General features: G+C 33.7%; 5 protein-coding genes and 1 non-coding gene across 16 annotated transcripts; 5 read left to right on the forward strand and 1 right to left on the reverse strand.

Annotated features, from left to right (window-relative positions):
- Positions 1 to 15,323: 15,323 nt before the first annotated feature.
- LOC114390580 (serine/threonine-protein phosphatase 7-like) lies at positions 15,324 to 26,401 on the forward strand. Of its 3 annotated transcripts, none has more exons than XR_003661979.1 (5): positions 15,325 to 15,915; positions 16,995 to 17,489; positions 23,135 to 23,281; positions 24,287 to 25,468; positions 25,780 to 25,887. XR_003661979.1 is itself a non-coding variant. In XM_028351362.1 (5 exons), the coding sequence occupies exons 1-5, from the start codon at positions 15,364 to 15,366 to the stop codon at positions 26,124 to 26,126; spliced, it is 1,380 nt and encodes a 459-aa protein (XP_028207163.1). In that variant the 5' UTR covers positions 15,325 to 15,363; the 3' UTR covers positions 26,127 to 26,401. The 3 variants fall into 3 exon arrangements, 2 of the variants coding, with proteins under 2 accessions (XP_028207164.1, XP_028207163.1); XM_028351362.1 differs by lacking the exon at positions 24,287 to 25,468 and adding an exon at positions 26,049 to 26,401; XM_028351363.1 differs by lacking the exons at positions 23,135 to 23,281; positions 24,287 to 25,468; positions 25,780 to 25,887 and adding an exon at positions 19,974 to 20,093 and having other exon boundaries at positions 15,324 to 15,915.
- Positions 26,402 to 27,772: 1,371 nt separating this feature from the next.
- Positions 27,773 to 35,606, reverse strand: LOC114390947 (AT-rich interactive domain-containing protein 5-like). Of its 4 annotated transcripts, none has more exons than XM_028351890.1 (13): positions 35,496 to 35,606; positions 34,326 to 35,170; positions 34,178 to 34,217; positions 33,077 to 33,129; positions 32,633 to 32,678; positions 31,287 to 31,379; positions 30,606 to 30,725; positions 30,460 to 30,511; positions 30,289 to 30,376; positions 30,047 to 30,113; positions 29,920 to 29,970; positions 28,861 to 28,953; positions 27,773 to 28,167 (listed from the first exon to the last, which is right to left on the reverse strand). In XM_028351890.1, exons 2-13 carry the CDS (start codon positions 35,117 to 35,119, stop codon positions 28,054 to 28,056), a joined length of 1,611 nt encoding a protein of 536 aa, XP_028207691.1. In that variant the 5' UTR covers positions 35,120 to 35,170; positions 35,496 to 35,606; the 3' UTR covers positions 27,773 to 28,053. The 4 variants fall into 4 exon arrangements, with proteins under 4 accessions (XP_028207691.1, XP_028207692.1, XP_028207693.1 ...); XM_028351891.1 differs by having other exon boundaries at positions 34,326 to 35,159; positions 35,496 to 35,594; XM_028351892.1 differs by lacking the exon at positions 35,496 to 35,606 and having other exon boundaries at positions 30,301 to 30,376; positions 34,326 to 35,470.
- Positions 35,607 to 51,992: 16,386 nt separating this feature from the next.
- Positions 51,993 to 104,507, forward strand: LOC114390967 (protein PIN-LIKES 3-like). Of its 6 annotated transcripts, none has more exons than XM_028351930.1 (11): positions 51,993 to 52,292; positions 52,527 to 52,724; positions 66,552 to 66,631; positions 66,721 to 66,845; positions 77,930 to 78,051; positions 78,452 to 78,682; positions 79,361 to 79,453; positions 81,049 to 81,149; positions 103,290 to 103,342; positions 103,475 to 103,660; positions 104,181 to 104,507. In XM_028351930.1, exons 2-11 carry the CDS (start codon positions 52,587 to 52,589, stop codon positions 104,195 to 104,197), a joined length of 1,146 nt encoding a protein of 381 aa, XP_028207731.1. In that variant the 5' UTR covers positions 51,993 to 52,292; positions 52,527 to 52,586; the 3' UTR covers positions 104,198 to 104,507. The 6 variants fall into 6 exon arrangements, 4 of the variants coding, with proteins under 4 accessions (XP_028207731.1, XP_028207730.1, XP_028207729.1 ...); XM_028351929.1 differs by having other exon boundaries at positions 51,993 to 52,288; positions 104,167 to 104,507; XM_028351928.1 differs by having other exon boundaries at positions 51,995 to 52,292; positions 104,167 to 104,507.
- Positions 104,508 to 109,884: 5,377 nt separating this feature from the next.
- Positions 109,885 to 110,676, forward strand: LOC114389677 (40S ribosomal protein S13-like). Its single transcript, XM_028350410.1, has 2 exons — positions 109,885 to 110,177; positions 110,306 to 110,676. The coding sequence occupies exons 1-2, from the start codon at positions 110,126 to 110,128 to the stop codon at positions 110,491 to 110,493; spliced, it is 240 nt and encodes a 79-aa protein (XP_028206211.1). The 5' UTR covers positions 109,885 to 110,125; the 3' UTR covers positions 110,494 to 110,676.
- A 14,553-nt stretch (positions 110,677 to 125,229) lies between these two features.
- On the forward strand, positions 125,230 to 127,548 carry LOC114389894. Its single transcript, XM_028350604.1, has 2 exons — positions 125,230 to 125,381; positions 127,317 to 127,548. Exons 1-2 carry the CDS (start codon positions 125,230 to 125,232, stop codon positions 127,546 to 127,548), a joined length of 384 nt encoding a protein of 127 aa, XP_028206405.1.
- A 12,640-nt stretch (positions 127,549 to 140,188) lies between these two features.
- LOC114391361 lies at positions 140,189 to 140,295 on the forward strand. The gene has a single exon (XR_003662151.1). It is a non-coding gene; the product is annotated as a small nucleolar RNA R71 (small nucleolar RNA).
- The last annotated feature ends 3,884 nt before the right edge of the window (positions 140,296 to 144,179 follow it).

The raw sequence follows: 144,179 nt of genomic DNA on the forward strand, positions 1-144,179 counted from the left end.
TTTAGAAAAAAGAAAAGAATGAATAAAGAGAAAAAAATTGAAAAATAAAATAAAGCAACTAAAAAAATAATAGAAAAAAATTAAAAAAAAAAGTAAAATAAAGAATAAAAAGTGAAAATTAATTGCTTTAAAATTGGAATATGGAAATAATCAAGTACGAAAAATAAAGTCTTCGGCAACGGCGCCAAAAACCTTTTAACTTGTTGGCAAGTGTACCAAATTGTCACAAGTAGTAAAGTACTCGGAAGTCTGAGTGTCGAATCCACAAGGACTTTGTTTGTATTTAGATTAATGCAAACCCAATTTAAAAGCAATAGATAAAGAATTTAAAATACAGATAAGAAAATATATAAGATAAAGATTTAAAGATAAAAATAGAAGATAAGAAAAGATAAGATAGGAAAAGTAAAAGATATGAAAATTAAAGATAAAGATAAAGATAAGAAAATAAGATAAGAAAAAAGAAAAGATAAGATGATTAAAAGATAAGATATCAGAATGTGATAATGTTGTTAGGACCTAGCATGCCCTTTTTGCCTAGGATGTATAAGTTTATGATTTTTCTTTATCAATTTAGGTGATTCTATTCTACCTACATTAGTTCATTTACTTGTTGCCCCTGATTCCTCACGATGACAAGCCTATTTTATTTATCTATCTCCCAAATTCCTTTGCAAAGACTCAACAAATAAAATGAATGAAGTATGAATTCTAGATATTTGCAAGAACGCATCAGCATAAAATTATCCTTCTATGTCTAGCAATGACTTTCTTATGAAATCCTTTCTTTTTATTCTATTAGAAGTTACCCTTTCCTGAGTGCCTAACCCCTAAAACTAATGCATGCATATTTTCTTTAAATCTTATTTAGAAGTTACCCTCTCCCGAGCGTCTAACCCCTAAAAGAATATAAAGATGAATAGTGTAAGATAAAAGCATAAAAGATAATAGAATAGAAAAACTTGGAAAGAATCATGTTGCATTGATAAATATGAAGTACATCATACATCGCTTTGGCTTTTAGGCCCATCAGACCCTAACTAGGGGTTTAACCACTCATGGTCATGAGAGATTTACAATGAGAGGGGAGAAAGAAAGAATGAGATAGAATTTCCCCTACTAGGGGGGCTTCTGTGTTGTGTTTCTCCTCGTCTTGACTCCCTTTTCATAGTTGTTGCAATAAACTTGGGTCTGATGTTAAAAATCTTTTTTTATATATTTTCTCCATCTTTTTATCTTTTAATCTATCATTTTCATATCTACAAGTCATAAATAATAAAAATATCAATTATTATCATTTAAGCCAAAAATAACTGCTAAATAAATATTTTTAAAGATATTTTTAATATATTTTTATTATAAAAATAGCTCATATTTAGCAGTTATCAATTAAGTTGTTTAAAGATCATATAATGAATTAGACATAATATTGTGATTAATTATACTTTATATAATGAATTTTATCCCACAGAAATTTTTATTATATTTGTATAATGAATTAGGATAAAAATGTCATATTATTTGTCATGGTTTACCCACAGGGATCATGCGGTATGTATAATTTGTCGGTTTTATCATAAAGTAAATATTTGTGATAGAAAATCAAATTATTTTCATGTTGTACCCATAAAACATGAATTTGAGTATGTAATTTTATTATTCTATCATAAAGTTTAATTGTTTCTTATTGAATTAAAAATTTGGCCCACAGGCAATTTTATGTCACAAGATTCAATTTTCTTATATGTTTACATTGGTAAAACATACAGTTAAGATTAATATTCCTTAAATTTTGACATAAGCCTTTGGATTTTTGTAGCTTCTCAAAATATTAGTCTTTATGATATTCAATGTGATGTTCCCAAACTCAAAGGAGATAACTATAAGATATGAAAGGAGATAATTCTTCTGCAATTAGGGTGGATGGACATAGACTATGCTATAAGGAAAAACGAATCACCTGCAATCACTAATGAAAGTAGCTTAGTTGTTGTTGCGCTATATGAGCAGTGGGAGCGATCCAACCAACTCAATGTGATGTTTATTAAGACTAAAATCTCGGTTGGGATACATGATTTTGTCAACCAGCATGAAAAGGTCCAAAACTTGCTTAAGGCTATTGATGACCAATCCATCACTTCAGATAAGGCTTTAGCAAGCACCCTGATCATGAAGTTTTCCTCTCTTCGGCTCACCAGTGTGAAAGGTGTGTGTGAGTACATAATGCAACTGCAAGATATTTCACCTCAACTTAAGAAACTAGAGGTGGTTGATATATCTGAGTCTTTCGTGGTGCACTTCATTCTAAGCACCCTTCTGCCGAAATATGGGCCATTTAAGATTTCCTACAACACGCATAAAGACAAATGGTCTATCGATGAATTAATGAGCATGTGTGTTTAGGAAAAAAAAAAGGGCTTGTAATGGAGATGGGGTGAGAGTGCATTGCTGACAACTGCTTGTGGGAAGAACAAAGCAACTAAGTCTCAAGCTAATCAGAAGGGGAATGGTAAAATACCACCTCAAGCTGATATTAAGAAGGTGACAAAGTGTTTCTTTTGTAAGAAGAAGAGACACATGAAGAAGAATTGCCCTAGATTCTAGAAATTGCTTGAGAAGAAAAGTAAATCAATCTCATTAGTATGTTATGAATCTAATAAGTGTAGAAGCAAATGCCTTTGGTGTTTTGATGATGATCATGATGATTTGATGCAAATGATGCAAATGGGCTTTTCAAGTTTAAATTCAAGACAAAGATTCAAGAATATACGCCACAACATCAAGATGATCACTAGTATTTTAGGAAGGGAATTCCTAATTGATTTAGCAAAAGGTTTGGCCAAGTAATTTAAGTTAAAAAGTGTTTCTCAAGAGATTTACTCTCTGGTAATCGATTACCAGAGGATGTAATCGATTACCAGTGGCCAAAAATGCTTTGAAACAGCTACTAAATATTTGAATTCAAATTTTAGACTCTGTAATCGATTACACAATCTTGGTAATCGATTACCAGCAGTTAATGAACGTTTTAATTCAAATTTTGAAAGCTGTAGTCGATTACACAAGTCCTTTAATCGATTACCAGACAAGATTTTCAGAAAAATATTTCTAAGAGTCACAACTTCTCAAAAGGTTTTTACATGACCGCCAATGGTCTATATATATGTGACTTAGAACACGAATTTGCTCAGAGTTTTTGAGAACAACAAGTGTTTATTCTCTCAAAAAGCAAAATCGTTTTATCCTTTTAAGAATTCCTTGGCCAATTCAATTGCAATTCATTAAGGAATCATTTGAGTGCTCAGATTGTAAAATCTATCTCTTTCAAGAAAGATTCATTCTTCTTCTCTTTCTAATTCTCTAAGGGATTTAGAGACCAAGGGTCTCTTGTTGTAAAAGAATTCTAAACACAAAGGAAGGGTTGTCCTTGTGTGTTTAGAACTTGTAAAAGGATTTTACAAGATAGTGGAACTCTCAAGCGGGTTGCTTGGGGACTGGACGTAGGCACAAGGGTGTGGCCGAACCAGTATAAATCTGAGTTTGCACTTTCTCTTCCCTTAAACTCTTTTATTTGTTATTGTTTTATATTTATATTCAGATTGTTCTATTTGAATTAATATTTAAGAAGTTCATTATTAAGAGAATTTGTAACTTGAATAGAAAGTGAAATAGAATTTTAATTGGGGAAATAGTTTGTAATATCTTAATTCAACCCCCCCTTCTTAAGATATCTGAGGCCACTTGTCCAACAATAAGGCTAGTGTTAATATTAACACTTGGTGGATTGATTCTAGATCTATAATCCATATTGAAAATTCTTTATAGGGTATCCAAAACCTAAGGAAACCAGTGGGAAGTGAGCAAAGCATTTTATTAGGCAACAAGTTACGCTCACCCTGTGGGGGCTATTGGAACTTTCATTTTAACTTTAAGTAGTGGCTTTATTTTGAAATTAAAAATGACCTTTTATGTGCCAAGTTTTTCTCGAAACTTGATTTTTGTTTCCAAACTTGTACCTTTTGGATATTCCTTTAATTTTAAAAATGCATCGTTTGAATTTTATAATTTTGAATTTGTTGGAAATGATATCTTGTTTGATGGTCTTTATCTTCTTGGTTTACAAAATTATGCCACTTATAGTTTAATACATGTTTAAACTGGTATTAAAAGGTGTAATATTAATGAGAATTCCTCTATGTTATGGCACCAAAGATTAGGACATATCTTTATTGAGACGATTAAAAGGTTAGTGAAAGATGGGGTACTTAATACTCTAGATTTTGCTGACTTTAAGACTTGTGTGGACTACATTAAGGGTAAACAGACCAACACGTCTAAAAAAGGTGCTAATATGAGTTCAAGCATATTAGAAATAATTCATACTGATATTTGTTGTCCAAATATAGATGCACATGGTCAGAAATATTTTATCACCTTTATAAATGATTATTCATGATATATGAATGCTTATTTGTTTCATAACAAAAATGAAGCATTGGATGCCTTCAAAGTCTTTAAGGCCGAAGTTGAGAACCAATGTGGCAAACAAATAAAAATAGTGAGATCAAATAGAGGTGGAGAATATTATGGCAGATATACAAAGAATGGACAAGCACCTAGTCTTTTTGCAAAGTTTCTTCAAGAACATGGGATTGTTGCCTAGTACACTATGTCTGGTTCTCCAAATCAGAATGGTGTGGCAAAAAGAAGGAATTGAACATTATTGGATATGGTACGAAGTATGATCAACAACTCCAATCTTCCTAAATCCTTGTGGGATGAAGCACTAAATAAGGTTGTGTATATATTAAACCGTGTTCCAACCAAGGTTGTCACAAAGACACCTTTTGTGTTGTTTAAAGGTTGGAAACAAACTTTGAAACATATGCACATTTGGGGTTGTTCGTATGAGGTGAGAATATATAACACATAAGAGAACAAAATTAACCTGAGGACTATTAGTGGGTATTTCATTGGATATGCCGAATGGTCTAAAGGTTACAGGTTTTAATATCCATATCATATTACTAGGATAGTGGAATCAAGAAATGTCAAGTTTATTGAGAATGACTTGATTAGTGAGTGTGATCAATTTAGGGACTTAGATTCTGGAATTGATCATATAGAGTCTCAACCTTCCACATTAAGTGAAAGATTGGTTGTAATTCATACCCCTCAAGTTCAAAGGGATGATGTACAATAAATGTCTAGCATTCCACAACCTATTGTTGATAATCTAGTAGATCAAGTTAATCATCAAATAGTTGAGAATGATGAACAATCAGTTGAACAACATGATCCCCAAGAAAATGTTGATGCAACATTAAGAAGGTCTACTAGAGTAAGAAAATCAACTATTCCTAGTGATTATATTATATATTTGCAAGAATCTAACTATAATATTGGAGTTAAAAATGATTCTGAAACTTTTGATCAAGCCATGAGTTGTAAAGAGTCAAATTTATGGTATGATGCCATGAAGGATGAGATGAATTCCATGCAGAGTAACATAGTTTGAAAACTTGTAGAGTTTCCTAATGGGGCAAAGGCCATTGGCTGTAAATGGGTCTTTAAGACCAAAAGGGATTCATTAGGTAACATTGAGAGATACAAGACAAGACTTATTGATAAGGGATTTACTCAAAAAGAAAGAATTAATTACACAGAGACTTTTTCTCTTGTATCTAAGAAAGATTCTCTTCGTATTTTCTTGGCATTAGTTGCTCATTTTGACCTTGAGTTGCAATAAATTTATGTGAAAACAACCTTTCCTAATGGTGATTTAGAGGAGGAGGTTTATATGAAACAACCTGAAGGCTCCTCCTCTAAGAGTGGTGAGCATTTGATTTGTAAGCTTAATAAATCTATATATGGTTTAAAACAAACCTCCCATCAGTGGTACCTTAAGTTTCATAGGATAATTTCTTCACTTGGTTTTGACGAAAACCCCATGGACCAATGCATATACCACAAGGTCAGTAGGAGTAAAATATATTTTCTTGTTTCATATGTAAATGATATTTTAGTTGCAACCGATGATCATGGTTTGCTACATGAGGTGAAACAGTTTCTCTCTAAGAATTTTGACATGAAGGATATAGGTAATGCATCTTATGTCATTGGCATTAAGATTCGTAGAGATAGACCTCGAGGTATTTTAAGTCTATCACAGAAAACCTATATTAACAAAATTTTAGAGATATTTAAGATGAAAGATTGTTCACCAAGTGTCGCTCCCATTGTGAAAGGTGATAGGTTTAATTTGAAACAATGCCCAAAGAATGACTTTGAGAGGGAACAAATAAAAAACATTCCTTATGCTTCAGTTGTGGGAAGTCTTGTGTATGCTCATGTATGCACCCGACTTGGCATTGCTTATGCAATTTGAATGTTAGGAATATATCAGAGCAATCAAGGTATTGACCACTAGAAAGCTGCAAAGAAAGTGATGAGATACCTTCAAGGGACCAAAGATTACATGTTTATGTGTAGACAGATAGACAATCTAGATGTGATTGGTTATTCAGACTCAGACTTTGCTAGCTGTGTTGATTCTTGTAAATCAACATCTGGGTATATTTTCATGATGGCTGGTGCAACTATTTCGTGGAAGAGTGTCAAACAGACTTTGACTACAACTTCTACCATGGAAGCTGAGTTTGTCTCTTGCTTTGAGGTTACATCACATGGTGTATGGCTTAAGAGTTTCAGTTCTGGGCTGAATATAGTTTATACTATTTCAAGGCCTTTGAAATTTTTTTGTGATAACTTAGCTACTGTCTTTATGACTAAGAATAACAAAAGTGGAAGTCGAAATAACCACATCGATATTAAGTACTTAGCCATTAGAGAAAGAGTAAAAGACAAGAAAGTGATCATTGAGCATATAAGCACCGAGTTGATGATCGTTGATCCTTTGACTAAGCACATGCCACCATTTAAATTCAAGGATCATGTAAAGAGAATGAGACTTGGTTCCACTTTATGATTGTATATATACATGTAAGAGTTGAAACTTTTATATTGTGATATTTTCTCATATTTAGGTGCACATTGATTTATTTGAGAAAAATATGTTTTGGACCAAGAATAAACATCAAATTTATTCATTAAGTTCTATTACCACCTTGAGTATACTACTTGGGGAATTGAGCATGTTGTAATACATGGATGATATTACTCGTTATAAGAGGAACTATCACTATGATTCATATGTTCATTTCTTAAGAAGATTGAGCATTGTTTTGTTTTAATCAATGAGTCAAAATATTTAGATCAAGTAGGAGAATGTAATAATTTTGGTTTGTGAATTTTGGAAGGTCAATTGCTCCATCAGTTTTGGAGTTGAAAAGCCAAATATTGAATGACTACTAATGGGTGATAATAACTACTAATGAATGATAATAACTACTAATTGGTGATAATGACTATTAAATACATTCTTGATGATAGAATACCTATATATAACACACGTATTTGGTCTTTGAGCTTACATCTTTCAATTTTCGTCTGATACACCATATACAGAGAAAATGAAAGATTGAAAGAACGAAAACAAGACAACTCTTTCATGGTTGGAGCTATATTTTGATTTTTGTTTTCCCCATTTGTTAATGACTCATGTTTCGTTTTGTAGCTTGTAACATCACACATTAGAGATTTTAGTCTAACAATATGAGCTTGTTTTATAGCAATTGATATTAACCGTTGTTGTTTTAAGGTTAACCTATTTATGCGTTTGGATAATATTTTTCCTTGTTCACTAATAAATCGACTAGCTAAAATTATTTTCACTAAGGATCAAATTCGAGTATTATCCAAATGATTCAATATTATCTTCAGCATGTTAGCCATTTGTATTTAATTTATATGATAAAGGTTTATTATTGTGAGTGTCTTATGCTTAGGAACTTGCAATTCTATTTAACTAGTGTAAAACTCATCATGCATTGGTATTAAGTTCAAACTTCATAATGTATAATTTGTGTATTATTATAATTTTTAAGTTATCAATTTTTATATTTAATTAAAAAATAATAATTTTATATTACTAAAGTTTTGATAATTTACATTTGATTATTTATTATTGTAAATATATTAATCTATTTATTTGTATAAAGTGTATAAAAAATAAGTTACTATTAACAAAAAAAATTATTTGTACGTCATGTGAAAAATTGATAATAATTTTTTAAAATTTTAAATGCTTACTATTAATAAAGAAATAATGTATTTTAGATTGCACATTTATATATATGTTTTTTTAGCCTTTTAATGGAATGATACAAGCCTTGGTGAATAAAAATTGGAAAAAATACCTTTTCAAATTGAAGGTGTGACTAAGTTGTCTTAATATTGATTTTAGTTGAGTTTTTACTTAATATATATTTATACAAGGACAACGAAGTAGTAATAGAGGTGGTGGATAATTTTGATTCATAATTTCTTATTTATTTTCGTTTTTATATAACTTTTCTATATACTTTTATTGCCTCCATTTTATAAAATTGGTGTTTGATATTAAATTAATGTATTAAATATATGTTTTTTTACATGAACAATTAATTTTTTTTCTATTATTCAAGCTAGTTTTGTAATTAGATTAAAAATGTAAAAGTATTAATTTAAACTTTTAGATAATTTACATGCAAATTTTAAGGAATTCGTATCCTTTAAATTATCACTTAAAATAGAATTTCAACCCTCAATAAATATTAACAATATTTATAAAATTTGAGATGTAATACTTGAGTAAAGTTATTTTTTTAAGTATGATAAAATTGTTGTCCTTTTTTGAAATTTCCTTTTGAAATATTTTGCATAATCTTTTAAATGTATAAAATGCAGAAAAGAAAAGTTAGCAACCAAAATTTTCAATGTCGTATACTGAACAAAAAAATAAAATAAAATAAAATCTTACCTTAGATAAAATAAGACATTTATGATCTCTAGCTCAAGATAAATATATATATATATATATATATATATATATATATATATATATATATATATATATATATATATTAAAAAAGATAAATCAAATTAACAATGATAAAATAAAATAAAATAAAATATTTACAATGAACGAAATATTATTATTAAAGAAAAATATAAATAAATGAAAAATAAAACAAAAACTAAACCTCGTCAAAATAATTTTGAAGCCTTTTGCATCATGTTTTGTGTTTGTTTCAAAGTATGTATGGTACTGCGGTAGGAATTACATCTTCAGGATATTATAACTGATAATGTTATTTCTAGGTATATTTAAAATTTTGATATTTCCCATGAATATTTTAAAACTTTAAAATAATTGAAATAGAAAAGGAAATTATAAGAAGGGTTGAAAATATAACTACTCACATTCTCATGGGAATAAAACTTACCCACCCTTCACCATGACAATAAGAATGAAGCAAATTATGTTGCAATCATATTTCCGAAAATGAACAATACCCAAGAATATTTTTCTAAAACTTCAAGCAAACATAGGAATACTACCTTCCCATGTTCATATTCCTAGAAATAAGTTTTTAATTCGCAAAACATACTCTTAAATGTATAAACTACAGAAAAAATAGTTATCAACTAAATTTTTAATATCATATACAGAACAAACATATATTAAAAGTAATAACAAAAGATAAATCAAATGACAAATGATAAAAAGATAAAACGTTTTCAAAATAGAAGTATTACTACTAAAGAAATGCAAATAAATAAATGAAATTTAAAGAAAAATTAAACAAAAACTAAACCTTGTTGGAATAGCTTTGAAGCCTTTTGTATCATCTTCTAAATGTATAAACTGCAGAAAAAAGAAAGTTAACATTGGAATGTGTAAAAAAAAGTAAAATAAAAAGGCAGATAAAAAAAAACATAGATAGATAAATTGTAAAGATTGGTATAATTGTTCTTTTGATAGCATTAGAGAATAGCATGCTTACAATAAATAGAGATTATAAAAAATCTAGAACCTACGATTAAGGAATGACTAAATCAATCTAGAGGCTATAATCAAGGAATGAATAAATGAATGATATAAAGAGTAAATCAATTATTCAATCAAATATTTTCTTTCCTATCATCCCGCCTCAAGCAAAGCGTGGGATTTGGGCCAACGCAAAGCTTGGAATGAAAAAACTGAAAAAAGTGGTCGAGAAATGCTTTTGGTGAAGATGTCAGCAAGTTGAAGATGGGAAGGAACAAACTGAGTAATGAGCTTTTTGGAGAGAACTAACTCGCAAACAAAGTGGTAGTTAATATCAATATGCTTGGCACACTTATGAGCAACCGGATTCTGGGAAAGAAATATAGCACTTTTGTTATCACAAAGAAGAGTAGGGGGAGCAGAGTAAACATTCAGATCACGCAGCAAATGAGTGAGCCACATTAGCTCTGCTGCTGCATTTGCCATAGCCCAATATTTAGATTCACAACTGGAACGAGCAACAATAGGCTGCTTTTTAGCACTCTAGGACACAAGATTACCTCCCAAGAATATCGAGTAGCCATAGGTAGAGTGACGAGTCTCAACACAACAAGCCCAATTGGCATTAGAGTAACCAAGAACAAGAAGAAAGGATCCCCGAGTGAAGGATAGGCCGAAGGACAAGGTGCCCTTGACATAGCACAATATTCTCTTGATAGCTTGGAAATGATCAGTGGTGGGAGCCTGCAGGAACTAACTGGCAAAGTTAACAACATATGAGAGATCCGGATGAGTGATTGTGAGGTACTATAATGCTCCCACAAGAGAGCGATAAAGGGTTGGATCATGAAATGGGTCTCCAGTGTTTGTCAATTGAATACCAGAAGCAAAAGGCGTGGCAATGGGCTGGGCATCCAACAATTTTGCCCTGTCCAAAATGTCATGGGCGTATTTTGCTTGGCTTAGAAAAATACCGTTAGCACCATAATCTACCTCAAGACCAAGAAAATAACTTAGACGGCCTAGATCCATGATGGCAAACTCGGCTTGAATTTTAGCTAGGATAGTTTGGATGGCAAAATGATTACTGCCGGTCAAAATAATGTCATCGACGTAGACAAGAAGGTAGAGAGTTGCGGTGTTATGATGATAGATGAAGAGAGATGGATCTGCCTTTTTGTCAATAAAACCAAGATGAAGTAAGAAGGAGTTGAACCTCTGAAACCATGCTAGAGGGGCTTGTTTCAAGCCATAAAGAGCTTTTCGAAGACGACAAACATGGTGAGGGAAGCGAGGATCAATGAATCTAGGAGGTTGCTCCATGTAGACTGGATTTGACAAGAGTTCGTTCAAGAAGGCATTGTTAACATCCAGTTCATGAAGGGGCCAATGTTGCATGACTGCTAGAGTAAGAATAGCACGAACAGTTGATGCCTTCACCATAGGATTGAATGTATGATCATAATCAAGATCGGGAGTCTGAGTAAATCCCTATGCAACCAATCATGCTTTGAAGCGATCAATAGAGCCATCAGAAAGATACTTAGTGTGGAATACCTATTTGGAGCCAACAATGTTAGTGTTAGGTGGTTGAGGAACAAGTTCCCAAGTCTTGTTGGAGTGTAAGGCCATGAGTTCGTCATTCATGGCAGCAAGCCAGCCAGGATGCTTGGCAGCAGATTTAAAACCTTTAGGTTCATAAGTGGTGAGTAATGCATGTAAAAGAGAAGATGGCCGATAAGTAGTTATATCTACAAAGTGACGAGGTTTGTATATACCAGTTTTAGCACGAGTCACCATAGAGTGACCTGCTGGAACAGTATGAACCACATCAGATTGAGGCTCATATGGAGGCGCAAGAACAACAGGGGAAGTGTCTTCTGAAGGACATGAGCCATAAGGGCGAGACAATAGTGGCATAGACAATTGCGAAGATGGTTTAGAAGGAGCAGACAGAGAGACAACAACAAGCTTAGAAGGTTCATCAAAGAGAGAGAATCCCAAGTGTGAGATCAAAAAAATAGGTCTGTGTTGGAGAAGGGAAAGTAAAATTCATCAAATTTGGCATGACGAGTAATGTAGATCTGGGATATTGAGATGTCCAAGCATCGAAAACCTTTGTGCATGCTGCTATATCCAAGAAAGATACATGGAATACTCTGTGGTGATAATTTATGAGGAGCATAACCTCGCAAACAGGGATAAACCCGACAACCAAATGGATGAAAGTGAGCATAATTTGGAGAAACATCATATAAGAGCTCAAAAGGAGAAATACCTTTTAACAAGGGAGTAGGTAACCAATTTATAATATAAACAGCACAGCAGAAAACATCAATACAATACATAGTGGGCATGTGGGAATGAAAAAGCATTGCAAGACTTGTCTTGGTAATGTGGCGATGCTTACGTTTGGCCCTACCATTTTGAGCAGGGGTATGGGGGCATGACATAGTATGAAGAATTCCATTTTGCTGTAAAAGTTCTTGCATCCTATTATTAGTGAATTCAGTGCCTCCATCACTTTGAAAAGCTTTGCTTAAAGTATTAAATTGATTTTCCACAAAACTCTTAAAGCACACAAAAATATCATAAAACTTAGATTTGAGGTGTAGGGGATATAACCAAGTAAATTGGGAGTAGTCATCGACAAAAATAGCATAATATCAAAATTCAGAATTTGAACAAACAGGTGCAGGTCCCCATAAATCACAATGAACCAAGTCCAAAATATGTGAGACACGTTTCTCATTGAGACAAAAGGGTAAATGCTTACTTTTAGCTTGTTCACAAGAAGCACAAAGAGATGGATTTGGTAAAACAGAAGATGATGACAAATGACCAGTTTTTCTCAAATGAGATATTGTATCATAATTAACATGCCCTAAACGAGAATGCCACAATTCAAAGGATCCTCATAATTTATTGGAATTTAAAATAGTCACAAAAGCAACTTGACCATGCTCCAGAACGTACAGGTTGTGTTCACGCCTCCCTTGGGCCAAGATTTCCTTTGTGTCCTTTTTCTGAAGTAGAAAGGAGTTGTTAGTGAAAATAGCATCAACTGTAAAGTCATGAGTGAGTTTACTAATAGAAATGAGGTTCTTCTGCAAACCATGAACAACCAAAATATCTAGAAGTTGCAGGGTAGAATTCAAGCGACGAGAACCAATATGAGAGATAGGCAGAATATTTCCATTTCTAACAAGAACTTTGTGATTACCAGAATATGGTTCCATGGCATCCAACGTTGAAGAACTTGGTGTCATGTGAGCAGAAGCATCGGTATCCAAGTACCAATCCGAGTTGTTAGGAAAAGAAATATTGCAAGACGCAACAAAGGATTCAGCAATATTAGCAGAAGATGGGGGAGCACCATTATACCGTTGGGGACAGAAGGTAGCATAGTGACCCTCACCTCGACAGATTTGACAATAAATTGGACGATTTCCACGGCCACCACGCCCATGTCCCTTTCGACCACTTGAGGGAGCCTGAGAACCAGATGAGGAACGATCTCCAGACGAGGAGTGTGGGTGAGAAAAGTGTGATGGATGATGAGTGGTGGAGTAGAAAGCAGCTTCAGAAGGAACAACTTCCATCGCATTTATGTAAAATTCAAAGCTTTCTGCAACAAATACTAAATCTCTGAAAGTGGGGAGTGGGCACATGGCTAGTTGAGATGCGCCGAAGTTGGTAAAAGTTGGACCCAATCCTCGCAAGAACCAGTGCAATTTATCAAGATCATCTATAGGTCTACCCATGAGTCTGAGTTGATCATAGAGGGCACGAAAGGATTTGGAGAAGTCTCGCACGGAGGATGAATCCTTTTTGAGATGCAGAAGTTGGTCGCGAATAGCGATATCCCGATGTTTAAAATCACCGCCAAAGAGAGATTCAAGGGCAGTCCAAATCTGTTGAGAAGTCTCACAATGGAGGACTTCAGCCAAGGTTTCTTCCGTGAGGGAAGCTAGGAGGAGACTGACAAGTCGTTGGTCTTGTTGTTTCCCAAAGGTAAATGCGGGATTGACGGTAGAGGACGAAGAACCATCGACAGAGGTTAACATGGAAGGAAGGGCAGGAGTGGAGCCATCAATATGACCATATAAGGCTTGTCCTTGAAGGAGGAGAAGCAGTTGGCGACGCCACAACATAAAGTTTGATGGGGTGAGGCAAATATTCAACATATGAATCATGGTGTTAAAGGATAGAGCACCGTTAGAGACTGATGCAGCGTGGGCCATGAAGAAATTCAAAAGAATGATGATGGCTTTAGGATCGAAGTATGGCTGATACCATGTAAAGATTGATATAAGTGTTCTTCTAATAGCATTAGAGAATAGCAAGCATACAATAAATAGAGATTATAGAAAATCTAGAACCTACGATTAAAGAATGACTAAATCAATCTAGAGGCTATAATCAAGAAATGAATAAATGAATGATATAAAGACTAAATCAATTATTCAATCAAATATTTTTTTCCTATCATAAATAATAAAAAGTCAATGGATTTATGTTTCTTATTTTATTTAATTGATTCCTCGATTGAACTGAATGAAGAGATGAAAATGCCAGCAATTAGATATTTTAAAAGAAAAAATAACAATAAAATTAAAGAACTACAATGTACCTTCAAATATTTATATATGAGTTTCTCATATTATTTTTTGTTTCATGAAGCTCAAATCATCCAATAAATTTTGTTTTTCTAATTTAAATTTAAATATACTAAAATTTGAATCAAAATTGTTGACAAATAATTAATGTGGAGTTTTAAAATAAAAATAATGATTAATTTTAACTGTGAGACAGTCAATAATTATGTGTATGTTTTTTTGAGTTTATTTTAAGTATTATTTTTTTAAAGTTTTACTAGTTGCATATTTGTTACATGATTAAACTGTGGATTTTAAGTGCATAATGTTTTTTAAAACAACATATAATGTTAAAATTTTAAAAAACTTTAATCATTCTTGATTGAGTACCTGTACAAGTCTATCTATTTAGTGATTCATTCCATTTTAAAAACATTACTTTAGTTTTATAAAATTATGTTGACTGGTATATTTTTTTAATATTATTTAATCTAATTATAATTTTTTAATATCAAATTAATTACAATTAAACTATAGATCTTAAATTAATGTCAAGACCGGTTTAATGATCTGTTAGATTTTTAAATCATGGATAATAAATTGCATGAAGTACATTTTATACATTATATAGTCAAATAGTTATATAATATAACAAATAATAGATATAGATAATTATAAATAAAAAAGAATGAGACCGTTAGTGTTTAAAAAAAAGAGTAATTTTTTACAAAATGTTCGATGAAAAATACATAATTTTTACCCCCAAAATGAGGTGCTTATATATATACATGTGAAGCACCAGTTTAAATCTTTCTCCAACTCCGTTCATCTACCATGACCCTTCAAGCTGATTCAGCAGCAGCACCACCACCACTACCACCACCGGATTCAGCAGCCACCAACGGCATCTCACCCACAGCAGAGGAAACCTCACAACCGCCGCGTCCAACCCCGCCGCCAGAACTTCGCGTCCCAATATGGTGGCCGGAGGACGGCACCCTCAGCATGGATTGGGTGGAGAATCTGATGCGGTGCTTCGATTGGTGCTCTCGGAACGTCCCTCCGTCGGAGCTCCCTTCGGTTCTCCCCGTCGAAGTCTTCGACTCGCTCATCCTCGTCGCCTCCAAGATGCTCCACAAGGAGCCCAATTGTGTCCCCGTAGACCCCTTCCGCCCTACCCTCGATGATAATAGCACTCCCTCCGACTCCGCTGCCGCTGCCTCTGTTGTCGTCGTCGGCGATGTTCACGGCCAACTGCATGATCTTCTCTTCCTCCTCCGAGATGCCGGGTTCCCCTCGCGGGATCGAATCTTTGTTTTCAACGGGGATTACGTGGATCGGGGAGCGTGGGGGCTCGAAACCTTCTTGCTCTTGTTGGCTTGGAAGGTAAATCGTTGTTGCACTTTAACCTTTTTTTTCCCTAAGTGTCTGTTTGGGGGAGGAAAGGTTATATTCTCACTTGATTTAGTTCAAAAGTGTTTTTCGTGTGTTGGATTTTATGTACTTACAGTTCAAATGGTCAAATGTGCTATACTTTGTTTTAGAGTTTGTAGAGTGCCTCGAGGTATTAGTCTCTGGCTGCCATACTTGTGGTTCAGCTAAAAATAAAAAGATGAGATAGTCCTAATCTTTTTTTTTTTTGCTGAAATATGTAAATAATGTGAATACGATTTTTTTTATTGAATTTAATTTAAATGTACTGATAGTGTATGTTGACTTTTAAACTAATCACTTTGAAAGCCATCACAAGGATGGTTTCATATTGGTTAACAGTGTAAAGATCTTTGCACTTGCAATCATGGTTCTAAATTGTGGTTGTGAGAGGTCTAACTCAACCCCAAAAACTAGCTCAAGAGATGAGGGTTGTCCCTCATTTATATATTCTAATTTGGCTTTATTTTTAGCCAATGAGGGACTTGGGTTTTTCCCAATACGAACTGCAATTTAAAACCATGCTCACAATGCATGAAAATTAAACTCATTATTTCGTATGAAATTCGGCTTGGAAGTTGAATTTTCAGACTCCTCAATCATATTCTAGTTTGTTTGTTTGTTTTTGTTTTTTTTTTAATGAAATTGAAGTTTCAGTTTTTTTTTTGGATTTTCCGGTTGCTGTTTTTATTGCTTTCGATGAAAGTTCTCACTTGATTCAGTTCAAAAGCTTTTTGTGTCTATTGTATTTTGTGGTATTAATATAACAGTTCAAATGGTTAATGTGCAGAGTTTAATTTGAAATAAATCATGTGCTTGTTTTGCAGTTCATACAGATAGATGCTAGTATGCTACTGTTTTTTTAACTTTTTTATACTAATCTTTCTAACTAATGATGTAGCCAACTTAATCTAGTGGGATAAGGCTTTTGTTGTTGTTGAAAGATTTAATTGCCCGAAATAGGATCATTGAGAAATGGGGTAATATATTTTTATACTTTTACGATATTTATAGTACCATAATTGTTTTGTCAGGTATTCATGCCACATAACATATATTTGCTACGAGGGAATCACGAATCAAAATACTGTACATCGGTTTATGGTTTTGAGAAAGAAGTAATGGTTAAGTATGGTGATAAAGGTAAGCATGTGTACCGGAAATGTTTGGGGTGCTTTGAAGGTCTTCCTTTGGCTTCTATTATAGCAGGGTGTGTATACACAGCTCATGGAGGACTTTTCCGCAGTGTAACTGTGATGCCATCAAAGAGGTTAAAAGGGAAGAAGAACCGTAAGATTAATGTTAATCATGAGAGCAAAATTCTATCTCTTGGTTCCTTGGAAGAATTGTGTAAGGCTCGACGATCAGTTTTGGATCCTCCTTGGGAAGGCCCAAACTTGATTCCTGGTGATGTTTTGTGGTCTGATCCATCCAAAAATCCTGGTCTTGCTCCAAACAAAGAAAGAGGCATTGGCTTGATGTGGGGTCCCGATTGTACTGAAGAATTTTTGAAGAAGTACCAACTAAAGGTAATAAAATAAATTACTTTTAATGTTATGGTGATGTTTTTGATTGTCTTGGTGGAATATATCAAATTGTTATTAGTTTTCTAAGAAGTTATCTACATTTTATCATATATTTCTGAGAAAAGAATTATTTGTAGTACGTTGATATTAGGAATACAAGTATCATCTTTGACCAACTACTTCAGAATTTTGTTTGATTTAACATGATATTGAAGTGAAGACATGATGTATTGTTTGAACATTACATATCTAGGGAAAAAGGAAAGCTAATTCAAGTGGTTAGATATTGATAGCTACCGCTTCAGTCTTTCAGAGAACTTTCAAAAAGAGGAGTAAACCTGAAAAATAGAAGCAAGTTGTTAAATCAGGATTTGGACCTAGGATGGCTGGGAAATTTGCTTTTATTAACTGTAGTAGCCAAGTATGATACTGATAGAAACCTAAGTTTAACATAGTGTGTTTGATGCAGTCCATGGATTTGCTTAGGTTTAGATTAGATGGAAATTATGAAAATAGGTTAGGCAGGTAGGTCAGATCATGATTGTTAAAATTGTGTTCCAACCCAAAATCGCATGAGCTTATGTGTTTTCATTCATGAACCTGTTCAACTCACAAGTCACAATCAAACTTGTTTTTGAGTAGGCTCGGGTAAATTCAAGCAAACTTGTGCAGACTCTGCCAAACTCGCGAGTTCAAGAGTGAGTTGGCGAGTTCATGAGGGTGGAAAAATTTAGTCCAGAATGATGCTGTGTAGGGATGTTTTGAATCCCATTTTTTACAGAACAGAGTTACGGATTTTCTTCTCTTTTCTGCATTTACATGTGTTGCTTGATGCTAGCTGTTCTCCTCATTGATACCACTTGCTGCTAGTGCCTCTGCTTATGACTGCTGCTTGCTCTGTGAGAAAAATGGGTCAAAGATGACCAGATTCACGAATGAGAAAGGGAGCCCTCAAAGTTTATTTTTCATCTAACACTAAACAACACTAATAATAATTTGGTCTCCACAGTTTCAACTATTGGACCTTTTACTCATACAAGTTTCTAATTTCTTTTAATCAAAATTTAGTGAAAAAAAATTCAAAATTTGATTCAAAATAAAATTCAAATCTAGATACACTGTAATCCAATTATAATAACGCTTTATTTTCTAAACAAATTTAAATGATGATTTTTTAATTGAGATATTTTGGAAACTAAAATAAAATATTTTTAAACTTTAATTTTAACTTAATAACAGAAAGATAGCAACTTTCCTCTCTTGTGTATTGTTTGATATTAATTGTAATATAAAATATGATGTGTTCATTGTGCTGTGCATGTAAGATATAATAAATCATGATAATTTTTTTGTATGATATAATTCCTATTATTTATTAGTTTTTAATATTATTTTTTATATTAGGTAAATTCTTATGAATTTACGAGTCGTGTTTACAGAGGCTCCACAAGTTTACATAAACTCTTGTGTATGACAACCTTGGGTGGGATGAAAAGTTTGGGTAGCATGAGTCTTCCCCTTTATTGAGAAATCTGACATGATCAGAATGAATTATAATCCTAATTTGTTCTCAAAAAGAAATTTAATTCCAAGGGGGAAAGAACATCAAAAGATGGCTTTTGAATATATTAGTTCTCTTTACTGATATTTTAATTCTGTTGAAATCACATAGAAGATGTTTATTATTTTAGATCCAATATGTAGCTAAAACAGACTTGACCCTTCAATGGCTTAGGCCTTGCTTGGATATGTTTCTCCATAAGCACTTATAGAAGAAGAAAATAGGAGGGAAAAAGGAAATCATAAGTTAAAAGTAGCTACTACATAAGTTAAAATCAGCTTTTTGGAGAAGCTAAATGATTTAGCTTCTCCAAAAAGCTGTTTTGTGCTTATGCAGAAGCTATTTTTAACTTATGGGTGAAGCTTATTTCATTTTTCCTTCTTATTTTCTTCTTCTGTAAGTGTTTATAAAGAAGTTTATCCAAAGCCTTAATGACTTTTGGACTTTGTTAATTATTTACCAATCCCCCTAATTGCAAGATTGCACTTTTCTTGGCTAAGTTAACTTATAAAATCTATAAAGTAGCTAAAATATCACAGACTCAACTGAACCAATACAAATTTAAGAGTTAGCTGCATAAAGAACATAATAAATGCACCTTTACTCTCCATCAGTTTTTCTTTGAATGAGTGTAAACCAACTGGACACATAAGTATGTAACAGGTTACCAAGTTTTATGGTTATGTTATTAACTCGTTGCTAAAGCTAAGTTGATCATGGTGGAAAAGTATCGAAGCTTTGAAGTACTAACATTAAAGAAAGCAATTTTTGTTTGTGTCTCACATGTATTCCATTCCTTGGTATTTGACGTTGAAACTACCTTTGAACAGTAATTTCCAGATTAAATTAGTAGATATTTTGCATCAATTGTACACTTTATTATAAACATATAAGCACAGTGATTTGGAGAATATTGCTTCCCATAGAACCTTATCTGCAGCTGAAGTTCAGACCAAGAGAGCATTACAGCAACAGTTGTGGGACACTGCAAGTGCCTATGAATCCCTTCTGAGACAGAAGTCCAGGGCCAAGTGGATCAAGGAGGGGGATAGGAATTCCGCTTATTTTCACTAGGTCATTAATTTCAGAAGATGCTCAAATGCTGTTCATGGAGTTTTCATTGATGGTGTATGGGTCCAGCAGCCTCATCTTGTTAAGAATGCAATGCTTAAGTTCTTCCAGGAAAGATTCACTGAACAGAATCCTTGTACCTTGGATGGGGTAAATTTTCCTATGATAGATCATAATCAAAGAGAGGGGTTGGTTGCCCCTTTCTCAGATGCAGAAATCAAAGATGCTGTTTGGAGTTGTGATGGTGATAAATGTCCGGGGCCAGACGGTTTTAATTTTAGATTTATCAAGGAGTTTTGGGGGGTGCTCAAACCTGATTTTAGAAGATTTGTGGACGAATTTTATGTTCATGGAAGTTTCCCTAGAGGCAGCAACGCTTCTTTTGTGGCTCTTATTCCAAAGATATCTCAACCCCAGTCATTAAATGATTACAGGCCCATTTCCCTCATTGGGTGTATGTATAAAGTAATAGCCAAACTCTTGGCAAATAGGTTGAGAAATCTGCTGGATGGGTTAATTGATGAACGGCAGACAGCTTTCATAAGAAATAGACACATTCTCCATGGAATTCTCATTCTTAATGAGGTGGTGGATGAGGCTACTAAGAGAAAAAAGCCTACTATGATCTTTAAAGTGGACTTCGAAAAAGCATACGATTCAGTATCTTGGGCTTTCTTGGATTACATGATGGAAAGGCTAGGTTTCTGCCTTAAATGGAGACAATGGATATCTGCATGTCTTCATTCAGCTACTATCTCAATTTTAGTAAATGGGAGCCCTACCAAGGAAATAGTCCCCTCTAGAGGATTGCGACAAGGAGATCCTTTGGCTCCTATGCTATTTAATATAGTGGCTGAGGGCCTTACCGGCATGATGAGAGAGGCTGTCAATAAAAACCTTTACAGAAGTTTCTTGAGTGGGAAGCAAAATGAGCCTATAAACATTTTGCAATATGCTGACGACACGGTCTTCGTTGGAGAGGCCTCTTGGGATAATATTCTTGTGTTGAAATCCATGCTTAGAGGATTTGAAATGGTCTCGGGTTTGAGAATCAACTATGCAAAAAGCCAATTTGGGGTTGTCGGTTTTCAGGCCAATTGGGCCCAGCAAGCAGCCCAATTCCTGAACTGTAGACAGTTGGATACCCCTTTCTACTATTTAGGCATGCCTATTGCTGTTAAAGCTTCCAGCATGGTGGTTTGGGAGCCTTTGCTTAACAAATTTCAAGCCAAGCTCTCAAAGTGGAATCAGAAAACTTTGTCTATGGGTGGTAGAGTTACCTTGATAAAATCTGTCTTGAGTGCACTCCCTATATATCTACTATCTTTCTTCAAGATCCCCCAAAGAATAGTGGATAAGTTGGTGACCCTCCAAAGGCAGTTTCTGTGGGGGGGAACTCAACACCATAACAGAATTCCTTGGGTCAAGTGGGCTGACATCTGCAATCCGAAGATTGATGGGGGATTGGGAATCAAAGACCTGTCCAATTTCAATGCAGCCTTAAGGGGAAGATGGATCTGGGGATTAGCTTCTAATCACAATCAGCTTTGGGCCAGACTTCTTACCTCCAAATATGGAGGTTTGGCAGACTTGCAGAGCAGTAGAGTTAAAGGGTGGCATTCTTCGTGGTGGAAGGATCTCAAGAAACTTTATCATCAGCCAGATTTTCAGATTATTCACCAAAATATGACCTGGAGGGTTGGATGTGGGGATAGGGTAAGGTTTTGGCAAGATCCATGGATAGGTCAGGGATGTAGCCTTCAGCAGAAGTACCATCAATTATTTTTTATTAGCAGACAGCAAAACCTGTTCATTTCTAATATGGGGAACTTTTCTCAAAATACATGGAGCTGGGATTTTAGATGGAGAAGGAACCTATTTGATTATGAGAATGAGCAAGCCATAGCTTTCATGGAAGATATATCTGCCTTTTCTATTCAGCAGCAGTTGCAGGATATTATGGTATGGAAAGCAGAACCTAATGGACTCTATTCTACCAAGTCAGCTTATAGGCTCTTGATGCCTACCAATAGTCCTGGACAGCACAGTAGGAATTTTCAGATTCTAATGAAGCTTAAAATTCCCCCAAGGGCTGACATGTTTTCTTGGAGATTGTTTAGGGATAGACTTCCTACCAGGGCCAATTTGCTTAGGAGAAATGTGGTTCTACAACAAACTATGTGTCCCCTTTGTGGAAATCACCAGGAGGAGGCTGGCCATCTCTTTTTTCATTGCAGAATGACTATAGGGCTGTGGTGGGAATTTATGAGCTGGACCCGGTTTAAAGGAGCTTTCTCAACTGACCCAGCAACACACTTTATTCAATTCTGTGAGGGCTTTGGGACACGGAGGAATCATAATAGGAGGTGTATATGGTGGATTGCTCTAACTAGTACTATTTGGCAACACAGGAATTCCCTCCTGTTTAAGGGCACACCATTTGAACCTCCCAAAGTGTTGGATGATGCCCTATTTCATGCTTGGTCTTGGCTTAAAGTTTCAGAAAAAGGTTTTAATATTCCATTTAACCATTGGTCTTCCACTCTTCCGGAGACCTTTGGTTAATTTGTAATATTTCCTTGTGGTGGGTATTGGTGGGTTTTGCTTTTGGAAGGTGGCATTTTCAGTGCCTTGTATTTGTAATCTCAGTACCTCTGGTACTGCTATGCTTTAATATTATTAATAATATAATTTTGCCTTCCAAAAAAAAACAAGTGAAATAGAGTTGTGTATGTTAATTATTTTGTACTTATATATTCACTTATTTTGTTATTTATATAGTTCTTTGTCCTTCTTTGTTTAGATTTTCATTGTGTTCCATGTCCACATATTTGCTTCACAATTGAAGCTTTACTTAGTGTCTAATTTATTATGATTTAGCTTGTTTATTCGAGCTTTCCAAAATGGCTAAATGCTGAGTGTTTGCCTACTGTTTTGTCTCATGGTTCTGTAATATTCTGTGTTTTATTGTTTAAAATTATTGTTGATATATGGATTGTCACGTATATTTTTTCAGTTGATCATCAGGTCACATGAAGGTCCTGATGCTAGGGAAAAAAGGGATGGTTTTGAGGGAATGGATGAAGGTTACACTATTGATCATGTTGTAGATTCTGGAAAGCTGGTCACTGTGTTTAGTGCTCCAGATTACCCACAGTTTCAGGTTTGTTGATAATCTCTTGCCTGCACATATGGTTTATACTCCAAATCTTTTCCTTATGTAGCAGTGCATTTTAATTATTACATACTGCAAGCCTACACGGATTTTGCTGATGTTGAAAATAAAATCTTTGTTTTGGGCAGGGGAGGGAGGGGTGTATGTGTGAAGGGATAGGAATCATGTGTTGAGTGGGTAAACATATAAAATAAAATACATTACTTGTCAATAGCCATTCTCCTTTTAAAAACTGACATTATTTGTATGACCCAGTATGATAAATATCTAACTCATTTAGGATTCAATTTATCATCGTGGCTGAGGCTTTGCACAATGGTAACTTTTCGGTGCATTGTGACCTAGTTGCCCCAGGCTCTAGTTGTGGAAACAACCTTTTTGTCTGTGGGATAAGGCTGCATACATCTGTCCCTCTCCAGACTCTATGTTGTTGGGAGCCTTATAGTCTAGGTTACCCTTAAATTTCTTGAAATGCATTGTTGATATTTTCATTGAATTCCTTTGTCATTTATATGTTAACCTGAATGTTGCAGCTATCTAGAATATATATGTTGGCTCTTATAGGAAAACAGGTGACCACTACCTGGTAGTTAAATATGCATGTCAACACATAACATTGTATGGCTGGATGATCTAATGATTTTAATCTGCAATTGGCAATCCCGATCTCTGGCTGGAACACGTTTTTTTCAGAATTGGCAGAATTGCCGAGTAAACTCAGAGGATTGTGTGATCCCACCATGTTTTATGTTAATCTAATTTTATGCCTAAACCTGAAAACCCATGGCCGACTCGTTTTTGACCTGGTTCCAGAGAGAACCTTGACTACAATTTTCTATTTTAGTTCATTTCAGTTGCATCTCTCTGCTGGTTCTTGCATCTAACTTCACTGCCTCTTCTCTCACCCGCTTCGTTCTTTTCTGTGGTTCACCGGTTCTGCCTTGTACATCTGCCTCTTATCTCTGCTCACATCTCCTTCGTTTTTCTGTTCAGGCCTCTATCTCACACTCTCCCTGCCTTGTTTATTCTGCCACACGCATGCTTAAGTTTGCCTCAGTCTCTGTTGTTGATGCACTAAAATTTGCTTCATAAGCTAGTGGTGATGGTCATGCTGTTAGTTCAAACTCAGCTTATGCTTGCACTTCTGGTACTAGTTCTGCAACTAGTGTCCTTTAGAATGCCAAGGAATGCTCCTGGAAACACGAGTGGCGTGGCATGGAAACCTGGGATTTCAGTTGAAGAAACTAGAAAGATTCAATGCAAATATTGTCCAAAGGTTGTAAAAGGAGGTGCTTATGAGTTGAAGCATCACTTATTTCAAACAAGTAAGGGTGTTGAAGCTTGCAAAGCTGTTATTGATGATGTGAGGAAGGAAGTGTGGGACATTGTCTAAGGTGTGAAAGCAAAACTGAACAAAAGATCAACTTCAATATAACAGGAATCTTGAAATTAGTGAAAAAAGAAAAAAGAGCCATAAAGTGGTTGATGTTGAGAAGTCTGGAAATATTTTTAGAAAAAAGGGTATGAGCACCCAAGCCACAATCAATTTCTTGTATAAGAGGAATGAAAGAGAGGAAACTTGTTTAGCAATTGTGAGATTTTTCTACAATGATGCCATACCATTCAATGTGTGGCAAGAGGTGAAGAATTCCATATTATGTGTGAATTAATTCCTAAACATGGCCAAGGATTTATTCCAGCATCCTATCACAAGATTAGAGTGAAGTATTTGAAGAAAGAATTAGGGTTGACTATGAAAGAAAGTTGGGTGCACCATAATGACTAATGAGTGCATTGACAGGAAGACTATATTGAACCTCTTGGGGAATAGCCCTAAAGGAATGGTATTTTTGAGGTCTATTGATGCCTCTAAAATTGAAAAAACATCATGAAGTCTCTAAGATGCCTGATGAAGTTGAAGAGATTGGTGAGGAAAATGTAGTTCAAGTTGTGACTGACAATGAGCTGTTGGGGAGATGTAGATGCATAGAAGGAAAAAAATTTGTTGGGTGGAGGACTTTGAGGAGATATACCCATTTATGAGGAGACTATTCCAAAGGGATAGGAAAATTGCTACTTTTATCTGTTCGAGGACTTCTCTCATTTCATTTCTTTGTGGCAACGCTTCCCAAAAGGCAAAGATTGAATGAAGCCTCTCATTATGTTCTTGAAAATGTATTGATTTGCATAACTTTTCAATTGAATAAATATAGAAATTAAGAAATAAATCAATAAATCACCATTATATACAAAATAGTTATAAATTTAGACCTTAATGAACTGTCTATCACCAGGTATGATAATCTCTTTTTTGGGATTTAGTACTTCTGCTTTAATTCACTGTCAGAAGCAATAATGGTTTATGCAATGACTAAGATCTGAAATGCAGATCAGTTGGGAGAGGCTTTGCTTTGACTGTGAATATTAACAACTTTCTTTGTTAAATGTTGGAGTTTGTTTATCCTTAGAACCCTTTTTTCCTTCAGGCAACACAGGTGAGGTATAACAACAAAGGCGCCTATGTTATCCTTGAACCCCCGAATTTTGACAATCCTATATTTCATGGATTTTCAGCAGTTACTCCAAGGCCGAAGGTAAAGAAATCTTACTCATGTCTATATCAATGAATATATATGATCGTCCGGATGTCTAACGATTTTTCTAGACATTGAGGGTATTAGGGACATTATATCTTCTGTTTCTAATAATAAAATTTGTATGAAGTTGATAATTGTATCCTTGTTCTGTGGGTCAGGCGAATCCCTATTACGATTATGAAGAGGTGATAGACTCCGATGAAGAATTGGATTTGGCCTCCATGGTAACTTCCTGAGGATTCTTTGAGGAAAATGTTAAAGTTGTCAGATTTGTAAAATTGTATTGTTATTTTTTGAAATACAGCTTTTATCATTAACTTATATGATTATTAATTATATTATCCGATTTATTAAGTTTGTGAAATCAATTGATCCCAAAAGTAGCTACTGGATAGTTCAGTTATGGCACAATATTCTAAACTGATATCTGTAAAAATTGTAAAATTATGAGTTACAGAAATCTGCTGGTTCTCAATCCAGTGCATGTTTTCAGTTAGTTTTCCTTGGTACCAGACTACCGTTTCTTGTGGCAATTTAGAATTTGTGTTCTTGTTTGTTTATATCCTAATATGTTAGTAATCACGAATTAGGGAAATTATTCATGTTTGCGAGGAAAACAATTCCAATTGGTCGACTAAGGTGGTATTCATAACCAATGCCAGGAAATACTCATTGTTTAACACAAGGTAATGCATATATACTGCTACTAAGAAAATATATGGCCTAGCTTTTCTTAGGCTTTCTTAAAGGAAAAATTGAACTAAATATTTAAAAAAAAAAATACTAAATGCTAACTTTTTTTCCTTAGAAAAAAGTCTTAAATACCAAATTGGTCATTTGTGTTTTTTTATCTCTATAAATTTATTTTTTTAATTTTATTTCCCTTAAGTTGATACTTTTTTTAATTTTGATCTTCATCATCAATCACTGTTACAAAATCATTAACGATGATATCATCATAATGTCATTGTCATAAGCAAAAAAGACACATCATCCGTGTCATGCCAATAGTGATATTAGAGAAACTAAATGAAAAAAATGGAATTTATAGGGATTAAATAAATAAAGAAACTTACAATGACTAAATACAAAAGAAAAAGAAATTTACCGGTACTAGAAATGAAAAAAAAAAAGAATTTGTTTATGACTACAAATGTCACTTAAAGTTGTGCATATTACCATTTTCAAATATGTTTTAAAAAAGTGATGACATTAAAAAAAGAGTTTCATCTTTGCTCCAACTTGAGCATATATCTTAACTAAACAAAGTATCCAGTACATGATTCTGATTAGAATCATGTGACATACATGGAAGAAGAGACAAAATCCAATTGTTTTTTGGTAACACTATTATTTCTCTTGGATGCATATATATACATGCAATAAGCAGAATTCTACTGCAAATAGATGAATCTTACCGCAGACATGATTAGGTAACCAAGGTTGGGTTTCAAAAATTGTTATATATCCACCTCCAAGCCCACCACGTAAAGGTGAGGAGAAAATTAACCAAAAGGGGCATCAAAGCCAAAAATATTTAGATTATTTGTTATTAATTCTTATCAAATATTTTTTAAAAAAAACTAATAAAAAATAAAAATATTATAAAGACTAAAACAAAAAATAAAAATAACAAAAGAACTATAACAAAATAACAGGAACCAAAAATAAAATTATATTTTCTTAGACCTAACGCAATGAAAAAAATTATTAAGGATCCAAAATAAAATTCATTAATTTATCAAAGATCAAAAACATATTTAAGTTAAATTAAACATTATCAAACTTTAACTTGTAACATTTTTTTAAAACAAAATTAACGTTAAAATATGCTTTAAGCTAAAAAATAGTTGGACAATACATAGTATAACAAACACGTTCGTGTTACAGTGCTTTTTAGAATACTTCTTTCATTTTGGGGAAATATTAGTTTTGGTAGCATGGGGTTTAAATAATAGAATAGCAACCAACGCTGCCACTATACTATTACTAAGGTGTGATTTTAAACAATGCTTGAAATTGTAAAACTTTTGACAGAACATCAAATGAAAATTTTAAATAAAAAATTATTGACATAATTCAGAGATAATAGAACACGGCATGAATTTGGCTTAGGGGTCAACTATCCTATAAACCTTGGTAAATTAGTTCGGCATGAATCTATCAGCCTTCTCTATTTTGATTGCTCTCAAATGGAACTCGAACAAACAATTGTCCATGCAAGGTCACCACAGCCGACGTCTGCTGAGTATCAATTCTTGAAGGCAAGCTGACAACCTGGATCAATTAAAATATTTGAATTAGAAAAATAGAAAAAGAAGAATTAAAAAATGTGCGAACATGACTGTTTCAATATGGACAACACAATAGGATGTAACTTAGTTGATAATACATGTTGATTTTGTACGAGAAGACTTAAGGAGGGGCAAAGTGTTCAAAGTAATATAATGTGATCAAGTCTTGGATCAATGATTAGTCCTGCAGTCAGTCCTTTGGACTGAAGCTCATGTAGATACCTTGGGTTCCACCAGAAGTCAAAGACTCTAATTAGGATGATTAAAAAATTGGACTGCACAAACTATTTATTGTTAACAATACTAACAACTAGTTATAAAAGTGGTAGCTTCACTGAAGCTCGTGAAAATATCATGGGTTTCACTGGAAAACAAAAAACTCTAATTATAGTGATTAAAAAAAAAAAATAGTGATTATAAAAAATGAACTGCACAAACTATTTATTGTTAACAATACTAACAACTTGTTATAAAAGTGATACTTTTGTGGAGAAAAACATACACAAGTATAACGGAGAAAAACATAAACAAAAATGATTGTTTAATAAAGTGGTACTTTTGTGGGAAGAATAAAATTGCAGCAAGTATAGACCATAGATACAAAAATATTGTAAGCGAATTAACTTATCAAGTTAAAGACTGAAACAACAGTTTTTGAAACAGAAAAAGAATCTACCTTCTTGAAAGGTGTCACCCCCCATGGATTGTCAGAATGCTCGGGCTCACCACTTATGACCAAGCGTCCAGCTGGGTCTGATTGAACACGCACCTGATTTCATAAAGTAAATACATTATACTTGATTCAATTGCAGTTTGGTAAATTACACTTTTGAATTCATAGCTTATTGCATCAAAAGCTAAGATAATAAAGGGAAAGTTACACAACAGACCTTACAAACAACAAATACTACAAAGAGGAAAACGTAAAATGGGTCAATTAAAGCACTTTACTGAAGAGGTTAACACTCAACCCCATATGCCAAAACCATCTAATTTCTACAATGCTTAATTTGAAGAAAACCAAAGAAAAAAAGTAAACAAGCAAATAGTGATTTATTATTTTTTTTTTTTTTTGAAAAAAACAGATAGCAGAGTTAGCAGCTAGAAAATTTCCATTGTTCATGTGCAGGTATGTAGCGCAAGAACTGCAGATGCCCTCATCATGCAATATTTTGTTGCAATGGCATTGCCATCTTTGCATGCATTAAGTTCTATATTAACAGTTTTAATCCTTGATGTCAAGTAACAATGTTAACTACTGATGTAGCAGACACATTGGTAACCTAATTACTTGGCACATCATCAAGGAGTTTGATAAGGCAATGACATGTATTTTTATTTTTTTTGGTAAACTGTGTTTAATCCCTTATCAACTAGTTCGACAACATCAACTGGTTTGAACAGATGAGGGATTAAAAACACGGTTTACTAAAAAAATACACTTGACTGCCTTCGTCAGACTTCTTGATAACACGACTGCTAAGTCATTAGTTAACATTAATACTTGACAATAGAAACAAACTATTAACAGAGAAAAAGTATAGGACCAAAAATGTTAAAAACTTCATTTAGGGACTAAAAGTGAAATTTGCAAAAATTTAAGGACCAAAATACTTATTTAACCCTTATATGTAAAGGACGATGACAATATTAGTATGCTTGCTATTTTATCATGAAAAAGTTTAAACAAAAGTACAGAATTATTGCACAGAAAAAACATAACTCAGCTTATTACCTCTTCGCGCAGAAGGCCAGGAACTAAAGCATAGACCTCAAAACAATCTTTCTGTACACAAAACTTTTGGTGAGTAAATTACATAATTACACAGATTATATTCTATCTTAACACAAGATAAACTTACAGTTTTTTGCACATTGATTTTTACCCAATCAGCAGGAGGTCCAATGTCAACCACAGATGTGTCCGATCTAGCCCAACCAGACATACCAACAGAGACAGGTAAGTCAGCAAACGAACCAAAAGGCCAAAGTAAACACTTCCATCATGGGTATAAATTAATAACACACTTCATGGGTTGTCAACTATACAATAGATAAAGAAATTAAGTACAACACGCAGCACTCATGATGAAAAGAGAAATACATGTGTCTTAACTGTGGTCTAGATGGTTGACTGTGTGCCACTTTGACAACATTAACGGTGTCCGATGATTTCTTGCGTTTAAGTAAATCTGAGCCAATAAGGGGGGAGAATCTTTAGAATCATGCAGCACTTTAAAGTTAAAAATGATAGCAGTAAGATGAAGGACCATACTGATGTTTTTAAGTTGTTTTTCACGCTTTTGCATAGACAAAGAATTCCTATCCTATGAAAAACAAAGTATAAAACAATTATTTGCCTTGTAAAAGTAAAATTAAGGAGAACATGAATCACTCTGTCACAATAAGTATTAACCAGACCTTAATAATAGGATCACTAAATTCACCATTGCTAAGGAGACGTTGTGAGTGCCAACCCTGCATAGCCCTTGCTGCAGCATCTCTCCGTGCCCTACCTGATGATGCTGAACCCTGGACAGACTGAACAGGCAAGAGGGATTGTAAGACACAAATAAGTATAGCTATCACAGTTCCACTTGCAAAGCCTAATGCATATGCAACTAAAGGAGGAAATTTTAGTGCCTTTCAAGATTGAAATTCATACCATTTTCAAATATTATTCAAGAAACTTTCACACAAAAAATGACTCAGATAATGATGCCTTAAACCCAACATCGCCTCAGCTCAGCATAATGTTACTTCATTTCAGAACAATCTTCAACTGATCCTTAGAAGTGACGCAAATACTAAAACTACTAATAAAAAAACATGCCCTGCTATTTGAACTCGAAGAGACCATAAAACAAGACAAATAACTTCCAAAGAATATGCATGAGAATTTCTGCCCATTACAGTTTATATAGCCAGTGGCATGTTAAATATTAAAATGGGGATGCCAGATGTGGTTTTCCAACAGGTCCATTTCTTATTTCAGAGAATGGTCTAGTCAGAAGTTCATAAAGTCATCAAAGAAAAAATTGACCCAGTTGGCCATTATATAATTGTTCATGAAATGACATTATACACACAATTAAATATTACCTGATTTTCAATATTTATTGGCTCTGCAAGAGGAGTAATAGGCACATTCAGCTCACCACCTTTTGTTGTATGCCTTTCGTAGTCAAGAAGTGCCTGGAGTAGCATATAAAATACAGAAACAGTGAAATAGATTTTGAAGATAACAAAGTTTATAGTTCTACACAATATTTGAAATTGTTTTCTGACACTTCTCAAATAGGTAAAATGCCAATTAAATAAGCCCATATGTCATTGAACTCTAGAACAAGGATGGTTAAACAGATACTGTGACCAGCAGAAAATGTACCCTATGAACTAGTTAAAGCCCCTTATAAACTTATAATAATTTGATTAGAATGCTGTTGTATGTGAGGGACTAATAAACACCATTAAATCAATAACTTCTTAAAGAATGCAAATTTTAATCAATCGTAGTTTATAACAATTAATCAATTTGATACATCTAAGTAACAAGTGAAATAAATTAAGAGAAGGCAGCAGCATTTACTGTGAGAAGCAAAAGAAGCCTTTGGTCTGGACCATGGGATATTAGACAGATGGTCAAAATTAAAATTTCGTGGCCTTTTCAAACTAAGCAATCATACAAATCATGATTCGCTTCTTTCACATTTCAAAATATACAATGACCTCGCTTTATAAAAACTACATCTTTTGAAAAGAAATCAAGGTAAAATCATAGAGAGCACAATTTTTTTCCCCATCCTTTTTTGACAAAATTTCAATATACAGATTTTAGAAATAAACTGGATAATTGAAACTAACAATTCTTTTATTTAATTTCCATACTTATTAAATGCCCCATAATTTATAATCTTTTATTTGGTTTTATAGAAAAGTCAACAGAAATATCTCCAAATAAAGAAAAATAATAAACATAATAAAAAGTTAACAATTCCAACCTCTTCATATACATGCCAAAAATTCCACACCTATGATCTTATGATAACAGAAAGCTACAGCCTCAGGAAAATCTAGCACAAATTAGAATAATTTAACTTCTCTTTGCAGAACTATAAAGTTTGGTGATAACACACTAGTTTCCTAGCAGATAATTTGTAAATCAGTAACCAATGTTCTGTTTTGCACTGAACACAATATAGCTGTAAGTAATCAATTCATATCAATCAGGAAAAGTATGATATAAAATATTTGACAAAGAAATTTTGGGCACATGCACATCATCTAGATCAGCATTACATTTTTGTGTCCAAAGGAAAAGGTCTACTAACTTATAAGCTTACAGGAATATTGAGCAAACATGGACTTGAAAACATATTTGTCAAATAATTTTTTAAAAGAAGCAAAAGAGCTGAAGACTAATGTACACCTTATTAATCTAGAATCACCTTCTCATAAAAAACCCGAAAAGTCCATGAAACTGTTGTGCATGTCCTGCAAAATTTGAGAACAGAGAGCATCACTTCAACAAATAAATAACCTAAATTATCCAAATAGATCACCCATTAAAAAGTGCCCCAACATTATGATTTTCAATCAATATGGAACAAATCAAGCATGCATAACTAAATAGAAACATCCATGTCAGTTTGTTTTCTATCAACAATTAGAACTCAGATGGGCAATTCAATTTCTCTTAACACTTTTTCCAATTCAGAATATGATTCTTGAACAGCATCCTTAAAAAATAGATAGAACACACAATAAATTTAATATTCAATAACACTTAACAGAAACTAAACAAAAAAGATGCAACAAACTAATACAAGATAATTTTTCATTTTCAGAGCCACAAAGAAGATTAAGACAAGAAACTGTATGTTATTCCTTACTTTGGAGGTTTGAAAGACTCTCCCACTTGCCGCCAGAATTTACATGAGGTAACCTATTCATATATATAACCCCAATTAGGCATATATCATAGCAATTGGCAACATGAAAACAACTGCTGTGAACTAAAACTTGAAGCATAGTGTAATTGATGTTTAGTTTGCCTCAAGAAACAACCTTGAACCACTTGCCCAAAAGTAAAATTGCATGATATTTAGTTAAGCATTGAAAGCATATTCAATAGTGCAGATGCAACTTATAAGTGACAGGCGATGTTACAAACTGTTAAATGTATCATGACCAATGATTCATTTACTTCCAAATCAAAATACTCTTGATCAAACAAAATAGATTTCAGGATTGTTAAGAGAGCAGTTCACAGGTAGGTATCTTCATGACAGTATTTAAAGGTGCCTTTGGTCTGTGGAAATGTTTTATGTTTCTATTTTCACTAATACAAAAATACTATCAAGAATAGTTGTTTTCATCATTTACTGTACAAAAATTTGAACTATAGAAATAAAGTGAAAACAGGATGGCTTTTTTTGTAACTAGTAGTGAAAACAGAAAATATATTTTCACAAACCAAAACCACCTCAGATACCCTGCTATCTTGAATGCTAATTTCTGGAATGCCATTGTCATGGGAATGCAAGATGCTTTGAAATCCTTGATCTCTAGATGTTGTATCTCCCATCCCATGTAAATTATTTTTAATTAGGTTTAATTTTCATTTTCACAATAAACTTATCAAGCTTAAATAAATTGTTGTTTGATAACATAATATATCACAAACTGATGTAAGATTAAATCATGTTAAATGCATAATAAAAGTTTAAATCTCTGCTCCTGTGTCTTTGAGAGTGTAATTGTTTATTTTACTTGCATTGGCTAAAAAGCCTAAAATTGCTCCTTTTTACAGTCCATAAAAGTGAAGAACAATGAAAAATATGGATGACATCAAAGAGCTAAACCAGTAACCACTATTTGGAATTATTAATAACCTCTGATCAATGTCTTTACTTGTGATTATACATTTCACACAAATTGGTTACATTAATTTGTATTAGTGCTTCAGCAAAAGAAGAATGGAAAAAGAATACCTTGTCATAGCCGCCCAATCTGTGTACAGATCTCCATAACCTTATATCCAGCCAATTAAGTATTAGGATGAAGTGATTATTTCAGAGTTTGGTGTATTTGTTCCATATTTAAACATAGAAGAAAACTTAGCAAACGGGTATAACTCACTTAAGGCAATTAAGCTCCTCTTTATAGAACTTGGGTGGTTTGAATTCCATGCTCCTCTCCCTAAAGAAATTTTCAAGCTCCTTCATAAAAGCTGATTGCTCCTCTTCTGTTCCTGACTCATTACCATCATATGAATCATCAGGATCCAAAAAGTACAAGTTCTTTGAGATTGAGTTTCCATTATCTGCACGTGCAGCAGCAGCCTGCTTTTCATTATCCCTATTCTCATTGTCTAATCCACTCTTGATTTCAGGTCTTACATCAGCAGGAACGGCATGTGGTGTATTAGGCTCATTATGACTAGGGCATATGGAGTTGGAGTCACCATTATCACAAGTTTTACTATCAGCTGCCTCAAAAGCCTTGGGACTCACCGCCACAGTGGTTTCAGCAGTATCAGCATTGATTTGACAAACATTAGCATCATTCTTGATGCCCCTCTCACACTGCAGAGCTTCTTCAGCTTTGCTCTTCACATCTGACACATATTCGCCTTCTGCGTTATTTAAAACTTGAGCATCGTCCATTACGGGGACTGAGTGAAGAGTATTTATACTATTTAGGACATCTTGTAGTGGAATGCACTCTGAATCCGCTTCTGGTTTCACAATTTTATCCTCCACGCGTGCCTCTACCTCTACTTTCCCGTTTTCAACATGATTTGAAGTACCCCCTGTGGACACAGGAGCAGCAAAATCTTCTGGTTGAATCTGTGCTTCAACTAACTGCTGAGTTTCTTCCAAAGCCAAGGGTACATTCTGCCCTGCTTCCTCATTCTCTTTTGCATGACTCATCTCCAAAATTTAACCACACACGAGAACACAGAACAACCTTCTACACCAACTCTTTACAAAAATTGAAGACAAATAAGAGGTCACAAAAACAAATTGAAGAAACCCTTATCCGAACAACCCACACCCTCCATTTTTTATCAACAAAAACAAAAAAGACGAAGAAACGTTAAAAAACAGGGAGAAGGAAAATTTCACACACACACCAAAAAAATCCCCAAAGAACAAAGGTTAGTTTTATATCCACCATTGCAGGCAGCCAAGGCAGATTCAAAAAAGCTACAAAATAAATTGATTTCGGAGTTCTTTGTAGGCGTTTAAATTGAAATGAAAAACAAAATAAGAAAAGATAAGAAGAAAGAAAGTAATGCAGCATTACCTATATTGAAATTCAATCGTATAGCAGAAGAAAACTCAAACAATGGCAGAAGCAAAAGGATTGAATTTGATAAACCCTAATTCTGTATAAAAAAAATTGTAAGAACGCAAATTCTAAGTTGCCACGCCATTTTAACCTTTTTATTTAAAAATAATCTTGTAAAAATTATGGTTTAAATATGTTTTAGATATAAATAAATTACTAAACATAAATTTTAATCCTTAAACTTTTTTTTCTCTAGTGGTTTAATCTTCCAAATTTTTAAAATAAATGAAATTGGTCACCACTAAAAAATTAACATGAGAAAAATGTGTTTTTATTTCCTGTATTTATTTTGTCAAACTTAATTTTGATCATTTTTTTAGGTCTTGTATCATTTCATTTCAAATAATAGTTTGGTAAATATTCAATTAGTCTCTCAAAGTATATTTTATTGACATATTTAATCCTTAAAAGATGAAAAATTATTTTTTTTATCTATAAATATGTAAAAATATTAATATCCATCTTGTTGTTAGTTTGGTCCATTAAAGATAATGTCTTTATTGACGTGTTGAGATATGACTTGGTTGTTGTGATAACAAAAAATTGTTAAATGGGATGCTAACAACATGACTAATTTGTCATGAAAAGGTTTATGGACTATTTTATCATTTTGGAACATTGTTTAAAATCTTTTTACAATGACCTATCTCTCTTCTTCTTTAGAAAGGTTTAACGACAACACCGTCGTCGATGACAGTGTCGTTGGGACCCTCATCGAAGTGGGACACCACCATGACGAAAACATCGATTGCATTTTGCAGAAAGCAAGCAAGCTTCCCCAGACACACCTCATCTTGCTTGTGTTTCACAACAAGTCAGTAGCAGCACACAAAAACTCACTCACTCATGTTTTCTCTCACACAAAAACACATTCTTTCCATTCCTCTCTTCTCCACAACCATGAAGTTGTCTGCGAAACCCATTTCCAATCCGAGTCACACAAACAAGTTCCCTCTCCCCCACTCATGAGTTTCTCAAGAAGCAATGCGGGCAACACAAGGAGAAGGTTTAGGTTAAGAAATTTCTAAAAAGCAATGTGGTTGTTGATCAACCCCTTTCTGAGTGGTATTTTGTGAGTTTTTGTGTTATTTTGCATGCATTTTCTTGGCATAACTCACGTTTGGACACTAGTTATGTATTATAGAAGTACAACCACTTAATTGAGTGAAGGAGTTAGAAATTGTACGATTTTACAAAGATTTGAAGACTCTGCACTTTATCTCGATCGTGATAAACAACACGACCATTATAAAATCACAACAACCCTCCATCAACAATAGTCGTGGTAAGCTTAACCATGATCGTGGTTAATTCATGAGGGTCATGGTCAACCAATAAGGCCATAGTGAATCCATAATGGCCTAGAACTTCAGCATCACTTTCGATCACGACCATGGTAGATTTACCACGGTCATAGTGCGCCTTTTTAGACTGATATCTTTAGGAAGCTATATATAGGTCTTTAGAGTTTGTGATTTTTATCTTTTGTCTACTTTTATCCTTTTACGAATTTGAGAGAACCTTGAGGACTTTTGAGAACTATGAAGCATGGACAACACCATCAAGACGAATCGTGATCATCACTCCTACCTATTGGTATGTCTATGTTTAATTTATCTCATATAGGATTGTTAGTTTTGCTTTGATCATGGGCAGTTAGTCCCCCTAATACGGGTGTTATGATATAACTGTCCAAATGTATTCCTCTCCTTGTTCTTAATGAAATTCTTCATTGTTTTATGTTAATTAATTCTCTTATTTGTTTTTACTATTTATTTAGAACCGACCATTCTAATACTTAATCAAATGCATAGTAGTGATTGTCTGCATATGATTGATAGATCTAGGTAGAGAATGTTTTGCACCAACTTGCATGATCAAACCATTTGGGTAATCTTCGATAAATTACTTAATCTTTAATTAATCATTCCTAGAATTGATTTTATCCTTTGACTTAAATTGATAAATCCATGATCATTGGGGTATTGATTTAAGGGAAAAAACATCTTCTAACCTTAATCATAGGCTTTAATTGATTTTGGGAATCAATAATTAACTGAGAAAAGAAATTCATTAGAACTGGAATTGAGGGAAAATTAGTACTAGCGAATCATAACTCCTAGTTACTCTTATCATTACTTAAATATCTCTTTGCATTAGTTTATTTGTTTTCTTCTAAAAACAACAGCCATAAAAATATTTAAATCTTCTTTTCAATCACCCCAGTTATTAGTTTAATAAACTTGACTAATTGAGAATACAATTGGTCCTTTGGGTTCAATATCCAGACTTTCATGTCCACTATTATTATTTGCATAGGGTACACTCTTCCACGTGCGAGCCTTATATATTTTCAATCAAGTTTCTAGTGCCATTGTGGGGGACTAGTTGTAGAATTTCCAAATAGTTTAATTTTGTTAAACCAAATAGTTTGTTTATAGAAATTGTTTTATTATTTTTATTATTTCATTCTTTTATTTCCTGTTGCATTTGATCTTCTCCTCTGATGTTTAGTGCATGCAAACTAGGTCCCACAATCCACCACTTCAGTACGAAGCTGATATTAACAACTTTATTCAAAAACTTCGTTCAAAAGTTCTTGAAGAGAAAGAAAAAGCAATGACAACTAATTAGGATCAAATACTTATGAACTACCTCACCCCTACCTTGGGAGACATCAATACCATTTTATTGCCTGAGTTGCTAGAAGGAGTCACTTTTGACTTCAAGCATGGGTTCCTACAAATGCTAGAGAATAATCTATTATTAGTGCTGCCCACAGAGATCTTATACAACACCTAAGGAAGTTCATCAAGTTGACCAACACAGTGAGACAATATAGGGTATTAGCTGAATATATTAGACTTTATGCATTTCCTTTCTCTCTCAATGGGAAGACATGAGACTGGTTTTGTTCATTGCCAAATAACAGTATCACCACATGGAACCAGTGCATAAGTACCTTCTTAAGGAAGTATTTATCGCCTATGAAGACATACCAAACATAAGGGACATTGGGAATTTTGTGTAGAGAGAGCAAGAAAGTCTACCTGAAGCTTGCGAAAGATTACAAGAGATGATCATAAGCTATCCACATCATGGCTTCTCCTAACAAAGGCTAGTTCACATTTTCTATAGTGGAGTGTCCTCACACAATAATACAAGTTTAGATGCTGCTTATGGGGGTAACCTCATGTTGAAACCCATTGTTGATGCTTTCAATTCATTGAAGATATGTGCTTTGACCCCTATAACAACTCAGAGGATATGAGGATTATAAAGATAGGCATCAACCAAGTGGAGAAGGATGATTCCCAAACGAAATTGGGAAAATAGATGCAAGCTCTAACACTAAAGATTGAGACACCCATGAGAGCTCAAGCTCAAGTCCCCATCACTACACCTCCATTCCCAACCTATGATAAATGTGGGATTATGCACGGGCCAAGAGAATGCACTGTTGATGATGAGCTAGTTGTAGCTATGGATGAAACTGACTTGGTTGGGGGAAGAAACAATTCTTATAATTAGTATCCCAACAAATTTAGTCAAGGACAAGACTTCAGGTAGAATCAAGGGATGTATAGGCATTAACCTATGCAAAATCAAAGGCCTAGACAAGAGGAGAGACAACTTACTCTTAAAGAGACTATGCTTCAATATATGGCTTAGAATGATTAGAGAATAAATTTAGTGGAGTCTCAATTTACCAACATACAATCCCTTTTGTCCCAAAGGCATCCAAACAACTTCCCTTCATAATCTGAACAAATCCTAAGAGGGAGGATGCCAAAGCTGTTATGACTAGAACCAAGAGAGTTCAAGAGGACTTTGAGAAGAAAGAAGACTCTTCTCCAAGAGCTATAGATGGCGTCCTTAATGAAAAAGATCAAGCACTGAAGAAGGTTAAGGTTCCTACTGATGGGAACTCAATGCCAAAGAAAGAAGAGGATAAGAAAAAGAAGATACTGACATCTCCTTAAGTAAGTTTACCCTTCCCTCATAGAGTTAAGAATGTAGGATGTGCAATTTAAGAAATTTCTTGAGGTTATGAGGAAAATGCACATCAACCTCCCTTTTGTTGAGGCCATTTAACAAATGTAATCTTATGCCAAGCATTTAAAAGAAATTCTATCAAACAAAGGAAAATTGTCAAATTTTGGCACTATGGGTCTCAGTTAGGAGTGTTCTATTCTGGTCCTTAGGAAACTTCCTCGTAAGATGAAAGACCTCGGTAAATTTATTATTCCTTGTTTGATAGAAGGGTCCTATTTTGATAAATTTTTATGTGATTTGGGAGCTAGTATACATTTGATGCCATATTCTGTTTTTAAGAAATTGGGCATAACATACTTAAAGCCTACAAACATCTCTCTTCACCATGTTGATCATTCAGTTGTATATCCTAGAGGTTGACAAAAGGCTTTGTGCTAAGGTGGACAAGTTCTTCTTTCTGGCTAATTTTTGTCGTTTTAGATATGGGGGCTGATAAGAATGTCCATATCATATTGGGATGAACTTTCCTTAGTACTTGTGATTTACTTGTTGAGGTTAGGCTTGGTAGACTCATCCTTGGATTAGGGGATGGAATAGTTGTATTTAATTTATCCGATACTTTGAAAAAACACTTCTCATTTGCTTTATGTAGCTTTATAGAGTTTGTTGATATAATTGATGTGTTGATGGAGGGTGTATTTCCAAGTGTAGGGATGCCTGACCCTCTTGAGAGTTCTCACTAATAAGGACCTTGACTTGGAATTGGACCCAGAAGTAAAGGAGATACTATCTTTTCTCCACTTTCATCATAATCCTAAATCATCCAATTTTGAGAGCTTGGAATGGGGCAATGGCCTTAAGCCAAAGTCTTTTGTTGAGAAACCTCTTGAATTGGAGTTGAAGCCCCTCCTTTCCAACCTCAAATATGTTTTTCTTAACCCACCATCTTTTCTTCCAATTATGATTACTACATGTTTACATGAAACAAAGGAGGAGAAATTGTCGGGTTCTAAGGGACAACAAGGAAGCCTTTGGGTGGAGCGTTCATGGCATAAAGAGTTTGGACCCTACTATTTGCACCCACAAAATCAACACTGAAGAGGGGTTCCCACCCAAAAGGTTACCCTAAAAGAGGCTTAATTCCAACATGATAGAGGTAGTTAAAGGAGGGCTAATTAAGTTGTTGGATGCAAGTATGACGTATCCTATTTCTAATAGTCCTTGGGTTAGTCTTGTTCAATGTGTCCCTAAGAAGGGGGACACCATTGTGATGGAAAATGAGCACAATGAGCTCATAGCTGTGAGAAAAACAATTGGGTGGCAGATGTGTATTGACTATAGGAAACTTAATGAAGCCACCAAGAAAGACCACTTCCTCTTTTCCTTTTATTGATCAAATGCTTGAAAAGTTAGTAGGAAAAACTTTTTATTATTGTTCAAATGGATCCTCTTACTGCAAGAGTTTGACTTGGAAATCAGAGATAAAAAAAAGGGTCTGAAAATTTGCTAGTTGACCATTTGTCAAGATTGAATCCCTTAGTCATGCAACTAGCAAATGATTGAAGAATAAAGGAGACTTTTCATGATGAAAGCCTCCTAACTATAGCTGCAGATTCAAAGACACCTTGGTATGTTGATGTTGTGAACTATCTAGCATGCAAGGTGTTTCCAATTGACATCAACTATCAAGCCAAGAAAGAGACTTATGTCTGGAGCCAAAATATATTTTTGGGATGATTCATACCTCTTTAAGGTATGTGAAGACAATCTAGTAAGACAGTGTGTGACTTATAAGAAGGTACATTTTATCCTTAATCACTTTCATTCTTTTGAGGCTGAAGGTCATTTAGGTCCTTCTAGGACTACTCATAAAGTACTCTAGTGTGGGTTCTTTTGGCCTACCATTCATGGGGTGATCATGCATTTGTAGCTGCTTGTGCTAGATGTCAACGCACTTGGACATTATCTAGGAAGATGGAAATGCCCCAAAATAGCATGCTTGTTGTTGAAATGTTTGATGTGTGGGGGATAAACTTCATGGGTCCGTTCCCCAAATCTTTTGGAAATGAATATATACTTGTTGCTATGGATTACATGTCTAAGTGAGTGGAAGCAGTAACACTCCCCACTAATGATTCTCGGGTGGTAATAAAATTTTTAATGAAAAATATTTTCACCAAATTTGGCACACCTCAAGCAATCATCAGTGAGAATGGTGTTCATTTCTATAATAAGTAGTTTGATGGCATCTTGGCTAAATATGAGGTGACTCACAAGGTTAAAACCCCATACCACCCACAAACTAGGGGCCAAGTAGAATTGTCCAATAAGGAGTTGAAAAGAATTCTTGAAAAAACAGTGAGTGCATCTAGGAAAGATTAGGCAATTAAGCTAGATGATGCACTTTGGGCTTATAGGACAACCTTTTAAACTCTCATTGGTATGTCTCCTTATAGACTTGTGTTTGGTAAAAACTATCACTTGTAGAACTAGAGCACAAAGCCTTTTGCGCTATTAAGTTTCTTAAATGTGATCATTTTAGAGTATGAGAATAGGTTGTTGCAGGTAACTAGAGCACAAAGCCTTAGGGCAAAAAATTTTAAAACTCTCATTGCAGGTAAGAATAGGTTGTTGTAGTTGAATGAACTGGAGGAATTCAAACTTACAGAGTATGAGAATGTCAAGATCTACAAGGAGAAAACAAAGAGATAACATGATGCTAGGATGAGAACATTCCAAGAGGGTGAGAAGGTGTTGGTGTACAACTTTTGCTTACATTTGTTTCCTAAGAAGTTGAAGTCTAGATGGAGTGGCCACTTTGAAATAAGCAAAGTATTCCCCTATGGAGTACTAGAACTAAAAAAACAAGATAGGGCCATTTTTAAGATGAACGCTCATAGAGTTAAGGCATATCATGAAGGATTCCACAGGTGCAAACCATTGTGCACATCTCCAACCTTTGAGCAACTCCATCATCTTACGTTAGGCTCGTGACGTAAAACAAGCACTTTTCGAGGGGCAACTCATAACTTTTATCCACTTAATTTACATTTTATTGCATTTTTAATTTAGTTTATAAGACAATATTCCTGCTAGTACTACAAGCATGGTCAATTGACAACCACCCATGCTATCACCATAAAAAACGAGTATGGATGTGGTCAATTGACAATGGCTCAGGCAGTCACCGCTAGTGATAGTAACAGTCGTTGCCCATGCCCACCATGACTATGGTCATTTAATAAATAAAATATAAATTTTTTGAGGGTGCTATAAAAAGCACAATGACTGCAGGCATAGTCACCATCACCCCCCCTCTCTTCCGACCAAGGCCAGTTCTAGCCCATCACAACCGTGATCCATATTTCACCACGACCATGATTCTCTCTTCCACTTCTTCCTCACTTGTCACCGCGACCGTAATCCCACTTCACTACAACTGTGGTGCTTTTTCACGTACCTCACCATCACTTGGCACCACGATCGTCGTACATTACCATGACCGTGGTTACTTTTCATTGAGGACCATTGTCCTAGCATAATGATCGTAGTCACCACCACAATGGTTGTGATGCCCCCTTTTCTTTATCATTAATTATAACCTTTTCTCTTGTGTTTATCTCTTTTCTTTTGTAGTATTTCTATTTCCTTCAACGACAGTTCCCATGCTCAGAGCAAATGACCCCACATAACCTACATTTAGTAGCTAGTCCTTGAGGCTCTAGTTCCTCGGTCATCATTGCTAAATCCATAGGCAAGGAAAGAGCACTATGGCACGCCATTCCTTCCCGCCTTCTTGGAGCGTTATGAGATTTTCGAGAGGAAGTTCTAAATCTCTGATACTCGCTACTTTGAGGATCATGTTCTTAGGAATCTAGGCCTCTGATAAACATCAAATTTACTCATGTGCATTTTGTGACGTTTATTTGACATTTTAGTTAACTTTAGGTCTTGTTTTGAATCAAATTAGCTTTAAAATCAGTTTTTACTTTGTCTTAGGTAGAATATAATGTTTTAGTTAATTTTAATGAATTTTTGATAGTTTTTCAGAAAAAACAAGTCATTTTGACAAGAGCTCGCTCAAGCACCAACAAACAGAGTGCAAAACTCAAAATTAGAATTGACTCACTTAAGCGCCAGAGCTCTAGAGGCCTAAAATTAGTAGAAAGTTTAGGAAGGAGAAATTGCAAAAATTGAGATAAAAGCTATGAAAATCAAGAGAAAGATATTTTTCAAGGATAAATCAGTTGAAGAAGAAGGTAATTACTTGAATTAATTAAAGATATTATTTGTTTGTAATTTCTTGTGATTATCTCCTTAATTAAACCTAGCTACAATTCTATAAATAGATGGCTAGGCATTCATTGTAATGGTGTAGAAGTCTCAAGCAGTTCTTAGAATTATATTTTAGACTTCCACCTACTAGATGCCTTCATTATTCCATTAGACACTTTAGGTTTCATTGTATTATTTTTATGAGTGCAATTCCTTCCACCTAGGAGAGGAAAGGATGAAACTTGTTTCGCTTTAATTCTATCAATTCAATACTTCATCTTGAGTTCTTTATTTGTTTCCATACTTAATGCTTTTATTTGATTGGTCATCTTATAGATGAATTCAGGAATTGACTTACGCTTTGACGAGCCTTGTTGAAACCCAAACATGAATCAAGTTCTTAATTGAGATTATCTCTAGGGATAGAATAATCTTGGTTAAGCCTTGCTAATTCTCGACTATTAATGTTGATTGCTTGTGTCGGTATGTCAAACGGATTGGGTGTCAGGAAAGTAGCTTAGAATTTGCGACCATGCGAGAGCTGTGGTAGAATACATTAGTGAATTAGGGATAAGCAAGAGAGATGAGTAGAGAATTGTGAAGTTATAGTGGATCGAACGAATTTCAAGTCCAAACCTAGACATTTATTCATCAAGATCCATGTCACCATCCAAGTCTAGTATTTCTATCTTTACTTAATTATGTTATTGTCGTTTAATTTTTATTGGAATTTATTTTATGTTTTTTTATTTCGCAACAATGACAAAACAAAAATACAAAAACCTAGTTTTTAGTTAAATAATTACATGAAATCTCTCCTTTATTTCTTTGGGAGACGACCTAGACGATAGTTCTGTTACTATACATCATAATTGGATTATACTTGGCCTATAAGTTGAATCTAACATGAAATAAAATCCTAATAAATTTTTGGCATCATTGTTGGAAAATAAATTAATTTTTATTTTTATTTGATTAAGAACTTGTATATACTTGTAGATAGACTAGTAAATAATTGTAAATAGTTATAAGATAATTGTAGATAGATTTTATTAGATGTAGATAGATTAGTAGATAATAACTAGAGTAAATAGAGTAGTGTATATATCCTCTGGATTAGATTTTATTAGATGATAAATATCTCTTATATTATAGGATAATTCTAAAATTGAAAATTCAAATAATATCTACCATATCTTCTTAAGATTTGATTGATATCTCACCCTTATTTGAAATTTTAATTTTATCTTGTTATTGTAATTTTTGAGATTTTTGTATTTACTAATATATATTTTGTAATTATCTTATCTAATTATCTTGAAAATATTTTCAGCATTTAATTTTTTATTCCCTAATTACTCCTAACTTTTGAATAACATGTATATATCTTTTTAATTTTAAGTTTTTAAATTTTTATCTCTAATATCTATTAATAAATATAGTATGTATAATTTAGTTAGTCGATTTATCTTTAATTTTCATATTTTTCTTTTTGTTTTATTTTCAAATTTTCGTGTATATGTATTAGATATATATCTTTTATTTTTCTATTTTTAATATATCTTTACCAAATAATATAATTTAGAATATTAGAGTAACTATCTTTAATTTTTATTTTCAGATTTTATAAAATTATGAATATATATAAATCTTTTTTCTTTTTTTATCTATTAGTAAATATATCTTAGATTATCTAATTAGAGTAATTTATTTTTTCAGATTTTATTTTCTTTTTATTTACATTATTTTCAATAAATCATAAAAATATATATATTTTTAATTTTTCTGTTCATTATAGGATAATTAATTTTTAATTTCCAGATTTTATTTATCTATCAAATTTGAAATAAACCAAAGATAAATATAACTTCTATTTTTTGTTATCTTTTTCCTTAATTAAAATGCTAACTATTCCTTAAATAAAAATAAATATAATTAGCATTTTAATTGTCATATTATATCTCTTGTATAAAAATATTCAAAAAATTTAATTAAAAATATGTCTTTTATTTTCTTATTTTCATTTTGTAGTACTTAGGATATTTATATTTTATTTTCAGATTTTAATACTTTCCTTTTTAGTTAATTTTTTGAAAATTTAATAATCTTTTTATATATTTTATTTTTTATTTAAACTAATTAAACTGATCTCTCTACTCACATCATTTCCATGTTTCTATTTTATGCTTACATGCTAGGTTCAAGAAGAAAATGGCCATTCTAACTCCTCCTGATCCCGAAATCGAAAAACACTTTTCAAAAGCTAAAGGGAGAAACTTTATGTGCCAAGAAGCAACTGTGTGAAGAAGGATTCTCTTCAATCTCATCAACTGAAGCAACAAAAATAGACAATGAAGAATTGACAAAAGTAGAGCAAACCATGATAGAATTAGTAACCGTTCAAGGAACTAACTTAAGTCGACCCATTAGACCATCAAACACTGGCGAACAACCAATCAATTTCCCCTCATGGGTCCACAACAACCTCAACCAAAACCAATTCATGGGAGCAAGCACTAAGGACCCCATGCTCATTTCACAAGATTTCAACAATTATGCATATCGGTAAAGTTGCCAGGTATTAATGATGATCATATTAAACTCTTACTCTTTCCCTTCTCTTTGGAGGGAAGTACAACCAATTGGCTCAACTCGCACCCACATCATTCACTAACTACATGGGAGGAAGTCAAAGACAAATTCCTCAATCAATTCTTCCTTGAGTCTAGAGTTGAAGCTATCAAGGAGCGCATAGTCAACTTCAAACACGCTCCAACCGAATCGCTATTTGACGCATGGGAGAGATACAAAACCCTATTAAGGAGTTGCCCTTGTCATGGATACAACCAATTCATGAAAATTTTAATGCTCATGAACGGAACCACCAACAATCATAGGAGGATGATCAATGCATCGGCTGGAGGAAGCTACCTCAATAAAACCACCACTCAAGTGAAGACCATAATTGAAGATTTGACAGCTAGTGATAGAATCGTAGAAACAAACCGGTCAAATCCCCCAAAAGGTACATATGAACTTAAATGCTCAATATAATCTTTTAGCTCGTCAACAAAAGATATAGGTGCAAATAGAAGCAATGACTAAGACAATCCAAAAAATCCCACAACAACTCCAAGGGGCCATCTCAAAGAAACCCCAACAAGCGTTCATGTCTGAGAAATGCAAAGAAGGCCATCAAACATCAAAATTCACTGAGGTACCAACCACGAAGGTTAACTACACGGGAGGACAACAACGATCGTATAATAACTTCCAACAAAGAGGTTTCCAAAACATACATGGAAACTATAACCAAATGGGAGACAACAAACCACAACAAAGACCAAATTTGTGGGACTGCACCATAAAGTTGGAAGTAGCCTTGACCAAACTCATCGAAGTGGTCATCACTAACCACAAAAACACCGAAGTCGCAATCAAAAGCATGGAAACTCAAATAGGGCAATTGGCCAAACAATTGCAAACTTCTTCAATTGGCTTTTCTGCAGCCACCGAGGAGAACCCAAAGAGCCATTGCAAGGCTATTATCTCCACCATAGAGAGTGACATGAGAGGTGAAGAAGAAGAAGAGGTAGAAGAAAACATCATGCTAGAGGAAGAGCTAAAAGCACAAACCAACCCTTCAACCCAAGGTATGCAATCCTCACTTAATCCTCCATTGTTTGATTTTAGCAAGCTAAACATCCATAAGCAAGGAGATGATGAGAGGGTGGCCAAATTCGAGAAATACATAGAGATGCTACAAGGGAAGAAGGAGGAACCACCTATTGAAAAACTTACACGGAACGTGCTACATCAAGTAAGACCCATAAGGCATTTGGAGGACAAGGGATGTTTTACCATCCCCATCACATTGGGAAATCTTTCTATCGACGATGCGCTACTTGACTAGGCTACTTGACTAGTTGGATTGATCAGATTCACATGCTCTCTCTCTCTCTCTCTATATATATATATAATATATATATATATATATATATATATATTATTGATTGATGTTAGTTTGTTAATGAAAGGATTCAAACCCACAACTTCTCCTCCCTTCCTTCTCACTTTACTTCCAAACTAATCTTATAACTCCTAATTCACATGCTAAATAATTATTGAATGGCGTAGTAGTTGGTATAAGTTACATCAGTGTCATTTGATCCACTATATATATATATATATATATATATATATATATATAGAGAGAGAGAGAGAGAGAGAGAGAGAGAGAGAGAGAGAGCTATGCACTAAAAGTAGAAAATATTTTTACATTGTCATCCTATCGTAAATCACCATTATTCATGTAAGTTTATTACTTTAGCAAAATTATCTTAAAAATCATGTCAACCGTGATTTATGATTGAATGATAATATAAAATGCTTTACTACACCACCATTAAACTCATACATACACATTTTGGACTTATGCAATGCACGAGTCATCTTTTGATATTTTATATTTAAGAATTACCCTCTCTGGACTCATATATAAATAAAAAGTGATCTTGTACGTTGGACTTAAATATAAGTAAATATAACTAAATTTGTCATATTTAATGTTATCATTTCTAGAACACCTTTTATGTAATTCTAATTTTATTTTCAATGACTCTTTTTTTATTTATGATAACAATTTCTAATGAAAAGTATTTTAAAAATAATCTTATTTTTTTTTACTTTAGATTAAGAAAATTAAAAAATATCAACTAACTTTTTAGAGTAAAATTATTTATTCTTACTTATATATGTTTAAAGGGAGTAATTTACATATAAGAATGAATTTATATGAATTTTCTTTTTAAACCTAATGCATTAAGTATTAGCTGTTTTTATTGTGATATATCGGCAAAGGATAACATTTAGAAAAGAAAAATATAAAATTGTCTAATTTCAAGTTTTTCAAGAAGTTACATAAATATCAACTATACGTGAATATTCAAGTGATTATCTATGAAAAAATTGAGTAATCATGTGAATCTACTTTCAATCTTCATTTGAAATTGTTTAGACCATAAAATTAAACTATTCTTCCGAAAACTCACACGTACAATTTTTATTAATATCCGAAGCAGAAACATAAGGTCTAAGGTGGAGTACACCCATAATCCCATAGTACCATAGCATCCGATTGAATCATAGAGGACAGTTGAGCTGGGCATTCGTTCCAAGTGAGGAGGTGAGCATCATGATTATTGGCATATTTCGCAAATAAATCTGCACAAGATTTTTTCTTTTCTTATGAGAGACCTTGAGTATGCCTCAATTTATTGGTAATCTCACTTGTAGTTTATGATTATTCTTAATTTAAGAAAATCTTTTATATATAAAAAATTAAATATTAATTTTTACATTAAATAGATCACTCTTTCACTATTGAACACATGTCTCAACATTAAGAGCTTTTCCACTGCACAAGAATTTACCTTACAGGAAACATGTTGGAAAGTGACAGACCAATATGATAATCTAAATACAAATTATTCTTATTCTTCACTGTTAACTTAACTCAAATAAATTTTCTTTTTGAAGAAATCTGACCATAAATGAAGATATGAAAAGAAAATTATTGTAGTAATTATCATGAAGCTATGACAGGTGCAGTGATGATATCCACATCATGGCAGGCTCGGTTGATGGTTCTAAATCACAATTGTTAACATGACAAATATGAATAGTGGCGACAAGGTACAAGTGTCTTTATTAGAATAATGGATCTTTCTATACTTCAATAGAATTAAAAATAGTTAGCAAGTTTCTGGAATTCTCACTTTCTCAGCTTCTGTATAAACTACGATTGCCAAGTGTTAGATTTTGGAGTTTATATATATATGTCAAGTGAAAATTTATTTTTGCTGGACCACTACGGGTTTATGTAAGAAAATATTGGGTTCAACGTAACCTACTCTTTTTTTTCAATCCACTAATATATTTACTTCTTCATTTTCAATTTTAAAGTATGTAAACGGATGTTTGGTATCTTACAAATAACAAACTAAACAAATACTACACAATATATATATATATATATATATATATATATATATATATATATATATATTATTACTAAATAAATAATATAAAATTATAAAATTAAATAAATAATAATTTATACTTTTAATATTATATCTCTAATTATAATTTAATTTTTCTATTTTATATAATTTTCTTTGATAAGATCATGTTATTTTAAATATTTCTAAAATCACATATTTAAGCTAAAAAAATTGCAATTAAGTTTTTTAGTTTATACATTATTCGTTTGTATATTAAGTATAATTGTGATATATTGATAAAAGAAAGTAGCATTATTATGAAGAGATATTTTTCTTTAAGATAAATGTTAACAACATATTATCTAGTGTGAGAGATATTTTTCTTTAAGAAAGTAGCATCATGATTTTATAGTTTTTAATAAATTATATATAGAGAGAGAAAGAAAAAAATATCTGGTGTGAGGATTTATTTTATATGAGAATGAGAGAAATAAATATTGATAATTATATCTTGAGTGATCAAATTAAAATACACCAAGTCAATGTTTTTTAAGAAGTAGCACAATTTTTAAATAATTATATAACATTAAATATATGAATAAAAAATATGACATTTTTTTGTCAATGTTAATTGTTAGTTGTTAATTTTTTGTTAGCGAAGAAAATTAAAACCTAGGGAAGAAGCCAACATTCAACAATTAAGGGCCAACTATTGAATAAAAAAATATCCAAAAAATATAAAGAAGAACAAAATGCAAAAGCGGATAAAATTATTTTTTTAACATAAGGTAAAATCTTTGAAGTAAAAAAAACATAAGGTAAAATCTTATGTATTAAATAAAATTTGATAAAATGCACATCCATTAATTGTTTAAAGTGTAAAAGTGAATAAAATCTTATATTTTCTTTCTTCTTTTAACGTAGGATAAATTCAATCTTCTAAGTGTAACAAAAAAAAATCCTATCTATTAAATAAAGTTTGATAAAATAAATAACAGATTAACTAAAAAAATTATATTACTTATATAATTTATATAACTTTCAACAAAATTCAAAAAACTCAGGGGTGCCAAGTCACCCAACCTATAATATAAATTCATTCATGTCCGAAATCTTTTCTTTTCTTTTTCTCTAACCACCTAGCCAAAACCTTATAACTATTTTAAAAAAACATTAATCAAATCTCAACCATATTACCTATGTAGTATTTTGGTCATATCCTTTCGGGTCATTAAAGAAAAGTTAGCTAGAGATCTTTGACTAATCCAAAATTTGACAAAAAATAAATAAAATCTAATAAAAAATTATTTTCACTCAGAATTAAATTCAAATAATATTTAAACAATTAAACCTTAACTCATTAATTGCTTCTTTCGAGTCGTTTGAACATTTATATCACCTATGTGGTATATATTAAGATAAGAAGTGCATATTAAGATTAGAAGTTCCGTAATTCCTTTTCCTTTGACCGTTGGAAGAAGAAGATCATATGGTTTGCCAACAATTATCTCTATAGTCTCAAACCTAATCAAATTGTCCAGCCAAGTAAATGGGCCCCAAGTGCTTCTGACACTCTAAATAGAAACCATACATGTCTCCCTCTATATTAATTATGATACTGGCAATCAATGAATAATGACAAAATTAATAATTAACTTTTTTATAAAAATACGATAAAAAATATTTTTAAGAAAAAATACTTCTAATTTCATAAACATTACCCTTAAAGTAATAACTAATACAGTAATTACTAAAAGGCTGTACGGTACCTCTATATCACAATTCACAACACCGAATAAATTATATACTCGAGCAACATCTGTTATAAAGTTTTTTTAAATTATAAATCTATTATAAAGTTATGATATCTTTATATATTATTATATATACTCAATTAGATTATACAATTATGTTACTCCGACAAATTTTTTTATCACTTATAATAATTCTATCTTATTTGATAAAAATTATTTCCAATAAAAAATATTCATGGTCTAAAAAAAATATTATTATTCATTTTTTATCACATTAATTTATTTATTTTTATCATATGTAGACTTCTTTTTCTTTTCTCCCTTTTTATTTGTTAGGTGCTAAACAGAGTTGGAATGCCGAATGCCGAATGCCCATTAATAGTTTTGCTTCTAAATATCGCTTTTAGATAATTATTTACATGGTGGTGGTGACATAATTTAAAAGATCCCGGCCAATTTTTTGCCGTCTCATTACAATTTTGTAGAAAATCAAATTAAATCTCCAAAGTCATCAAGACAATACAATCATACAGAGTACGGATGATGGAAAATGCCAACTAAAATTACAAGCTCATAAGTAGGTCACGACAGCCTCCATAAAATGGATCTAATTTGCCTAGCTATCAATCAACTGTACAAACACAAAAACACTTTCAACTTTGCAGAGAGCTTTATGAGCTTGTAGTAGCAGAGTGGGGAGGTACCAAACAGAGCAATTGAAGTTGGTATTTCATTTCTTCCCTTCTTGTTTCTCTTTCTCATAAAACTACACACTTTCAGCCTCACACCAACCAGCACAAAAGCTCATCATGATTATATTTTATTATTAATTTTATTATTATTATTATTATTATTATTATTATTATTATTATTATTATTATTATTTTAATCTCAAAGTGGGCTTAACGACCAACTTAATAATTTACAATAATTATTTTTATTCTGTTTATTGTATGCAGAACATTATTAGGTGTTCTAGATCCTAGGGTGGCATCTGGAATCACACTCTTCAATCAACAATGAAATTCTGGGACCTATTCTTCGTGGCTCTCATGCCAGTCTTGGAGACCCTCTTGATTACTCTCCTTGGTTTATTAATTGCAACCCAACGATTTAATCTCCTGCGAAGCGTTGAAGCAAGGAATTATTTAAATAATGTAAGTTCTTGTTTATTTTTTATTTTGTCTAAATCCATTTAGGAACTTATCTGGAAAGGATCATCCAAAATTATGTTGTGCTTACCATCAATTCAAGAGGAAGGAATTTTCGCAAGAAATCTTTTCAGGTCTATATGAGTTGAACTCTGATTGTACACGAATGAATTCCGACAATTAAGTTAGTGTTTATAGAAGTTGCCACGTATCACTAATCAGATCTAATCTGAAAGCACATTTGATGGCATGGTTTCGAGTCATCCTAACCCGATCCAATCATTCAATGTCAGATATTATTTTAAAAAATATATATTTTAAATAATTATGTATTAATAATAAAACTTCTCGACTTAACGAATAATGTTTTATCTAACACGATAACAAATTTATATTAATATTAAGATTCTTCAAGAATGGTAGCCAAATCTCAATCTCACCAATGAAATCTACTAATTGACCATGAAAAAAAGAGAAGAATGAAAAGAGGAGAATTCAAGGAAGAAATGTGTCCAAATTGGTCGAGGAACGAGAGAAGATATTTCCTTAGGTTGAAGAGGATCAAAAGTAATGGGAGCTAAGACTTATGGAGGCGCTTGAAAGCTAGAACCCTGGAGTTAATGGGGCTTCAATGGAGGTCTAGAGAATCAGATCGACCTGTCCTTGGAGAGAGAAACTCTCAACCTGTCTAGAGAGAGAGAGAGAGAGAGAGAGGAGCGCTTGATTTTGAGTTAGGGTTGGAGAATTATTTTTGGATTAGATAAAGACTTAAATTTGAAATTTTTATTTAAATTAAAATAATTTCATGTTAATTGATTTATGTTTGTTTATAGTAGATAGTGTTAGAAAATAAATTATTTTTAGGATTTTTGGTCACTTTAGAAATAGAATTATAAAAATGTGTTTTAAAGTAGATTTATTGAATGAAATGATTAAAAATTTTCCTCCAAAGCCCATGGTGTAATTCTCGACAACACCATAAAGACCAACAAGATGACTTAGTTTGTAAACTTACCAATTTGGAGCAAAGGATTTTTTTTTTTTTTTAATGAATGATACTAAAAGAAGGCTAAATGGGAAAATCAACCTGAGTTATATATCAGCTCTTATCTCAGAAACAATAAAGTCAGGAGAAAAAGAAAAAATAAGAAAATTAACATCAACACTCAAGACATGCTTAGCTAATCTATCTGAGTTTTGATTGGTTTCTCTGAAAATGTGATTCTGGCTAATATAACCCTGATCATGAGTATGTATCACATGAAACTGCAACATCCCGAGATAATAGCTTCACCGCCACCTGAGAATAATATAATAATAATAATGCTCAAGGAATATATACATAGCCATTTTAATGAAAAATCCTCATTAGTAAAGATTAATGTGCATTATTGTCTTATAAAGTTACATATATAAAGACAAATAAATCGTAACATGATAATTTACAAGGTTTAATGAGTGATTTTGGATGTACTTTTGCTGCAAAATTTCCCATACTAAAGCGTACATTTGTCATTAGATAATATATTAACGTTTTATTCTAGAATGTAAAAAACAATTCAAAACATCATCATCTTCATCATAATATTAGTTTCTATGTAATATATGATTTTTTGCTCATAGAAATCAATATAATCTTTTATTATTTATTTCACAATACAATCTAAATTTTAATTGAATTAAAATTACTGAGTAGAAAAAATGAAATATGTTGTTTTCCTTAAACTAAAAGTACCTTATGCATGAGTTTAAAATTATCTTTTAAAGATCCTGAAAGAGAAATCTTATACAAATTAGTTTATACATAAATTGATTTTAATTTATAGAAAAATTTATTTCATTTTTTTTTATTTTTCTTCTCCTATAAGTATTTTTTGAATAGATTTATCTAAATAAGTTTTTTTTTTTTATTTTTACAAAATCAAATTCAAGTGCTTTTATTTATAAAACTTAAATATCTTTTTAATCCCTCAAAATTGAGAATATATCGTTTATAGTCCGCCAAATTAAAACTTGTAATTTTAGTCCCTCAAATTTGTTAAATGGTTTTTTTTCATTCTTTTGATGATAAAAAACTACCACAAATTATCCATTCAAATAGCCAAAAACATGACCCGAAAGACTCAAAAAAGCATTCCACAAATTTGAGGGGACTAAATAACGTAGCTCCATGTGGAGCTTGTAGGCCTTGGATCTTTTTCATCAATGGAGTCTTTTGCTTCTTAAAGATGAATGACAACGGAATAAAGAAGGAAAAAAGATGATTGGAGACGCCACTTCAAGGGGAAGATGAGTCAAGAAGAAGTTCACTACCATATGAAGTCATAAATAAGAGTTTGAAGGTAGGAGAAGATGAGTCGAGGGAGAGGGAGAGAAGGAGTACGGAATTTTGTGCCTCAAATGAGGTCTAAACTTTGAAGTGTAATTCTCAAATGATCAAAGTTGAAAAAATGCACACACATGGTCTCTATTTATAGCCTAAGTGTCACACAAAATTGGAGGAAAATTTGAATTTCTATTCAAATTTCACTTGAATTTGAATTTGTGGAGCCAAATTGGGGAGCCAAAATTTCACTAATTATGACTAGTGAATTTTAGTTATGGTTCAGCCCACTAATCCAAGATCAATTCCAAGATTCTCCACTAAGTGTGCTTAGGTGTCATGAGGCATGTAAAGCATGAAGGACATGCACAAAGTGTGACTATATGATGTGACAAAAGGATGTAGCAAGCAAATGCTCACCTCCCCCTCAAAAATTTAATTGTATTGGGATTATCGCAATTCAATTAAATTTATTTTCTAACACACACATCAAATATTCACTTAATGCATGTGAAATTACAACACTACTCCTAATACAAAAACTAGTCTAAGTGCCCTAAAATACAAGGGCTGAAAAATTCTACATTTCTAGGGTACCCTACCTACATTATGGAGCCCTAAATACAAAGCCCAAAAATAATAAAATCCTAATCTAATATGTACAAAGATAATTAGGCTCATACTTAGCCCATGGGTCCAAAATCTACTCTAAGACTCATGAGAACCCTAGGGCTTTCTCCTATATCTCTGGCCCAATCTTTTTGGAGTCTTCTATCCAATTTCCTTGGGGGGTACGATTGCATCACTAAAAAAGAACATTTTATTTTGAAGTGCTAAAAAATATAAACTTCAAGTTTAAAGGACCAAAAGCATATTTAAACCTATTGATGATAATTAATTGAATACAAGGCATATGGTTGAAAAAAGTGAGACTAGGATAAAAGGAGTTGCCTTCACAAGCCAATAAATAGTTACATTGACTTGTCTCCTAACAAACTTTGTTATAAAAGTTTGGAAAATTGGAACAAATAAGTCTACACTTACCCAAGATAGAACCTTTAATCCATCACACTAGTCCTATCTTTGAGTGGATAAAATTATTCACAAATACTTTGCAGTCTAATTCAAAAATTCATTGCAGTTTTATCTTCATGGCTTAAATATGTTTTTAATCCTTTAAATTTGGATAATTTTTTAGTCCTCCAAATTTGAAGTTGATTTTTTAGTCCCTAGAAACTACGAAATGCTCTTTTTAGCTCATCTACATAGTGTAAGCCAAACGAGGAAAAAATATTCACAATTTGTGGTAACTTTTGACTGTCAAAATTTGATTTTCTATTTTAAATTTTGAAGTATGATTTTTGGCGGTTTAAAATTGCCAAAATTAAGTAAATAAAAATTAAAAACCATTAACTACTTTAAAAGTCACTGTAATTTTTTTTTTCTGATTGACTAGATTCTAGGGGAATAGTGAGGTAAGAATGGTGAGGTATGAGTGGGATATGGGGGAAGAAGAGGGATTAATTGACACCAAGATCAAGTCAAAGCAATAAATGATGTAACCAAGAGGCCAAACCAACAAGGGGCAACAATGTTCTTCTTCACTCACTTCCCAGGAAACCTCATAGAAAGCAATTTGTAGGGGATTTTCAGGAGGTGGGGCAAGGTGATCATGCGTTCATTTTACCAAGAAGAACCAGGAATGCAATGAGAAATGGCTTTGCTAGATTTTGAGGTATTGATGATGAAGTAGCGATGGAGAAATACCTGAATACAATTTGCATATGGAACATGAGATTGTTTGTGAATCTGCCCAAATATGAAAAAACTTGGAACAAAGCAAACTAATGAAGCTAAAGGAAGTAAAAAGCCAAAATACTATTACCAACCAGCCTTTTGTAGAGATGGAATCACTTATGAATAGGTAACAAACAAAGCCAAATTGAATTGGATTCCTAAGTTCGAAAGTCAAGCTGGGATGGGTGGAGCTAAAGTTGAATTGGGTAAACGAGTAATGGCTACAAAAATGTTATGTAGGATGGCTATATGGGAGGCATCTTTGCTCAACATCCAAAAGGCCTTCTTTCTATATGGGTTCTCGACTATAAGAGTCAAATCCATGGGAGATAATGTGGTCTTACTTTCAAGGGAAGAGGAGGACAACTTAAAGGAGATCATTAATGAAAACAAGGACTAGTTGGATCAATGGTTTGATTCGTTCTCACAATGGGAACTGAATTTGGTGGGGAAAGTTAGGACTTTTATGGCCATCTCTGAACATGGAAAATCTCAACTACGCTAGCGTACTGACTAGAACTGCAAAATTAACACCAATAGTTGTGTTTCAAAAATTCTGTTAGATTAAATTTATCTTTACATTATCTTGTATTTATTATTACATAGAAACTTATGATTCTATTGATATGTAATTACCTAATAATCAGTAGTTGATTGATATGTAATCAATATTGATTCTGATTTCTCCATTATAAATAAAGATGAGATGTGGTCATTTAAGACACACAACATTATAGTAATATCATTGTTATATGGTATCAGACCCCGGGTTATTCTTAACAAAGGAATAACGAAAACCATTCTCCACCGGGGACCTACTATCCCCGGTGGACCTCTCTGCTTGTCATCCTACTTTCGATGACCTATTACCACATTCTGGTGGACATTTATACTTTTTCCCCTTTTTCGATGACCTATTACCAATGGAATGCTTTGCTTATTGCCCCTCTTCCCAACTTATTTTTTTGGCAACTATAATTGTTTGTTGTTGGATCTTCAGCGACCTTTTTGTTTGGTGACTCCATCACCAACATTGTTGTCTATTGATCTACACGATGGTAGTGATAGAGACCTCATTGGAACTCAATGCTCTCTCATGTGCCCTTCATTTGCGCGCCAAACAACATTTGGGCACCCAACTGTTCTGGCGCATCCAGCCATATTTCATGCCTTTCTTTCTCGTGACAGGTTTCTTGAACTGAGGCACACAAAGCCTAGTCAATTTCAGGCCATTTTGGAACTATTTGATTTTGCCATAGCTTATTTTCTGCATTTTGTTTTAATCGTGTTTCAATTTCCATTTATCATAGCTTCTACTAGTTCTTTCCTTTTTTGTAGTGAAAAGTATTGTGTGTCTACTTTGCCCTTTTTGGTAGACTTCCCGACATCTTTTCATTGGAGCTCACCTTTGACCATTATCGCCTATCACCTAAGACTTTCATGTTATCCATGTGCACAACCAACTCAAAGCACCATCTCATGCAACCCCATGGTGCGTGAAATTCACACACACAATGCACATCGCATCCTTAACTAGCGTCACATTGATCTTTTCTCCATTTTCCTCTAGGCATCATGGTGGATCTTTTTTCTTTTTTCATAGGTGAATAGTATTTATTGCCATCGTTGAAGATTACCACACCATCAACATGCACAACCAACTCAAAACACCACCACATGTGACCCACACAGGGTCTTAGCGTGTGAAGTTCACGCACACGACGTGTGATGGGTCTCTAACAAATAATCTTTAGTTTTTATCTGGCTGACCACATTTGTAAAAAGCTCGATTCATATGGCATATATGCTCGAGCTTGAGGGAGAGTGTTAGATTATATTTATCTTTACATTATCTTGTATTTATTATTACATAGAAACTTATGATTATGATTGGTATGTAATTGCATAATAATCGGTAATTGATTAATATGTAATCAACATTGATTCTGATTTCTCCATTATAAATAAAGATGAGATGTGGTCATCTAAGATACACAACATTACAATAATAACATTGTTATAAATTCAAAGTAGGTGAAAGCTTTTAGATGGTGGATGAAATGAAACCATGGGATGAACGACAATGTTGCTATAAAAGGAACCTAGGTATCTCTAATGATGTGTCAGTTGAAGGAAAGTGGTGGGATCTAAGATGTCAGAAAGGTTTGATGAAGATGGCAATGAGATGATGAGGGGTGGGGTCGCGATTGAAGAGGTGTCAGTGGACGACTGATCGACCATGGTGTTAGTGGTATTGGGCCAATGGTTGGAATTGGTGGGGAAGATGAAGGCCATGTACACAAAAAGTCAATTAATGTTGATAGAGATTGGTCAAGGAGGGATAATTCAAAAAAAAGTTGGGCTTTGACACAAAAGGACAAACATACTATGGATTCCTCTCATCAAGGGATTTTAGGGAATGTCCATGGAAAACACAAGATGCACAAAGGACAAAGTAAAAGGAGAACGTGATCAATAAGTAAAGTGATGTAGACAATTTGACAAGGAAAGAGGCAAAATGTATGGGTTAAAAAGGGGATCTGGTGGGGGAGGAAGCAACAAGGCAAGATGACTGTGTGGGGGAATGCAACAAAGGAAAGAAAAAGGAGGTGAAAAGTAGTTATAAGGAAACAAGTACGCCACACTTGGGCCTGTCAAAATTTGGACCTATAAATTTAATGGGCTAGTAAAAGAACGCAACCATCAAAGTAGTGACAAGTGTGATATTCTTTAAAGAAATTAGGCCTTCAAAGGTTGGACTAGTGCCTATACAGAGAGATGTATGTGGTAGCAATTTTGGGATACTAGACTCTAAAGGTGATCAATTGCTTCATGAGACATCATCATTAGACTTAGAAAACCTAGACAAAGGGAGTGATATGGCTTGTAAGGAGGTAGGGAAGCAAAATAAATGTATGGGTAAATCGAAAAACAATTGTAGGTGCAAAAAAAGTTAAAACTATAGAACTGGAGTAATTTCAATGAAACACTATCAGGAAAAAAAGGGGAATGTTGAACCTATTGAAACATATGTAGATGATAATTATTGGTAAGCTCTTGCACTAGTGAAGAAATGAGAAGACTAAGAGAGCCATGAAGTCAATGTTGGAATTATGTAGAAAGAAGAATAACCTAGAGAAGCAAGAGGCATTATGGTTCAAAATTGACTTTGAGGAAGCTAGTAAAATATGTGACACTACAAATTAGATCATTGTATCTTTTAAAGGCACTAAATAGGATGGAATTGATTGATTCACCACTTGTTTGGAGAAGATTTACACATGTGAGAGTAAGTGGGAATGCTATGAGTAAAATGATAGATTTTTGGTGTCCTTGGGTTGTTTACATCTTTGGCCTAATGTTACCCAATATGTTCTCCATAGATCCATTTCGGATCATTGTCCCATTGTTCTTAGTCATAAATGTGTAAGTTAGGGGCCAAAACCTTTCAAATTTTCAACTTTTGTATTCATGAACTATGGCTTGTAGAATTTGTAAAGAAGGTATATGATTCATTTGGGGTCCAAGGATGGGGAGCTTTCATTTTCAAAGAAAAGCTCAAATTTCTAAAGAAAGAAGTGAAGTTGTGGAGTGTGAGCAAGTTGGGTGGTTGGTCATCAAGCAAGCTTAGAGGTTTTGGAGGAGAACATCAATCACCTAGACTTGAAAGAAGAAGTGGACGAACTCACCTATGAAGTGGCTTTGGAAAGAGAAGAGAAAATAAAAGAGTTTTGGAGGATTGCAAAAATACAAGAGTCAATCTTATGCCAAAGGTCTAGATTTAAATGGATTAAAGAGGGAGATGTGAATACAAAATTATTCCATGGCATTGTTAATTGGAGGAAAAGGAGCAACAACATTAGGGGCTCAAAAGTGGATGGGGAGTCGTGTGAGGAGCCCAAAAAAAATTAAACAATTGATTAAGGAGTACTTTCAAGTGAAATTCAAGGATAATGAGATTATGCAAGTAAAGCTTGATGGAGGTGAACTTTAAGGAAATCAATGAGGAAGACAATTTCTTGCTTATTGATTCTTTCTCCGAGTTTGAGATTAGGAAGGTGGTTTGGGGTTGTAATGGAAGTAAAAGTCCCGCCCCAGATGGTTACAAATTTAATTTCATCAAGTCTTGTTGGGAGGTCATTAAAGTTGACATCATTAAGGATATTCATGAATTTCATGCCAATGGTAAGTTGCCTAAAGGATTAAATGCTTCTTTCCTTGCTCTTATTCCTAAAAAGGTAGATCTTCTTGGCTTGGGGGAATTTTGACCCATTTATCTTATTGGAAATCTATACAAAATCATTGCCAACCTTTTGGCAACAAGGATCAAGAGAGTGATGGGTAAAATTGTGAATCCTAGACAAACAATTTTTTTTTGGGTGGTAGAAACATTTGGGATGGAGCATGCTAATGAGGTGGTGCATAAAAAGATGTCTTTACTGGATGAACTTTTGTAGTAAGTGGATCGATTGCATTTGGTGTTGCTTGAAATCTTCTTCTTCATCCATCCTTGTTAATGGTAGTCCTATAGAGGAATTTTCTATACACAGAGGACTTAGACAAGGGGTTCTATTAGAACCTTTCTATTTTTGGTTGTGGCAAAGGGTTTGCGATGTTTGGTGAGGGAAGCAGAAGCAAAAAGGCTCCTATTTGGTGTTAGTATTAGGAGTGGCAATTTAAAGGTATCACTTCGTCAATATGTTAATGATACTATCTTTTTTTGAAGGACTCTACTCTACTGGTGATTGTATCACCTCGAAAGCAATTCTTAGGTGCTTTGAGTTGGCTTCATGACTAAAGGTGATTTTTTTTCAAAAGCAATCTTGTGGGCCTTCATGTGGAAAACAATAGTATAATGAGATATGCAAGGATTTTAAATTGTACTTCCATGAATATTACCTTTGTGTATCTGGGGATACCTATTGGGGTGGATACTAGGAAGATTTGCACATGACAAACAGTTATTCAAAAGATGAAGAGGAAGTTGACCTTATGAAGGAGACACCACCTATCCTTTTTGTGAAATCACTATTATCCTCTCTAGCATTATACTTTCTTCCTTTCTTTAGATCTATTAGAAATGTCATTATTATCCTAAATAGAATTCAAAGAAACTTTTTTTTGGGGGGGGGGGGGGGGGTGTTAAGGGGGACGAAAATAAGATTCCTTAGATTAAATGGGAGGTAGTGTGTCAACCTAAAAAGGGAGATGGTTTGGGTGTAAAAACCTATAAACTTTTAACAAAGCATTGACAAGGAATTGTTTGCGGAGACTTTTTATTTAAAAAGGGAATTCTTTGGAGAGAGGTGTTGGTAAAAAATATGGGTTAAAGGAGTTAGATAAACTTGTTGAAGGTTCTTTGAACAAAAAAGGGTTTCAATGGTGGAATGATCTCGTTCAAATATGTGAGATTGAAGGTGTACACAAGTTTTTCAAGATTAAAGATGTTTGTTCTCTTTAAACTTGTTAGGAATTTAATTGGGTAGGAGATCAACCTTTATGTTAAAAATTCAACGGGTTTTATTTAAATTATGTACACAAGTTTTTTAAGATTAAAGATGTTGGTCGATGGTTTGATGGAACATGGACATGGAATTTGTCTTAGAGGTTCCCTTGGTTCATTTGGGAGCAATAACTTGTACAAAAAATGTGGGCTACTATTGGTAGACAAGGACCTCAACTTGGAGCTCAAGACGGATGGGAATGGAGATCAAATTTTGGGAAAGTATTTATAGTCAAATAGGTATATGATGAATTGCTCAACCCTGTCATCTTAGAGGATGCCTCTTTCTATAAGATGATGTGGAAATTATCTATTCCATCTAAGTGTAAAGGCTTGGTCTATCAGCTTGAACATAATCGTCTTCAAACGAAAGAAAATATGCAAAAATGACAAATTATACCTCTAGGTTTTGATGAAAACTATGTTTTCTGCACTTGTAAGGTGGAAGCCGCTTCTTACCACTTTTTTGAATGCCAATTTGCATATGAGGGTGGAGACATTGTTATCCATGGGAAGAGAAAATAGGACCTCTGCCAACAAATTACAAGATGCATATTTGGCAAAATATATGAAGCACAAATGTGGTGGGGAGAACATTGTGGGTTGTTGTGGTGTGGTCACTTTGGAAGCAAAGAAATGCAATTTTGTTTAACAATGCAAAATAGTGTAATCAAATGTCAAAGGTTTTGATTTCTCACTATAAGTGTGGTATGTTGTGAAAAAAGATGATGGAACTCAATAAACCAAGAGAGGGGGGGGGGGGTGAATTGTTTTTCAAAACAAAACGTACCTTTTAAAAACAGTTACAAAAAAAACTTTTGTATAGATCGTATCACAAAAACATATATGAATCGAACGTAACCAATACTTAATCAATCCACCCTTAAACAAGATCCTTCATTAATATCCTTTCTTTCACAACTATAAATCTTGAATCTTTTTGAAAAACTTGATTAATATTTGAATGAGAGAAAAAGATGAGATCAAGAGAAGAAAGACACAGTCTTTTTATGCTGGTTCTCTCTCTATTACTAGAGAAGCTAATTTAGTTATCTAATCCAAAACCATAATTAGATTTTCACTATGCATCAAGAATCCTTACAAGCAATCACAATCAATCTATAATTCCCATCCTGGAAAATGAGACTAAGGCACTCAACACTAGGGTCCTTTGTGAATATAAGCCTAAAAAGACCCTACTCTTAACCCAAACTAGAAAACCTTATTCTAGCATGCCCTAAGTGATTCATAACCAAAAGGCATGTAAAACCATACACAAAAAAATGAGTAAAGAGATATACAACTTGATCAATCTTTTCTGTAAATAACCTTGCTGGACTGAGGAGGTATTATTCTTCAACTCAAGAGACACAACTCACTTCTAAGAAAAAAGTTTTCATAATCAAACGATTAAGATGTTGTAAGTATAAAGCTATTTTCTTTTCACTAATGACAACTCAAGATCTCTAGCTCATTCAGAGGCTTATGGGTTATTTTTGAGATATTAAGTATTCTCTTGATGTATATGCATGGGAGCACAAGATGGTTATTTATAGAAAAAAAATTATAACCTACTGTAATCGATTAAATCTACAAAGTAGTCAATTAATTCAACAAAGTAATCAATTAGATTATCTTTTTAATTGATTAAAGTGTTCTTACTAGCATCTGGAAATAACTCAAGAAAAATGTAATCGATTAAATACTCAAAGTAATCGATTAAAGTGTTCTTGTTCACTTCTGAACAACTAAGCGAGAGAGAAGTAATCGATTAAACCATTTGGTAATCAATTAAAGCAGAGACTCCTGAATAAATTAGTCAGTCTCAAACAACAGTGTAATCGATCATGAGATATCATTAATCGATTAAATCAATACGAGACTCAATTCTTCATGCTTCAGACATCTTGTTGGAATCGATTATGATAGACTTGTAATCGATTAAAACAAAGAGTTTTTGCCTCTTGAAGAAACTTTTCTAACTTAGAAACTTTTCTTCACACTAACCATGATGATGAATAATGCAATACAAATATCATATGTACTAAAATGCAACATACAAGATAACAACAAATACAAATGCCACTCAAGGGAGTTAGGAATGTAAAATTCAAAACATCTTCAAGCTTTTCCTTGAGCTTCAAGCTTTGGCCTATATGTTGTTCACATTGTTGCTCATGTTGATCCTTTGAGCTGCTTGGGTAATTTAGCCGGATGAAATTCGACTTTAGTGATGAGAATGAAGACATTAATGTGGGGATGTTTTGTGTCGTAAGAATTTAGAATTTTCTAATTTGTTGTTATATGCTCTTCTATAGATGCTTTTTAATGTTGGGTGGACTTACATTTTTTGACATATAGGGGCAGGGATTCGTAGCTTTGTATTATAGTAATGAGATAATTCTTGCACTGAATCATATGGTTGATCACTCTTGGTGACAATTTTTTACTATTGTATATACATATACATCTTTTGCCTTGCAAAAAAAAAAAAACAATTGACTTGATTTTGGAAGTTTTAAACAGCCAAAAATCGTTCTTTAAAATTCAAAATAAAAATTAATTTTTGGTGGTCAAAAGTTGTCAAAAGTTGTGAATATCTTATTCTCCATTTGGTTTATACTGTGCAGAGGGACTAAAAAGAGCATTATGTGAATTTCACTATCTAAAAAACCCAACTTTAAATTTGAAGGACTTAAAAAATGACCAAAATTTGACAGACTAAAAACATATTTAAACCTATCTTGACATATGGTCTAAGCTGAAATTTCCATAGCAAACGAACCATTTTCATCCTTGATACATACTCCTGGACTGTTGCTTTGATCATGAGTTGAAAACGCAACATCAACATTGCAATTCACAAAACTAGAATACGGCTTAATCCATGAACTAATTTTAGGGGTTGTTGGACCTTGATTTGTCTACGTGTTATCACCGAAACTTTTGGCTAGAGTCCATGTATTTTAAACATTGAGTTGCTTGAATATTGACAATTTGTTGCATTGTGGCATAAATTGGACCCTCTCATATTTTATTGCCTTTGTAGCAAAAAACATAAGTATTAAAGAAAGAAATGAAAAAAAGAGTAGATGATAGAGAGACAACGAGGAATTAAAAAGAGATTCATGTGATCGAGAGAGGCTACAAAGAAAAGTGTTGAAGAAAAACCATTTATGTGTTAGTATCTTTCAATTTTGAAGGTTCATATATAGTATTGGGGTATGAAAAAAATATTTTCCAAGTACCAAAGGATGAAAATTGAATGCTTACAAAAGAAAGATTTAATTTTTAACCATAAATGGTTCTCTTAATCATGACCTCACACTTATAAAAAAAAATTGACCTCAAATGGTTCTATGTTATTCTAATCAAGAGTGGAATTATAATTTTAATTCAAGGGGTCATGATATAATTAGAAATATAACATAATGAAGAAGATTTTATATTTTATATCTATAAAATATAAAATTAATAAATATTCAATTTTTTATGAAAAAACACACACACACACACATATATTAACATATGAGATATAAAAATAAATGCATGAGAAAGAAGATATAAGATGAATGAAGTAATTTTTTTTAATATATCTTAGAATGGAGAAATGATATTTATCCAATTATTTGCTTAACAAATTTTACAATAAACAAAAAAGAAAAGAAAAAAATATGAGAGGTAATTAATACAATTACGTGTGAAACAGTTACACTGTCATTTAATTACAAATAATCATTTATATGACTTTGAAGAGAGTGTAAAATTGTTTTATACTTTGAATCATGGTTTTAAATGACGGTTTACAAGTGCAATTGCGGCCATATCCACATTTGTGACAACAATGTAAAGATTTTTTGACTAACCACACCACAATTGTAATTAGGGTCACACTTTCTAGCAATTTCCTACAACATAAAGGGTTTTTTACTCATCGCAACTATGACTACAACTGCAATTTAAAATCACATGTTATTAGTGCGTATTGTTTTTTCTCAATTAATAATACAATAAAAATATAAAGAAAATATTGTATCAATAATAACATAGATTGTTTTTCTTTACTTTCCCCTCCAACATGTAGATTGTTGTGAGGATCCAACATGTGCCCACACCTAATAATTTCCTTTGACTTTATTATTACAATTCACATGTACATTGACAAACATTTAAGTGCTTTAATTCCTAATGCACATGCTTGGTTGAACAGCTTGTGTTTTACATCTTCACTCCGGCGCTCCTTGTTGCTGATTTGGCCGAGACAATCACGTTCAATCGATTGGTTGAAATGTGAATGATTCTTGAATCACCCTTTCATCTTTTGTTTCTTATTATATCATATGTGTGTGTGTTAATTATCAATGTTATGTTATCTTCAGGTGGTTTTTGTTGGTGAATATATTTTTAACGTTAGTGGTTGGCTCCATTCTCGGTTGGATGCTTAATAAAATCGCCAAAACCCCCAAACACCTCCGGGGTCTTGTCAATGGTTGCTGCACTGCTGGTTGGTACCTTTCAAATTTGACTAAATAGTTTTTTTTCACATTATTATTATTATTATTTCATTGTCACATTATTTCCTTGTTGTATCTGTGATTATTTGAAATGGACTATCATTGGTTTTGTTGCATTATTTCTATTGTCATATATTGGTTATTGTGTCTTAGTGTGGTTTTTGGTTTCACTAATGAGGTCTCTCTTAATTGCAGTTGGGAGAAAGATAAGGAGAGAAAAAAGAGTTGTAGTTTGGGTTGGACTTTGTTTGAGTGGTTTAGAATAAAATAATTTTAGTATGTATTTGAGTTTATTCTAAATACTTTTATATACTTAATTTAGTAATATAAATATGAGGGCATTTACATATAATATAGTATCTAATTATTGTTTATTTAGTTTCTCTCTCTATCTCTTTTTACATGGTATCATAGAATTAAGTAGGGTTTAGTCGTAGCTATAAAAAAAATACCGACAATCATATAGAAGGCTGGCCATAATTGTTAGGGGTGAAATATTTTTTTGGGTGGCTAAAACATGGCGTGAATCATGGAAAATAAAAATCATATTTTTTGGGATTTGGTGACACAACAAAAGAAGTCTATAAAATTTGATGGACTTCTTTCCTCACTTGAAAATCTATAGAGGATATGGTGAACCAACAAAAGAAGTTTATATCAATGAGTTAGCTTTTTGGTCTTGATTTGAAGTTTGAGGTGGTTGGATCTCAAATCTTATCTAGTTGAGGGTATTTACATATAATATAGTATCTAATTATTGTTTATTTAGTTTCTCTCTCTATCTCTTTTTACATGGTATCATAGAATTAAGTAGGGTTTAGTCGTAGCTATAAAAAAATACCAACAATCATATAGAAGGCTGACCATAATAGTTAGGGGTGAAAGATTATTTTGGGTGGCTAAAACACGGTGTGAATCGTGGAAAATAAAAATCATATTTTTTGGGATTCGGTGACACAACAAAAGAAGTCTATAAAATTTGATGGACTTCTTTCCTCATTTGAAAATCTATAGAGGACATGGTGAACCAACAAAAGAAGTTTATATTCATGAGTTAGCTTTTTGGTCTTGATTTGGAGTTTGAGGTGGTTGGATATCAAATCTTATCTAGTTGATAGGTGGATAATCTTACCAATGTCTTTTCTTTGGTTACACATTCCTCTTTTGAATCCAATTAAATTTTAGAGGGGGAGGTGAGCATTTGCTTGCTACACCTCATTGTCACATCATATAGTCACACTTTGTGCATGTCCTTCATGTTTTACATGCCTCATGACACCTAAGCACACATAGTGGAGAATCTTGGACTTGATCTTGGATTAGTGGGCTAAACTATAGCTAAAATTCACTAATCATAATTAGTGAAATTTTTGCTCCAAAATTTGGCTCCAAAAATTCAATTTCATATTCAAGTGGAATTTGAATAGAAATTCAAATTTCCCTCCAATTTTGCGTGACACTTAGGCTATAAATAGAGGTCATGTGTGTGCATTTTTTCAACTTTGGTCATTTGATAATTAAACTTCAAAGTCCAGACTTCTTTAGGGGCACTAAATTTCATGCTCTTCTCTTCCTCTCCCTTCATTCATCTTCTTCTACCTCCAAGCTCTTATCCATGGCTTCCTATGGTGGTGAGCTTCTTCTAGACTCATCTTCTACTTGAAGGGGCATGTTCATTCATCTTTCTCCTTCTCCATTCCGCTACAATCAGACCTCAAGAAGTAAAATAATCCATTGATAAAGAAGATGGAAGGCCTACAAGCTCCATAGGAGCTACATCATGTGGTATCAAGAGCATCTTCATCTAGGTGATGTTTTTATGTTTCCTCTATCTTTTTGTTCGGTGAATTCTCTTTAATTCATTGTTCTTCATCTTATTCTTCATGTATATCCTCCATTGTCTTATGGTTTGGTGCTTTTTAGAGTAGATTAAAAAAAATAAACCGATTAAATCTTAGATCTACACTTGTTCTTGCATTTCTATGGTTCAAAATTTGTAGATCTACTCTTGAATCATGTTTTTGTGTTGATTTTAGGTTCTATCATTTTTCATTCATAATATTATTGTGCTGAAACTTAGATCTAAATTTTCTTCCAAAATATTGATTAGAAAAAAAAACACAAAAATATAAGTGTAAATCACTTAATCCATATTGTCTTAGAGTCATGCTTAGTCATAGTAATTGTCACATTATGTTCTAAGCTTGTGTTGAATTTTTATTTTGTTGATTGAATTCTAGATACATTTGTTCATGTATTTTGGTCATTCTTAGCCTATCTTTTGAATTTTGAGTCTAATTCATGCATGTTATTTAGTTCATAACATGTTCTAAATCAATTTCGAGAAGTAGTCTTGTTGTTGAACTCTTTTTTTTGTTTTCTAAGTTTCTTATATGATGGCTATGATGAAGTTGAGTTGTGGTGCGGAGTTGTGAATCAAATAAGTCTTAAGCTCTCTTGAATTGTGTTATTCAAGATAATTGAGCATAAGCAAACACAAATTGTAACTATCCAAGCCTTAAGCAACATAAACACTACTTTTGATTTCTAGGTGGAAATCGCTGGTGCTGACAACTTAAACATATGAAGTTGTATAAATTACTGGGAATTGGTCACTACGAATTTTGAGGTCTTGGATCAAGATGTAGCTCCATGTGGAGCTTGTAGGCCTTGGATCTTCTTCATCAATGGATTCCTTTGCTTCTTGAGGTCTGATTGCTGTGGAATGGAGAATGAGAAAGATGAATGGAGACGCCACTTCAAGTAGAAGATAAGTCTAGAAGAAGCTCACCACTATAGGAAGCCATGGACAAGAGCTTGAAGGTAGAAGATGATGAATGAAGGGAGAGGAAGGAAAGAATACAAAATTTAGTGCCTCTAAAGAAGTCTGAACTTTGAAGTTTAATTATCAAATGATCAAAGTTGAAAAATGCACACACATGCCCTCTATTTATAGCCTAAGTGTCACACAAAATTGTAGGGAAATTTGAATTTCTATTCAAATTTCACTTGAATTTGAAATTGAATTTGTGGAGCCAAATTTTGGAGCCAAAATTTCACTAATTATGATTAGTGAATTTTAGCTATGGTTCAGCCCACTAATCCAAGACCAAGTCCAAGATTCTCTAATAAGTGTGCTTAGGTGTCATGAGGAATGTAAAACATGAAGGACATGCACAAAGTGTGACTATATGATGTGGCAATGAGGTGTAGCAAGAAAATTCTCACCTCCCCTTCTAAAATCTAATTGGATTGGGCTTCTGCCAATTCAATTAAATTTATTTCCAACCACACACATCAAATATTCACTTAATGCATGTGAAATTACAAAACTACCCCTAATACAAAAACTAGTCTAGGTGCCCTAAAATACAAGGGCTGAAAAATCCTACATTTCTAGGGTACCTTACCTTTATAATGGAACCCTAAATACAAGGCTCAAAAATAATGAAACCTTAATGTAATATGTACAAAGATAAGTGGGCTAATACTTAGCCCATGGGCCCGAAATCTACCCTAAGGCTCATGAGAGCCCTAAGGCCTTCTCTTGCATCTCTATCCCAATCTTCTAAGAGTCTTCTATCCAATGTCCTTGCGAGGTAGGATTGCATCATTCCCTCCCCCTTGAAAAGGATTTGACCTCAAATCCCGAGGTTCTTGAAACTCTGGACTTTTTTACTCAACACATGTAAAAAGAACAAAAACATATGTATTAGTGGTGCTTAGTATGTTGAAGTAAGGTAAGGTCTGAAAACCCATTTCTTGTGCATCTTCCCCTGAAGGAACATGGTTCCTCACCAACTCAATGATTGGTGCTACAACTATAGAAAAATACGGGACAAACTTTTTGTAAAAGTTTGTTAAGTGATGGAAGCCCCAAATTTTTCTTATACTTGGTGGAGTGGGCCACTCAGGAATGACCTTTATTCTCTTAGGGTTCATGGGAACCCCTTGATCACTATTTAAAAAATTAAGAAAAGTAATGAAATAAAACATACCTTTTTCTGTATTTTCATGTTGATTATTCCTACCAAAAAGTATGACAAACCTAAGGTGTCTCATATGAGTACCTAAGTTTGTATTGAAACTAAAAATAAGAACAAACCTACCTAATGAGTCCCTATGTACACAAATCATGAAGATATTGGGTGCATAAGTGATTTTACAAAAGAGTGTTGCACCACTCAAAACATTCATCATACCACCTATTTTAGAGATTTGGTGCCTAATAATACTTATTTTGGGCACCAACAAAGTACAAGGACTTAAGCTCTTGCAAACCAAACCCTCATCCAACAACTCCTTTACTTGAGGAATAAACTTATGCCTAAGAGGTGTGGCAATGCTAACAAGTGTCTTTTTAAAAAGGAGAAAATATGGAGGTTGTCTAAGAGGAGAAATTTATTTAATATTTGTCTTTATTTCAAAATGCCTTTCCTTCTTAGCTAACCTCTTGGAGGAGACACTTACCTCTTTACACTCCTCCTTAACCATTAAAGGTTGTCCTTCTTCTTGGGGGTAGATCTCTTCACTAGATTCTTCCCCTTTTTCTTCTTCACTTTCACTAGAGGAAGGTGAAGTAGTAGCCTTATCTTGGATACTATAAATGTCTTGGCCCCTCATAATCATGGTTTTCTTGGTGGGACATTAAGAAATAATGTGTCCTCTTCCAAGACATTTAAAGCACCTCATGGAGCTAGTCTTCTCTTGCATACTAGCCTTAAGGGGTTGCTTTTCTATTGTCTTCCCCTTATCTTTGGGCTTAGAAGGTGTCACCCCTAAGATGCCTTGACCTTGGTCTTTCTTTGGATAAGAGTGAGAGCCATAAGATTTTGAAGTAGACTTTCTTTTAAGTTATTGCTCTACCCTTATTTCCCAATCTAAGTTAGCCTCTACATTGTCCTTCCCATGGAAGTATGGGAGGTTAATGTTAGCCTCTTGAGACTTTCTTTCCTTTTCTCTCCTATGGGAGTGAGGTCTAAGATATGGCATATGCCTTCCTTCATAATAGTCACGAAGTTCTTCACTTAGGCTCTTGCAAGAGTTATGACTACTATAGGAGGCATGCTTTTCTTTTCTTAACTCTTTTTGTATTTTCCTTCTTTCTTCTTTTCTTATTTGTTCCCTTTCATCTTGATTTATTCTTATCCTCTCTTTTCCCTTTTCTTTTCTTTCTAGTTTTTCTTTCCATAACTTAAGGGAACTCAACTCATCTAAGATTCTAGATAGAGGGTCCTTATGACTAGTACCCTCACCATTGACACTAGATGAATGATGACTCATGTTCGTTCCTAAGTTGTGGTTCTTTCTTTTTGGGCGTTTGTAAAAAAGGTAAAAGCTAAGGTTCCAAAAGAACTCAAGATAAGAGTGATAAGAAAGAAGAAAGTACTATGCAATAACAAGGTAAACTAGGTGTGGCTAGTAAAGAAAATAAACTATGAAAATAAGCAAGAAATTAAAGTAGGCGAGTCCTAAGAGTGTTTGGATGACCACATTTAAGGTTCCCAAAAAAACACTCACAATCCTAAGGGACAAATTGCCTAAAATTGTTACACACAAATGGAAGTAGGGTGACCTATTGAAGGCTCCCAACTTACTTCCAATGAAAGGCCTTTTTGTTACAAAATTTGAAAGCAATGAAAGTAAGTAAATTGTCAATTACAAAATTACAAAAAAGGTCCTCAATTTTGGTGGTTGTTCTCTCTTTGGCGATTCACTCAATTTGCAGTGCTTCTTAGTCCAATAGCTTTTAAGGTGGTTTTCCCCTTGCTTCTTGACTCAAATTCTTCAATGGATAGCACTAATCCTCCTTTCCAATTCCCTATACGGAAACTCACAAACAAGGAAACAAAGAGACAAGCAATAACCAAAGACCAAAAAAAATGAAATGAAAGCTAAACCAATAGAGTTTTAACAAGACAAATTTTCATGAATTATTCAAAAATTAAAGCAATGAAAAACACATAAAAGCAAGCTAGGACTCAAAGAGGAAACTTTGAATGACTCTAGAGTACAGTAAAAAAAACTATAAAAAAAAGACTCAAGAAACCTCTAGTTTTGGAAATTTTTTTCACACTAATTTTAAATTGAAATTTCAGAACTAAGATTGGTATAAAATAGCTACCAATTATAGAACAAATTTCGAGCCAAAACAACAAGCACACTTCCCTTTCACTTATTTTCCTAGACACTGATTTTTCTGCCAACTTGTGTGATTTTTCTTATTATTTCCTTTAATTCAAATCGGTTGGCTCTTTTTTTTTTATTATTATTTTGGTCCAGATGTCTAGAAAATTCAGTAAACTTTTCAGCTCTAAATTCGTAGTGACCAATTCCTAGTAATTTATACAAGTTCATAAGTTCAAGCTGCCAGCACCAGTGATTTCAACCTAGAAATCAAGAGTAGTGTTTATGTTGCTTAAGGCTTGGATAATTACAATTTGTGTTTGCTTATGCTCAATTATCTTGAATAAAAAAATTCAAGAGAGCTTAAGACTTATTTGATTCACAAATCCAGCCACAACTCCGCACCACAACTCAACTTCATCATAGCCATCATATAGAAAACTTAGAAAAAAAAAAGAGTTCAACAACAAGACTACTAGGAATTGATTTAGAACATGTTATGAACTACATAACATGCATGAATTAGACTCAAAATTCAAAAGATAGACTAAGAATGACAAGAATACACGAACAAATGTATCTAGAATTCAATCAACAAAATAAAAATTCAACACAAATTTAGAACATAATGTGACAATTACTATGAATAAACATGACCCTAAGACAACATGGATTAAGTGATTTACACTTAGATTTTTGTGTTTTTTTTTCTTATCAATATTTTGGAAGAAAATTTAGATCTAAGGTTCAACATAAGAATATTATGAATAAAAAATGATAGAACCTAAAATCAACACAAAAATATGATTCAGGAGTAGATCTACAAAATTTGAACCATAGAAATGCAAGAACAAGTGTAGATCTAAGATTTAATCGGTTAATTTTTTTGAATTTACTCTAACAACAACAAAATATAATACAATGGAGGATATACATGGAGAATAAGATGAAGAACAAGGAATTAAGGATAATTCGCCGAACAAGAAGATAGAGGAAACAAAAGAACATCATCTAGATGAAGATGCTCTTGATACCACATGGTGTAGCTCTTATGGAGCTTGTAGGCCTTGGATCTTTTTTATCAATGGATTTCTTTGCTTCTTGAGGTCTGATTGCAGCAGAATGGAGAAGGAGAAAGATGAATGGAGATGCCACTTCAAGTAGAAGATGAGTCTAGAAGAAGCTAACCACCATAGGAAACCGTGGATAAAAGCTTGAAGGTAGAAGAACATGAATGAAGGGAGAGGAAGAGAAAAACATGAAATTTAGTGCCTCTAAAGAAGTCTGAAATTTGAAGTTTAATTCTCAAATGATTAAAGTTGAAAAAAATGAACACACATGGCCTCTATTTGTAGCCTAAGTGTCACACAAAATTATAGGGAAATTTGAATTTCTATTCAAATTTCATTTGAATTTGAAATTGAATTTGTGGAGCCAAATTTTGGAGACAAAATTTCACTAATTATGATTAGTGAATTTTAGCTATGGTTCAGCCCACTAATCCAAGATCAAGTCCAAGTTTCTCCACTAAGTGTGATTAGGTATCATGAGGCATGTAAAGCATGAAGGACATACACAAAGTGTGATTATATGATGTGGCAATGGGATGTAGCAAACAAATGCTCACCTCCCCCTCTAAAATTTAATTGGATTGGGCTTCTCCCAATTCAATTAATTTTATTTCCAACCACACACATCAAATATTCACTTAATGCATGTGAAATTACAAAACTACCCCTAATACAAAAACTAGTCTAGGTGCCATAAAATACAAGGGCTGAAAAATCCTACATTTCTAGGGTACCTTAACTAAATTATGGAGTCCTAAATACAAGGTACAAAAATAATGAAACATTAATCTAATATGTACAAAGTTAAGCGGGCTCATACTTAGCTCATGGGCCCTAAATCTATCCTAAGGCTCATGAGTACCCTATGGTCTTCTCTTGCATCTCTGGCCTAATCTTCTTGGAGTCTTCTATCCAATGTCCTTGCGGGGTAGTATTGCATCAACATATGTCTTTTCCTCATTTTTCATCTACCTCTAAGTCCTTTATTGTTGGCCTATATTCTATTTTTGTTCCTAAATCTCTTTCAGATTCTCTTAGTCATTGTGGTTCAAGACAAACAATGGAGGAGGAAATGATGACTCTTGAGAAGAATGAAACTTGGAATTTGATTTCCTTATAGGGAAGCGAGTTATTGGTTGTAAATGGATTTATAATATCAAGATGAATCTTGATTGATTTGTGGCTTGTTTAAAGGCCAATCTCTTTTGAGAAAAATTACACTTGGAATTTAATTTCCTTCCTTTTAAGGAAGCAAACTATTGGTGCTAATGGGTTTATATTATCAAGATGAATCTTGACGGGTTTATGGCTCGTTTAAAGTCTTGCCTCATTGACAAGAGGCATGCTCAAACTTATGGAGTTGATTATACTAATACTTTTCCATTTATTGCTAAGATTACCTTTGCTCGTATTCTTATCTCTCTTTTGTTGCTACACACTATTGGCCTTTGTTTCAATTAGATATGAAATGCTTGCTTTTATGGTGACTTACAAGAGGAGTATATGGAGCGATCACTTGGGTTTGTTATGGATCAAGGGGAGTTTAGCAAGTTGTTCCACTTAAAAAAGTTGTTATACGACTTGAAGTAATCACCTATTGGTTTGGGAGATTCAAGGGTAAGGACCTTGTATTTAAACCGAAGTAGGCTCAAAGTGATCATCCAATGTATTATCAAAATACTAACCTTGGAAACATTTTACTTGTGGTGTATGTTGATGATATTGTAATTACAAAAAGTGATAACAAAAGCATTGGCAACTTGTAGAGTTTTCTTCAAACTCGGTTCCAAACTAAAGACTTAGGGGCCTTAAAGTACTTCTTGGATATTGAAGTTATGTATTCGAAGAAGATCTTCATATCACAAAAGTAGTATGTTCTGAACTTGTTGAATGAGGTTGGTTTGATGGAAGTCTTCCCATAAAACAAGTGAGACTCTTATGGAGCCAAGTGTCAAGTTGATAACATATGAAGTTCTATTCTCTAATCCACAAAGATATAAATGTCTGGTGGAGAACCCCAAATGATCGCATTGTCACAAGCCATATATTGACTTTCTACTAAGTGTTTTTAGTCAATTCATGTCTTCTCCAACTAACACTCATTAATTGGGAAGCACATATATGCATTGTTAAGTACTTGAAGAAAGCATTGATAAAGTGGATTGTGTAATAAGATGATATGCATATGCAAACGGAGGCTTTCTTTGATGCAGATTGGGATGGCTCTCCTATGGACTATTAATCTACTAAGAGGCTACTACACATTTTTTGGAGATAATTTGATCTCTTGGAAAAGTAAGAAGGAGAGAGTGGTGGCAAGATTTAGTGCAAAGGCAGAATACAAGACTATGGCTTATACAAATTGTAAGTTGATATTGGTGAGATAGATTTTGGAGGAGTTAGGATTTTCTAATACCTGTCCTATGAAATTGTGGTGTGACAATCAAGCTTCCATACATATCACATCACATTCGATCTTTCATGAATGAAATATATTGAAGTAGATTGTCATTTCATCTTAGAGAAGGTATAACAAATCTTATATCTATATGCTACGTCAAGACAACCAACCATTTAGCATATGTGTTAACAAAAGATTTGAATAGGGTTTGTAGTTATTTTATTTGTAACAAGTTGTGCATGATTAAAATTTATGCTCCATCTTGAGGGTGAGTGTTAGAGACATTTATGTTAGAGTCATTTATAATAAAATGGTTTTAGTATGTATTTGGGCTTGGCCTAAGTGCTTGTATATACTTAACCTAGTAATATAAATATGAGGGTAGCTACACATTGTAGAATACCCAATTATAGTTTACCTATATGCCTCTTGCTTTCTTTCTCTCTCTCTCTCTCTCTACAAACTTGAAACATAAGTGAAAGTGGAATCTAGTTTTGCAATTGAGTAAACCATCATTTTAGTCCTTGAAAGTGTATAATGTTGTCACATTAGTCCCCAAAAGTGAAAAACATTTAAAATAAGTCCCTATCCAATCACTTTAGTCCCTAAATTTAATTAATTACTTATTATGACTTTAGTGTTTAGAAGTATGTTAACATTATCACTTAAGTCACATGATTTTTTGAATTTTGGACTAAAATGAGAGATGAATTGCACTTCAAGAGACTTTTTTTTTATTTTATTACATTTAGGGAATAAAGTGACGATGCCTCACACTATTGAGGACCAAATTAACTATTTAAGTATGCATTTCATTTAGCTTAGAATAAATCAACCAATTTTGTGAGTATGACACTCTTTTCTAAATAGTTCCTAACATAATAAAATTATTCAAGTAATCTCTAAAGTACTAATAATTCATGTCTTTAGTCCGTCAATTTAAATATTAGTAAAGTTCAAGGATTGGTTTGAAAGATTTTTTTAATATTTGAAAGACTACTTAACATGATTTTGATACTTTTAGGACTACTTAAGTAGTTTATTTAACCTGAGGAACCACTTGAAAGAGAGAATACTAGTTTCAGGATAAAGTTGATTCTTTTCTCTTTAGTTTATTTTAGTGAAATAACTAATTTATTCTATAGTGTAATCCTCATGTATATTATTATAAAGTTTTTATATATAGTTAACTCATCAAAAGTAATTTTAGGTATGACTTTTAAGATAAATATTATATAAGTCTATAAACTTATTACATATAACAATATGTGAATGGATGATAGTACTTAACACTCTTGGTAGATTCTAATTAAATTTTGTATTTTTTTCTTGATTTTGAAGGAACTTAAAAAATGATTATTTCTCATAATCATTTAGCAAACATTCAATTGTTTGAAGTTGCATAATTTACTTTAACACCTTTGCCTTCATTTTGTTATATGTACGGGTGGTTGTGCATGGGGATTCTTGTGCACAGGGAATTTGGGGAATATGCTTCTTATCATTGTCCCAGCAGTTTGTGAACAAAGCAGTAGTATATTTGGAGATTCATCCACATGCTCAACTTATGGACAAGCTTATGCGGCATTTTCTACAGGAGTATGACTTTGTTTGCTTTATTTCAATATATATTTATGTTAAATTATAGCTTTTAATTAAGCACAAAGCTAACATGCTTGTTGAAGGTGTTTCCACAATATACCAAATGACATGCTATGCCTTTATCACCCGTCTTTTTCAATATGTTCGTGAGTTTGAATAAATTCCACAATGTGTTTTATGTATAAAGTAACTACTATCAATATCAAAGAGGTAATAAAAATTAATGGGACACATTTTGGTATGTTCCATAGTTAAAACTAGTGTTACTTATATCTGCCCCAAAATAGTGCAATGTCTTGAGTATCTATTCCAACTTTGCTATACAATGTACTTGTATTGAATTTGCCACTTTCATATTCTTTGAAGCCATAATTTTATGTGCCTTTTAATATTTCAGGTGGGTACAGTTTTTATATGGACGTATCTGTTTATCGTCATGGATACAAGTACGGATAAGAGCAATAAAAAAGAGATTAATAGTGATAGTGTAATATGTTCTGCTGGAACCCTAGAAAGATTTCCCCCAAATATCACAGAATCATTGCTAACTTCAACGGACTCTGTGAGCATTGACGACCTTTCCATTCAACCGGATCATGAGTTACCATATGACAACAATGGGAGAAAGGTCACAACTTCTATATAACTTTAAACATCCAGTATTTCTATTGATTTATTTTTACTTAAACAAAGTTTTCTCTTATGATATGCTTTCATGTTTGAAATGAAAACTGCTCATTTAATCCTAAAAATAATGATACACTCTTAAAATGACAATTTTATCTAATAGTTATATTGACTTTTTTCTTTCATAAAGTGAACTTGAAGCATAGAAGGCTCGGTGCTTGTTATTGGTTCCTAAATATTTCTTTATCTAAATTAAAATGCAACTGAAAATTTTAAGCAAGGCCATTATTATGGTTTTTAAACTCTGGTACTTATATCCTACTAGAATGGAAGCCTAGAGGGATTCAAATCTCAAAACATTACTAGATTCACAAGATCTCATAATTAAAGGGATCACAATCAATTACTTTTTGTTTCTATTCGAAGTTTTGTGGGATTATCCAATATTTTTGGTTTCATTTTTAGCTTTATGTGATTATGCATTCTCCACACACTGATTTTAAGAAGTTGCCATTGTGGAAGTGTTAAGCATTAAACATTAAAACATTTGGTCAACTTTAATACAATGTATAATAACTTCTTGATCCAATTCTTTTATAATTCTGTTAACCTAGGCTCAATTTATTTTATTAAATAAAAAGAAAGATTATTGAATACCGTTTTCCATTTTCTTTTGTAGACACCAATCTTGGATAACATTACAAGTTCAATTACAAAATGCATGGGATATGTCAAAGTGGAGACAGTGTTTACACCATCAACAATTGCAGTGGTAAACATTCATTTTCATTGTGACATGAACTTTCAGTGAATGCTATTGTCATAAACAAAAGATGACTAAATGAAGTAAAGTTAATTTGAATTTTGTTTTTGGGTAAACTTCTAATGAATCTTGTTATGTAACGAGTGAATGTAAATTAGGGATGCATATCACAACTCACAATGCACAAATTTAGCATCCCTAGGTTTAGTTGCCCTTGGATGATTTATATATTCCCAATATTTTAAGTAATGCTTTAATTGAATCCATGGAAATTATTTTACTGCTAAATTAAAAATTTGTTCCCTTTCATTTGATATTATTTTTTTGTTTTATTCCTTGTATGAAAACTTTATATTTTAGTCCATGCATAAAAAGAATTTTACAAATTGATCATGGTTGTTTGCCAAAGTTATAGTGATACTAGATTTGATCTTTATACTTGATACATTTTTTTTTTGTTTTAATCCCTACGGAAAAGAATTTTACACTTCATTTTTCTCCTTAAATAAAAAAATTCTTCATTTTAGATCACTTGACATATTTTTTTTCTTTCTAGTTCCCATAAGAAAAATATTCTAACAACATTATAATTCTAATAATGGCATACGCTAATTTCTAAATTGAGCATTTTTTTTCACCTAGAAATCAGAATATAGTTTTTCCATGAAGGGACTAAAACAAAAAAAGTATTGAATATAAGGACTAAATTTATAATTTAACCTTATTTTTTTGGACTTTTGGGGAAAATAAAAATGATTTACAAGGAGAAACTGGGCTATGATCAAAACAACAAATGTTGGACAAAGTTAATCAAAGGAAAGAAAGTATAGGTTAGAAGAGATTTGTTTAGGCCCTAAAGAAAAGAGGACAATGTTGAAGTAATTTTAACAAGGTGCATAGTGCAATAACTCCACATTAAATTAGGTTTTCCAATGTTTATTGAGCTACAGTGGATTCAATACTACTACAAATTCTAGGTAATTTTTTTTAATCTAATTTAGTTGTTGATTTAAATCTAAATGGGAAGTTATCCAAGTATGAAACATTGCATAATATATTTAGTAAATAGCTTTTAATTTTTTTGTTCCTTTTATGTGGGATATGTGATGGATATTCTCATTGTGGGGGTGAACCTTGTTAGACAGAGTTTTCATGCATAAAAAGTTTGCAAAAATAATTGACATGTTGTCTCTTCATTATGAACTAACCTTTGGCACTTATTTAAGGGCTTCTAATTTTTTTATAATTCTCCTTTTTCCACAACTTTAGTGTCTTACTTCATTGAGGAAGTGTTTTTCAAGGTCCTCTAAACCCCAAGGGTATGATCAGATGTAGGAGAATAAAGGGGAAAAACCAAGTTTATTAGTATGATTGTATTTGGGAAGAGTTCTTTTACTCTCAATCAAACTAGTATGTTTTGTTGAATGCTTATTGTCCATCTTTTCTTGCTTTCCTTGAAATTGGATGATGGTTATCTAAGTTTTCTATTAGTCTTTTGGTGCTAATACTAAAATATGTCAATAATAATATAATTGATCCTAAATTCTTACTTTTGTAGTTTGTGAATGAGTCCTTAACTCTTCTCTTTCACTTGTTTTCTTTAGATTATTGGATTTGCCATCGGAGCGATTTCTCCAATTAAAAAGCTCGTGGTTGGTGATAGTGCTCCCTTTCGTGTTATTATCAGTTCTGCTTCTTTAGTGGGGTAAGTGTTTCTCATATCTTTGGATGACTTGGATTTTTCTTTTTGCATATATAAACACTTAAAGACTTATTATATTGTTTGGATTTAGCTCCTCCAAAAAGTGAAAGGGTGCACCTTAAAGATAAAATGCAATTATATCAATTAATTAAAATATTAATAATTGAAATTATGATAAATATGTACATGTATAACCAGCCATATATTAAAATCTCAATTACCATTGAAGGTCTTATAAATAACCATTACATAGAATGTCAACTTTTTTCATTAGTTACTAAGGTGATGGAATGGTGAGTGTTAAGATGTTCTACTTAGCACCTTTCCAAACCATCCACCATCAGGTAAGGTTGCCACCATTGAGCAACCATGAGATTTGTTCCTTAATGTTGGACATCTATCAATGTCACAATGTTTAGGGTTATTTTGGGAAGTTGTGGGGTGGTCTTACCACTGTACACATGGTTGATGGTGTCGATGTTGACATTGAGCTTATGCTTAAACTTGTTGCGAGTGACATGACTGATGAAGGAGCGACAACATGTTTAGAAATGAAACTAGATAGAAAAGGCTCTATCTATTGTTGTAGTGGCGACGAGCAAAATTATTGCTAATTTCAAAAGACAATAAGCTATATGCCTTCCAGTTTCAACCAACTTCTTTGAAAGATGATTGATTCCTTTCAAAGATGCAAATTCATCAACATTGCTACACAAGTTAATGATGTAAGTCTTGAATTAATTAGCAAGCATCATTAGATCAATTGAAGAAAAATAATATGGATAAAACCATGGGAATTCAATCAGTCTTGCCTTATCAAAAGTATAGAACAAATTGGCTGGATTCAAACAAGCCATACAAAGAAGCAACCGATTTTTTGTCTCACTGAAATGGTCATTAAGTTCCTAAACTATATGTCCACAACATAAAATAATTCAACATGATAGTAATGCTCTATTGTGATATCTTGAGCTTTACTTGCACGTCGTGATCTCCTCTTAGGAAAAGACATATCTTCCATATTAGGAATGTTAATGACATGTGTATTGCAAAACAAAATTACTTCCTACAATAAAGATTATCATCCGTAATCCTTCATAGTTTATAATCGTTGCATTGTGATATTAACCAAATTCATAGCATTAATGATTTCTTGTCTGTCTTTGGCAATGCATGCCAAAATTCATTTAAAATACCCAAGACATTTTTTATCAAATGCAATATGAATGCAAAGTCAAAATCCTCTAACAAATGTTAAAGACCATTGACTTCAGCTCTTTGATTTGCATTTGATCCATCATCTTTTATAATTTCGAAAACATTAATTATAGCAAAATGCATCACTATAAAATTGATCAAAGTTGCATAATGAAACCCTGAGGAGTATCAATAGCTCGTTTGAGACTAGTTTCTTGATTCAAATCTTGTCCACTAGAAATTTTTCTTTTTTTCAATGCCTTTCTAAAATTTGTTTTTCACGAAGCATGTCATGTCATTTGCAAGATCCCCCAACAACATTCAATAAAGTGGATACTAAATTAAAAGGAGATGCAACGTGAATGTGATTTTTGGCAGTAGCAACCAATGTAAGTTGTAATTGATGGGCAAAACAACGTACATAAAATGCAAATGGGTTCTCTTTTAAAATTAAACTTTTGAGACTAGAAAATTCTCCTTACATGTTGCTAGCACCATCGTAACCTTGTCCACGGATTCTTGATATACTAAGTCCATGTATGCAAATTAATTCATCAATTTTCATTTTCAAGGACAAAGAAGTAGTATCTTTAACATGAACACTACCAGGAAAGCACTCAATACTTTCACTTTTGTTAACATAAAGCAAAACAATAGACATTTGCTCCTTATTTCATGTCACGAGCTTCATCAACAATAGTAGCAAAAAGCTCATTTCCAAGATTAGTAATAATAGCATTAGTTGTTTCCAATGCAACAACATTAACAATATTCTTTTGGATTATTGGAGCAATCAATTGATGGTTTTCAAGAGCATTTTCCAAGACAACATGATTTTTTGACTCATTGTGTTCATAAATAAATTTAATAAGATCAAGGATTACCTTGATTAGTAGAATGGATTGATTCATAATGACCACAAAAAGCTAATTCTTGCTTCAATAGAAAGCGAACACAATGAATTCATGTTGTTAAACGTCTTGAATATAAGTCACAAACTTGTTCAAATTGCTTAGATATTGCAACTTCAATATGGTGATTTTGATTCATCAAATCTTGGCACTTCTTCAAACCAATGTCATATGCACTATTAGGACCTCTAACATGAGATGTGAGTTTGTCTTCCTTATTCTAATTTGTGAATCCATTTGTCACAAATGAATCACCACCTAATTGTTTCCCAAAATTGAGCCTAAAAAGATAACAACATAAGCAAATGCAACATCTTTTTCTATGCTATACTCTAATGAGTTACCAAATTCATAAAACCAAGAGGGACAAAATCTTCTTAAAGAATTTCCAATTTTTCTTTGAATAAAATTATGTTGAGTAGGTTGGCATGGTCCTCTTTGTAAATATGTTCTTCATATCTTATCTCAATCATTAGGATGATATGCTGAAATTATATTTCACTTTCCTAGATCTAATGGTAAGTCTTATAAACTAAATTTAATTTTTGTTGTTGAAGACTTGATTCATGAGGTTTTGATGAAGATTGTGGCTCATTTGATGATAACTTCCTCTTCATGACAAATATATCCATTATCTATTCAAAATTTTTAAAAAATAGCAATAATAAAAAGAAATAAAATTTAAAATAATAGCACTCATGAAATAAAAATTTCTAATTTAATAAAGCAAGGAATGGAAACAAAATGACATTTTTATTAATAATTATACAAAATAACACACACACATATAATATCTAACAATGTTGAAACTTGAAAGATGTTTCACCCATTGACCAAATCAATATTAAAGCGTTGGAATGGAAACAATGGAAATTAGTAAATAATAATTTGTTTAGGCAACTAGAAAAGGTTATAAAAAAAAAAAAGTAAAACCGATTCTTACTAGAGAGATGCACCTAAATCCTCCCAAAAGAAGCTTCACCTTGCTTGAAATAAGACACTAGCCATGCCAACAAAAAACTTCTCAAAAAGTATATAAGCCACTCATAAGCACCAACACTCTTTGTTCATTTACAAAGCATTTCACCACATGATCCAAATATTTAATTCTCGACAAGCATATTAACTATTCTAGACTCTCTACTTTCTTACTTGGTTTTCTTTCTTTCACATGGATATTTTTCACAATGAAGGAAACTCTTTTGATATTGGGATTTAGTAACTAGAAAAGTGTATCCATGAAATTTGAAAGAGATCTAAATTAATTATTAGAGACTGTGATATTTTTTCCCCCAAAGATTAGAAATTACTCTAATTAGCTTAAAAGATAAGGATTCAATTCCTATTTAAAAAGGATTGTTGTTTGAAATATGTTTAGTATCCTAAAAGCTTAGATTCTACTTTAAAATAACTAATCTCTCACATTGAAATTTGTTCTTTTATTTTAATTAGCTAATATCTCAAATTGATAGCTTAATCACAAATCAAACTTTCCTTTGTAAAACTAAACAAAAATTTAAATGTTATAATTAATTAAGGAATGAATAGGATTAGATTTGAGCTAAAAAGTCATGGAATCTCTACATGTGGGACTCAAGTCTAGCAAAGTGGGAGTTGAGTCCTTTAGGTTTTGCTTCGTGCACACCATAGTTTTCCATGGCTAAACTCAAGTTAGACCAATGTGACTAAAGTCCTTAAAAGCTAGACCCGAGTCTCTTGTGTAACATCAAAAAATTATAGACCTTAGAAATAATAATAAAAGATATCTTTTGTGGAATAACATTTAATGCTAATGGATTAAAGATATCGTTAGGAATTATAAATAATTACCTTAAAATAGAATTTAATGAGAATAAAATAATAGGACCCAAATAGGGAGCCAAAGCCTAAAAGACCCCCCCTTCCCACACACACACACAACAACGATTTTAAGATTAGAATGGAGAAAGGAGAGTTAGAAAAGGAAAAGAAAGAAAGGAAGGAGAGTGAAGGAGAAAAAGGAAAGGAAGGAAGAGTGGTGCAAAGACCCAATGCCTAGATCTAAGACCCCATAGTGTGAGTGCTTCCCTCCCCTTTAACTTCATTGTTTTCTTGTTTGTGCTTGAAATCCTCTTTCTTCTTCTTTTTTCTCTTTTATGCCCAAAGTTAGCGATTTGATGTTTTAGATGAGGTTAAGCTTGATTGGGGAGTGTTTAAGCATGTTTGAGAGTTAGGTTATGGTGTATGTATGTTGCAGGCTTGATCCCATATGGTTGGAAGAGATTGAGGGGCCATCATTGGAGCAAAATCACAAAGGTTCACAATTATGTGGAATCATAGCCATGCTTAAGCGTGAGATCCGCTGCACTTTGTAACGACCCACCGACGTTACATGAAACTAGGAACTAACTTAAGTAGAAGAGTTTACTTTAATTCATTTAAAAATCTTCAATTAATTTATTTATTAAAGTATTTGTAAACTTTTCACACCTCAAAGGCTAAAGGTTGAAGCACAACATCAACATAAAACATCACATGATATATATACAACATCATAGTAACTCAAATCTCCTCAAAACATGCATATAAACATAAACCACACTATGGATAAACTAGATAAACTCTTAGTTGGTCAACACTATATTCATGAAGTCTGCAAAGACATGGGGTCACCTCCTATCCATTTTCTCCCCCACGTATGTCAAATACGAGATCACCATAGGAATGAACCACACATGCAACAACACAAGGATAAGCTTATAAAAAACAAGCATGTTAAAACTATATACAACTTAACAATTAAAGCATAAACAAACACCGTCATATACATATAGAACATAGTATTAGAAAATCATACTTGGCACAAATATTAAAATTCATATAATAAAGCATTAGCCATTTCATATAACTCGTCAACCATCACATAAAGATTCAATCATCATACACCATTATCATCATTAATCGATCATCATCACCATGATTCAACCATCAAACAACATCATCATCAGCCCATCAATCATCTATGTCAAAGACAGACTCAACTCTATGGAGATTTACACCACATGAGTGATTAAACCAAGTGCATCCCTCAACATAGTCACACATTTGAGCATTCAGGGAGATCTAGATTAATCTTACTGATGAATTGTGGTTTTATTGAAAATGAATGAGTGTGGGTGGTGGCTTACCTCAGCAAGGCTTGCAAAAACCTTAACCTATTTAGGGATTTGTCCTTACACATAACCAACAACTAAACTTATATTACTTAAGGTTTTGAGATCTCAAGAACCAAGGTTTCACCATCAACAACAATCCATCCCATATGCACTAAAAGGATCACCAATCCCGATGTGCAGTACTTCTCAATACCTTGGCGTGCCATTCAAAGTCAAAACATAAGGGTGATACTCAAAAAGATACCCTACTAGGCAAGACTCCCAGGTAGCTTTAGTGAGGTGGAGTTTTGACATGGAACTCACCCTCCCATGTATATCATTTTCCAACAACAACAAAATATTCCCAAAGGATATAGTTAACTCCTTTTTACTCATATGAATAATTCTCAAAACAAGATTATAATCCATAACAATCATACATCATAAATTCATTCGTCAATCTCAACAACACCATGAAAGGTTATGATATCAAATATTCACGATTCATATGCTTACCATACTCATGAACTCACCTATAGTTCAATAAGCATAGCAAGACATTCTAACACCTTGAATAGTTGCAAACAACTCCCCAAAAATTCATATGGATGTGAATCTCATGATCTCAACATAAAGTCAACTTTAATCATAAAACAACATCATCTCAACCATATTTCATATCGTCATCAAGAAATCAACCAACACAACCCAAAACCTTCATCAATTAACATAATTATCTCATCATCAATATAATATTTTAAACAATAAAGGAATCATTTCACATCTTTAAAAGATCACAAAATATTATAAATAAGAAGTATATCAATCTCATCTTTCTTTTTTAAAAAAATTATATATCAAGCATTAAGTCATACTATTATTAATCTTAGAAAACATCCATAAGAAATATTAAACTTTACTTTCAAAGCATTTATGATCATCTCAAGTTCTCATTTAAAATTAAAAGGATTATATATAACTTTCCCAAAGACTATTTTTCCAAACTTTCACTTTAAAAGAAATTGACTTTTGGCTATTATAAGAGATTATGAAACTATGGTAATAGATTATAGGTCGACATAACAAATTACAAAATTGTTGTAATCAATTACAGGTCGATCTAAAAAATTATTAAATTGATCTAATTGATTACAACTATAGCTCATTTTAATCGATTACAATGATTCAAAATGAAGAAAGTTATGATTTTTAAGCCAAGACATCATCTTTCATCAAAACAAAATCATTCCTTTCAACCCAAAATGTTCAGCGATGGAGTTATGCTTCAACAAAGCATTTTCTATCACTACAATGCATCCAAAACAAGAAAGAGGTGGGATTCCCTTAACTATTCAAACTCAAAAGATGACTTTGTGAAGGGGAAGAGGAAATGAAGGAACTTTGGGTACAAGGAGGAAGTTTTCCTCAACTCTACTAGCAATTCACACACACACACACACACACACACACACACCAAGGGACAACAAATGAACACTAAAAGGAGGAGAAAAAGACATTCTTTGAGCAACACAACCAAATTCTCAAATCCTCAAGGAATGGGTTTTCATCGAGAGAAAGAAAAAAGTAGATTAAGAGCTTTTGTGTTGTGTTTCATGTTATGCAAGGGTTTTGGAAAGGTTTTTGACTCTTTTCATTCCCTTTCTTTGCACCCTACAGCTTGCTAAACTCACCCACCCATTTCCATCACTTAAGGCCCAAACACTCTAAAAGTCATCAAAACACACATACAACATGACATACATAAACATAACAAACCATCATCTCATAATTAATTAATTAATTAATTACAGACACTTAAATTAAATTTAATTACTCTAGTGAATTAATTAAACCACTTAATCAAAAATTACAAAAAACATAATGTTACAATACTTTCCAACAAATAATAAATTTGTCCTAGAAATTTGCTTATTAAGGAAATATTGTAAGCATTGTCCAAGTACACAAATCCTTCGCCTTTTGTAATCCTTGGCCTTTCCTTTGCGATCTTTCTTTTAGTCAAGTCATCCCTTTTCATCTAGTTATTTATCCAAATTCCCCAACCTTAATCCTCCCCAGATAGAATGTTTTTAATCAATTCTCTCTCTTGCTAGTACCGTGTAACTTTTTTCATAAAACTATGATCTTTCTCATAAATCTCCTTTTTTTCCAAAGCATGAATCAAACAACTACATGAAGATGAAACCTCATTTTGTCAAAAAGCATACAAATCCATTTTCAAAAGAGAGCTTTCAAAACACAAAAGGGTTGAACATAAACTTTCAACAAGTTTAAAACATAAACCACATTTTTATCCATCTTCCAAAGAGATTTCAAATAACATAAAACATAGGTAAATCCAAAACTTTCAATATGATTTAAAACATCCAAACTCTTTTTCACTAGGTTTCCAAACAATGCACCCAAAAGATGGTTAATAGATATCTCAAAATGTTTTTCCAAAAAACCACAGGAAAGGTAGGTCATTCCTATGGGATATACCAAAGGTTTGCTCCAAGGTTCATAACTTTACTCACTATAATCAACACTAGGTTTCTCACACTATAGGGTTCTACCCCAAAACACGATTCTCACTCTTTTGATTGCAATCTCTACTAAGGTGTCCATTCCTACACCAAACGATATACCAACTCTTGCCAAGGTAGGAGGTTTCTTCTTAAGGAACTATTAGGTTCTTACTACCACTCAAAGCTCTAACCATGCTTACCACTAGTTCTTAGGGAAAGCTAATGCACTTACTCTCTAGACTACTCCACTAAGGGAATCATCTTGAGATTGAGTTAAAAATCTAGAACTAGAGGTCGAGGTTCAAATTCCTACAACGTCCTAAGTCAATTTGGTCAAAACAAGGTCTGACATCATCTCATAACTATGTGTGCATTCTCGACAAGGACATCTCATACTCCCTAATCAACGAAACAAAATCCTAAAAATATATGTTTGGATGAATACTCTAAGATAAGGGTTAGCTAAAAAACAACAAGGAAAGATCATGCATAAAATTTCATCAAAGAAGGAAATGGAGATACAATCCATGAACAAAAACATGCAAATGTTCATCAAAATGAAACTCATGTGAAAACAAGGATAATGAATTTTAAATGGAATCATGAAACTTTATCAAACATTTCAACATCCATTTTATAACCAAAGAAAGATGGAAAAACACATTTTGATCAAGGGTAAAGGTCTAAGAGAGACATTACCACTTCAAGAAAACAAGAACAAAAGGACAAGTTTTTGTTTTAAGGATAACTTTAAAATCAATTTCATATTTGAGAAAACGGAATCCCAAAACTAGAGAAATGTATGCAAAGGATTAAATCTTTCAAAACTGATTTCTCCCAATGAAGTAGTAAAACTTTCTATTTAGAACAAGGAAATTGTAACACCTCAAATCTTTTTCTGAAATATAGCTTTAAAATCATTTAAATAAAATATGTTGCGGAAAATGCATCATTAAATCTAGTTTCTATTTCTAAATAAAATATCTCAATGTATCTTTTACTTTGACAAAATAAGGAACATGTATATATATATATATATATTGCACTTGATTAAAGCATGTACGTGTAATTAAACCACTCTTGAATAAAGGGTATTATCCAAATGTGTTCTCTATAAAAAAATATTTCAAAAGTTGTTGTCATTTTTCTTCTGTCCTTATACAATGCTATAATAAAGTATAGATTATAAAGAAATAACTTGCACAAAATTAAATAATGATAAACTGGAAGAAATATGTAAACATACATATTGAGCCTCAACGACCCTTAAGATTTAAACATAAATGTATCGAAGTCATTACAACTGTTAGCAAGAAAATAAAGTATCCACTACCCCTTAAAATATCACACTGTATCACCAAAAGGTTTAATACAATAAAATAGCATGACATTGAGTATAGAAATCTTCACACCCCAAATATACATCAAATAGGGAAAATGATCCTACACTCAGAGCAGTCACTACCCAAGACCCACAAGCTACCTAGGGCAAAGTAGTCATTTCTTGGAAAGGTCACTCTTATCTCTCAAGCAATCTCATTCCTCATCAAACGAAACCATCTTTTCCTCAAATATCTCTTCATTGCAGACATCCCGATAGAAAGTAATCTCGGATGGCGTGAGATTCTCATCATTGCTGAAATCTCCCACATCTTGGTGAACTTCAACGGTTGTATCTCGATGGAAGGTAGATCTAGTAGGCCTCACATTGGCATCATGCCCGAAGAATTGCTAGGAAAACTGTAGCGGGTTGTCCGGCCATGCAAATCCAAAGTAAGCATAGTAGGAAATAATATGGTTAATATCACACCGAGGGGTATGCTCAAATGGGAAATGGTATGTAGCATTTGCCTCTATGGTGATTAGTGGCATCTAGGCTCATCTAAAAACAAAACATGGCATCAGATGTATCCAAAGTGCGCACAGAAATGCCCCTCTTCCTCCACCGTGTAGCCGTGACGGTGGCTACTGATCCACATGAGCATCCTCCATGGATACTCCATGACCTCCCCCTAAAATTGGTGGTTGCGAGGGTGAGTCCTTCGCTTCTTAAATGCCACAAACAATAGAAAATAGAAAAACAAAATTAAAACATATAATCTACGTAACCACTATGTGTGGTTATCTAAAACATAACAATCTTGCATCCTAAGCGTGTAACTATCACACTTAATTCACAATAGGGCCCAATCATTGCCACCAATCCTCCTAGGTCTTGATGGTCTTACAAAATCATGTGGATGACAGTTGGGAGTGATTGCTACATACAGATACATCGTACACTAACACCTCATCTCCCAATTCAAAAAGCATAGTCTTGGAACCCATCATGAGTAGCAAGGTGAAGCCTGCAAGTTACCCGCACTAAATGAGTGCACCAAATGTCAGGTAGTCACCACTCATTAATTCTCCTAGATTCCACTAACTTCTCTGCCCATTATACCCTAATGTATATTTGTCTATCATCTACTTCCTTAACGTAATCTCACCTTCTCACAGAAGGAAATAGAACCATTGGTTCCTTACTCTATGTTCAATCCTCTTGAATCTTGCCACTACATCACGTGCGTAGTCCTCATACCACGTACATCAATGAGCATGTACAAACAAACAAATAGGAAAGAAAGACAAGGCTTAGGCCTACGTACTACTCACAGGAAACAATTGTGGCCCCTTTGCGGTAGAACCACTTGTAACACGCAAACAATTGGATAACATAACTATTGTAATTATAGCCATCTAAGCAAACAAACAATTTGCCGAGGGTTGAACACCCCCAGACCCAAACCACAATGAGTACAAATAAAAATGACAATATGATGACACACACACACAAATATATATATATATATATGTGTGTGTGTGTGTGTGTGTGTGTGTGTGTGTGTGTGTGTGTGTGTGTGTTATATATGTGTGTGTGTGTGTGTGTGTGTGTGTGTGTGTACAATGGAAAATAAATTTGCATGCCACAAATATTATTGCCGAAGTTCAAACTTTGTTCATCTTGTCATTCAATAATAATAATAATAATAATAATAATAAAATACAGGCATGCATTTCAATAATTTTATCAGCAAAGAATCATCACAATTTCAAAACATGCATCACTAATCAGATCTTGCAGTTATCTCAACAATATGATAGCAAATAAATCAAAAATTTCAGAAATAAATAATTCTAAGGTAATTTATACGGAGGCATGAATTCCAAAGTTAAGTTGTCTAAATTCTAAAATCACTTTGTCACTCAGTTTTACAAAGTTCTGTTCCTAACTTATTTTTAGTGCTCTCGGTGCTCTGGGAATTGGATTTTTGCAAATCATATATGTTATCCTATATTTTCAAACCTAAAAAACCCATTTTTGAGGTGAAAACTTTAATAAAAATAGTCCATAATGCTGTAACACTCAGTCTAATTTTGTGATAAATTTTCCTTTTTACAAAAGGTCCTTAAACTTATTTTATTCTTAACTTTTTCTATTTAAGTGAAATTTAAGGCTAACTCTATGTTTTAACATGCAAATAACACATTTTTTGGCATAAAAAACTCAAGGAAAGCAACTTGTTAACTCATTGGCAAGTGTACCAAATTTTTCACAAGTAGTAAAGTACTCAGAAGTCCAAGTGTCGAATCCACAGGGACTTTATTTGTACTTAGATTAATGCAACCCAATTTAAAAACAATAGATAAAGAAGTTAAAATCAAGATAAAGAAATATAGTAGATAAGATAAAGATTTAAAGATAAAAATAGAAGATAAAAAAGGATAAAAGAATTAAATTAAAAGATGATAAAGATAGGAGATAAAAGATAAGATAAGAAAAGTATAAGATTGAGATAAAGATAAAAAAAGATAATGTTGGGACCTGACCTGTCTTATTTGCTTAAGATGTATTATTTTAGATTTTTCTCAATCAACTTAGTGAATTTTTTCCTACCCACATTTGATAAAATACTTGCCCCTGATGTCTCACGATGACAAACCTATTTTACCTATCTATCTCCCAAATGTCTTTGCAAAGAGTCAATAGATAAAATGCATGAAGTTCTAATTCTAGATGTTTGCTTTGATGCATGGGCATAATGCAATCACTCTATGTCTAGCAATGATTTTACTAAGATACCTCTTCCTTTTAGTTATATTTGAAATTATCTTCTCTCGAGTGACTAATTCCTAAAACAGATAAATGCAAAACCTTCCATGTTTTTCTATTAAGGATTACCCTTTCTCGAGCACCTAACTCCTAAAGATGATGCAAGGATGAATAATGCATGAAATTAAAAGTAAGAAAAGATAATAGGAAAGAAAATACATGTTTGCATTAATAAATATGAAGTACACCATACATCGCTTGACTTTTTAGGCCTGCCAGACCCTAACTAAGGGTTTAGCCTCTCATGGCCATTGAGGGCTTTACAATGAATGGGGTATAAGAACTGATAGAATAAGAGGGGTGAAAGAAAGAAATGGAGTAAATGATTTCCCCTACTAGAGATACTCAGGCTTAGGATGTATTCATTGTAGAGCTCTGAGTCTCTAGGGTTTTTGTTATGGTGTCATGGTTTGGCTCTCTATTTATAGCTACAAAAGTGGGCTTTGGGCCTTCATAGGCTCGCTTAGTGCGACCTCCCTCGCTCAACCCCACTGGATCGTGCGCTTAGCAGGCTCCTCTCGCTTAGCGCACTTTGTTTTGTTGGATCACTCGCTTAGCGTGTGCTATGCACTTAACGGGTTCTGTTTCTGTTGCGTGCACTTAGTGCGTGTTACGCACTTAGTGCCTTTTGTTTTGTCCACTTAGCGACCATTGCATGTTGAGCGAGACACTGGACTGGGCCTTTATTGATTTCTTCTTTTTTCTTCGTTATTTCCTACTTTTTTCTATTAGCACCTCCAGTTTTTATATCTGTAGTCAAAATTCAACGAAACATAAATTCTTTAATATTTAAGCGCAAATAACTGCTAAATAATTATTTTTAAAGACAGTTTTGCTTTATTTTCTAATATCAAAGTATAATTATTTAGCAGTTATCAAAATCCCCCAAATTAAAACTTTGCTTGTCCCTAAGTAAATCAGAATAAAAGCAGACTCTGAATGCTCCAACACTGTCAATGGCTACAATTTCTTAGATTCTTTCAATTGGTTCTTTCTGCATTTGTCATAGTCTCACAATGGAAGCACAAACAACATTGAGATGAAAATGGTTAGTATCAGAAATCAATCAAGTTTGGCTTACCTCACTTTCCTCACAAGGTTAGTGTTTCTCTCTGCGCACAAGTGTTTGGGGTGAGTGTTTGAAATGTCTATGACCTGCAATTAAGATTCCCAATTTTGCACTTCATCTCAGTTAAAGATGAGGCCTTGCTAAACAAGAAATCATGGTTTTTCTGGGATTTCAAAAATTAAGGTTATAAGAGAGCATTCATCCTAGAAAAACTTTCCCTTATTCTGCCTAGGCTTATTTAGCCTTTATTATTCTAACAACACTTTTTCTTAGCATTTATGACACCTCTCTTTTTCTCTGCCCTTATTTTTTTTTGAAAAAGAACAAACTTTGGGCTTACAAACTTCTGAGGGTGTCCTATTGTGTGTTGTTCTACTTTTCTGAGGCAATTTCCCTTAGCAATCCCCCAAATTATGGACTTATCATGACTTGAAACCCTTATGCTCTCTTAGAACCCTAAAACAAGGTCAAGGATATAAAAAAATTAGGCTCAAGGGTTTATCCAAACAAATCATCATTAATTTTTGGCTCAATAAGGGTGCAAGGGATAAATTCATTAAGGTTGGCTTTTTGGCTGAGTAGCAAAAATAAAAAGAAACATGGCCTTGATCATATCCACCTCATGTAACTAATCTAACAGTCTAAGAATGATTCAAAACTAGGAACTTTTAAAACAGACGTTCTCTCCCAATTTAAGTTCACACAGCTCACTGGGACAAGATAAAGTTATCGGCTTACCGAACCATGATTTCTTTCCACTAAGATAACCTTTTCTCTCTTTGTGATTCATGTGTCACTGCTTGACTGACTCTTGCTTCTAAGAACCCAGCATTTTCACAATTGTCATGTAGCATTTCAAGTGTTTGAGTCCTTTCAAAAAAAGCTTAAAAAAATGACTTCACAAGTTATCACGCAATTTTTATTTAATAATTGAATTTAAGCTAGTGAAATTAGAATGCACAAAATAAAAATAAATAAAAGAAATAACACAATTATCCTAAAAAAACAAATTGCAACTAACTAAAAGAAAGATAGGGTAAGAAATCCTGGGTTGCCTACCAGTAAGCGCTTCTTTAACGTCATTAGCTTGATAAGTCAAATGCCTTCAAGGTGGCATGAAGGTCACATAAAACACATCTTCCTTGTATTTTTGCCTCTTAGCTAGAGACACCATGAAACTCATATATTGTGGAAGCAACTTCCACATTATTGCAAGAAAAGTGGTAGCGATCAAGGAAAGAATGACACTTAAGGCTTTCTCATGTTCTCTATGCCTTTCTTCCTTGACAATCAGTTGATGAGGAGGGGTATTGACTTGGAGAATACTTTCTTGTTGAATTTTTACTTGTGGGTACTTCTCCCATTGTTGTGCTTTCTCCTCACTTTTCTCTTCATCTTTTTCTTTAGAGTCATCCTCTTCTATAAGGCTTTCCTTATGAGCTTCAACCTCTACAAAGTTTTCTTCTTTTCTGGCCACAAATTTAGTCACTTTTTCAGCTAGCTTACCAACTTGAATTTCTAGACTTTTAAATGCTCGTTGAGTAGATTCAGTGACTTCCTTGTATTGCATCGACAAATTATCCATATTAGAAGTTCTTTCTTATTCATATTGGTTGTAGGGTTGTAACTCTTGCTCCCACTGGTAATTTTTCATGGAGTAGCTCTTGCCAACTTGAATTTCCTGGTTTTGCATTGAGTTTTGATTAGCTGTAGAGGTAGCATGGTATGACGTGAATTCAGTGAACACACTTTCAAGAGTAGGAGTTCTTTCTTCTTCATATTGATTGTAAGGGTGTAACTCCTGTCCCCACAAAGAATTTTTCATGGAGTAGAGATTGGAATATGCAAATAATCAAGTATGAAAAACAAATTCCCTGGAAACGGCGCCAAAAACTTGTTAACTCATTGACAAGTGTACCAAATTTGTCACAAGTAGTAAAGTACTCAGAAGTTAGAGTGTCGAATCCACAGGGACTTTGTTTGTACCTAAATTAATGCAACCCAAATTAAAAACAATTGATAAAGAAGTTAAAATAAAGATAAAGAAATATAGTAGATAAGATAAAGATTTAAAGATAAAAATAGAAGATAAAAAAAGATAAAAGATTTAAATTAAAAGATATAAAGATAGGAGATAAAAGATAAGATAAGAAAAATAAAATATTAAGATAAAGATAAAAAAAGATAAATTCAAGATGTGATAATGTTGGGACCTGACCTGCCTTATTTGCCTAAGATGTATTAATTTAAATTTTTCTTTATCAATTTAGTGACTTTTTACCTACCCACATCTATTAAAATACTTGCCCCTGATGTTTGACGATGGCAAGCCTATTTTACCTATCTAACTCCCAAATGTCTTTGCAAAGAGTCAATAGATAAAATGTATGAAGTTCTAATTCTAGATGTTTGCTTTGATACATGAGCCTAATGCAATCACTCTATGTCTAGCAATGATTTTATTAAGATACCTCTTCCTTTTAGTTCTATTAGAAATTACCTTCTCTCGAGCGACTAATTCCTAAAACAGATGCATGCAAAACCTTCCTTGTTTTTCTATTAAGGATTACCCTTTCTCGAGCACCTAACCCCTAAAGATGATGCAAGGATGAATAATGCATGAAGTTAAAAGTAAGAAAGGATAATAGGAAAGAAAATATCTATTTGCATTGATAAATATGAAGTACACCATACATCACTTGACTTTTTAGGCCTGCCAGACACTAACTAAGGGTTTAGCCTCTCATGGCCATTGAGGGATTTATATTGAATGGGGTATAAGAACTGATAGAATAAGAGGGGTGAAAGAAAGAAAGGGAGTAAATGATTTCCCCTACTAGAGATACTCAGGCTTAGGATGTATTCATTGTAGAGCTCTGAGTCTCTGGGGTTGTTGTTGTGGTGTCGTAGTCTGGCTCTTTTATTTATAGCTGCAAAAGTGGGATTTGGGCCTTCGTAGGCTCGCTTAGTGTGACCTCCCTCGCTCAGCGCCACTGGATCGTGCGCTTAGCAGGCTCCTATCGCTTAGCGCACTCTGTTCTGTTGGATCACGTGTTGTACACTTAACGGGTTCTGTTTCTGTTACGCGCGCTAAGCGCCTTTTTTTTGTCCACTTAGCGACTATTGCACACTGAGCGAGACACTGGGCTGGGCCTTTTTTGATTTCTTCTTTTTTTCTTCGTTATTTCCCACTTTTTGCTTTTATCACCTACAATTTTTATATCTGCAGCCAAAATTCAACGAAACATCAATTCTTTAATATTTAAGGGCAAATAACTACTAAATAATCATTTATAAAGACAATTTTTCTTTATTTTCGATTATCAAAGTACAATTATTTAGCAGTTATCACAACTCAGTACACAAATTCATGACATGATAGCAAGCACAAAAATTTCAAAACATGTTCAAGGAAGTTGAACAACAAGCATAGGATTCAAGAGTTTGATTGACCCCCCCTTACCTCTTGCTAACTCATGAAATCTTGAAGGAAGAATTAAGCATGTTCAGTTTTCAAGGTTTTCCTTCATGAGTAAAACAAAATGACAATTTTAGGTTATTAGAGAAGCTAGAACAAGAGAATGAATCAAGTCTAGGATGAAGAATGGAACTCATTTACCAAAGCTTGATGGATCAATGGCTCAAGAATACTAGGAAGAAGCTTGGAAGAAGAATAAGCAAAATTCAACTCTCCTCCCTCAAGATAGAACTCGTGCAAAAATGGTGAATGAAGGGTTTCAGTTTTTTCTCACAATGAACAAGAAGATAAGGCATAGGGTTCAAGGTGACAAGGCTTTTTGACACTTGAATGGCCCCTTGGCTGACCATTTTGAACGTGGCACTTCATGCCACAAACGGGTAGTTTTGCTTTTTGCAAAACTATCAAAAATGGAAGGGATACGATTTGCCAAAAATGGATATTTTCACTTTTTACCAAAACTAGTAAATCTTATCTTAATTGCCTTGGTTATTGCACTAATCTCCCTAAAAATAAATGTACCCAAAGTCAACCTCACACAGAGAACACTCTCTTACATAATTAAATTATACCGCTGCTCAGTGCACGGTACAATTTCGATAAGATGGAATTTTTGTTTAGACATTTTCCAAATTTTTGCCAACTGACTAAACAAATTATTTAAACTAAAATAAATATAACTAACACTAAAGTTATACAATTAATATTATATAGATAATAAATTAAATCTTATATGCATATAATAAAATTACATAGTGCAAAGTTTCTATTATCTAGTCCTTAGCAGTGCAATTTCACGCGTGTAGAAAAATAAATTGAGAAGGAAATTTCAAGGTGTTATAGAAATCACTAAACCATTTTACCATTTTTAGAAATAAGTTCTAAAATATCATAAAGAAAAAACATCACATGCATCATGTAGGGCTACCGATGCTTAGTTAATCCTTATGTTTTATAGTTGTTTGATACTATGTGGTATTGATTGTTGATGATAATTGCCTTGTTGGTATTTGTATCCTTTTGTGTGTTGCTTATGCATAGGATTATTGTATGCAAAAATAAACCCTCTTAATAAAAGATATTTAAAACACTTAAGACACTTATGCCTCTTAGTGGAAAAGGCGGGGAGTTTCCCCTAAGTTTTAAGATGGGATATTTTCCTTATGTTTCCAAAAAGGATTTTAAGCAAAGGTTACAAGTTTATGAAATAGGATAAAACCTTTCTCGATACCAGTCACGTTCAAGAGCTCCACACTAGACATATAACAATGTGTAGAAGGGTTAAGGATCCTCTATGTCACCAAGGAGTAATGGGTTTTCAAAAAGGTTATGAAAGAATTTTTCAAAGGAAAGTTATGATCCTAAGAAAGGGGCTAAGAGGCACCTTAGAGGTGAGTGACAGGGACCGTGACCCTGACACTCATGGGGAAAAATAGGTTCTTGACATAGAAGAACAAGTCATGAGACTCTTCCTTATAATAGAGTGGTATTTCACCCACTTAGACCTTCGGGTTAATAAAAGGTTGAGAGGGATGCCTCTAGATGCTAGTTTAGCCGAATGATGGAATACATGATGGAAATGAGACCTAATAATAAAGATAATACATACTACATAATGCATAAACAAACTAGGAATGCTGATATGCATGATGTATGAATGTCTTCTATGTTATTATATATGAGGGGTCATGAGTCTAGTTGTTAGGTGAGGGATGCAAGGTAAATCTATACATTAGTTGGGGATGTGTGTAGTTGGAAACTACCCTTAGAGGTAGGAGAAGGGTTAGACCCATAGAAAGTTAATGTAAAATATCCAGAAAGGTATGGCAGATGCTATGCCTCACAAAGAGAGGTGATGTAAGAGTCGGGCAAGTCAAGTAATGGAAAGGTTATGTATGTTCCCATCCAATGTTATAGTGAAGTGAGACCCTAGTGAGTGGTGAAAAGTTACAGGCATGTTAGGTGTCTCAGTACACCAATGGCCTATCTTGTGATTTTTAGTTTTCCTTTTCTGTTCCTAAGCCTATGTTTGTTAATGTGATTCATTAGAAACTTAATTAAACACCCTAATTCACCTTTAAAGCCCTAGAATGAATCATGTGACTTAGCTTTAAATAGATGATTGTAGATAGTGCTTCATTAATTGAGTTCCTTAGTTGGGGATTTCATGTTTGGTCTCTTGCTTACATTCTCCCTCTTTTGATAATGATAAAATTATTCCTTTATCTTGAAATCCAATAGTAGACAAGTGCCTTCAATCTTTAGCTTTTTGAACCACTTGTTAATTGGAACTCACATTGAGTAGAATTATTTGATGTGATTAATCAACTTGTTAATTAAATGCTTGACATGATTGACCGATCCCCCTACTTATATATGTTATCTTGACACTATCTCTAGTAAATATAAAACTTGGGTTTTTCCTAATAGTCAAGAGGTGTATTTCAAAAGGTAGTAGAATGTATCTTGACTCTTAGAGTTCTACTACCATAGTGAGATCAGTGGAAAGGCGAGACAATTAAAGTCCACTAAGTCACATTTATAAATGGAGTCATGAACCACCCTTGTATAAAGTGGTCTTTGTGAAAAGAGACAGTATCACCCAAGTGAGGGGGAGATCATGTAATGAGAAGAATTTTTCAAGTTCACCCAGAAAACTTGTAATTAAGAGGGTTTCTCAAGTTTTTTAGAAAACTTGTAACGGGAAGGGTTTTTTTTTCTTTTCAATTTTGTATGCAAAACTTATAATTTTATTTAAGATGGAAAATACTTGTTAAAATGTTCCCATATATAGATCTAAGCAAGAAGTGTCAAATCGTATTATATTTGTGTCTTTCGCTATTTATAGTTATAATATTTGTGTGATCCATCCTTTGATCCTTGTTACTATGTAAAGGGGGTTTCCACAAAACACAAGTCATAGTATCTCACAATATCTCTAATTAAATAACTACAAGTAACTATAATATCTTTTCTAAAGTTGATATTCATTTCATCATGGATAGAATTCTAGTCCTGTGTTTTAGATGGGTTATTAGTATGAAAGCTTCAAATATCACTACTAGAGCAAACACATTTAACATCGGTTTTTGAAGGCATACTATATTAGTTCTAGAACTGATGTTGTTCAACATGATATTAAATGTACGTAGATTCTACATCAGTTCCTCCCCGAACCTGATGTAGGAAGTGACACATTCTACATGTGTTAAGCCTCTCACAACATCAATTATTAACATAATGGATGTAGAAAGTGCCACTTTACATCAGTTTTGGTAATAATGGATATAAAATGTGATTTTCTTTTTTTTTTTATAAAAAAGAAATTATGTTTTATATTCATCGTTCATATTTAGAATTGGTTCATAACTCAACCACAATTAAAATTTAACATTTCTATGAGTAAAAGCACTATCTTTGTCAATTTAAACTCAATGGAAACCCCTGCTTTTATGTATTCCCATAACTACACATAATCACGATCAAAGAAATTCATTGTTTTCCACTGCACACATAAAAAACAAATTTTCAACACAAAGGGTCAATCTTTTAGCACCTTCAAGGCACTTCGAAGGTCTCAATGACCCAAACGATAAAGTTATGTTCTAGAACAAACAAATAACATAAAAAGAAAAAATGGAAGAGCCCCCATACCCCTTGGTGCTAAACTTGAAAGTGCTTTGAGCGAGGAGAGTAAATAGCTCACTTTTTGAACTCAAACCAAGAGTCTAGCAAGCATTTTACAAGAAGAGAGAAGATGAGTTTTTAATCTTAAAATCGTGAAGAAATGATGAAGAGAGTTAAGGTTTCTAGGCTACTTGCTCAAGAACTCTAACACCAAAATGCATGGAAAGGTAACAATTTGGTCACACCAAGACAAGAGAAGAGAGAAAATGACCCTCTCCCCTCTTAATCAGATGAAAACGGTGAATCACTCTAGGTTAGGGTCTCATGTTTTGCTTTTATTTTGGGTCCCAAACCCGAATAGGGTAGGGCCCACATGTCCTAGGTGTCATGTTTAGAGGTTAATTGATAATTAGGCTCTTAATCTATCTCAATTTATCCTTCAATTGAATCTAGGTTATGTCTAGATAACTATTCTAGTCTTAATTAGTTTTAATTAAAGTTCTAACTTGATTAGTGTTAATTAATTTAATTAAGGTGCTAGAGTCCTTAATCACTTAGGTAATCTATTTCATTAATTTGATACGCTCTAGACTCATTAAAATACTAATAAAGCTTATTAGAGTCTAATTCTAGTTTTTAAACAAAAGTTGTAGTCCATTTACAACTTTGTCATTAATGAGTTGACTAGCGACTCCTTCCCTTTTACTCTAGTTGATTGTCATCAACTTTAGTTAATTTTCTCTAATTTTAAGCGAAAAATAGTTTTTTCTTAATGGTTTTCATTATTTTTAGAGTACCTTAGGCTACTAAATGAATTAATTTGATTTAATTAAATTTTCCAGTATTTTATTTTAAAACTATTACAACATATTTCCAATTATTTATTTATTATTTTTCTTAGTGTTAAATTTTTAGGATGTTACACAAACACTAAAAGCAATGAACTTCCATACCTTAGTCTTCAAAATCTTGCTTAGTTTTATAAAGCCAACAACCAAAGTCCTAGGCAATATTGCTATCAAAATAATATTAAGTCAGTTAGCAACATGGACATATGGTATCACTATCAATATAGCACAATCAAAGAACTCAATATCAAAATGAGGATAATGAGATCAAACAACTCAGTATCAAAACAAGAAAATAAGAATGAGAATCCCATCACGAGAAAGCGAGAGAAAATAGTATTTGTGACGGTGATGATGATGACAACGGCAAGGGTTTGTGATGGCAACATTGACGACAAGGAATTCGAGACAGACAAGGATCACACCTTGCAAAAGAGAGAAAAAGAGAGAACAAATAGTGTTAACAGGGACATCAAGGGAAAGGGGTTGTGATGGTGAGGGCAAGGGCTTTGAGAGGGAGGGTTTTGAGACATAACGTTTCAAGATGTTAGGGTGAGGAGACTGATAACGACAATAGGGTTCAAGAGAGAAAGGTTTTCAAATACAAGGATGAGCAAAGTAAATGAACAGATACTATTTTTTAAGATTTAAAAGTAAATTCAACATCAATTTCTATAAAATTGATGTTAAAATCTCACATAAATAATATGCATATAATTACAAATTTGTCATTGTATCACTTTCTACATAATTTTTTTAACAACAAATGTAGAAGCCACGATACCAAATGTACGTCGTGTAGTAGTGTATGGAGTGCTAATAATCTAACAACTCTTTTATTGGGGTTGTAGGATTATAAGGGTTGGTACTCATTGTTAATTTGTTAGGGGAATGATGACAAAAATGAGATAGCAATATGTAGAATAATTTATTGATAAAAGCAGCTAGGAAACACCAAAGTCATGGAACTACAACTTTGCATTGGACAAGAATCTTGATCTAACCCAATAGCTGTAGTTGTTAGTACACGTGAATGCATAACTGCACTTTTCCCGAAAACAATGCCTGCCTGATTGTTAAAAATCTATTGTAGTTTTTGCATTCATGGTGTATCAAGTTTTGCATATTCATTGTTTTACATATTTTTTATAATGTACTATTTCGCATCATCATTCTTATCATAATATGTGAACTGTAGGGAGGCCACAATTGTGTCTATGACTTTGGTAGTTGGAGCAAATCTTCTTGATGGTAGTTTATCGATTTATTTTCTCTTTATTTATATAAAGTTGATACTTCTAACTTCTGAAATTGAAAAACATGAAGTTTTGCGCAAATGTTCTTTCTTATTTTTCTATGATGGTTTTGTTTTCCATTTGTCAGGTTTAAAGAAGTCAGGAATAAGCATTTTCTTGATTATAGGGATTATGGTAGTGCGGTTCATAATTTCACCTATCTTGGGTATTTTGATTGTTAAAGCAGCATATTATTGGGGATTCATTGGATCGTATTCGTTATATCAATTTGTTCTTATGCTTCAATATGCGCTTCCACCTGCAACAATTGTAGGTATGATGACTTTCTCTATTTTTAAGTTATCCTCTATGAGATGCCTTTTGCCCTGTAATTCTTTTTTTATGACCTACGTGCTCCATCGCTTTGTTATAAAATTTTCTTTGTTCTGAAATGTAAAATTAAACGTAAATGGATAGGTTGTAGGTGTAGTATATATTGCGTTTTTATTTAGGATGTATGTCTAGATTATTTTTTGGATTGCATCATGAATGCATATTCTATGAAGTTCCATTTTTTGTACGCTTTTCACGTCTTGCATGTATGTTTCGATAGCTCTTTAGACCTGAACTTGTGGTTTTATGTTTTGAATAACCGTCTTGGAGTTATAGATTTTATAATTAAAACTTGTGTCCGATGTGAGCAATTATTCTATATAAATTAAGTAGGCCAGAATCTATTATTTATTTCTTTCATGTTATTTTTTTTGTATTATCTTTCCTACTTTAGAAGGTAGTGTACATATTTTACATGTGTGTTGGTAATTGATCTAAACTTGGTAGGTACTGTTGCCCAGATGCTCGGGAATGGTGAGAGTGAATGTTCTCTTATCATGATATGGACATATTTCATTGCAACATTTAGTCTCACTCTTTGGTGCACCTTCTTCATGTGGATGTTGGAGGTATAGACTAAAATTAATCATGGGTTTCTTTTGCCAAACGGGAATCATATACAGTATGTATGTAAGATCAAATTGTTTTGAAATATAAAAAAAATGATTTGTAATTGTTGCATAACAATTTGGAGAACATTTGTAAGAGTGTCTTGTCATTATTTTTCATTTCCTTTTGTGTTGCACCTTTTTATTTTTTATTTTTACATGTTTCACCTTTCTATGTCATCTATTTGTTTCCTTTTTCTTGATAATCTAATAATCTGTTTGCCTAAACTCTCAAGTCTCAAGCCACGCGTCTTAGTTAATGACAATTTGATTTTAACATTTTCTATCATTCCACTATAAAATTTCATTCTTATTAGGACAGTTTGGAAAAACATCAATAAGTTATTCAAAGTTACTTTATGTTAAAAATATTTATGAAAGTGTTTAGGAGAACTTACAAAAATATCTTATGATTGGTCAATAAAATTTAGCTTAGTTTCATAAATTATTTAACATAGTTTAGGAATAACTCATGTGAAGCTTATGACAAAGATTCATATCTTGGAACCCCCACATAAGCCAAAAAAATATATAACACGCGTGTTTTTTTTTTCTTTCTTCAAATTTAATGTCATTTTATTCATTTTCACTCCCTAATTAATTATTATTCCCACGGATACTTTTTATAAGATTCAATTTACTAATTTATTAGAATTTAAGAAATATTCACAAAAAATTACAAGTAAAGAAATTAGCTAATAAAATTAGTAACATTATACTTGTCTTCAATTTATATATTTTTTTCAAAATCACCTCTAAAATTTATTAGACATACTTTTATTCTTTTAAAAAATAATTTTTAGTTCCAAGTCTTCAAATTTCTTTCATTATTTTTTTTTTCAAAGGCCAAAAGAAAATATATTAACACCACAAAAAGTGAACTACTGCACAAGACGTGCTAGTCCACCAAGGTCCAAACGATTACAGAAAAAACAAGAAAACAAAGCCAATTAAGACTCTAGCCCCATCCATCATAATAACCCCACAATATTACCCCTCCCCATTACATGAAAACCAGATCATGAAATAAATACATCTACAATATATCAGTACACAACTTGGCCTTGTCAATATACCAGAATACTATTTAATTCATTTTCGTACACTGCTCAATATTAGTCACTTCTCCTTCTCAAGGCATTGCACTGGACTATTCAACCAGTCCCCAAGTAAGTAACAAATCCCTTCTTCCTTTCTTTTAACCATTGTTGAAATTGCTATAAATTTCTAAAATATTTTTAAATATAATATGTATGAAAATAGTAGAATATGCTAGAACTATAGTGTGTATGAATATGGTAAAACAATCTAGAACTATAATGTATATGAATATGGTAGAACAATTTAGAACTATAAGTGTATGTATAAGATAGAAGAATCTAGAACTATCATGATACTAATCTATCATGAAAACTCTAGAAAGACATAAAGTAATGTAGAAACATTCACCACCATTGAGAGGTTGGTGACTTGAACCTATAAATAGGCAATTGGTATGTTGTAATTGATCATCCAAGAAATCAATGACATAGCCTTCTTTCTAAAACAATTCTCTAAAACTATCAACTATCATCTAATCAACTATCAGCAGTGGCATCAGAGCTACGTTCGGTCATACATTGGGCGTAGTTATATTACCTACCTACCATTCCAAAATCCTCCCAACTACTTCAAAAATTTCCTTTGTACTATTAACCCACTCTAATAATATTTTTTTTCTAAGCTATGGATAACACTACTCAATCGTCAACTATTTTTGTCCCTATCTTCAATGGTGAAAATTATGATTTCTGGCGTGTTAAAATGGAAACATATTTTTCATCTCAAGATTTATGGGACATAGTAGAAGAAGGCTTCACCGTTCCCGCGGATACTTCAGCTCTTAATGCATCTCAAGAAAAAGAGTTGAAGAAAAATAAACAGAAAAATTCAAAGGCGTTGTTCACCTTGCAACAAGCGGTGACTGATCCAGTTTTCCCAAGAATTATGGGAGCTAAGACTGCCAAAGAAGCATGGAACACATTGCATGAGGAGTTTCAAGGAAGTGTTAAGGTACGTGCCGTTAAACTTCAATCTCTAAGAAGAGATTTTGAACTATTGAATATGAAGGAGTCTGAGACAGTTAAAGAAATAGTTAATCAGATGAGAGCTTTTGGGGAAGATATTCTTGACAAAAAAATTGTTGAGAAAATTCTAATTACTATGCCCCAAAAGTTTGACCCAATCGTGACAACGATTGAGGAAACCAAAGATCTGTCCACTCTATGAGAGACAGAACTTGTGGGCTCTCTTGAAGCATATGAGCAAGGACTGTATAGGCATAAAAAAGATACACTTGAAAATGTCTTCCAATTAAAGTTTAAATTTCAGCCCCAAAACAAAGAAAATGGAGGAAAGAAAAATTATGGAGAAACTTCCAGAAGAAGAGAAGGTTCTAGGAATTTCCTTAAGAACAAAACAGATAAAAATCCTCCATGCAATATATGCAAAAAGCAAGGCCACGCAGAAAACAATTGTTGGTTCCGTAATATGCCACAATGCAACCATTGCAAGAAGTTCGGGCACATAGAGAAAAATTGTCGCAATAAAAATAGGCATCAAGCCAATATCGCAGAGGAGCATGATCAAGAACAATGTATGTTCTATGCCACTCAAGACTCAATAAAAGAAAGGGGAGGAAGCTGGTACTTGGATAGTGGATGTAGCAATCACATGGTCAAGGATGAAACTATTTTCAAAAGCATTAATGAGTCTGTCAAAGTCAAAGTTCGACTGGGAAATGGAAGTGTGGTTGAATCAAAAGGCAAAGGCACTGTCATGGTGGAGATAGATAAAGGTACGCAACTCATCCAGGAATGACAATATACGGCCAGTACAAAAGACGCAACGTACAAATATAAATGCCGCTAAATTTAACTTAAAGAATACCTTAAAATTTTGGTTAAAGATTTCATCTATTTGGACAAATACTTCGCCCCCACAACCGATGGCAAAAAAATCGTAATATAAGTTAAATATATTTTTCATACTTATAAAATAAATTATTTTAATTTGCATTTTCTTATGTTCAATTTTATTACATTACATGTCATTAATGAATAGTGAGGATATGTTATTAAGTAATGATGTTACTCTTGGTTAACCTATCATATTATCACTTGATCGATAATGTGGTATATACTCTATTTGCCTATCACGTCATCACTTAATGGATCATCGTAAATGATAAGCATTAAAACAGAACATAAAACAATATCTGATAGTAAAATAAAATAAAATGTAGAGTAGATAGTAAAATCAAAATGAGTTATTTTATATTATGAAAAACATATTTAAGTTTATATTATTGATAAAATCCTCACATAAAGCAAAGTTTAAATGAACAAACACTGGTTGACACAAGAGGTAGCGACTTGTGTCTCTTTATCAAATAATATAGAATTTGAATCCTGGTCTTGGATATGAAATAAATCATGTTGAAAGGAAAATACCCATATTATGTGAGCTCATAGTCCCCGATGGATATTAATCATTGCTTCTGACAGTAATTACTTTGTATCAATATCATGGTTGGAAAAAAAATAACATATAACTATTTTATATTTTTTAAATTGGAAGAACTTTAAGTTTTTCACTTTTATACAATATAAAAAATTATTAGGACAATTCATTAAAAATGCAAAAATTACAATAAAAAATGCAAAAAATATTCAACTACCCTTCTGTATAAAAGAAGAATTTATTATTTTAAAAAGATGACAAAATATCTATTATCCTTAAAATATAAGATGCCGTGTTATTTTCAAATTTGAAATTTAGTTAATTGTAATTTTTTAATTTATGCTTTTATACTACACTTGAATGAATAATCTTTATCTCTTTATTATTTTAAATATTTTTAAAATGTATATAAATTCTAAAAAGATTCATTCATCCAATTCCAACACTCAACAATCTTTCTAGATGATATTGAACAATATATAAGACATCAAACCCCAACCTTTTCATAAAAAAATGAATGATTTGATGTCACCAATTCTCATGATGCACTTCAGAGTTCAAAAAGCCTTCATGCTTTTACGTTCCGTGTTTTATTTTTTGTAAGTTTCCTAAAATTCACTATTAAAAAATGGGTTTTTACAACACACTTTCTAAGACAGTTACCTTAAAATCATCTTAGAATGTCAAATGATGACAATTTTGTAAATAAAAAGAAATGTACAATGATGGTTTTATAAAAACCGTGTTAGAAATTGAGTGTTCAAAGACGGTTTTCTTAAAACTGTCTTTGAAATAAGTCTCACTCTAACGCATATATATACACCCTCTTTTTATTTCTCCCATTTCTGTTTCGTCTTCTCCTTCCACTACAGAGCATTTTACTACCTTACACTCTCTTTCTTTCCTCACTACTCCACTCTCTTTCTTTCTTTCTTTCCCTTATTAACCTCTGTCAGCCATCATTGCCATGCACTGTCATGGCTCGTCGCTATAGTCACCACCGTCACAGCTCGCCATCGATGTTGTCGCTTGAAACCCAGATGTCGCGTTGTCACCAATGTTGCAGGTATGGTTTCGGGCATTTTCACTATTGCATCATGGCGGTTCACGGCAGCCATGACAGACATCTATTTTTGTGGTTGCAGGAGGAGCTAGAGATTGGGCTTTCCAGTGTAATGTCTTTATTTATTTCTATTTGATTATGCTTCATTTACAATCCATTGTTACACATTGCGTTTCTTCTGCAGGAAAGGCCACAGAATCACTTGGATATGCACCACCGCTTAGATTCCAAAGGCCAGCATCAAGGAAAGCTAATCAATTATAGGTACATGTATATGCTTGTGCCGTCTTCAACTTTAACACCTCTCTTTATTACGAGGATATTTTTTGATTCGATTGATGTAAAATTATGAAATCAAATAGGAAGATACTATGTTCCCTTCAATTGGACAGTGTTAGATGAAAGTGCACTCGTAATTGTTGATTAGAAAATTAATATTGAAAATCATTGAAATGGTAGGGAGTTGTTGGCAAATGAATCCTCTACTTTTTCACTTTCAGAATTCAATCTCACATCTTACACTGAAACATTTGGTCATCTGATTTCTTCAAAATAGTTATAATTACATCTTTGTATGTTGATCTCTGGAAGATAAATGTATTTGTTCTACTTAGTTACTAACATCTAATGATTGTATAACTATGAAACTGTTTTTGTACAATATACAGAGTTAGCAAACTAAGAGTCGTTGAACTTCTTGATGGCCTTTGCGAAAAGATGCAAGATTATACACTCAAGGTGCTTAGTTATTTATTTTACATTTGTTCTTCACTGTTCCAGTTTCTAAATTTGTAGCTATTTGTTGGGTTACTGTTTACATTTCTGTATGGTATTTTAGTTATAAATGCATCATACTTCTTTATCTACTACCATTTCTTTGCCCATTTGCTTCTGCTGCATATTTAGATATTCCAAAGTGGGTGGCATTCTATTTCCATCTGTTTTTGCAGATAAATACAAATACCTATGAATGGTTCAAAGTGGATAGTTGGGATAACCTCACAACAAGTACGCAATTTATTTCATCCAATATAGATTTAGAACACTTGACTTCATGCAATTTCTCCTTATTTTTCTCTCTTTAGTATAATTATTTTTCTTCTTTTGTTTGTGCATATGATATGTATGTCCTTTCAACAACCAACAAGCGAGTATCTGTTCAACTTTTGGGTAACGATAAAGTTTATGACAAGCTAAGTCGATTCGATGAGTTAATAGTGTATCATTGTCATATATGGCCATTAGTTCCCCTGGAATCCCATCTCACATTGATAATACAGTGCCAAGTAAGCTTGATTCTAGAACACTCCCATTTCTTTGCTAATATCAAGATGAATCATTTGCAGATTTCTATGGACAAAGTGATTGAGGATAACATAGCAGATTTGAAACATTATCATGCTTCATATTTCAGGGCCTGAGCCTAAAATTCCAGAGGATCTATACCATTTGATTAAGAAGGCAGTTTCAATTAGGAAGCATCTTGAGAGGAACAAGAAGGACAAGGACTCCAAGTTCAGGTTGATTCTTGTTGACAGCAGAATCTATCGACTTGCTCGCTACTACAACAAGACTAAGAAGCTCCTACTAGTTTGGGTGTAGTAAGTTCCAAGTTCCCACCCATTACCCTACTATGACTTTCTTGCTATTATTTTTTCAATGCATTTTTGGTAAATCAAAGTGTGCTTAAGGTAAAAGTTCTAGCCCATGATTATGTTATATTGCTATGCTTTAGCTGTGGCCTATGTGAAATGTAGTGTAAGCAAAAGGAAGTGGTTTGGTTCATTTTTTCCTTTCCCATCCAAACATGGTATTTAGTGCATTCCTAGGATCATTCATTTTAAGTGGAAGTCTTCCCTTCTATTGCTGCTCTTTCAATACCTCCTCTCATTTTCTTTTTCATTCCTAGGATCATTGCTAGCCTTTTTAAGGCAATTTTTGATTGATGGATTACTAGTGTGGACTATGCAATAACCATATATCAAGAGGTTTAGTGAGAAGAAAGAATATTAAATACAATTTGCAACCCCTCTAACATTATTTCATTATGTTGATTTTAGGGATGGCTTGCAATAATATTTATTTAATAATGAAAGATTTAATTTATTGTTTATTATGGACCTCACTAAATCATTATTCATATTTATCCTAGTCCTAATTAATCAGGGAAACAAATCATGAGAAAAGGACATATGTAATCAATGCTAAGAGATGATGAGAAATAGAGGAACTAAGTTCAAAGGATAATCCAAGACAATCTAAAATATGATGAGATATCTTCATATATTCTAGCATGTCCTAACATGGTATTACATTATTATTGTTAAATAGTTTACTGTTTTTTGCAGTTCTTCATATATTCTAGCTATCCATTTTAAGAAATTCATGTATAGAGAAGGAAAAAGGGAGAGAAAAAGAAAGAAAAAAATCATTTAATACTATAACTTTATTATAAGAGAGAATATGGAAAGTATCTTATACCTTCCCTTTTCTTGTCTAGCTTGTAATTGCAAGGAGAATACAAGCAAATAAAATAATTCATTATTATATTTTATTTTACCAATATAATTATTAAAGACAATTTATTTAATGTAGCCACTAAATTTGGAGTCATTTTTCTAAACTTTCCTAATACTAAAAGACAAGCACAAAGTAAAGAAAAATAATTTGTTACACATATAACATCAACTCTTTAATTTTTTTCATGACTAGATTACTTTATCTTCTAAAGTGAGTTGCTCACCAAAATCAGATTATATTCTTATCTTAGGTATTATGTTTGTTTTGAGTAATATTAATATACTTCAATGGTATGTGCAAGAGCTCCAACATAAATATTACGTGAAAAGAATCAAAATAAACATATATTATATGAAAGGGAACAAACCATTTACTAAAGAACCATGTTAAAATTGAATTCCCTATGTTAAAAAATTACAAACTCATTTTCTTTTTCATTCCTAGGATCATTTGTAGGGCAAATTTTAATTGATGGATTGCCACCAAGGGTGAACTTGTTTAATAGGATGGTAATATCAGATTTGCTAGAGACGAGTGTGGACTATATAGTAACCATATATCAAGAGGTTTCGAACTAACTTTTATTTCATCTGCTTGATATTTTACAAGGAATGATCTTGTTAATTGCTATGCTTGGGTTGGATACTTGGATTATTTGTTGTTTCTCCAGTAGGTAGCTAAGAGCATCATATCCAACGCTAAGGTATAGTTTTCTGTTTTAACATTATTATTGTTAAATAGTTTACTATTTTCTGCAATTCTTCAAGTTATAATAATGTTACAATATATTTTGACAATATGAACTTATCAAATATTATTCTTGAAAAATGGTTAAGTTGGGGTGTTTAAATTGCATTTTTCTATTTAATTGTATTGCATGAAAATTAACTCTATTTCAATCTCATGCAGTATGTTTTTTTCCAACATCCTATTGTATATTGATCTCTTTACTTACAATGTTTCAAGCCTTTATATATTTGTGTTGCATGTTGGAGTTAGTGTTCCATGTGATTATATTTACCTTCTAGACCATTGCATTGGCTTCTATCTTTCTTTCCTTCTTTTTGGAGTGAAGATAATTTTCTTCTATACTTTATTGATGCTGGCCCTTTAGAGTTATGGGAATAAAAAATTCAACATCTTATCTATACAATTTTTTCATAATAATATTTTTATTATTTTTAATTTTTAATTGTTTTTAAAAAAAAATTGTAAGACGGTTCTTAGAAAAACCGTCTTAGAATGACATGTTTTTCTAAGACAGCTTTATATGGAACAACCGTCGAAAGTCTTGACTTTCAACGACATTGACTTCAAAGATGGTTTTAAACCGTCTTTGTATGTTATTTACAATCGTCATTGTTTGTCTTTTTTGTAGTAGTGATTTCAACAAGACACCATTTTCCTACTGTGTAACGTACTGATTGAGATAACAAAGCGAAAAAAGAGTTTTACTTACAAAAGGTAATTGAAAAATAAATATAAAAATCTACTTCCTTGTGTCAGCCTGGATTGTGGTTAAGCTTCATCCTCAATCTATTGAATCTAACAATCTTCAATGCAATATCATCATAATCGTCATCACCAAATTTGTCATTTCATGCATTTTGTTTAATACTCAAGACCAAGTATAGGTGTTTATACAAGACACTGCGTCTTTTACAAGGCACCACACCACGTCTTGTTATTAATTATTTGGCATTTACACGCATTCCATTTTTGTTTAGGTCACCTACATGCATTTCATTTACTATTTAGGTTATCATTCTTATTCCTTTTATAGATTTTTTTTCAAGATAGTTAAAGAAAAATTGAAGAGAAAGAGCAAAACTAGAGAAAACAATGTGAAAAATAAAAGAAAGTGAGAGATTAAAGAGAGAAAGAAAATAAGTCATTTTTAGTTCTCTAAAAATTGTTTAAATTGGTTTTGTTTATAAAATTAAATGACTAGATTTTTAAGTTTCTTTTTAAAATATGTTTATTCTAGGTTTTTTTCTTTTTAAAGGAAAAAACCTAAAAATAGATTATATCAAACTCGACTGTTAGTACTTAGTTCTAGGTAATTACTTGTTTTTTGACCATTGCAATGTATGGGATAACAAAGAATTTTAGTATTTTATTTGAATTTTATTTTTAACTAAAATATGTGTTTCATCCTCATAAATATTGAAATATTTGAAATTCGTTGTTAGAATTTGTTCATATATTCTTGTGGGATACAATTAATTTCAATACATTTTGTTTGCCAAAAACGGATGAATATCATGATTCATTTGATGATATTTAAGCCCATTAATAATGTGATTAATTGTTTACAAACTTTGGACACCTAATTTTGATTAGTGCGGGAAAACAGTGTAGGTCTAACCACTGGGCCAATAATGGGAGGTTTCTAGGGTTAATAAATAGTAATGTTAGATTCCTTTTATCATCATGTTATCTATTGCTCTATAAGATTTGTCCCATTGAAAAATATAGTATAAGCAAAGTGTGATTAGGCAAAGGAAGATTTGGTTTTTGGATTTTTGTAAGTTGCACTATGCATAGACCATTCTCATCTTTTTCATCATGTCTTCAACAAGTAAGTGTTATGTCAATGTTCTAAAATCATATAAATTCATTTTTGGTAAATTTATTTATCTTACATTTGGTAATAGAGACAACTTTTATATGATTTAGAAACTTTTCAAACACAATGGTATTAAGTTATTTTTTCCTTTTCAATTCAAGCTAATTGTTGTACATTAATAAATATTATCTATTATATTGGTTACTGAATGCACATTGAATGTTTTTTTCTTTTGCGTTGAACCTATTATTCGCAATTTGTTTCATGATGCATGTGGGGTTCCTTCATGATTTATTGGGAATTACTAATGATGAATTTATGGTTAACGTCTTGCGAGTTCGAATCTATGATATACTCACTGAACCAAACCTATTTGTATTACTTGAATGCATTAAATTTTATTTTCTTTTCTAAGTATGAACTTGTGTTAATAATTGAAATATATATCTTATGCATCCTATTAATTTCTACTGCTATGAATATTGTTGATATTTGTCAAGTCAAATTTTAAATGCTAGAATGCCTTAATTTATGGTTATTACTTTTCAGTTCAAAACATGTGGAGAATGCTCTTTAATTGATTTATGACCAATAAGGACGCTCTTTTGATGCATTTGCCTATTGACCTGGTCATGGTTTTGGACAAGAGAAAATTGATTCATGTACGAGAATTTTCATGGGTTACTATAATTTGTTACAACCAAAGTGGGACCACTTATATTTATTCGTGCATATTTTTTGTAATTTGAGGAATGCTTTTGGGTTGATAGTTAAGAAGGGATGGAGTTACTGGGGAATGCATTGAGTTAAGGGATTTGTCTACCCAAAGGGGATAATTTTCTAAATTTTGTGTATGCTCGTGGACTAACCCGTCTGAGGTATTGGCCAAGGTTATAACCTTGGTTTATGGATTCTGCCTAAAGGGGAATGTACTATTATATTGGCCTCACATTGATAGCTTGTTTCCTTTTCTAGCTATATCTTGTCATGTAATATGTCCTAATGTATTCTTGTTTTGACTTAATAGTGAACTTTTTAGTGAACAATTATTCTACTTCCATTGAGATCTTGAATGGATCAAATTACTGCAATTGGAAGCAAGATCTGGAATTCTCTTTGGGAATTTCTGATCTTGATTTAGCTTTATGATGCAATCCTATCCCGCAAAGGCATTGGGTAGAAGACTCCAAGTAGATTGGGCTAGAGATCCAAGGGTAGGCCTTAGGGTTCTCATGAGCCTTAGGGTAGATTTCGAGCCCATGGGCTAAGTATGAGCCCGCTTATCTTTGTAAATATTATAATAGGTTTTTCCTTCGTTTGGGCCTTGTATTTTGGCCATTCTAGTAGTATAGGGTTTTAGCCTTGTATTTCGGGGCATTCTGAGTAGTCTTTGTAGTAAGGACTTTTTTTTTGTATTTTCATGTTTTTTTTGTCATGGGGGTGAGCTTAGCTATTATAGGGGGTGTGTAGCTAAGTTCTAGCTTCTCATCTCAAGGAGGTGAGCTTAGCTATTAGAGAGGTATGTGTAGCTAAGCTCTAGCTTCTTTAGGAATCTTCTTAAGGAAGCTTCTCAAGGAGGTGAGCTTAGTTATTAGAGAGGTGTGTGTAGCTAAGCTCTAGCTTTTTTAGGAATCTTCTTAAGGAAGCTTCTCAAGGAGGTGAGCTTAGTTATGAGAGGGGTGTGTGTAGCTAAGCTCTAGCTTCTCAAGGAAGTTTTCTCATAGAAGCTTCTCAAGGAAGTTTTCTCAAGAAAGCTTCTCAAGGAAGCTACCTAGTCTATAAATAGAAGCATGTGTAACACTTGTTGTAACTTTGATGAATGAGAGTCTTGTGAGACACAACTCAAAGTTCAACTTCTCTCTCTTTTTCTTCCTTCAATTTCATGCTCCCCCCTTTCTCTTTCTCTCCCTCTTTCTTTTCCTCCATTGAAGCATCCTTCCAAGCTTCTTATCCAAGGCTCATCTTGGTGGTGAAGCTCCTTCTTCCATGGCTTATTCCCTAGTGGATGGCGCCTCCTCTCACCTCTTCTCCTTTGTCTTCCGCTGCATCTCCATGGTGGAAAATCACCATTAAAGGACCTCATTGAAGCTCAAAGATCCAGCCTCCATAGAAGCCCCACAAGCAAGCTTCCATCAAGAAGATTCCTAAAGAAGCTAGAGCTTAGCTACACACACCTCTCTAATAACTAAGCTCACCTCCTTGAGAAGCTTCCTTAAGAAGATTCCTAAAGAAGCTAGAGCTTAGCTACACATACCTCTCTAATAGCTAAGCTCACCTTTTTGAGATGAGAAGCTAGAACTTAGCTACACACCCCCTATAATAGCTAAGCTCACCCCCATGACAAAAAAACATGAAAATACAAAAAAAAAAGTCTTTACTACAAAGACTACTTAGAATGCCCCGAAATACAAGGCTAAAACCCTATACTACTAGAATGGCCAAAATACAAGGCCCAAACGAAGGAAAAACCTATTCTAATATTTACAAAGATAAGCGGGCTCATACTTAGCCCATGGGCTCGAAATCTACCCTAAGGCTCATGAGAACCCTAAGGCCTACCCTTGGATCTCTAGCCCAATCTACTTGGAGTCTTCTACCCAATGCCTTTGCGGGATAGGATTGCATCACTTTACATGAAGGTAAGTCTATTATCAATTCAGAGAGCACATTTGAATAAAATAAATTTTGACTAAGTAGGAAAGGTCTAACAGGTTAAATTTGATTGTTATCAAGAAGATTCTCCTTGAACATCTTTTGAGTGATCTGCCAGAGAAAGTGATAGCTAAGGAGTTCCTCGATGCTCTAGGAAAGAGGTACCAAGTACCTGATAACGTCGAGTCTAGATGTCTAATGAAGCAGTTAACAAACACAAGATATGATAATGTTAAGGGTGTAAGGGAATTCATTATGAAGATGTTTCACATCCAAACCAAGCTTAAATCTCACCGAATTGACCTTAATGAACATTCATAGTTAAACATGCCTTAAATAGCCTACTCACTAATTTCACACAAATCAAAATTGCCCAAAATACCATTGGTGAGAAATAGACTATGAATGACCTTATTACCAAGTGTGTTGCCAAGGAAGCAAAACTCAAGAAAGAAAAGAGTGACATAGCCATGTTATTAGTCCATGACAAACCCACTTTTGGCGAAAAACTCTTAGTAGGTCCTGTTGGATCAAGTGACCTCAGAATAATTAAGAAGGGGGGGTTGAATTAATTATTCCTAAACCTTTACTAATTAAAAATGTACTCTTCTAAGGCTTTTACTATGTTGTTAAGTAAATGAAGAACAGAAAAGAAACTTAACAAAAAGTAAAAGCGAGAATTAAAATGCACAAAGGAAAGTAAACGAGTAGGGAAGAAGAAAACAAACACACAAGAGTTTTTATACTGGTTCGGCAACAACCCGTGCCTACATCCAGTCCCCAAGCGACCTGCGGTCCTTGAGATTTCTTTCAACCTTGTAAAAATCATTTTACAAGCAAAGATCCACAAGGGATGTACCCTCCCTTGTTCTCTTTGAACAACCTAGTGGATGTACCCTCCACTAGAACTGATCCACAAGAGATGTACCCTCTCTTGTTCTCAGTCAACAACCCAAGTAGATGTATCTTCTACTTGTACCACAAAGGATGTACCCTCTTGTCATACCCTAATTTCGTCCAGGGATTATTACTTGATGACATGCAACCTTTGATTGGCCGCTTTGAGATACTTGACATCCTTTGTTGCACAATGTGTGAAGTCCCGAGACGTGCCGGAAATCAAAAGGAAGCAGGCTTACGCGATCGGTGAAATTCCGTAATGTGGCGGAAATCGAAAAGAGGTGATTTTGTGCAATTTGTGAGTTTCCGTAACTTCTTCGAAAGCTAAAAAAGAGTGAATACATGATCCGTAAGGATTCGTAACCTTACGGAAAGAAAATAGGTATCATTACAAAATTCGTAAAGTTTCGTAACGTTACGGAAAAAAAATCACAAAAAAAAGTAAATGGGGTGCATTTAGTAAAAAGGGGGTACAAATAGCAATCAGGCCCACTTGGGCCTTCCAAATCCTTCCTCCAGAAGCAAAGCAACCTTGCTCGCCTGGGCGAGCTGGGTGGCAAGCTCCTCCCCTATTTTGCTATAAATAGGGGGGAGTGAAGGGGAAAGGGGTTCAGCCTTCTTGGCACTTCTTATTCTCTTGAAATTGCTCAGGAAAATTGTTTCCGTGAAGAAAATCCAAGCCGAGGCGCTTCCGTAACGTTTCCGTGAGTAATTACGCGAAGATTTTCAACCGTTCTTCGACATTCATTGTTCGTTCTTTGTTTTCTTCAGTCTTCAACTGGTAAGTACCTCAAACCGAGCTTTTCAATTCATTCTAGGTACCCGTGGTGGTCCCCATTTTGTTTTGTGTACTTTTATTCTCGTTTTCATTTGCTTTCCGTACCCCCTTTTGATTACAGGCTTGTGTAATCGATTACAGGCTTTAAAATTTGAATTAAAACGTTCAATAAACTGTTGGTAATCAATTACCATCCATGCGTAATCAATTACACGTTATAAATTTTGAATTCAAATTTCTAGTGACTATTATAAACATTTTCAGCTGCTGGTAATCGATTACCAGAGAGAAAATATCAATTTGAAATGATTGAATTCTTTGGTCAAACCTTTTGTTTTTTCAATTTGGAAACTTCTTCCTAAAGATTCTAGAGATCAACTTGATCATATATCTTGATTTTCTTGGATTCTTGTCTTGAATAAAACTTAGAAGCACTTGATCCTTTAGCATCATCAAGACATCAAAACATCTTGCTTCTACATATGAGTCATTTGACTTAATCCATCAATTGAAAAATCCTTCAACTATTTCTCGTCCTTGGCAAATTCTTTTTGCAAGAATCAACTGCTTTTTTCATTCTTCCTCACTATGAGGTTGTGAAAACAAGACAACAATTGGTACCTCTAAGCCCTACACTGGGGCAATGAAAGGCACCATGCATAAACCTCAAATGAACCTAGGGGCAGATTAGAAGTTCTCACCCAATAGGTTCCTTGCTACAAGGTCATGACGAAAGACAACGATTGTACCTCAAAGCCTCACACTGGGGCAACGAAAGGCACCATGCAAAAACCTCAAGCGAACCTAGGGGCAGATTAAAAGTTTTCACCCAATAGGTTCCCAGCTACAAGGTCATGACGAAAGATAACAATTGGTACCTGAAAGCCTTACACTGGGGCAATGAGGGGCATCGTGCATGAGCCTCAAGTGAACATAGGGGCAGATCAAAAGTTCTCACCCGTCGATGTTTTTAAACAAGAAAAAAAAGGGGAGACAAGCCCTGGAATTTCAATAGATTGATTAAGTGTCAAACGGCTCCATTGCCGTCACTCCAAAATGGTCAAGTGACTAAATCAAACAGAACATACACTCTGAGGGAGTTCTCGAAAAGATTTGCAAGAGATAGGATAAGGTTGCATGAATTATCACCTTTTTCAAAAGGACAGTCAATCTGTGTTTTCCCAAAAAAATTAAATCAAAATCAAAATCACAAAGTAGGGAAAAAATGTCATGAACATTGTACAACTTTTCATTGCATTGCATTGTTTCATATGAGGTCAGCATTACCAAATTTCACGACAAAGGTTGCATGCGTCTGCATCCCTAAAAATCATGTTAACTGCATAGATTTCCTACATCTCGTGTCCAATCTTGTTGGATGACCGACCCTCTCGATGAGTCGATCTCTTGCTTTCTCATAAAGGTGGACCCTTGGGTACTAGTACCTATCACCTTTAGAAGACTATATGTCCTCGTCATCAGAGGACTGCACATCCTCGCCTGTAGAGGGTTGCACGCCCTCGCCTTTAGAGGGCTACGCGTCCTCATTTTTAGTGTGCTCCATATCCACACCTTAGGAGAATATAAGGTCCTTTGCCCTTAGATGCTTAACCGAGACTTGCGCTCCCGGTTAAGAGGCCAGTAGTTTCTTTTTATCAATTCTTGGGCCACCCCCTGATATTGGAGGGCGACCAACTGTGCGAGCACATCCAGAAAGGGAGGCTATCACGCATCTAGTATGCATACCGGGGCAATTTCACCCGTGCCACTGCAAAAAGATGAGGGCGGATCATGCGCACCAACATGACCACTCTTACATGGATATGGATGACGTTGCTATTTAGCAACATTCTGCCCAGCGACCACAATGCCAATCTCCCCCTGCAGATGTATCAGCTGGTCTGTGCTGTCATGACATAGGTAAGTATGCACATGGCTCAATTGATTTTTGATGTCATCTTTTGTTTGCAGGGATCGCGCCCACAAGACGCCCAGTGGACCCGAAGAAGTCCAACAGGGCCCTGGGGTTTCCAGCTCTGGTTACGGGCCTCTGTCAGTCCTACAGGGTGCCCGTCCCCCCAGCGAGGTCATGCCATCGTGACATAGGTAAGTATGCACGTGACTCAATTGATTTCTGATGTCATTTATTGTTTGCAGGGATCGCGCCCGTAAGACACCCAGTGGACCCGAAGAAGTCCAACAGGGTCTTGGAGTTTTCAAGCTCTAATTATGGGTCTCTGTCAGTTCTACGGAGTGTCTGTCACCTCCAGCAAGGGCATCAGGCCCCCTACTAATCAAGCTTACATCAAGAAGTACTGCGTCCCCAAGCAGGCGCAGGGCGAAACACCACAACAGCCTGGGTGAAACACCACAACAACCTGGGCGAGCTGGGTGGCAAGCTCCTCCCCTATTTTGCTATAAATAGGGGGAGGAGTGAAGGGGAAAGGGGTTCAGCCTTCTTGGCACTTCTTATTCTCTTGAAATTGCTGAGGAAAATTGTTTCCGTGAAGAAAATCCAAGCCGAGGCGCTTCCGTAACGTTTTCGTGAGTAATTACGCGAAGATTTTCAACCGTTCTTCGACATTCATTGTTCGTTCTTCGTTTTCTTCAGTCTTCAACTGGTAAGTACCTCAAACCGAGCTTTTCAATTCATTCAATGTACCCGTGGTGGTCCCCATTTTGTTTTGTGTACTTTTATTCTCGTTTTCATTTACTTTCTGTACCCCCTTTTGACGTGCTTCAGTCATTTATTTAAGTCATCTCTCGCCTAATCAAAAAATAAAATAAATTTCCACTGACCATTTGATTTGTAATATTCGTTAATTTCTGTTAAAATGAATTCCGACCGTTCGGTCGTGCAGTAACCACGTTGGGAATCAAAAAAGAGGTAGAATAATAACATAATAATAAAAAAATACCTTTTAGTAAAATGATGCGAAAAAAATCAATCGGACGTTTTCTCTTTGGGATTTCTCATTCTTAATCGAATTGACTAATAACTAAAGTGAAACTAAGGCTAAAATCAACTCGCCTAGTCAAGCTCGTCCACCAAAAAGTCACTAAAAAGGGTTTGAAAGTTTATCATCTCAGTTTTCCTTATCAAGTAAATGGATCATTTTTAAGGTCCAACGCCTTAAAATGATCACCCTTCAAGTAAAAAGAATCGCTTGATTCACTCTTAAGAAAGAACTACGTAGGCCTGATTTCCTCTTCGATGGAGGGTACGTAGGAGCAAGAGCCCCGCTTTTGTCGACCTCAAAAAAATAAAAAGAAATAAAAGTTAAGGTAACACAATTTCCACAATTCTAAAAAATAGGTTGTTGTCCTTTGAGACAAAAGTGAGAGGTGCTAATACCTTCCTCAAACGTAAATACAACTCCTGAACTTAGAATTTTCGTTTTGATCGGTTTCCTTCGGTTTTGCCGACGTTTTCCACAAATAAACATTGGTGGCGACTCCGCGCATCTTTCCTCCTTTGGAAAGCGCACCCGTGAGCCTCGCCTCGCACACTCGCAAAAGGGCTTGTTGCGACACCTCCAATGTGTTAAGACAAAGATCTCAGGCGGTTAAACCTTTAAAACTTTGTGAATGAGGATACAAAAGAATTCTCAGGCGGTTAGTCCTTTAAAGACTTTTGTATAAGGGAAAGGGAAGAATCAAAAGAATTCTCACACTGTGTCATTTTGAATTCTTTGACAAGGGAGAAGGGAGACACAAAAGAACTCAGGCGGTTAGTCCTTTGTTCTTTTGGAAAAGGGAGAAGAGAGACACAAAAAGAATTCAGGCGGTTAGTCCTTGGCGAATTCTTTTTGGCAAAGGGTGAAGAGAATGAAAAGGATGAATAGCACAAGTTTTCAAGGTTTGGAAAACCAGAAAACTTTGGAAAGCTTTTGGCAAAAGGAAGAAGAAGAAGAAGTTCAAAGAGATGCAAAAGTTGTAAAGGATTGTATTGTAAAGGTTGTTCAAGATCATTGAAATGCAAAACAAAGCCTTGCTTTTATAGACTCTTCATGTCTGGTCAAGACAACCATTTAGATGAGTTGTGACTTTTAGAAAAACTTAAAACCAATTTGAAAAAGTCAAAAACCATTTGAAGAGTTACATCTTTTGTTTTATTCAGAAACAATCACTGGTAATCAATTACCAAATCAGTGTAATCGATTACACAAAGCTGTTATGTGAAAGGATGTGACTCTTCACATTTGAATTTGAATTTCAACGTTCAAAGGCACTGGTAATCGATTACCAAAACATTGTAATCGATTACATATTTTTGAAATCAATTGGAACATTGTAAATTCATTTGAAAAATTTTTCAAATTCATTTTGCTACTGGTAATCGATTACAATAATTTTGTAATCGATTACCAGAGAGTAAAAACTCTTTGGTAAACATGTTTTGAGAAAAATCCATGTGCTACTCAGTTTTTGAAAAAACCTTTTCATACTTATCTTGATTAAGTCTTCTCTTGATTCTTGAATCTTGAGTCTTGAATCTTGATTCTTGATTCTTGATTCTTGATTCTTGAAATCAACTTTCCTCTTGAATCTTGAAGTGTTCTTCAACTTTCCTCTTGAATCTTGAAGTGTTCTTGATTCTATCTTTGAACATCTTGAACTCTTTCTTTGATTGACCTTTGACCTTTTTGTCATCACCTTTGTCATCATCTTTGTTATCATCAAAACATCTTTGAATCAATATTGATTCATCATGAAGCTTTGCTTCTACAGGTCCTAGGTCAGCTATCTTTAAGAAAGGTATTTGGTGTTTTTGTTGTAGGGAAAAGGGGCATAACAAATCTGATTGTGGAGAGTTCAAGGCTTGGCTAGAGAACAAGCAGAAATCGAGAGGGGTTCAAAAATTTAAGGGAGCCTAGTTTGAGGGAAAGCGAGTTAAAGATAGGAAATGCTCTTGAAACTTGCATTGAGAAAGTGGGAGACGCCAGCCTAGTTTTATCTTTTGGATTTGAATTGGTTTCAAAGGATACCTTTTATGTGCCTTCTTTTATGATAAATTTGATTTATGTTTCTTGTTTTGACAAACTTGGTTTTAGTTCTACTTTTGGTGATAGGAAAATAAATCTAATGTTAGACTCCTAAATTAATGGTTATAGATTTTTAGTTGATGGCTTATATAAATTGTCTTAGGATTTAGACAATATTTCTTCATCTTTAGTTGTTGAGAATTTTGTTGCTAAAAGGTCTAAAGTTGAAGAAAATTCATTTATGTGGCACAAGCGCTTAGGTCATATTTCTAGGCAAAAGGTTGAGGGATTGACAAAGACATATATTCTACCTTCCTTGGGTTTTGATGACTTGGGTACTTGTGTGGATTGCATAAGGGGAAAGTTTAATAAAAAAAAAGGCGCAACTAGAAGTTCAAATATTTTAAAGATCATTCATGAAAACATTAGTAGACCCTTAAATTCTACAATTTGTGGTAAGAATTTTTTTTCATTACATTCTTTGATGATTTTCCTGATATGGCTATCTTTACTTGATTGAAGAAAAATTTGAAGCACTTGAAAAGTTCAAATTTGAAGCAATTGAAAAGGAGTTGGGAAAAGTCATCAAGATTGTAAGGTTTGTCCATGGTAGAAAGTATTATGGTAAATATGGTTCCACAAAGCATCATATGGGGTCATTCGCCTTATACTTCCAGGATATTGGAATAGTTCCACAATACACCATGTTTGGGACTCCTGAACAAAAAGCTGTAGCCAAAAGGCATAATAGAACACTTAAAGATATGATGAGAAACATCATGAGTAGATGTAACTTGTCATAATTTCTATGGGGAGAAGCCTTGAAAACAACCCTTTACATCCAGTTGAGACCACAGTTGTGACTGAAGATATAGTTGTCTCTCATGGCAATGATATTGTTGATCCTCGTACCGTGGATGAGAATACACAAACCAGTTAAGTAGATTCCACAGGTTCCTTTGAGGAGGTCAACTAGAAAAAGGAGACATGTTATTGGTGATGACTTTTAAGTCTATCTTAATGAGGATGTATATGACAATGGAGATATTGTTGATCTAAAGGGCGATCAATAAGTTGTTTCTTGCCCTCAACTAAAAATGTGGAAGCATGCAATGAATGAAGAGATGCAACCTATGCCAGTTAATGGTGTATGGGAGTTACTTGAATTACTTGAGAATTTTAAGGCAATCGGTTGTAAGTGAATCTTCAAGACAAAGAAGGACTTAAATGGTAACATTGAGAGATTCATGGCTAGACTAGTGGCAAAGAGTTTTATGCAAAAGGATGGTAATGACTTTAAAGAGACTTTTTTGCTTGTATCAACAAATGATTCCTTTAGAATCATTGTGGCCCTTGTAGCTCACTTTGATTTGGAGTTGCACCAAATGGTGTGAAGATAGCTTTTATGAATAGTGATTTGAGTAAGATAGTATACATGTTACAACCTAAAGGTTTTTGTATTAGTGGTAATGATGACTTGGTATGTAAACTAAAGAGGTTGATTTATGGCTTGAAACAAACTTCTAGACAGTGGTACCTAAAATTTGATGAAGTGGAGGCCTCCGTGGGATTTGAGGAGAGTAAGGTTGATTAGTGCATATTCCTCAAGGTCAGTGGGAGCAAATTTGTATTCCTTGTGCTATATGTGGATGATATATTGTTGGCTTCTAATGACCTTGGCATGTTGTTGGAGACAAAGCATATGTTAATGAGATCTTTTGACATGAAGGATCTTGGCGAGGCCTCTTTTGTGTTGCGAATTAAGATTCACAGAGAGAGATCAAGCCATACACTTGGGTTATCTTAAAATCCTTTCATTAATAGAGTCTAAGAGAGATTCAGTATGCAGAATTGTAAACCTAGAGAGGTTCCAATTGTCAAGGTGACAAATTCAACAAGGCCAATGTCCTAAGAATGAGATTGAATGAACATAGATGAATGACAAACCTTTTGGAAGTGCTCTGGGCAGCCTCATATATGCTCAGATATGCACTAGAATCGATATTGCTTTCATAGTTGGCATTCTTGGTAGATACCATTTGAACCCTAGGAATGATCGATGGATAGTTGCTAAGAAGGTGATGAGGTACTTGTAGAAGACTAAGGAGTCTATGCTTGTGTATATGAGAGTTGACAACTTGGAGGTTGTAGGGTACACAGTTTCCGATCTTGGTGGGTGCCCTGATGATAGGAGATAGGCTTTGATTGAGCATTTGTTGTTGAATATTTTTATATTCTTCTTAGCTCATTGCTATCTCCTTGACTCTTATTTACTCACCTTAATTCAGTTTTGGTCTTAGGCAAATATGATTGAGATTAATTGAGAATTATAGCTAAATTTCATATTTTGTGCTTACTTGACCTATTTTCCTTGTGCAGTGCTTAGAGGACACTAAAGAACTTCAAATTGAACGTGTGAGTAGTCCTTGGAAAGATAAGAAAAATATCTTCCTTTTTGTTACGAATAAGCTTTGGCCAATTCTGCCAACTCGAGGGTCAAATTGAGCTTCGAAGTTAGAACCTTTGCACTTGAATAATTGGACTGTGAGTTTGGGCTTTTGTTTTCTGTAATTAGTTTAATTAGGTAGTTAGGTAGGTAGTTAGGTAGTTAGTTAGTTATTTACTAACACTCTATATATTAGTGTTAGTTAGTTAGTGACTTCACTTGAACTTCATTTTGTACAAAAGTACTTGTGTAAGCTGATGCAATCCTCCTTAAAGGGACCAGTCACTAAGTGAATATTTGATGTGTGTGTTGAGAAATAAATTTAATTGAATTGGTAGAAGCCGTATCCAATTAAATTTTAGAGGGGGAGGTGAGCATTTACTTGCTACACCCCATTGCCACATCATATAGTGACACTTTGTGCATGTCCTTCATGCTTTACATGCCTCATGACACCTAAGCACACTTAGTGGAGAATCTTGGAATTGATCTTGGATTAGTGGGCTGAACCATAACTTAAATTCACTAATCATAATTAGTGAAATTTTGGCTCCAAAGTTTGGCTCCACAAATTTAATTTCAAATTCAAGTGAAATTTGAATTGAAATTCAAATTTCCCTTCAATTTTGTGTGACACTTAGGCTATAAATAGAGGTCATGTGTGTGCATTTTTTCAACTTTGATCATTTGAAAATTAAACTTCAGATTTCAGAGCTCTTTTAGAGCACAAAATTTTGTGCTCTTCTCTTCCTCTCCCTTCATTCATCTCCTTCTTCCTCCAAGCTCTTATCCATGACCTCCTATGGTGGCAAGCTTCTTTTAGACTCATCTTCTCCTTGAATTGGCGTCTCCTCTCTCTCTCTCTTCCTTTTCCATTCCGCTGCCATTCATCTTCCAAGAAGCAAAGGAATCCATTGATGAATAAGATCCAAGGCCTACAAGCTCGAATGGAGTTTACATCACTTCATCTTTTGTAGTAACTGTGATAATTCTCTTTTCTCTCTCTTTTTTCTCTCAATTGTTCTTCATTCTTCTTCATCTTTTCACTTCTGTTCCACCATTTTTTTTTAATTTGAGTGAACTTTCACATTGAAAATCATTTGTAGTAATTGTGATAATTCTATTTTCATTGGTTTGGTGAATTGGATTGATGCTTTTAAACTTGAATTGTATTTTGTTCTTGTTTTGTTATGTTTCTTGAACTTTGTTTTTGTGTATTTTCACATTCTTTTACTATCGCCTATAAAATGTTTGATATAATTCTCCCTATTCTATTTATATGTGAATGAATAAAAGAACCATATTGAATCATATTTATAAGTTTGACCTAGGTTAATTCTATGCTACATAATTTCCTAGTTTTATTTGTTTTTGAATGATTCGATAGTCATTATCAGACTTCTGGATACATCTTTATGACGGTTAGGGTTCAATATCTTGGAATAGTAAGAAACAAGATCTTATTCTCTCTTCTACTATGCAAGAAAAGTTCATTGCTTGTTTTTTTGTCGGTACTCATGCTATTTGGTTGAGGAATCTTATGATTGGACTTCACATTGTGAACTATATTGCTAGGCCATTGAAGATTTTTTGGGATAGCAATGCTTCTATGTTTTATACAAAGAATAATAAGATTTCTAGAGGATCTAAGCACTTGGATTTGAAGTACTTGACTGTTAAAGATCTTGTGAAAGATGGTTCCATAGTGGTAGATCATGTGAACACAAATTCCATGTTGGCTGATCCATTGACCAAAGGACTTAGCCTATTGTTTTTAGACGACATGTTGAAAAAATGGGCATTGTGAGTTTTTTGATATTTTTGGTTAGTGGGAGCTTTGGATTCATGTTATTTCCCTTTTTCATGTTGTTGGATCCTTATTTTGAAATTTGGAAAATGATGTATTTGATGACATTTTACATTTGCTTTGATGAATAAATGATGATATGAATTTCATTATGATACCTTTTGTGTGTGTGTATCAAATGTGAGATTATTAAAGCTTGGTGCCATCAGGATCACTATGTCGGTGGTCAACACCAGAATTGGAGCTGAGGCATAATGATGTTAAAGCTCAATGTAGTTAGGATCACTGTGTTGTGATCAACACCAGGATTGGAGCTAAGGTATGATGGTTTCTTGATAAACCATGTAATTTCTCTAGCTTTCAATCACTTGAGAGAAATTGAGGAATGACGAAGAAAATGACAGTATGGATTTTTTTTATTCATTTTGGCACGTCAATTCTTGCTATACTCCACACTGATGTCTAGTTGGCGAAATTGGTAATATTTGTAACCATGGAAGGTGTTGCATCAATGAGAGATGTAATTGCTGCCATGATTTGGTGCTACATGACTTTTTTTGGATGGAGTATTAATTAGGTGTTGCATCTTGTGATCATTTGTTTTGTGGTCACAATATGTTATTAGCCCGAGAGTCATTTTAGAAAATATTTTTAAAATTAAAAATGTGAAATTAGTTTTGCCCAAATGGGAGAATTTTAGAATTTTTTCATATATTCTTGTGGGCTATAATTAATTGTAATATTTTATTTTTCATATATTCTTGTTAAGCAATGATTCAATGTATACCTTAGGTTTAGACATAGTTGATGGTCAAATCGGTTTTTGTGATCAACATAAGAGTTGTAGATAATTGTCTTAGCTTTCAAACAAGATAAGTATTAAGTTAATAGGATTAGTACATCCCATGTACTTGTAATTTTACTCTACAAAGACCATAGTAACTTAGAAGGAAATGTAAGGATATACTTGTTTACTATACATGTACGTGTGATTGCTATTAACCGAATGAATAAGTGAATGATTATATGTCTTAAATGTTGGAAGATTGTTATTCTATGATATATATATATATATATATATATATATATATATATATATATATATATATATATATATATATATATATATGTTTTGTGCCTTGTAAATATTACTACTGTGTGATGTGTGTATAATTCTTGAGGCGTAATGACATGTCGCTAGTTGAGCATGTGTTGATTTGCGAGATACACATGAGCATGTGACAGTGGATTGTGAAGTTGTGAGATGTAAAATTGTGGACATGAGATATGGTTATGAATACATGTTTGGTCAATCCTTGATGTGATATTTGTTGGATCGAGTGGCCTCAGAATAATTAAGAAGGGGGGGTTGAATTAATTATTCCTAAACCTTTACTAATTAAAAATTACTCTTCTAAGGCTTTTACTAAATTTTTAAGAGAATGTGGAGTAGAAGAGAAACTTAACAGAAAGTAAAAGTGAAAATTAAATGCACAGCGGAAAGTAAAAGAGTAGGGAAGAAGAAAACAAACACACAAGAGTTTTTATACTGGTTCGGCAACAACTCGTGCCTACATCCAGTCCCCAAACGACCTGCGGTCCTTGAGATTTCTTTCAACCTTGTAAAAATCCTTTGACAAGCAAAGATCCACAAGGGATGTACCCTCCCTTGTTCTCTTTGAACCTAGTGGATGTACCCTCCACTAGAACTGATCCACAAGAGATGTACCCTCTACTTGTACCACAAAGGATGTACCCTCCAATGTGTTGAGACAAAGATCTCAGGCGGTTAAACCTTTGATACTTTGTGAATGAGGATACAAAAGAATTCTCAGGCGGTTAGTCCTTTGAACACTTTTGTATTAGGGAAAGGGAAGAATCAAAAGAATTCTCAGACTGTGTCATTTTTAATTCTTTGACAAGGGAGAAGGGAGACATAAAAGAATTCAGGCGGTTAGTCCTTTGTTCTTTTGGAAAAGGGAGAAAAGAGACACAAAAAGAATTCAGACGGTTAGTCCTTGGCGAATTCTTTTTAGCAAAGGGGGAAGAGAATGAAAAGATGAATAGCACAAGTTTTCAAGGTTTGGAAAACCAGAAAACTTCATAAAGCTTTTGGTACAAAGTAGAAGAAGAAGTTCAAAGAGATTCAAGGCTTGTAAAGGATTGATTGGAAAAGTATTCAAGATCCTTGAAATGAAAAACAAAGCCTTGCTTTTATAGACTCTTCATGTCTGGTCAAGAAGACCATTTAGAAGAGTTATAACTTTTAGAAAAACTTAAAACCCATTTGAAAAAGTCAAAACCTTTTTGAAGAGTTACATCTTTTGATTTATCAAAAAACAGTCACTGGTAATCGATTACCAAATAAGTGTAATCGATTACACAAAGCTTTTGAGTGAAAGGATGTGACTCTTCACATTTAAATTTGAATTTCAACGTTCAAGGGTACTAGTAATCGATTACCAAAACATTGTAATCGATTACAGCCTTTTGAAAATAATTGGAACGTTGTAAATTCAGTTTGAAAACTTTTCAAACTCATTTTGCTACTGGTAATCGATTACAACAATATGGTAATCGATTACCAGAGAGTAAAAACTCTTTGGTAAAGGTTTTGTCAAAAACTCATGTGCTATTCAAAGTTTTGAAAAAACTTTTTAATACTTATCTTGATTGAGTCTTTTCTTCATTCTTAAATCTTGAGTCTTGAATCTTGATCTTGATTCTTGAGATCTTGAATCTTGAATCTTGATTCTTTATTCTAGGCTTTCTTCTTGAGTCTTGAATTCTTCTAGATTCTTGAACTCTTGACTTGTTCTTGATTCACTTGAGATGTTCTTTGATTCTCTTGAGTTGTTCTTTGATCTTTGAGCTTTTTGTTCATCACCTTTGTCATCATCTTTTATTGTCATTATTGTTATCATCAAAACACCTTTGAATCATATTCACCATGAAGCTTTGCTTCTACAATATTACTTGTGTTGTGAATGATGAATTATACAATAACACGTGTTTACCTTGATAAAAATGTTTATGAGCGAAGTGTTAAAAGGAAAGTGCAGGGTTCCAAGTTAGGAACCTGAGGTGTTAAATTGTAGTGCAATGTGTTAAACGTGTTTGAAAACAATTGTGAGGTCAGGGGTATTGTATAATTCATTAGTAGTGTTTGCATGCAAAAGTTGTTTTAGGGGCTGAATCAGGAAGGTGAGGCCCTAACATTGTTTGACTACTCCTTTAAGCCTATGTTGATCCCATATGGTTGAAGCATTCATAAAACAAAGGGACCTTGACTGGTCACCTTATGATTTCACTTAGTGAGAATGACCTAACATACTCATTATGTGACATGTCTTGTTATGTACTCCTAGGCACTCAAGTGTTGTTTTTGACTGGCATGGTACCGTGTTGCATATAGACTTGAGTCTTAGTATAATTGTTGCACAATGTCTGTGAATTGTTTATTATGAAATTGGTGTGTGTTGTTATGTCCTGAGTTGAGTGTGTGATTCATGTGTAATCTGATTGGTGATTGAAAAATAAATTTTAAATGATAAAGTGGTGAAGTGTTATGGATTGTATTAAGTGGAACTATGTGATAAATATTTCCATAATGTATTTTTCTTATGTCTTTGTTTATACGTATTTTATTTAGAAATGTGATAACTTATTCTCTGTGTGTTATTTGTGTTTGGATCCTGTGATGATCTCAAACCATGTGTTTGTGAGAGCAGATGATTGAGTGGATTGCTTTAAGGAACCTCGTGCTGGAGGATGCCGAGACACAATGCTTTAATAGGATGTGACATTGGGGCATGTGTTTCTACTTTAATTGCATGATGTTTCAAACATGTTATTTTACTTTATTTTATTCAGCTGCTTAACTTGATTTCTTTTGTAAACTTGAACGACCTTGTTTTTGAGCCGAAAATATTTCTGAAAAGTTTTATTTGGTAACAGTGAAACGAATGTGGACATTTTATCCACGTGGATCGATTTACTTACGATTTTATTGAATAAAATTGATTTAATTAGATTTCGCATTTTATACATTTTCCCCATTTATATGCAATTGGGGTAAAGGGTGTCACAATTAGCGCAATATAAATAAAATATATAATAGTTTATAAAATACATTTTTTATAATTTCAAATTAACAAAATAAAGGATTTTGATATAAAATATATTTAAACATCATTTGTATAAAAGTTGTATAAATTAAATTTAAATACAAATATATACGAGCCTCTTATCATAAAAAACGAATGAATATTAAAAAATATATATCTCCAAATAGATTTGCCCAAATTAGAGCTGTCAAAATGGGCCAGCCCGGCCCACGTGGGCTGGCCCACAACGGGTTGAGCTAAAAGTGGGCTAGCCCAGCTCGGCCCATTTTTGTGTGGACTAACAAAATGCCAGCCAGGCCCGGCCCACCACGGGTTGGTGGGTTGTGCGGGCTAGCCCACTTTTCTGCCTTTTTTTTGTAAAAAAAAAAAATTATTCCAAACAACTTAAAATAAAATCCAATATAAAAATCAAACTAAATCAAATCCAAACATTCAATATTAAAGTGATTGAAGTCTTCAAAATAAACATTCAACATTAAGATAATTGAAATTTAAATGTCATCAAAAATAAACTTCTAAACTATTGAAATTAAACATTAGAGTCATGGACTGTGAAATCCAGAACAACTTCCTCTTCTTTCTCAACATCACCATTAATTTCATCTACAAAGACAAAATAAAAATAAACAATATCATTAATAAGTCAAATAAATAAAATAGCACACCAATAACAAACTAAAAATTATGGAAAAAGATATGTAAATTACCAATATCTTCAAAACCATTTATCCAATTTTGGGTTAAAATTAGTGCTTGAACATTGGAAGGAAGAAGACTAGCGCGATACTTGTTTAGCACACGAGCACCAATGCTAAATGCCGATTCACTAGCAACAGTTGTTATAGGAATGCTTAACACCTCACATGCCAATCTACAAAGATTTGGATAAAGTTCTTGGCGGTCCTTCCAATAACTCAAAATATCCAACTTAGGAAAAAACTTTGTAATCGAGGTCGTACCCGAATCAAATAAACATTAAAATGCAGTAACTAGGAAGTGATCCTAGGTCGTTTCCCAATGAGCAATGACTGACCAAATGTTCATAATATGCTTAGTTATAGCAGTAACAATTGGGGGGGGGTGTTTGTTTGTGAATTTAAGAACAAGCAGATTGGAATACGAAATTAATAGTATTAAAAATGTGTTGTTTCCTCTGATTCAGAAGCCATTCTCTTATCCTAGGTTATGAGGATTTCACCCTTGGCTATTAACCACTTAATCCAACCCTAATTTAATTTACTAAGCGAAAATCAATTTAAGGTTGTCAATATGTGATTAAGCAACACATACACCAATTAACCCCTTGTTCATTAAGCACGAACGTAATTTAAGCACAGTGGCAATTAATCGAACATGAAGCGTGCACAGATTAATAAAACGCATGTGGGTTAATTGGTGAAGGGAAAACCGATAGGAGAGCAACAATAAAAACAGAACCTCAAAGAGAATTATGCTTCATCCTCAGAGGGAAACAACACTAAAAATTTAGCATTCCATAAGTTCAACAAAAGCAGAAAACATAAATGAAGCTAAAGGCAGAAAACGAAAATGAAGTTAAAGGCAGAAAATGAAAATGAAACTAAAGGCAGAAGAAGGAACAGAAACGAAATTGCACTTAGAAGCAGAAAATGGAAAAATGCATTCACGTCAACAGTAATACAAAGCTCAAAACGTAAAACCCTAAAACTCCTGAATAATAGAATAGCCTTTACACGAATCCCAAGGCTGCTATTTATAAGGGTCACTCAAAGTCACTGGGCCCTATTACATTATTTTGGCCTAAAACGAAATAAAAATAACTGAACGCAATAAAAAATGAAATTAGACGAAATCTAATAAAATTGTCTACTCTCTTCAAGTCCAATCTGGCTCAGCCCAATAGCTTATAATTATCCTAAAATTGAATTAAAAACACCAAATTAGTCAAGTGGGCCCAATTGATAAAACTGAATAATAAATTTAACAATTAGAGTAAATCAGTAATTAAATTGGTGACAAAAAGGGTTAAGAAATAGGAGAAAATAATGGCACATCAAAATCCCCCATACTTAGCCTTTTGCATTTTTGGGAAAAATGAAACAAAGAACGAAATCCAAGGATATCAAAGAGAGACAAACAAAAACAATTACATATTTCTCAATGAACATCAAGGAATGAAAGGAATGGGTAACATCTAACATGAAGAGATCCAAAGAGTCAAGACATTCATGAAGATCATCCAAGCAACCCAATCATGGCAAAATAGTTAATCAGCTCAAGTGATAAAGCCTCACAAAATATACACTATATCTCTCAAGTGTCTAGGCTACTATTTACCCTCAAAGCACCCATGAAAACCAACACCACATAAACTTGACAAGATTCTAAAATTGAAAATCAACCCATAAACACAAGCACATGAGGATCAAAAGGTCTTTTAAGGTTGTAATGGGGCCAAGGACAAGGTAGGGAAAAATATGGAATAAGTAGCTAAATCTCAAAGGAATAGAGGAGCAATGGGGAATAAGTGCATATTAAGAAAAAATAAGAAAACCTAAAGATAAAATTTAAACATAAAGAGTAGAACCAAGAGTCTTTTCATTCTTTTTCTATTTAAGATCTTATTCACTCAACTGTATTGCTTTTCTTTTTCTTTTTCTAATTGATTCAACTTGATTTTTTTTTTAGAAGCATAGCATTTGAGAAATAGCATATCATTCAGCATGTCCAACATTTAACCAATATACAATGTACATCAAGTATGGCCCAAAATACATCATGAAACATAGCCAACAAAACATGTTATCCAATGAAACAAAACCCCCCACACTTATTCCCAAAACAATTCCAAAGCTCCAAAATTCCTTAAGGTTAAGGTGAGATCATGGTTTTTCACTTAAGGCTTGCAATGAGCTTCAAAATAAAGAAAGGGAAACATAGGCTCAAAGGGCTATCAAAGGAATTAATTCAAGGTAAGTCCATTTGGCTAGAGGCTTATAAGAACAAAATTGCCTAAATCACTTCCAAATATGCATGTGAATTAGGAAGCATCAACAAGAATCAAGCCAAGGCTATTGTGCAAGCAATCAATGGGGCAAAACACACCAAATGATTATGATGATGGCTCAAATTCTCACAAAGGTAAACTTATCACTTTCAAATTGAGCTTTCAAAACTATCATGACATGTAGAGGAAAAACAAGGATTTCAAATCACAAAATGTCAAGAGACTTTTATTTTCAAAACAATTACCCATTACTTGAACTTAACCTATAATTCAAAGAAAAACATGCAAAGTTGTACATACAAACAGAATTGACCTAAAATATTAAACTAGAAACTCAAAAAAACTAACAAATTTAACACAACTAACAAAATTAACAAAACCAACAAAACTAGCAAAACCAAAGAACACTCCCCCCCATACTTAAACAACACATTGTCCTCAATGTAGCACAATTAAAAGATTAAAAGCAATTAAACCATCAAATAAAATCGGACAAGTGTAATTAAAGCAAAAAAGGAGATAGGAAAGAAGAACTCCCTAAGTCATGGTGGAGGAAAAGTAGGGTGGAGTAAGGAAGTCTCTTCCACCATTGCGTCCACTAAAGAAGGGTTTGTGAGGAATGGCTTAAGTCGTTGTCCATTGACCTTGAAACTCTTGTTTGTGGAGTCGCTTTTGATCTCAACTGTACCATAAAGAAAAACATTAGTAACAACAAAAGGACCAATCCACTTAGACCTCAACTTACCACTCACGAGTCCCAGCCTAGAATTATACAATAACATTTTTTGCCCAACCATGAAGTCCTTCTTAATTATCATGCTATCATGGAACTTTTTGGTCTTTTCTTTGTAGAACTTGGCATTCTCATACGCTTCTAGGCGGATCTCATCTAACTCACTCAGTTGCAACTTTCTTTCCTCACCATCTTGATCCATAGAGAAGTTCCAGGTCTTCACTGCCCAGTATGCTTTGTGCTCAATCTCCACTGGAAGATGACATGCCTTTCTAAAGACAACCCGATAAGGAGACATTCCTATGGGTGCTTTGTAGGTAGTCCTATGTGTCCAAAAAGCATCATCAAGCCTGGTACTCCAATATTTCCTGCTTGGCTGCACAATCTTCTCTAAAATTCTCTTGATCTCCCTGTTAGAAATTTTTGCCTGTCCATTGGTTTGGGGGTGGTATGGTGTGGATACCCTGTGTACAACCCCGTACTTTTTAAGCAAGGCATGCATTGATTTGTTTCAAAAATGGGTTCCTTGATCACTAACGATTGCTTTAGGTACTCCAAACCTACAAAACAGATTAGATCTGACAAAATCTACAACAACCTTCGCATCATTAGTTCTAGTGGGCTTGGCTTCCATCCATTTTGAAACATAATCAACTGCAAGGAGAATATAAACATAACCAAAAGAGACAGGAAAAGGGCCCATGAAATCTATGCCCCAGACATCAAACACCTCACAGAATAGCATGGGTTGCTGAGGCATTTGTTGTCGCCATGTAAGTGCACTTCTTACTCTCTGACACTGCTCACAAGTGCTGCAAGTCTTCCACGCATCTTTAAAGATGGTGGGCCAATAAAAGCCACAATCAAGCACTTTGCGAGCTGCCCTTTGAACACCCAGATGACCTCCCGGTGCGGAAGAATGATAGAACTGCAGGACTGAGTCAGTCTCATGATCTGGAATGCATCGTCTAATGACCTGATCACTGCACAATTTCCACAAGTAGGGGTCATCCCAAATAAAATGCTTAGCATCACTTTTAATTTTATCTTTTTGAGCCTTAGATGCTAAGGAAGGAAAAAAAGAAGCAACTAAATAATTTACAATGTTAGCAAACCAGGGAGTAGAAAAAGAATCAAAAATACTATACAATATATACAAATGATCATCCGGGAAATCATCCCGAATGGGTCAGTCCTCATCAGACACACGTTCGATCCGACTCAAATGATCAGCAACTAAATTTTGTGCTCTGCTCCTATCACGGATCTCCAAGTCAAACTCTTGGAGCCAGAGCATCCATCGGATCAACCTAGCTTTGAATCAACCTTCTTCAACAAGTACTTTAGAGTTGCATGGTCAGTATAAACAATAATGCGAGTACCAAGCAAATAAGAACGGAATTTTTCAAGAGCAAAAACTATGGCTAGTAGCTCTTTCTCAGTAGTTGTATAATTCGCTTGGGTAGCATCTAAAGTCCTAGAAGCATAATATATCACCCTAAGCAATTTATCAATTTTCTGAGCAAGGACAGCCCCCAATGCATAATTTGATGCATCACACATAAGCTCAAAAGGGGCTGTCCAGTCGGGTGCCTGGATGATGGGGGTGGTAGTCAGTGCTCTTTTGAGGCAATCAAAAGCCTCTTTGCATTTATCATTAAAGTCAAACTCCACCTCCTTTTGCAACAAGTTGGATAGTGTAAGGGCTACTTTGCTAAAATCTCTTGTAAAGCGCCTGTAGAATCCTGCATGACCAAGAAAAGATCGCACCTCTGGCACGCAAGAGGGGTAAGGCAATTGTGAAATAACAGAAATTTTTGCAGGATTTACTTCAATGCCCTTATTGGAAATAATGTGGCCTAAAACTATACCTTGCTCAACCATAAAATGACATTTTTCAAAATTTAGTAAAAGGTTAGTTTCAATGCATCTATTCAAAACCTTTTCCAGACTATCCAAACAAACATCAAAAGAGGATCCATATACAGTGAAATCATCCATAAACACCTCTATGCAATTTTCTAAAAAATCACTGAAAATACTGATCATGCACCACTGGATCATGCACCGTTGGAAGGTACCAGGGGCATTGCACAGGCCGAAAGGCATCCTCCTATACGCAAAAGTGTTGAAGGGGCAGGTGAATGTGGTCTTTTCCTGATCCTCAGGAGCAATAGTGATTTGCATATAACCAGAAAAACCATCAAGGAAACAATAGTGAGATTTACCTGCCAAGCATTCAAGCATCTGGTCAATGAATGGCAGGAGAAAATGGTCCTTTTTGGTAACTTGGTTCAGCCTCCTATAGTCGATGCAGACTCTTCAATTGTTCTGCACCCGAGTAGGAATCAGCTCCTCCTTCTCATTTTTTATCACAGTGAGGCCGGTTTTCTTCGGGACTACCTGGACGGGACTCACCCATTGGTTGTCGGAGATAGGATAAATGATTCCAACTTGCAAAAGCTTGGTTACCTCCTTCTTCACTTCATCAAGAATCATCGGGTTGGGTCTTCTCTGTGGCTGTCTTACTGGTTTAGCTCCATCCTCTAAATTTATCCGATGCATACATGTGGATGGGCTAATACCAGGAATGTCCGCCAGGGTCCAGCCTATAGCCTTCTTATGCTTCTTGAGAACTGATAACGACTTCTCCTCTTGCTTATCAGCAGGGGAGGCAGATATAATTACTGGAAAAATTTTGCTATCATCCAAGTAAGCATATTTTAAATTTGATGGCAGAGGCTTCAATTCTGGTGTGGGCAGCTGGATAGTGGTAGAAAGAGATGGTTTCTCAGCCTGTACCTCATAAAGAAAGTCAGAGGTATATGAACTTCCTGAAGTATGGTTAGTTCTATCTTACTCTAGAAAATCAATCGCAAGAGGTAAAACATCACCAAACATGTAATCAATATCAAATTCAGATTCATTCTCAGCATCAAATTCAGACATATGATCAAATACAAATTCAGATTCAATGCATGAAGAGTGACAGGCATGCAGATTAGAATGAAGATCAGTCATGTATTCATCAACAATATGGTCAATTATTTCAGCACGAAATACAGAAAGATCTTCAAATGGGTGCTTCATAGCATCGAGAATATTAAATTGAACAGTTATATCACCAAACTCCATAGATAGTGTGCCTGCATATACATCTATCTTAGTTCTAGCAGTTTTCATAAAAGGTCTATCTAGAATGATGGGAACTGATCCTTGAGAAAATCTCTCCTCCATATTCAAAACATAAAAATCAACAGGGAAAATCAGTTCACCAACTCTAACTAAGACATCCTCTATGAAACCAGCAGGATAGGCAACACTTCTATTAGCTAAATGAATCACCACATCAGTTGAATGCAAAGGACCAAGAGATATAGAATTAAAAATAGATAGAGGCATAACACTAACAGAAGCTCCTAAATCTAGCATGGCATTGTCAAACTTAATGTTTCCTATAATACAAGGTATGTAGAATGTACTTGGATCCTTACATTTTTCAGGGATTTGGGAAACAAATTTACCAATCAATGCGGAGACATTTTTGCCCATGCTAATTCTTTCACTTCCTTTAAGCTTCCGCTTATGAGTGCACATCTCTTTTAAGAATTCAGCATATCTTGGAATTTGCTTTATTGCATCCAGCAGAGGTATGTTTACCTCTACTTTTCTAAATGTTTCCAAGATCTCCTTCTCTGCCTCTTCCATTTTTTTGTTGGAAATTGCTCTTAAAGGGAATGGAAGAGGGATATGTTGCTACTGTAAGTCAGAATTACCAGTAGAAGATTCACTTGCATAGAAATTGTTAGGCAACTTACTCTTTAAATTTTTGTCATCATCTTTTTTTGGAGTAGAGTGAAGTTGGGCAGGTTCATTTGCGGATGAGGAAGATGCTACTGGTTGAGATCCTTGATACTGCTTTCCCGACCTCAATGTAATGGCACTCACATTTTTGGGATTCTGGACAGATTGAGAAGGCAGCTTGTCAGAGTTTTGTGATTGAGCTTGGTTCAGCTGGGTGACCATCTGCCCCATCTGATTTGTTAAACTCTGAATTGAGGCTCTAGTCTCCTGCTGAAACTGCATGTTCTGTATTGTCATTTGCCTCACTAATTCTTCCAATGAAGGTTGAGGAGGGGCCTCAGTAGTGGATTGTTGCCTCTGTTGATGTTGTTGTTGTTGCACTGGAGGAGGAACGTATGGTTTACTTGGACCAACAACATTTTGGAAGGAAGGAGCAGGCTGTTGTTGTTGTTGTTGAGGGCTAGACCATCTGAGATTAGGGTGATTCCTCCATTCGGGATTGTATCTGTTGCTCGAGAGATCATAATTGTTCTGCTGTGGCTGATTTTGCTGCTGAGGTTGAGGAGGTTTATTGTAGATGTTTGCAGCATAAGCTTCAGGATGTTTAATTGCTCCAGATTGCTGCACAGAAGGACAAAGGTCTATTTGGTGGTCGGCAGAGGAGCATAAACCACAGAGTCTTGCGACAGGTACAGATTTTTAATTCATGGCCAGTTGGGTTACCAGGTTAACCAAGGCGTCTAGTTTACCTTCAAGCTTCTAGTTTCAGATGATGCAACTGAGTTTGTGGTTACCTCATGCACTCCTCTAATGACTATAGCATTATTTCTGGCGCTAAACTATTGGGAGTTGGATGCCATCTTCTCAATTAAATTCCTGGCTTCAGCAGGGGTCATGTCTCCAAGGGCTCCACCACTGGCAGCATCTATCATACTTCTCTCCATGTTACTGAGTCCTTCATAAAAATATTGGAGAAGAAGCTGCTCAGAAATCTGGTGGTGAGGGCAACTAGCGCATAGTTTTTTAAATCTCTCCCAGTATTCATATAGGCTCTCTCCACTGAGTTGCCTAATGCCTGAAATATCCTTTCTGATGGTCGTGGTCCTGGAAGCAGGGAAATTTTTTTCTAAGAATACTCTCTTAAGGTCATCCTAGCTTGTGATAGACCTTGGAGCAAGGTAATATAGCCAGTCCTTTGCCACTCACTCTAAAGAATGAGGAAAGGCCTTTAGAAAAATGTGATCTTCTTGGACATCTGGAGGTTTCATGGTGGAGCAGACAATATGGAATTCTTTCAGATTTTTATGAGGGTCTTCACCTGCAAGACCATGAAACTTGGGCAACAAGTGGATTAGTCCAGTTTTAAGAACATATGGGACATCCTCATCAGGGTATTGAATGCACAAGCTTTCATAAGTGAAACCAGGTGCAACCATTTCCCTTAGAGTCCTCTCACGAGGTGGAGATTGAGCCATATTTTTAGAACGTTCAAAATCAGAATGCTCAAAATCAGGATGTTCAAAATCTCCAACCACAGAATGCTCAGACTCACCAATAACAGAATGCTCAGACTCACCAATAACAGAATGCTCATACTCACCAATAACAGAATGCTCAGGATGCTTAAAAGGTACAAAATGTTCAGGGTAATCGAGATGCACACTATGACTAACTAATCTATGAAATGTCCTATCTATTTCAGGATCAAAGGGTTGTAAGTCACCTGGATTGCCTCTAGTCATGCACTATATGCGGCAGTTCATGTGTTTCTCAGACAGGGCACAAGAGATGGGTTAAAACTACAACTATACTCAAACAATATCCAAATGGGCTCAAATTTTGTGAGCAATACCCTAAAGTCATGAAAAGATAGCACAAAAATTTTCAGACAAAAATTCAAAATTCTAACTATGGAAACAGCCTAAGGAAAGTTTAGAAAAATAAAACAATAAAACTTGAAAAAAAAAACTAGTAAACAGGCGAATTTGGCTAGTTAGAGACCTCAACCAAGCTTTGCTGGGTTGCCACGGTATGGGAAATGTTTTTCTACCCCAAATACATATATAATAATAGTCATTCTGATACCCGGAGCAAAATTTATGGCCGTTTGAAGTTTTGCTAAACACAAGTTCTCAAATTTTTTTGAATCTCTCAAATCTAGCCACAACAAGTGTTCCTGGTATTTTTCACACAAAATATGAGTCTAAAGAACCTACCACACCAAAATTCAGCCAAAAATAACAACCCTAACTATCAAAACAAAAATCACCAATTAAATTGTCAACAGCTGTCGCTATGTAATGCTGCGTGAACAGTAACACAGAATCAGTCTCTAATTCCGTCACTAAGCACTATCCACAGCAAAACATAAAACTGAACAGGGGAGGCGCTGAACAAGGGATACTACTAAATTGCAAAACAGAACATCAAATAAAGTAGAACAACGCACTAACACAACACACAAAACACAACACGAACACACTAAACAAAAGAATTAAACGTAAAACAACTAAACACAAAGCATGAATCACTAGCTATTATGAACTTTTGGACCACTGCTTCCCGGCAACGACACCAAATTTGATCGAGGTCATACCCGAATCAAATAAACATTATAATGCAGTAACTAGGAAGTGATCCTAGGTCGTTTCCCAACGAACAATGACTAACCAAATGTTCATAATATGCTTAGTTATAACAGTAACAATTGGGGGGTGTTTGTTTGTGAATTTAAGAACAAGCAGATTGGAATACGAAATTAATAGTATTAAAAACGTGTTGTTTCCTCTAATTCAGAAGCCATTCTCTTATCCTAGGTTTTGAGGATTTCACCCCTGGCAATTAACCACTTAATCCAACCCTAATTTAATTTACTAAGCGAAAATCAATTTAAGGTTGTCAATATGTGATTAAGCAAAACATACACCAATTAACCCCTTGTTCATTAAGCACGAACGTAATTTAAGCATAGTGGCAATTAATCGAACACAAAGCATGCATAGATTAACAAAACGCATGTGGGTTAATTGGTGAAGGGAAAACCGATAGGAGAGCAACAATAAAAACAGAACCTCAAAGAGAATTATGCTTCATCCTCAGAGGGAAACAACACTAAAATTTAGCCTTCCATAAGTTCAACAAAAGCAGAAAACATAAATGAAGCTAAAGGCAGAAAACGAAAATGAAGTTAAAGGCAGAAAACGAAAATGAAACTAAAGGCAGAAGAAGGAACAGAAACGAAATTGCACTCAGAAACAGAAAATGGAAAAATGCATTCACATCAACAGTAATACAAAGCTCAAAATGTAAAACCCTAAAACTCCTGAATAATAGAATAGCCTTTACACGAATCCCAAGGCTGCTATTTATAAGGGTCACTCAAAGTCACTGGGCCCTATTACATTATTTTGGCCTAAAACGAAATAAAAATAACTGAACGCAATAAAAAATGAAATTAGTCGAAATCTAATAAAATTGTCTGCTCTCTTCAAGTCTAATCTGGCTCAGCCCAATAGCTTATAATTATCCTGAAATTGAATTAAAAACACCAAATTAGTCAAGTGGGCCCTATTGATAAAACTGAATAATAAATTTAACAATTAGAGTAAATCAGTAATTAAATTGGTGATAAAAAGGGTTAAGAAATAGGATGTAATGTTGAAAGCATCTAACCAAAAATGCTTATACACAGAATTGGCTTCCTCATGTTATTAATATAAAAATGTCTTGTGCTTGGCTGCAATATTTTTGCTTAGTTTTGTTTTATTCTTGGAGTCTTCCTTGTGGTCTGAATTTTTTGCTAGTCTTTAACTTTGTTCTCAGGCATAGGGTATCATTAAATCAGTGATTAATACATCATTATTTATTTATTTGTGATTAGTTAAGAGATAGAAAGATCTTATATAGAAAATGGATTTTTCAAAATTTGCATCACTTCACCATTTTTCAAAGTTATAAAGATTGGATTGGAGTTGAAAATTGATTATGTTATTTTCTTTCACCATTTTCAAAAGAATAAAGAAAAAAATAGATAGAAAGTTACTTCTAACTCTGCTAGCATATCTTTTGTCTAGCCTCTCTTTGCCACACATCTTAGGCTATGGTTTTTCCTTCTGCAATGCAACCTATTCAAACTACTGAAATATAATTCTTTTGATACAAAGGTGGATGAATTGGACAAAGCAATTTTTATAGCCTCTAAAGATCCTTCTTTATATGGCATTGATGAAGTGGAGGTTGAAAACCAGAGGAAGTGGACCAGTGATACTCGCACCCTGGTATCTATAACATGTAGAACTTGAGTAAGAGTTAGGAGAATACAGTCAAATTTTTTCTCAACCTAATGTATAGTTGTTCGTTCAACATTTTTTATTGCTAGCATCTATTAGATTACCTTCTCTCTCTCTCTCTCTCTCTCTCTCTCTCTCTCTCTCTCTATATATATATATATATATATATATATATATATATATTGTCTGTATGGTGCTTGTGAATAATTGTAATACATTATTAGGTGAGCACAACAAAGAAAGCAGTGCAAGCTGGAAAAGGCTTGAACAATGTTAGTCTAAAAGGGATGCACAAGGAATTAATGAGGCTTCCTAGAATGATTGATATCAAAAAGTGTTGTAGAATGATTGAGCTTACTCAAGGCTGTTACCACATGACATGCGGGTAAGATATAAAAAAGTGTTGACTATTTTTCTATTTATTTTATTAAATGGTCAACTATGAATTCTATTATGCAGTCAAACTATTGTATTGAAAGTGGAACAAAATATTATAGAAATTTACATGTTAAGAAGTGAGGGAGGGATCTGCTTATTTAAAAAGGTAAAATGAAATTGTCTGTACTCTGTAGGCCTTAATTAAATTTTAGGTTGAGTGTTAGATCATTTGAAATTTAAATGTATTTTTACCTTCAACTAAATAAAGTCTCTGACAAGTGTCTAAGTGATAATATTATACTCAAGAGAGAGAT

This window comes from Glycine soja, chromosome 16 (genome assembly GCF_004193775.1).
Source record: "Glycine soja cultivar W05 chromosome 16, ASM419377v2, whole genome shotgun sequence".
Taxonomy (NCBI): domain Eukaryota; kingdom Viridiplantae; phylum Streptophyta; class Magnoliopsida; order Fabales; family Fabaceae; genus Glycine; species Glycine soja.

Excerpts from the sequence above, each read along its gene's own strand:
- LOC114389894 (XM_028350604.1), top strand. The coding sequence starts at position 125,230 with ATGAATGACAAACCTTTTGGAAGTGCTCTGGGCAGCCTCATATATGCT. Across the intron at positions 125,382-127,316 it reads GTTGCTAAGAAGGTGATGAG|GCCATTGAAGATTTTTTGGG; the intron begins GTACTTGTAGAA and ends CTATATTGCTAG.
- LOC114389677 (XM_028350410.1), top strand. The coding sequence starts at position 110,126 with ATGGCCATTAGTTCCCCTGGAATCCCATCTCACATTGATAATACAGTG. Across the intron at positions 110,178-110,305 it reads CATTGATAATACAGTGCCAA|GGCCTGAGCCTAAAATTCCA; the intron begins GTAAGCTTGATT and ends TTCATATTTCAG.
- LOC114390580 (XM_028351362.1), top strand. The coding sequence starts at position 15,364 with ATGACCCTTCAAGCTGATTCAGCAGCAGCACCACCACCACTACCACCA. Across the intron at positions 15,916-16,994 it reads TGCTCTTGTTGGCTTGGAAG|GTATTCATGCCACATAACAT; the intron begins GTAAATCGTTGT and ends TTGTTTTGTCAG. Across the intron at positions 23,282-25,779 it reads CAGATTACCCACAGTTTCAG|GCAACACAGGTGAGGTATAA; the intron begins GTTTGTTGATAA and ends TTTTTCCTTCAG.
- LOC114390967 (XM_028351929.1), top strand. The coding sequence starts at position 52,587 with ATGAAATTCTGGGACCTATTCTTCGTGGCTCTCATGCCAGTCTTGGAG. Across the intron at positions 66,846-77,929 it reads CAATGGTTGCTGCACTGCTG|GGAATTTGGGGAATATGCTT; the intron begins GTTGGTACCTTT and ends TCTTGTGCACAG. Across the intron at positions 78,052-78,451 it reads ATGCGGCATTTTCTACAGGA|GTGGGTACAGTTTTTATATG; the intron begins GTATGACTTTGT and ends TTAATATTTCAG.
- LOC114390947 (XM_028351890.1), bottom strand. The coding sequence starts at position 35,119 with ATGAGTCATGCAAAAGAGAATGAGGAAGCAGGGCAGAATGTACCCTTG. Across the intron at positions 34,218-34,325 it reads GAGGAGCTTAATTGCCTTAA|GTTATGGAGATCTGTACACA; the intron begins GTGAGTTATACC and ends GCTGGATATAAG. Across the intron at positions 30,512-30,605 it reads TTAGTGATCCTATTATTAAG|GATAGGAATTCTTTGTCTAT; the intron begins GTCTGGTTAATA and ends TGTTTTTCATAG.